Below are 111,047 nucleotides of genomic sequence, written 5' to 3' on the forward strand. Positions count from 1 at the left end.
TCGCTGCTCACCCACCTTACAAATCAGACGCTTGCACTAGAAAGCATTTAAAAGCCTAGATGTCCAGTTTAATTTAGTCGAAACCTTTATATTATTTGCAATGTTACTAAATAGCAGCGGCTTCCCCGCTTATAATAATAACTGACGTACAGTGCGACGCATCTTTACTGGAGGGATGCTGAGCCTGAGGCAGGAGGCCTGAAAGCATCATTTCAACATAACATTTCTCAGTCATCTTCAGCGCAATGGAGGAGATTCTCCGAAAGCTTCAGAAGGAGGCATCGGGCAGTAAACACAGAGCGATCCGGGACTCCTGCGGCGGCGCGCGCGGTAAGAAGATGCACCTGTCGGTGTTCAATCTGCTAGCAACGAAGCACGCGATGTTTTAATGTGTTTTAATGTTTGACAACAACGACATAAGTGCACTGTGAGAGCACATGCGTGCCCGCCTCTCAGGGATGTGTGTTCAGAGCAGAATCCTCATGTAACAGCTGTTACAGTAGATATGTGTTTTCCTCAAGCTGTCAAACTGCAGATTCGTTTCCTGAAGAGCGAAATATAAACATTTTATTTCCAGTGGATTTCTTGGGTTTATTGCATGTGTGCATTTAAAGCTCCTTATTTTTAAAATGCATACTGAAAAAAGCCTTATAATCATGTTAATAATATGATTTGGACATGTACCATGGTTATACCTTGGAATATGATCAAATATACCCCTTCATGAATATGATTATCATTCAGTATGAAATTAGCATGACTTTAAATTAACTCCACAGTATTTTTAAACGACTTTCCATAAGGAAGCTTCTGTTTTAATGGTTAATTTCATCTTTTTAACGTATACTTAGTTTTTTTTTTTCACCTAAGCTGTTTACTTTCAAGATGATACAGTAAGGTATAAAAATAAAAGCAATATTGCTAGTACTAGTTTGACTAATTTCAGTGTATTTATTATAAAACATTCTTATTTATTGTGATCATTAATATAACAAGTATTTAAAAGTGTTGCAGGCTTGTTCTTGTATTGTGTTCAAACTAATAGGCTTTTAGTGGATGGGCAAAAGCAGCTCTAATGTAAACCACACTATAGTTTAAGATGATGCAGAGCTTGGAGACCTCAGCTGACCCTCAGTGTTTCTGCATTGCACATCTCACACACTGTCAGTCATGCTGTGCCAACAAATCAGGGGTCAAAACTGCTGCTGCGCTGGGTAACTCTGGCTCACTTTACAGGATCAATGAAGAGCTCAGATGACAGTATAGCGAGGCCTGATCTGGAGTAGTTTTCTAATGTGAGGTTGTTGGGATTTCTGCTTGATTTGGTTTCAATTTGAATGAATGATGGAGCTTCAAAGTACATTTAATCATATTTAAAGGATGTTCATGTGTTAACATTTGTGTTCGTACCATTTAGGTGTTTTTTTGATCCCTGTTTTCTAATTTTGGAATATTATACACAAATTTTCTTCTCATTTTTCCTGCTTTTCTACAGAGACCCTTCAGGCTCAGAATGGTTCAGTTAAAATACCACCATCTAAACTCAGGCAAGTGTTTTGATTCCTAATATAATGTTTGTATTTCTTCAACATACATTCTCACATCCTCATGATCCACACAGACATAATCCATGAAAATCAATAGAAAGGCACATTTATTAAGTCTTGCATAGCATTCGTTATTTTTAAACCTTTCATTTACACAGTGAAAATGCATTAAAGTAGTAAAATGACTAAATATTCTTCTTCCATAAGTATTGCCATGACTATAACTTTGAAATGGGTTACTATCTTAGGTTCGTTTATGTTTATTCATATCCAGATGATCTCTGACTCATCAGAGGGAGTAAGAGTGACATAAGAAAGCGCTTCAGTGCAAAGTCTTCATAAGTCGGATCTTTCATGTTCTGGTGTGTTAAGTGCAAACTATTTTTGTGCAGAGAGAAGTGTTTGTTCCCTCTTCAGTTGGCACTGGAGTCTAAAAACACTAAACTGGCTCAGACTGCCCTCACAGGAATGCAGGTGTGCTTATTACTAAACTTTATACATTTTTTAAAACGCATACATTTCACAGACACAAAAATGATTTAGGTACACTCGAGAGATAATGGTTAATAAGGAGAAACATGGCTATTTCAGTGGAAAAACCATCAAATGTGAAGTGTCAATTTTTTTTGGAAATGTCAATTTATTTTTTTCACTGTAATTGACAAGGTGACTTAAAAAAAACCTGTACATGTAACAGTATTACATACAATGTAATAATGTATCAAATATAATTTTAGACCATTAAAGCATTAATTTGAGATAATTAGATCTGTTACAGTTTTTCACTGAATAGAGTAAGGTAGCTTACCATGATAGGTCTTTACTGCATTCACAGCAGTTTTGCAGGCTTTGATGTTAAATTAGTAGTTCTTTATACAGCGAGTGCCTAGCATTGTGGTGGCAAGATTTGAAACCACTCCCATTTTTTCAGCGAATGTAAACATACATTTGACATATTTAACAATTCAGCTTACAATCATGGTAAGGTGAGCAATGTTCAATTTTTTTAAATGTGATGTGATCGTTCATGCTCAGCAATTTGCATGTTTTTTTGGCCTGTGGCACTGACAGAAGATCCTTTGCGAGGATTGCTTTGTTGCTGTGGAAACAGAGGTTCCAGAGAAGCAGCTGTTCAGTCAGATCCTGGAAGCCATCAGGGTGACGCCCACCCTACATGAAGACCTGCAGGTCGAGGTCATGAAGGTCCGTGCTCGTCTGAACCCTCATCCTCACAAACGTCTGCTCTGTCAGAAGTGGTTTGTGGAGAAAATGTTTAGTCAGAGTCAAAAAATAATGTGCTGCATCTAGCAGGCTTAATCGATTCAGTGTCTGCATCCGTGGTGTAATTGCATGGATTTGCAGAATTACAGGCACATGTTCCTGATCTCCTGTTTCTAATACAGAAGTGTTAAATCATTTTCATGCCAAGCAGCTGTTATATTAAATGGCTAATGTTTTGTAGTTCTTTGTGTTGTAGGTCCTGCTTTGCGTCACCTACTCCTCTACCTTTGAGATCAATGGCCACAACATCTTGAGAATTGCTGAGGTAAGACCTGCTTTTTTGATAAAAACTGAGATGACAGAATGAGATGGCCAACAGAAAACTGCTAATCTAAAGTGAATCTGGCAACCCTCTCATTAAAGTCCTTGTCAGAGGGCATCTATTCTTAAAGACGGCTGTGCTATAATTCTGTGAAGACGATGATGAGGACGATGCGGTGATTTGGTCAGGATCACAGGTTTTTGGGTCAAACTTATACAGTGAGAAGCATTATATAACGTTATAGCTATTGAGCCTTCCCTTGCCTGTCCTCTGCTGATTTAAAAAAAAAAATATATATATTTTTTTTTTCGTTGTTAGGATCGCTATTTTATATTATTATTATTTCATTTCCATAGCAATTAGGCACATTACCACTATTTTTTTACCGCTAAGGTATTTATGCATCATGATAGTATTTGCATTGTCTATATATATTTTATTTTACTGCGGTAACTGTGAAAACACCAGACCAAGAGTTGATTGCATATAAAAATAAAACCGTGTCTGGGTGCTTCGCAAGTTCGCATCTTTGTCACCTTTTCAACCTCATAGTGTGAGAGGGGCTGTATGTGAGTTCACTTGTTGCTTCACACCACTGTTTTTTTTCTGCTGAGGGATTGTCATTTTATGGGAAATCTTAGATATTCACCATGCAGATTTTATTCATTATGCAAATTGTATTTGCACAAACAAAAACAGTTGCATGCTAAGATCCCACTGTGTCTGTGGATATCGCGTTCCTCCCCCTCCTTTGCATTTTTAACTTTGTTGCCCCTGGTTTGCCATAAACAGCTCATAAAAGCTCATCATGATGTGTAAATGGGTCTGGTTGTGCCAGACTTCACTTATTTTCACTTATTTTCACACAGGACTGTTCCAAAGAGCCCCAGAGAGCAGGCCGTAAACAATGAGGCAAAAGCAAGCACTTTCTGACAGAGCATGTCCAGTCATACAGCAGACACATTAAGTATTTAGACGCTTATAATGTCTGAATGTCACTGCGCTTGATGACAGAATGTCAAAGCAAGTGGTTTTCAATTCACAAGACTCTGCTCTTTTGATGTTGTATAAGGCAAATGTTTTTGTTAGGTTTTCCTAGCCTCCAACAGTGTGTCATTCATTGCTATGGTTACAGGTAAGAGTGGTCACAGATGCCACGTCTTAGAGTCTTTTTCCATGACCAAGCGTGGCAGAGCGGCAGATGCTCTGTGGTCAGTCATTCTGTTTGCTTAATGGAAGATTCCTTTTCAGAGTCACTTTGTTGAGGCCTAACAGAGATGTAGCAGCATAAACTCATCACGGAGCAGGATTATTATTTTAATACTAGCAATCAATCAAATCTGTTACATTCAAACAAAAATGTTTTGTATTTATCAATGAACTCCAGTTGCCTCTCTTTCTTTTAAAGGGGTCATCGGATGCCAAATTCACTTTTACAAGTTGTTTGAACATACATGTGTCTTAGAAGTGTGTGTACACATCCATCCTATAATGATAAAAATACACCCAGTGTTTTTTTTTTTTTTAAATCCCCATTTTAAAATCCCCTTCCTCAAATCAGGCTGTTCTGAGATTCCTGTCAGAATGACGTAGTTCTGCACAGACCGCTCCCACGAGAGTTGATTGACAAGTCTTACCTTAAACCCTCCCTGAGTGAGCGGTCATCAGTCTGCCAATGTGTGGACTCCGGTGCAGGAGAAGACTAGATGTCTCCGATTAAGCGATTGAGGTATTCTGTTGTTAGATGTAATAATGAATAAAGCAGTCGTCATTTACTCCCGACATCTGAGCCGCTGAAGACCCAGAGGATTATGTTTGTTTTTGAAGGGAATGTGCCCCCTGATCTACCTAAATGTGTCTATGTTTGCGCAAATCATTTGTGATCCAGCTTCACCTCCAGAAGAAGTGAGATTAAGGGTTTTTAAGGAATCTTTGCAAATCGCCTTTCCTAATAATGTGCTAGTTTGCAAGTTTCACAATGAATGTGGCTAAAGTAAACAGTGGCTCGGAAGAGGGGGGCGGAGTGAGCAGAGCTCATTAACATTTAAAGGAAAATGCTACAAAACGGCTTGCTATGACGAGCTATTTTTGACCGGTTTAAAGTTTTTTTTTTTTTTTTTTTTTTTTTTTTTTAACCAAACTATGTTACAGATTTTTCATTAAGACCCTAATGTATCATATTAACTTGTGGAAAATGGGCATCCGATGACCCCTTTAAGAGGTAAGGAGCTGAAGGCCAACTATTTCAGTGCCCTTGTGTGTCTTCTACACTCTTAAAAATAAAGTTTTTTTTTTTATTGGCATCAATGGTTCCACAAAGAACCTTCATGGAACCTCTTCATTCCACAAAAGGTTCTTTACAGTGGAAAAAGGTTCTTTGGATTATTAAAATATTCTTCACACTAAGACAAAATGGTTCTTTTAAGAACTGTTCACTAAAGGTTCTTTGAGGAAGCAATTTTAATTTTTATTTAATTTTAGGAGTGTGTGGTGACAGCGGCTTCTTTGATTGGCAGATCGTTCTTCGGTATTATGGCTAGTGTAGTTTTTCACTGGGAATTTTGCCAGAAGTTTCTCTATAGAGACAATGATTGGGATTTATGTGCTGCCATTCAAAAGTTTGGGATCAGTAAGATTTTTTTAAAGAAGTTTCTTATGCTCATTAGGGGTGGGAGAAAACATGGATCCATCGTGATTCTCTCTCCAACGATTCTGAGCTTAGTTTTTAACCAGATGTGCGATGATGCTGAGTTTGCTTTAGAAACACCCGCATTCTGCTTGCTTCCAATTCCTCACACACATACACCACTCGAACCTTCCGTAAAATAATCTTTCATAAAGTTCGAAATGGTTGAAGCGAATTACAGGATGCGCTGTGTGAAGTGTGCGGTCTCGCCCGTCGGTAAAGTCATCATTATGTGGTTTGGAATGCAGTGGACTTATATATTTAAAATATGAACCTCAAGAACAGAAGGCTGCTTTAATTTCAAATGCTGACGCGCGCTTTGTTTGTATAGATGCTCGCGCATGCGGCTGTGCGTGACTCCGTGTGGTTTAATGTACTTGTGTCTCAAAAAATGGTTTTATGACGCAAAATGAATGTAAACACAGCCAGTTATGTCTTGAGGGATTAAACGGACAGGACAAACCACATTACTTCTTATATTTCAAAAGAGATCCGTGCGTGAATGCAGCTTAATAGATCTCCCGCTGTCTATGATGTCATAGTAAAAAACAACCCTGCTGAAAAAAATGTTGCTACAATAAACACTACTATTCAAATGTTTGGGGTCAGTAATTTTTTCTTTCTTTTCTTTTTTAAGAAATTATTATTTTTTTATTCAGCAAGCATGTTAAATAGTTAAAAAGGGATAGTAAAGCCTTATATAGTTAGAAAAGAATTCTATTTTGACTACATGCTTTTTTTTAAACTTTTTATTCATCAAAGAAAAAAGTATCATCAAAAATATTAAGCAGGACAACAGTTTTAACATTGATGATAAATCAGTATATTAGAATGATTTCTGAAAGATCATGTGACACTGAAGACTGGAGTAAAGTCTGATGAAAATTCAGAGCTGCATCACAGAAATAAATTATATTTTAAAGTATATTACATTAGGAATCCAATATTAGAATTTGCAATAATATTTCACAATATTACCATTTTTGTCTGTATTTTTAATCAAATAAATACAGCCTTAATGAGCGTAAGAGACTCCATTTAAAAAAAAAAACACAAAAAATCTTACTGATCCCAAACTTTTGAAAGGCAGTGTACTTTTAGAGCCCTAATGTTGTTTCTATTGCAGCATTTTAGAATTTCTCTAGTTTCAATTCATTGTGCCCTTGTTTTTAGGTCAGATCTTTGCCTGCAGTTACAGCTGTGAGTCTGTTTAGGTCCATTTCTATTAGCAATTTCAGGCAAAGCAATGTTTATGCATTTTGTAGAAATGACTGGATCATGCCTGATGATGACTGCTTGTAAACAGCAATTATTTAGTCATTCCATGGATGCCCAATTGCTTTAGATTTGGCCTTTTTTGGTTATAAACCACTTCATTTTTTTGTGCAGTTTACACTGCAATGTCGTCCTCAAAATTCTGTGCATGGAAAAAGTTCAGATTTTTTAAAAGTCCATTGCATTTGATTTTACTTTATTTATTTTTTTAATCTCTCATGACACACTCATGATCTTTTAATAAAAGATTTCTTGCTTTTTCTTTGTGTGAGAGCTTTATGAAATGCATTTTATTTTTGTCACTAAAGTGTGTAATTTCTGTGGTACTAGTAGCTCCGAACACAATTGCAAAAATAACTTTGGTTGTGTCAGAAGTTGACTTATCAATCCACTCAAGCTTCCATGTGTATTCATATCTCGTAAAATATGATTGTTCTGACAGGGCTTGAAGGCAGAGATGGTCGCCTCAGTATATTAAACTGGGAAAAGATAAAGTAACGTTGCAAACTACAGACTTTACTATCAAACCAGTTTGCATAGTCTTACCAGTTCACAAATGTGATTGTAAAATGCTAATGTTCAGTTGTTTTGAAGTTGTCTCACTTTTGGCATGTAAAATATCTGAAATGATCTAACATGAGAATGGTAACTTTTGTTGTTGCAGCAAAACAAATGCTGTTTGTTGTGGTGGATTTTAGCATTTGTTGCATCTTTGTGTGTTTCAGGTGTGTATTGAGACATACATATCGAGTTGTCATCAACGCAGTATCAACACAGCGGTCAGGGCCACCCTCAGTCAGATTCTTGGAGACCTCACCCTACAACTACGCCATAGACAAGAAAACACAGTGAGTCATGTTTCGTGACCGTTTCACAGAGCTTTATTAAACGCAAGCACATGTCTATAATTTCTTATTACGCAGCTCTCTGAAATATGCTAATGTGATTGGTCAAGGGTGACATTCTATAGTCTTTTTTTTTTTTTTTTTTTTTTTTTTTTTTTTCTGCAAAAGATTCCCTTGTGACTATTTTTTTTTATTCATTTTTAGACTTCTCATATGTTTCTAGGATGTTAAGAATGAACTGATGTTATAAAAGTGTCTGGTTGGGTTTTTCTAGGGTGTTGATGGTGAGGAACGTTGCATACCTGTCCACCAGCACAAAGGTACGCTGAATCGATAAGCCGTGAAAACGTATTAACGGTTGCCAGGCAAAGGCAGGGTTTTCAGCATGACTCATCCATCAATCTGTCTGATTTATAATTTTCCACAACCATTTTCATAGCTCAACTAGTATATCACATTTACTGATGATAGCAGCTGTCACTGATCTTGACTCTGATCTAAAATCTGCATGCATACATACATGCGTATCTGTCTTATAAGGCACAAGTTCCCAACCTTTTTCTGAGAGGTCCTTTTCTTCATGAGCATGTTGCTAAGATGATCACAGTAATCTAATAAGCATAAAACTACACAATAGATTAGATAAGAAGCTTATGTGCAGTTCATTAATGTTTCTCATACAGAGTCTGATTTATAATTAATATTCACAAAACGGGCATCGTTCAATTGCTTGCTTTGAGTTTTAATTGCCATTAATTGTAAGTTACGTATATGTTCATGTTTTCAGATCTGTCTCCCACTACCGATGCACTGTATGAAGATGTTGTTATGGTGCTCACTGTTTTCTGTGACAAACTGGAGTCTGTCTCCAAGTAAGCTTTACATATCTTCAACTTGTTGTTAGGTTGTTATTAGACTAGCGTTATTAGCTGTGTTTGCTCAGATTACTGTAGCTCCTACTTGCAGTATAATAGCAAAATTGTAACCCGGGGTGTACAATCCTGCTTCTAGAGGGATACTGTCTTGCAGTTTTTTTTTTTTTTTATTAAGTATTGCAGAAACATCTGACAGACAGTGTGAATGATGCCTCAAATCACATGTATTGTTGAGGAGAGATTTGCTAATACTTTTCTAATCTGTTTTTACAATTATTTTTTTATTGATGAACAAAAAATGGCATAGAAATCCCATTTACTTGGAGGATAAACATTAGCATTGTGACCGTGAATTTCAAACACCTCACATATAAAGTGTAAAATATAGTATAGTTAATTTTGACTTTGAGCAAGAACTCAAAGTCAATCTGCTCTACCCTTTGTCAAGAATATGCCTACTTCCTTATTATATAGAATGTGAAATTGTTGTATGTCCGAATTAATTGGAGTATAAAACAGTAATCGAAAAGTACCAGGATGACCTACTACTTCCACCAAGATTCTATAGTTAGCATCCAGTGGACACTTTAGTATCCCTTGAAGCCACAGGAGAGGAGTTGTGAATGGGAGAAAAGTGATGCATAGGTCACATGGCCAAGCCAACATGGTGGATGTAGTGTGTCTGGATTTCATTCATATTGCACACATTCATACTATAAAGAACATATATTTTTAATGGTCATGAAGTTAGTTCCAATCAATTTTTTTTTTTTACCTACTCAGTATGTGATTTCCGACATGTATCTAGTGTTTTAATGTGTGGGTGTGTGTGTTTCTTTAGTGAAAACCAGCTGCTGCAGCTGTTGTACCTGGAGTGTATTCTGTCTATGCTGAGCAGCTGTCCTCCCACAATGCACCTGCATCGTAATTTCACTGACCTCATCTGGTGAGACATGTCTTTGTTCTCTTTGCATATTTAAATCAAGGGCGTCTGCACTTTATGTAGTTAAAAGTAGCTCAGCTTATGCACAAGTATTATTGCTTTTCATTTTTAATTTGAAATTAATTGCTTTAAATTAGTTTTTTTTTTTTTTTTTTTTTTTTTTTTTTTTTTTTAAATGCTGAGACACTAAAAGTCATACTTGAGGCTACTTGTCATACTTGAGTCATACTTGATGCCTTAAACTCAGTTTGATATTGTAAAACAAACTTTTTGCAAAACTCTAACCACAGTTCTCTACATTACACACATCATTCGAAACTAACAGCTCTTTTGTTTAATTTGAGAAACACTGCAATTTTTATGCCACACTCATTTACTGATGACCTACACACAGTGATCATGTGTGAAAACACTTATACATCATTTATTCACTTCATTTAATCAAAACTCTTATTTTGTTTTTATTTATTTTTTTTAGAAATAATTTTTATAAATAAAGCTGACTTTCTGACTTGGCTTATGCGTATTCTGTCTGTGTGCGTGTGTGTATATTTATGTTGTATGCATATTTTGTGTGTGTATATATATATATATATATATATATATATATATATATATATATATATATATATATATATATCTCTCTATCTCAATCTATACCAGTGGTTCTCAACCCATGGCCCGTCACGAATCCAATTGCGGCCCACCATGCTGAATGTTAGTCTATGTGCTGAACACAATTTAAAAAAAAAACTTTACAATTCATTTTAGTTTTTACATTAATTTAAAAATGCACTAAACAAATATAAGCTATACTGTTTTTATGTAAAATAATTTTTTCATATATTTATTAAAAAAATGAGCAGATCTATGTACTCACGTTGTAACAGATCTAGTAAGCGGTTACCTTACTTCTGTGATTTAAGTGGTAATTTTACTCCCAGTCATGAGGGGACACAAGGGAGTCATTGTTAGTCAAGTTTTTCTAGATCAGAGAATAAGAGGCGTGGGAGGTTTGAGTAAGGACATGTGAGCTGGGAGTATTTGCTCTCCATTCTTTTTCAAACCCTTATTGAGGAACCTTTGTGTTCTACATCTCCGTGTAAGTTGCTTTATTGTTTCTTTAATATTATCAGAGGTTTTATAATGGGAAATGTACTTTGCTTCATGAACCTCATGTTGTATTGTTTGTTTTGTTTGTCTAGAGGGTTTTTGTATTCACCTGATTTTGAGGGCATCTCAACTGGTCAATGTTTCTGATTTACTATTCACTTCAATTTTGGAATTTTTTTTCTGAATTACATTATGGACTACTGCCGTGGATGATCTTGGACTTATCCCTGTAGTATCCTACCATCTACAACGCTGTGATGAACTAGGGCCATTGGTGTAACTTAGGACTTTATATCTGATTAGACCTTTAAAAGGTTTTTGCCTCCAAGTATGAACAGACTGATAGCACTGCTACACGAAATGTGGTCCAGTCACCTGTAATGTTTGATGTTGAAGTTCTATGATCTTCTAAAGGAAATATAATAAGCTATTCACTGGTGATTGATCCCCCTTCATTTTCTTTGTGACATTTGATATTGGTGACCGTTACATAATTTGGCGCCCGAACAGGGACTTTGATTACCGCTTTAGCAAATTTCCTGAAGAGTGAATTGAATGGATGTTCTTTGAATCAATCATATGCTATGTCAATCCAATATATCCATGTACAACATCAATCTTTTCCCCATTTGTTCACCCAAGTGGTAGGTTACAGTTTGTGGAAGCATTTGTAATTGATAGTTGCTTCATCTTTTTTTTAGTCTTATTCTTGGCAGAAACTCCTGCATGAGACAACACTGAGTCTATTCCCAAAATGGATCCAGACTGTACTTCTGAACCTTTCATGACCCGACGTGAGCCAGTTCAAGAACTGATACACTGCTTCAGCAGTTTGTATATAGAATCAGAAGGAGGGGCGATTGCTCCAGAAGAGGATAATGACTCAAGTTGTCTACCACATCCACCACCACCGGACGAGGATGATGAAAGTTTGATCAGTCTGACCATTGCAACAAGGGTAAGTCAATTGGCATTCAGAATGGACAAGATGGAGAAAGAGAGTGTGGCACGTGTCCAGGGAGATGAAAGATATGTTCAGCAGTATGACCGTCGTTTGACTGCTGTAGAGGGACAGATGCAAGATTTGGCAAAGTGAATGACCATTCAGTCATCTCTTGACACTCAAAGTCTTACAGAGTTGGAGGAGAAACTTACTGACTTTTTAGAAAAGAAATGTAGTCTCCTGAAGAAATCTCTAGAAGACCAACTCCAAGAGATGGGAAGAGCTGTGATGGATCGCATGAAAAGGAGAGACAACCATCTCAAGTCCTTGTTTTGTCTTACGCCTGGAGCTACTTCTACACAAACTATTACATCAACACCAGATGCACAGTTAACTCCCATGCTACACCAGCTGCAAAATGGCTGTAAAAATATAATTCCCTAAGTTTGGGAGCACAGTAGATGAAGACCCAATAACTTATTTAGAGAAGTGCGCAGAATATTTAGCTGTATGTCCCATGAATGATGCTGAGATATTAGCAACATTGCCATCTGTGCTGACACACATCCAAGGATTGGTGGGTGGCCGAAAAGGCACATGTTAAAACATGGGAGTCAGTTCAAGGCTGCATTTTTGCGGTCCTTCCTACCCGATGATCACGAGGTGGAAGCAGAAAGGAGGATACGAGAGAGAAAGCAAGGGATTGATGAGGATATTTGAACATTTGCCTTCCAGTATCGGCCTTATGTCTTAGACTTAAACCGACAATGACTGAAAAAGAGATTCTGCAGGCTACTTTGAGAAACTGTAATTTATAATTTGTAATAAATGCTGTCTTGCAAGCATTTTAAGAAGAACAGTAACTACCTTTGATGACCTGGTGCGCACAGGAACTTTGGTGGAGCGAGACATTGCTGAGGAAAGGGCCTTCTGGAAGCAAAGGCAGGCAGAAAGATCCTTTAGGAAAGGGGGCCCAGATAAGTCCAGTAGAGGTAAGCCAGGGAACCACGGCATGGCATTGTTAACAAGAGGTAATGTCAAACTTCTTACCTTGACTGTAACTTTGCGTAACCAGCCTTGTGAAGCCATTGTGGATTCAGGCAGCTTATACTCTTTAATCCAAGAGTCACTGTGGAGAAGATGGAAGGATGAGGCCGAGTCTTGGCAGTCCTGTCGGGGACAGACATTTGCCCTGACCAATGGACACATCCAGAGGGCATTACGTGAAGTAACCTGGGAGTGTACCCTACAAGTTGGAGAGTTGGACTTTGACACCTCCATATATTCATTGCCTGGACAGAAGGAACCCGTACACCCTTTCTCTTGCTATGACCAACTGCCCATGGTTAACATATACTGTGCACAGCCAAAAGCGCAAGTATCGAGTGACACTGTTAGTGCTATTAAGGATTTAGTAGATCTTGCTGATGCTTCCCGGACAGAGAAGAGGCGTTTAGAGGGATTGCTGCTGAATTGGCCGACTGTCTGTACAGATGAGTTGGGCCAAACATCTATCATTAAGCACCAGATCATAACTAGCGACTCTATCCCAGTGCGTAAAAGAGCCTACCCCGTTCCAGTCAATAAGCAAAACTTCATTGATGTGGAAGTCAAAGCCATGCTGAGTAAAGGTTCAATACGGCCATCTTACTTTACTTTTACTTTACTTTTGTCATTTAGCAGACGCTTTTGTCCAAAGCGACTTACAAATAAGAAAAAGTAACTAAAACTAAAAGTTACAACTCTATAGATACTATATACCCACATATTTAAGAAAATAAAGAAATTAAAATTGACACATGCATATAAGATTTCAATAATAAACATATAAATGAAAAAACTAAAATAAAAAGCAATGCTTCTATCCCTGCCCGGTGGAGTCGCACGGTAGAGTTGATGGTCTTTACACTCTTCGGTCTTCACACTAAGAGGGCTTCACACGACGACTGCCGCGACCGCTGCCGCGGTATAATAACCTTTTTTTTTTATACCAATCCAACAAATCACCATTTCAATTCAGCTGGACCCACTTTCCTGTTTATCAACTAAAAATGGCCAAGCAAGTGCACACACTGACAAGATATGCGATACAGTACGAGACCAAACGCGATTTCAGCACCTCTCAACACAGTAAACAAAATAAGCCATCTACAATCCCCATGGGCTGCTCCAGTAGTGCTAGTACACAAGAAGGATGGAGGAATGCATTTCTGTGTGGATTATCGCGCACTGAATGCTGAATCTTAGGAGTGGATACTGGCAAGTGGCGATGGATGAGAGTAGTATCCAAAAAACTGCTTTTGTCACCAAGTACAACCAGTATGAGTTGGTTCGTCTACCATTTGGGTTGAAAAATGCTGGAGCAATATTCCAAAGGCTGATGAATGAAGTCCTGCAAGATCTTATAGGCAAATGCTGTTTTGTATACATAGACGACATTGTTGTATACTACAAAGACGTTCAACAACGCTTCCAAAATCTGAAGGTGTTTGCTGCATTGGAATCAGCTGGCTTAACACTTAACCTTAAGAAGTGTAAATTGGTAAGAAAATCACTGACTTTTCTAGGACACGTCATATCAGAGGAAGGGATCAAGACAGAGGATTCCAAAGTGAATGCTGTTAGGAATTTTCCTACACCCAAAAATGTTAAAGAAGTTGAGCGATTCTTAGGTCTTGCAGGGTGGTATCATCGCTGTATTCTGTATTTTTCAGAACGTACTGCCCCACTTCATGCGCTTAAGAAGAAGGGGATACCGTGGAACTGGTCTGAAGAGTGCCAACATTCTTTAGAAGACTTGAAAGATGCCCTGCAAAAGGCCCCAGTTCTCATGCCACCAGATTCAAGTAGACCATTCAAGGTGCAAACTGATGCGTGTGACATCGGACTTGGTGCTGTACTGACTCAGGAGTCAGAGAGAGGAGAACATGTCATTGCCTATGCCTCCCGGCTGCTTCAAGGAGCAGAAAAATCATATGCCGTGTCAGAGAAAGAATGCCTTGCTGTGGTCTGGGCGGTTGAGAAGTGGCGACAGTACCTGGAAGGGAGACCTTTTGTAGTACTTGCAGATCACGCCGCACTCACTTGGGTTTTTAACCATCCTCGCCCAACATCAAGACTTACTAGGTGGGCTATCCGACTCCAAGGATTTGACTTTACTGTGAGATACCGGAAAGGGAGATGTAATGTAGTGCCTGATTCATTGTCCCGTGCGATTCCTGAAGAAGAGCCACTCGGATGTGTTGCAGTATGCCAAGCAAAAGATGTGAATGGAGATTTACCAATTAACTGGGAAGAACTTGGTCAAAGCCAGAAAAGTGACCAATCATTGCAACCTTTGTGGGATGAAGCAAAGCTCAACCCTATTGACCCCCAACGGATCTGCTATGTTGAACAAAATAACTTTTTGTTCAGATGTTTTCCTGATGGACAAAAGGGGCATACTTTGCAATTAATCATCCCAAAAGATCTATGGCAGCAATTTCTTCAGTTTGCACATGACAATCCTTTGAGCAGGCATCTTGGGCGCATGAAAACATTACGTCGATTACTCAACGTGGTGTATTGGCCAGAAATTCTACAGGACGTATGGGATTACTGCAAACGGTGCCAAGTCTGTCAGCAACACAAGCCGCGTATAACTAAACTTTCTGGAACCCTTCAGTCTATTCCTGTAAAAGAACCTGGATACATGGTTGGCATTGATCTTATGGGTCCGTTTCTAAGAAGCATGAAGCTGAACGAGTATTTGCTAGTCATTGTGGATTACTGTAGCAAGTGGGTTGAGGTATTCCCTCACCACTGCATACCATCCACAGACTAATTTGACAGAAAGGGTGAATAGAACTCTTAAGATGATGATTGCATCATACGTCAAGGACAATCATCGGAATTGGGACCAGTGGATCCATGAGTTCAGGTTTGCAATCAATTAATCTTGGCACGAGAGTACCAACTACACTCCAGCAGAGATTGCTCTAGGACGTAAATTGAAAGGGCCCCTCGAACTATTCCAATATCGTTCTCCTGATCCTGACCAATCTGCATATGAGGTTATTGAACGCCAACAATCACTCTTGGAGAGAGTGAAAGAGAATGTCATGAGTGCTCAAAGCAGACAACAGAGATACTACAACCGTAAGAGATGGCAAGAAACCTTCCAAGAAGGGGAACTTGTCTGGGTTCGGGCTCACCCGTTGTCTCGTGCAGGGGACGCATTTACAGCCAAGTTAGCTCCCAAGTGGCAAAGTCCTGCCAAAGTTTTAAAGCAGCTGAATAATGTAAATTACAGAGTTGAGATGTCAACCGACCCCAAGCAGGTTGAGACCTACCATGTAGAAAATTTGAAAAGGTTCTACGGCCAGGTCAGGCCTTCTTCTGAAAAGGGGGGTGTATAACAGATCTAGTAAGCGGTTACCTTACTTCTGTGATTTAAGTGGTAATTTTACTCCCAGTCATGAGGGGGCACAAGGGAGACATTGTTAGTCAAGTTTTTCTAGATCAGCGAATAAGAGGCGTGGGAGGTTTGAGTAAGGACATGTGAGCTGGGAGTATTTGCTCTCCATTCTTTTTCAAACCCTTATTGAGGAACCTTTGTGTTCTACATCTCAGTATAAGTTGCTTTATTATTTCTTTAATATTATCAGAGGTTTTATAATGGGAAATGTACTTTGCTTCCTGAACCTCATTTTGTATTGTTTGTTTTGTTTGTCTAGAGGGTTTTTGTATTCACCTGATTTTGAGGGCATCTCAACTGGTCAATGTTTCTGATTTACTATTCACTTCAACTTTGGAATTTTTTCTGAATTACATTATGGACTACTGCCGTGGATGATCTTGGACTTATCCCTGTAGTATCCTACCATCTACAACGCTGTGATGAACTAAGGACATTGGTGTAACTTAGGACTTTATATCTGATTAGACCTTTAAAAGGGTTTTGCCTCCAAGTATGAACAGACTGATAGCACTGCTAAACAAAATGTGGTCCAGTCACCTGTAATGTTTGATGTTGAAGTTCTATGCTCTTCTAAAGGAAATAAAATAAGCTATTCACTGGTGATTGATCCCCCTTCATTTTCTTTGTGACATTTGATATTGGTGACCGTTAAAACGTTATCATTGTTACGCATTTAGCGAACACTTACAAGCGTGCACTTTGGCAGAATTAAATTCAAATAGGTATCAGCAGCCATTAGTTCTGTAAAATTGAGAATCAGAATGAACAAATTTGTTAAGGGAGAAAACGAAATGTGGAAAATGCCAGCAAAGGAACACATTCAAACAAGAATAGTGGCAGCATCAGCAGTGACGAGAGTGCTGGACTTTCGGCATCAACTTTCGGTTTGCCCCGCCACTCACTTGAAGATGTTCAGGTAAAAATAAACACCCATAAGCTACTACGCATCAATCATCATTAATTACAGAAATGTGGCAAAACAACTCTGGAGAGAACCTCAGATTATTGAATTCTAAAATGCTTCCCATATTTGGATCAACATAGGCTACATTTCTGAACGCACATTTTCTGCAATGTGGCGTGTCGAGTCACGCTTCAATGCGCTTCTTACACGCAACTTACAATCGCAACTTCATTGTGCTGTTACTCCTTTCGAGCAGAATTTCACAAAATTGGTCAGCTCCCGACAGCATCAGGTGTTTTATTAATGGTGAGTAGATTTATTTATTTCAATAAATGTAATCGTTTAGATATCATAATATTTAGGCTATAAATAATATTATAAATCTGGTTGGTTTGTATTGATGACGTAATATGTAAATGACGTGTGCGGCCTGTGAGACTTGCACTTGGACCATAGTGGGGCCAACTGTGGGAACCGGAAAAAGGTTGAGAACCACTGTTAAAACAGTTTTCAAAGAAGTGTTTGCTTTTGCAAGATGTGTGACATTTTGTATGTTGTGTGTGTGTGTGTTTTGTGTGTAGAGTTTTGAGAAATGGAGCCATAGTTTCAAAAACACTGTGAGCATTTTTGAAAAAACTTTAACATTAAATTGATAGCCTTCATTTTACTATGTGATTGCAAGTGTAAATAAATGACTACTTAAAGGGTTGGTTCACCCAGAAATGGAAATTCTGTCATTTAATTACTCCCCATCATGTCGTTCCCAACCCATAAGACCTTTGTTTATTTTCGGAACACAAATTCAGATATTTTTGATTAAATCTGAAAGCTATCTGACCCTGCATAGACAGCAAGGGAACTACCACTATCAAGGCACAGAAATGTAGTACGGGCATTGTTAAAATAGCCCACATGACATCAGGGGTTCAACCGTAATTTTACGAAGCTTTGAGAATACTTTTTGTGCACAAAGAAAACAAAAATGACTTTATTCAACAATTTTTTTTTTTTCGCTCTTGGGACTGTCCTCCGCCATTATGAAGTACACGCTAGGGCTGGGCGATATGGCTGAAAACTGTATCATGATATCAGTGTTTCATATCGGTCGATATCGATAATTATTGATATTTTTTTTTAAGGTGGTACATCAAGTTCGTGGTCTTGCATAATTTGCAGACGACATTTGGTCTGACTACGGTCAGACTTATAATATCCAAAAACTGCCATACTGGGAGCTGACTTTCTCTTTTATTTACAATTTCCTCGCTCGCTGCGGCACTCATTTTCTGCTTATGAAGAGGAATCCAGCAGACCAGCCAATAGGGTCTGGCTGCAGACGTGCACTCTCAGCCGCGCGTGCGCACTTTTTTTTTTTTTTTTTTTTTTTTTTTTGCGCGTGCGCACTTAGACACGAGACAACGATATGGCGCAACCAAACATGATACTGTTACATGATTGGCTGTTAGTGTGTCACTCCCTACGTTGCTAGGTTACCAGAGAGCGAGTGCCTTTGTTAATGCAACCAAACTTGCTTCGCAGCCTTTGTTTTCTTCCGACGAAGAATAAAAAATATCGAACGTTTTATCGAACACATTTTTTATTGATATCGTTCACGTGTCTATCGCGATACATATCGTTATCGTTTTATCGCCCAGCCCTAACACACGCACATGCTTTCTTCTGCTCGTAAACAAGGCGCAGTGCATGATTTTTCTACATTAGCAGCACCACATGCTGTCCCATGGACTATTTTAACGATGTCCTTACTACGTTTCTGGACCTTGAATGTGGTAATATCATTGCTGTCTATGGAGGGTCAGAAAGCTCTTGGATTTCATCAAAAATATCTAAATTTGTGTTCAGAAAATTAATGAAGGTCTTACGGGTTTGGAACAACATCAGGGTGAGTAATTAATGACAATTTTCTTTTTGGGGTGAACTAACCCTTTAATGTGCATGTACAACAATTACATGTAAATGTAAACATTATTCATTAGCTAACATTTATATATAATTATTAGCATTGTACAATAAACACATCTATTTCTTTAAAGCGCATAAATCTCAGTCTGTTACTTTGGTCTTATTATGATTCTGGAGAAACATGCTGCAATTATGCCTACTATTTGCACACAGGAAGCAGTTGTGTCCAACTCTGGTGGTGATTATGGGAAACCCAGCAAGTGATAAAACCATCACCTCTGCCCATGCTGGGCAATCCCAGGACTCAGATGCAGCACCGGGGACAGCAGTCTTGGATCAAGGCCGAGGTTCTGGCTGCTCATCGAGTGTTCCCGTCATGATCGGGCCAGTCGTTCGCACCATCTGCTATGTGGCAGCAGAGTTAGTCCGTTTGGTGAGCTGTGTCGAGTCCATGAAGCCTGTTTTGCAGTCCCTGTACCACCGTATTCTGCTCTACCCACCACCCCAGCACAGAGTGGAGGCCATCAAGATTATGAAAGAGGTGACATCTTCACACTTAGTATACACACTGCCATACTTCTAGTGTAACATCTCTTCCATGACAATGATCTAAATAGTAAAACTCTTCAGACTTTTTTTTTTTAATTATGTGGTGAAACATACTCCATGCATATGTATATTTCAAACGCTTCTGGCTATGCATACTCAATTTCATGTGCCGCTGCATTTCAGAAGATTCTCATTTTATGCCACAGACATGGAAAAAAAACTCTACCGCCCCCTTGGGTACTCAGGTTTTTCTGTACTAATAAACATGCTGTTATACCCCTTGACCCCCTCCAGATTGTGGGAAGTCCTCAGCGCTTGTTTGACCTGGCTGGCCCGTGCGTCATTGAGCCTGAGACAAGAAAGCGGTCTTTCTCAAAAAGGAAGTCACATCTTGATCTTCTCAAACTGTAAGATATTTTGTGTCTTATTCAGTGACATTCAGGCATTTTAAGGCTATTTCACACTGCATAAACAGATGGTGACCAACACCGACAATCACTTCAGTATGTCACTTCTCAGACATTCCACGACGCGACGAAGGCCAAAAACTTAGAGGTCATGACAGGAGAAATCAAATTTAAACAGCTCGTTCACGTCTTTGTACAGATATCATAAGGATCCCAGCGTTAGGAACAAGTGGACAATTTTTTTTTTTTTTTTTAATGGCACCCCAGCTCTTGTCAGAGAAGTGTTTGGAGTATTTTGTTTTGTAATCGAGGCACAGTGTCATGGAGAGTTCACAAAGAAACATTTGTTGAAAGATGAAGTGGTACTAGATCTGACTGCTGCTGCATCACAAACCGTAAGTCAATTATTTCATAATGCTTTGTCTGGAAATGACTCCAGGTTTTTTTTTTTATGTATTTATTTTTTTAATTATGTTGTCAAAACACTCACATGCAGTAGTAAGGGGGCATTAATACTGCTTTCTATGCAGTGACGTTAATCAATCATAACCGTGGCCGATAACTTACAAGCCTTAAAGGGGTCATCGGATGCCCATTTTCCACAAGCTGATATGATTCTTTAGGGTCTTAATGAAAAGTCTATAACATACTTTGGTTAAAATTTCTCAATAGTAGTGTAAAACAACCCCTTTTTGCCAAAAACAGCTCTGCACACAGCAACCTGTTTTACTGCATGCTTCTTTAAATGCTAATGAGCTCTGCTAACCCCGCCCCTCTCTTCTGTGGGGTGAAGAGCCGTCATGAGAGTGTTTACTTTAGCCACGGATCTTGCTAACTAGCACAATATTAGGAAAGGCGATTTGCAAAGATTCATTAAACTAAATACTCGCTTCTTCTGGAGGTGAAGCTGGATCACAAATGATTTGCGCGAACATAAACGCATTTAGATAGATCGGGGGGTGCATTCCCTTCAAAAACAAAGGTAATCCTTTGCGTCTTCAGGGGCTCAGATGTCGACAGTAAATGACAACTGCTATGTTCATTATTACATCCAATAAAATACCTCAATCGCTAAGGAGACATTCTTGTCTACTCCTGCTCTGGCATCGAAACAATAGCGATCGGACTGTTAAAGCTCACTCAGGGTGGGTCTAAGGTAAGATGGCCGTGTCAATCAACAATCATGGGAGGGGCCTGGGTCTGTGTGATGTCACACAGCCAAGAAGATGAGAGCGGCTAACACATCTAACACATGAACACACGCATTCACACGTTGCAGAAAGAGAGAAAGTGAGGAAAGGATGAGTTTAGAGAATGAAAATGTGAAATCCCAAGTTTACAGCAATATGTGCTATTGCATAGACCTGAACAACCATCAATCACTTATTTAACTCTCGCATTGAGTTTCTCAATGAGGCAAAAATTTGTATTAAATGCACCAGCTCAGCAAATATCTGGAAGTTACTTGACAGTTCAGTGGTCGTTTGTAGTGATGTCTTGGGAAGCCAATCGTTGGGTGTTGGCTGGAGATGGTTTCAGTTGCTAGTTGAAGTTTGAAGCGGGTGCAGTCAAACTGGACTTTGCAGCAAATTTAACTTTTGAACACGAATCTCAACGGAAAGAAAAGAAACTAAAGTAAAAGAATAAGGCCGAAGCACGCTGGAATGGCGCTCGAACACAGAAAATAATGAAAAAAGGCATGGCTAAAAGTTAGAATAGCAGAGAGGGAAAAAGAGGGATTTGATGGTGTCCTGCGTTTTCAAACTCTACTTTTGGACCCCTCCCAACTGGTGTGTTGACCAATTAGACCTTATCTTAGCTAGGGGTGTCGCTCTGTTTCTCCCAATACATAAATCATGTATCAGTCACATGGTCCGAATTTTACACGCTCTTGCAAAATATACTTTTGGATGTGATTTCTATAACCAGAAGATGATACATTTGACAGAATTATTTTTAAGCAAGAAGATTCAAACACACCCATACTAAACATGAATATGAACTCTTAGGCCGTACAATTAAAAAGACATGCATAATATGTGATTAAAACATGATACTCTAATGTGTGGGTTACATAATATGGAGTTATGCATAGAAATCATTAGTTGCTCATAAGTCCTTTTTAAGATAATTTTTGGTGCATATGGAAAAGTCTCTGTGTAGGACATAGGGACATGTTCTGTGAACAAAGGAATTTCAGTCTGGTCTGTGTCTTCTTTGTGGGGGAAAAGTCAGTCTAGGGAAGCTCGTAATTTCTATTGTGGAACACATGTGATGGCCATCTCTTTGACCATCAGTCTTGATTACCTAAATTTGACAGTCTCCTTCCTGAGTTGGAATTATCAATAAGTGTTCCTCTTGTTTTAATGTTGCAAGCTGCTCACTGAAAGAGTTGGTTGGTTCGCTTGCTTCAGAAAAGCTGAATCTGATTTATGACGTCCTGTTACAGCCTTGGGGCCCCTCTGGAATTTCGGCTCCATGTTTCGATGTTCTGATCGAATCTTAAATTTGTCTGATTCGGTCTCTGATATCCTACAACAATCTGAAAAATCCAGGCAAATATGTTTATTGGCCTATGACCATACAGTGGGAATTAGCCTTAAAAGGATGTCTTAGTCTGTGGGTGCTGTTCCTTAAGTAGTTTTAGCAATAAATGTCAGCATCTTTCCTATTTTCTCAGGGTAATGGACGGTATAACAGAAGCGTGCATGAAGGGAGGGATTGAGGCCTGCTACTCTTCTGTCTCCTGTGCTTGTGCCCTATTGGGTGCATTAGATGAGCTCAGCCAGGGGCGTGGCCTGCAGCAAGACCAGTCCCGCATGCTGCTGCGGCGATTGGATGAGCTAAAGGAAGGGGTGGAGTCTATGCGCGAGTCTGTAGAACTCAACGAAGCTGACTTCCGCTGGCAGCGGCGTGTGCTTTCCTCTGAGAACGCCGCCTGGGAGAACAGCATTACTGAACGCAGCCCTGACATCAGCATCAGCGTCACCACAGACACAGGCCAGACCACACTGGAGGGGGACGTGGGTCAGACCACTCTTGAAGGGGAAATGGGCCAGACCACTCCAGAGGACTGCGGGGAGGAACCGCGCCTACCTTCACCTTCTACCTGTGGAGCTGCAGCGAGAGTGCGCCTGGACCTACCAGAATGTGTAAGAAACCGCGGCGTCCCAGAAGCCCCGTCCAGTGCGGCCCCTCCTGATGTAGTGCAGCGCAGCCACGGCTTGGCCTACCCTGACATCACCAACTTTCTGTCTGTGGAGTCTCGGGCGCGCTCACACGGATCACGCTACAGCGAAAGCAACTTCAGTGTGGACGAGCAGGAGCTGTCGCGAACAGAGTTCGATTCGTGCGATCAGTATTCCATGGCTGCAGAAAAGGACTCGGGACGCTCCGACGTGTCCGATATGGGCTCTGATAACTGCTCTCTCGCTGACGAAGAGCAGACGCCACGGGACTGTCCTGGGCAGCGTATGCTACGGACGGCTGCTCTGTCCCTAAAACTGCTGAAGAACCAGGAAGCAGACCAAAAGAGCGCCCGGCTCTTTGTGCAGTCTCTAGCTGCGCTGCTGCCCCGGCTGCTGGGACTGCACAGCACCACGGATGTAGACGTGTCCCTGCAGAACTTCTCATCCACCTTCTGTTCGGGACTGCAAGCAGGTAACAGGACGAGTGTTGTGTACAAGAATGAACTGGTAGTCTGCTTTAGGGATATGCCGGTATCAAATTTTCATGTTGCAATTAATTGCTAATGCTTTTATCACAGTATACGGTATTATCACGGTATTGAAATTTAGTTGCAAAAAAGTATTGTCATAATACAGTATAACAGGTTTAATAACTTTTTTCTTTTAACAAAAATAACTGAACATTTAAATACAATAAAGCAATACACAAAAAATGTATAAAGTTAAAAATTTTGCACTGATTAAAGTGCAAAAGAATTATAAAGACCAATAGGTATCACTTTACAATAAGATCTCATTAGTTAACCTTAGTTAATACATTAACATTCACAATGAGCAATAGCTACATTTGCTACAGAAGTTATTAATCTTTGTTTAAAAAAAAAAAATACAATCGTTAGCTCATTAAATAAGTTTCAACTTTCTATTTTAACAACGTGTTATTAAATATTGGAATTACCTAAGATTAATGAATGTTGAAATACTGTTTCTTACTGCATAACTAATAAGGAATTATTGAAGAACTAACAGTCATTAACACTTAACTCTGTTAACTACTAGGGAAGTTGTTAACTAATCAGTATGTAATACAATTTTATGATTGTGTTAAGTAACAGTTAGCTAATCAATAACTAATGTATTCTGTCATACCTCCTGAAGAACTACTATTAATTTAAAAATAAAAAATCGCATGGCACTTCTTGTAAAGAGTAGGGGTGTAACCCTGGTGTCCTGGCCAAATTCCCTCCTCTGGGCCTTATCAAATATGGCCTCCTAAACAATCCCCATCGACTGGATTGGCTCTGTCTCTCTCTCCTCTCTACCTGTAGTTGGTGTGGTGAGCGCACTGGCGCTGTTGCCCTGTGGCTGAAAGTGGATGCTGTACACTGGTGGTGGTAGAGAGATTGTAATCTGATTGTAAAGCACTTTGGGTGTACTGCAACGCACAATAAAACGCCAGATAAATGCCTCATTCATTCATTCATGCAGGGGGTTTATGAGTTTAATGAAAAGAGAATAATTAAATCATAATGTTTAATTAACTACATTTTAAAATGAATCGAAATAAAACGCTTACTGAAAAAAAAGTATTTTATTTGTTTACCTGCATGCCATGTGGCCATAACCAATGTTAGAGAAATATTAACATGCAAATGTGATACTTCATTATTAAAAGGTTTATTTTAAAATCTCGGGTAATTCAAATAAAAATATAAAAGGTGAAAGAGGATCAAATGACAAAAAGTGGTGAATTTGTGCTTTTTAATGTGTTTGAAAGACAAACGCCTTCCAAAGAATACATGGTAAAATTACCAAATGAGTGATAATTCCAAAAAAATAAAAAAAGGGTTCATCGGTAGTTGATGCAGTGTTGAAACGCTTCTTAAACCTGAAATTATTTTTGTAAATCCAGTGGTCAGGTGCCGTGTAGCCACCTGACTAATGACTGATCTCTGTGTGAATGTCCACAAAACTGGACTTTCTGAGGCTATTTTAGAAAGGAAAATTTAAAAGATGAAAAGGAAACAATAAATTATTGCTATTGTGTAAATGATATGCATTCATGTAATCCATAAGTCATTTTAAAATGTAATCTAATTACAAGTACTTAAAGTTTGGAAGCTGATTAGTAATCATTTTCTGTGGATTTCATCTAAAAGCCTTTTGTTCTCACACAAATTGATCAGCGCATATACGCAGAGCACATTGGGTGACTGGAAACTCCAGTGTGCATGCTTGACCTGCGAGAGTCAGTGAGGTTTCTTATGCGTCAAGCATGTGCGGTTGAGCTTTCATTTACCATATTTTATGTACTTGTGTGTTCTCCAATGTTTAAATGTGAATAAAAGTCTCAACTAAATCTGTTCGTCATATCAAACAATCATGTCTCTTAAACTTGAATTGAGCTAAATAATGACACTATTGTCTTGTAGAGCCTGCCTTATAGTTGTTCCATAATCAATGAGCTTTTTACAGCATTTACAACATCTTTTTGTTCGAAGACGAATGAAAGATATCAATTTGGAACTACTAATGTTTCATAGAATGTTAACTTGTTTAATAGTCATTATATGACTAAGTTGTTCTGCTAACAGAAACTAAATGCTGATATTGCTGTCCTCGGGCATAAGACCAGACTTTCAAATATTAGAGACACCTTAAGTTTAAGATGTTTGTATGTGTGCATTTGAAGGTAATGTGATGTTATTGTATGGTCTTGTAGGTGGGGTTCATTCTCCAGGTTTCGAGGGCAGTGAAAACCTGAGTTGTCAGGCTCTGATGAATGCAGATGGATTGTACCTGGTTTCCTATTATGCTCTCCTGCTCAACCTCAAACTGTGCTGCTGTGACCATTACCACAGGAAACCCACATGTGCTCTGGTGTCTTTGGTATTCCTGCAATATTTTACCATACATTTGACTATTATTTTACCAGCCCACACAATCTGATGGTGATGCTGAATGAGCTGTGTCTGTGTGTGCAGAAAGAGTTTGTGCGTCAGATACAGAGCAGTGGCGTTCTGGTGGTTCTGTCTCAGGTCTGGATCGAGGAGCTCTACAACCAGGTGTTGGAGAGAAACCTGCTGGGAGAGGGGGGATACTGGGGCTCGGCTGAGGAGCAGTCTTTACCTCTCATCACCATGCTCACCGGTAATACACCTTGGTGTCAGATTATTGGTCATCAGATCATTGTCGTCTTTGAGAATTATTAATTCAGGTGATATTTTTTTCAGAAGTAATGTCTTTTATCATTTTGAAAATGTTCAAAAGTGAACCTAGGTAATGGGTATACCAACCAACTGTTTTAAAAATACACATACAGCCTGATACCACAATAAAATATATGATTCAAACTTAATTTAAACCCGTACATAAACCAAAAGTCTGTTTAAGAAACATTTAATATTATGCACTATTTCTGAGCCACTAATCAAATTAACAAGTTTGTATTGGATAAAAGTATAATTATGACATAAAAATATAAACAATAATATCAGTTTGGCTAACATTTGGCAATGTCACATGCTAAAGCCTTTAAATATCAGTTATTTATGACTGTTTGCGAAGTACTTAGTAAATCACCCTCTGTATACTCAAATGCACAAACATATAAAATGTTTGATTTTCTAAAGCAAATTAGTTTTCATGTATTTGGCATCTTGGTGAATCAAAGGCTTAAAGTGGTATAGTGGCTAAAGATGTTAGTTCATTTTAATGCAGGCATCCCCATATCTGAGAGAGATCTGTTTTCGACTCGCTCTCTGCTCATTTAATTGCTATGCTGATCAGGTGCATCTAAAAAAAGTAGAATATCGTGAAAAACTGCATTTTGTTTTGTAACTTATTTCAAAAAGTTAAACTTTCATATATATTTTAGATTCATTACATGTAAAGTAAGACATTTCAAACGTTTTTTTTATTTAATTTTGATGATTAGAGATTACAGCCCATGAAAGTGAAAATCCAGTGTCTCAAAATATTAGAATATTTCCTAAGATCAATCAAAAAGCAGAAAAAAAGCAGCTTTGCAAAGCAGAAAAGTTCAAGTTCTTTAAAGTATGTTCATTTATGCACTCAATACTTTGTCGGGGCTCCTTTAGCACAAACTCCAGCATCAGTGAGGAATGGCATGGAAGCGATCAGCCTGTGGCTCTGCTGAGGCTCTATTGAGTCTTCAGCTCGTCTGGATTGTTGGATTGACTGTTTCTCATCTTTCTCTTGAAAATATACCATAGATTCCATATGTGGTTCAGGTCAGGCATGTTGGCACAGTTGGCATCAAGCACAGTAATATCATGGTCAGCAAAGCACTTGGAAGTGGTTTTGGCACTGTGGGTAGGTGCTAAAGTCCTGCTGGAAAAGGAAATCAGCATCTCCATAAAGCTTGTCAGCAGATGGAAGCATAAAGTGCTCCCAAATCTCCTGGCAGACGGCTGCATTGACTCTGGACTTGATAAAACACAATGGACCAACACCAGCAGACGTCACGGCACCCCAAATCATCACTGACTGTGGAAACTTCACACTGGACTTCAAGCAGCTTGGATTCTGTGCCTCTCCACTCTTCCTCCAGACTCCAGACATTGATTTCCAAATGAAATGCAAAATTTTAATTTATCTGAAAAGAGGACTTTGGACCACTGAGCAACAGTCCAGTTCTTTTTCTCCTTAGCCCAGGTAAGATGCTTCTGACGATGTTTCTGGTTCAGAAGTGGCTTGGTAGCCCTTTTCCTGAAGATGTCTGAGCTGGTGACTCTTGATGCACTGACTCCAGCTTCAGTCCACTCCTTGTGAAGCTCTCCCAAGTGTTTGAATCAACTTTGCTTGACAGTATTCTCAAGCTTCGGTCATCCCTGTTGCTTGTGCACATTTTCCTACCCAATTTCTTCCTTCCAGTCAACTTTACATTTAATATGCTTTGATACAGCACTCTGTGAACAGCCACCCCTTTCAGTAATGACCCTCTGTGACTTACCCTCTTTGTGGAGGGTGTCAATGATTGTCTTCTGGACCATTTTTCAAATTGGCAGTCTTCTCCATTATTGTGGTTTCAAAGAACAAGAGAGACCCAGAATTTATACTGTAGAGATGCTCATTTAATGAAACTCAAATATAAATATTCTAATATATTGAGATACTGGATTTTGACTTTCATGAGCTGTAAGCTCTAATCATCAAAATTAAAACAAACTTTTTCATATATATATTACATAACATGTGAAGTAAGTTTCACTTTTTGAAATAAGTTACAAAAAAAATGAAGTTTTTCATGATATTCTAATTTTTTGAGATGCACCTGAATAGCTTTAATTATTTAGCAGATGCTTATATCCAAAGCGACTTACAAATGAGTATATATATATCTTATCTTATTAAAACAATCATCTTTGGGGGCCCTCTATTTATTTAAGTTTATTGTTATCGATTTCTTTATCCGTCTCATCTCATCCTGAACATCAGTTTGAAGCCACATTCAAATAGATTATAAATTCATTATAAATGCTCAATTCTCAACTTTACTTAACTTTTAACTTCATCAGATGTGTCATAAAAAAGGTTCAACAGGTCACACATCCTTTGATCAGTTAGTGAACTCCTGCCTAAACCTTTGTCAGAGTTCACACACGCAGGTGTGTCATAAAATGGTTAACATGGATGTCCTTTGATCGCTGAACATCTTCGAATGTTAGGTAAAAAGTTAATTGATTAAATAGATCATCTTTCTAACAAAGTCTACAATGCCAGCCCCCTTCAAAAACTCATTAGATTGCAAATGATTCGCAACCCCCCAGAAACAGCCCTCTTGATCTGATATGGTCGCGTCAGTAATCATACATCCAGACACGCCGCGCCATTCTCATTTCGTCGCACTGCTCGAGACGAAATATTTACATTTTCTGCAATGTTGTAAAAAGGTTAGGCGTCTAATTACGGCTGAAAATCCAAAGACCCCGCCAAAACATTTGCTTTCATTCCAGTTTGTACACGCATGTGTGGGTGTGTATATGTTTTAACTGACACAGCACGCTAGAAGTCTTAAACTTGACAAAAACAACATTTATAAAAACTTGCGTAACCTAATTTTTACAGTGAAAAAAAGTCTGGGTTATATAACACGGCAGAAGTCTTAAACCTGACAAAAATCAAAGAGTAAATAAAGGAATTATGCTACTTAAAACAAAGCAAACAACATTTTTCCTGTGGATTAGAACTGCTTGTTTAAAAGGAAAAAAATAGGCTGAATGGTTTCATTAATTAAGAAATGCTAAAGATTCATTAAAAATAACTTTCGTTCTAATGTTAAAACATTACATTCTGAGTTGTAACAACGCGGAGTGTGCATGGATATGCTGGATCAGTGCGAGATGCTCGGTTCTTTTTATTTTGTTTAACTTGTCTAACTTGTGACATGCTACCTAACTTTCCTAAATTGTAATGATAGACTACAACGTAGATTTTGACTACTGCTGGATGCTGTTTTTTTAACGATCGTCTCTGATATTCATTTATTTATTTTATTTAATTTTAGATTGCGGCTAGATGCGCGGTTCTTTTTCCCTTCTTTTCTTTTTTAACTTGTAACATCACAGTTTAAAAGCTAGCGTTTGTTACAAGATTTTGACAAGTATCTTATGCTGTTTTAACGATCGCCCTCTGATATTTATTTATTTATATAGATCACGTTAAGTCAGTCAGCTCTTTTATTCAACTTTGTATCTCTTATAAACTACCTTTTTTTTTTAAGTGCAAGATAGATTTTGACAAGTATCTTACTTAACGAACGTGCCTGATGCATTTTGTTTTAGATGAGCGAACGCACTCACCTCTACTTTTTATTTAAATTTTTGTCAAACTAACTAGTTTTAAATTGATAGAAAAACTACCGTATTGTTTAACTCAAATCAAATCACTTTTATTGTCACATCACCACAGCACATGTGCCTTCGTGAGTGAAATTCTTGAGAGCGTGCTCCAGACAGTGCAGAAACAATTTACATATAGACATTACCATACATACGTACAGACTTATACAGATGACTAACGTGTCAGATGCTTTTTTGTTTTATTTTCTAACTTGTAACAAACTCTACCTTTTCCTAAAATTGTTTTACGGTAAAAAAGAGTCATTGGTCATTTTACGTATATGTTTGATGTTTTTTCTTTAAATGTGTGTGTGTGTATGAAACTTTTTAATAAAAACTTCCCTTTATCCCATTTAACACCGTTTCACAATTTAAAGTTTAAAGCACATAACCGTTTCAATGGCCCACACAAAAACACATTCAGTCATAAATTCCTTGCGATCGATGGGCTAGATCCACTTAGACGGATGGGGGTGGATGCGAACAGGATTTTTATGACCCCCCTCATCAATCAAATTTTGATATATAGTGCACTATGGTCTCTCACATTATTAACATGTTTTTTCAACTGCAGACCTCAAAGCGACAATTACAGTCACTCAGGGTAAAGATTCTCCACAAAACCGTATATCAGAATTTTAAACTAATATGGTTTAAAACGCATGATTTCAGCGCGATAAACATAATCAGAACCAAAACAGATGTTTTTAGCGGGATCAGAGTATCAGAGCGTTTCTGCTTCCAGTCAAAATAGACATTTTCAAAATGATATAATAAATGATCTCTGGGGTATTTTGAGCTGAAACTTCAGACACATTCTTGGGACACCAGAGACCTATATTTCCTATTGTAAAAAGGGGCAGAATATGTCTCCTTTAAGTTTATAACCTCAATAACCTGAAGTTGCTCCAGGGCCACTGACCCTGCAAGACAAGTGCCTTTTGGATAAATATGTTGACTAAATGATAATTTACAAATAAGAAATGTGTATTTGTTCCTTTCCTATTCTTTGCTCTATCAGATATTGATGGACTGGGCAGCAGTGCTATCGGTGGTCAGCTGATCAGAAAGGCCTCGAAACAGTCACCCTTCACCTGCGACAAGAACGGTAGTGACAACTTGGTGGCAGGTACAGTGCAAGAAACTCTGCTTGTGTGTACACACACACACACTCACACACACACACACACACAAAGAGGTTATGGAGGTTTCTTTGTCAGCTTTCAGTTCTTTGCAGCATGTTTAGATAGGAACGGTCTCATTTTCTTGGCATTATTGAGGTCAAGTCTGTCTGACGACGTAACATTTGCAATGTGGCCTGTGAAGTTTGTGGTTCTTGGCTGACGTGAATAGCATTATCTATAATCAGCATAAATGAACAGTTGCATTAATTACTGAAGTGGCCGACAAGAAGACAAGTTGGAAGCTGAGTTGGAGGTGGTAATCTTTCATATAGACAGAGACCAGGCAAGCTGAAAAGCATGCAGACACTGTGGGATCCTCTTTCTGGAATATCAAGAAGAACTGCGTATGGTCAGGGCAGCAGTGATAGGAAAATCCATTTGCTTAGTGATGTTGTGTATTACAAAAAGAAGAGGGGGCCAAGCACTGAACCCTGAAGTACTCTGGTGTTTAGTTGATGTGACATTTATTAAATCCAGTAGAATGAATATGCATAATCTTCTGTGGCAGATAGCAAGCAACATAGTCTCTGTTGAATATCTGTACTTGTAGCTTGATTGATTTCTCAACGTTGTTCTCAGACCATGAAGGGGACCAGAGGGAAATGTTTTGGAAAAGTTTGTGAGAATCAGAATTTTTTGGGAACATTTACAACACAGGGTCAAGCTGTCACTGTCTCATCATGGCCTCATTCCTGACAGGTGTGGTATTTGCCCGCTATATCCTGACCGGATGCTGGAAAAACCTGATTGACACACTGTCCACGCCACTCACAGGGCGCATGGCGGGAAGCTCTAGGGGTCTCGCCTTTATTCTTGGAGCAGAGGGAGTTAAAGAACAGACTCAGAGGGAGAGAGACACCATCTGCCTCAGCCTGGATGGTCTACGCAAGGCTGCGGCACTCAGCTGTGCTCTGGGTAACATCGCATCTCATTCATTTCAGCCTGTTCATTTTCATTTCAGCTCACTTATACTGTTCCCTCAGACACTAATCTTTTGCAAACAGCCCATCAGAGTGGAAGATAGCACATTAATGGAAATGGTATGTCTGCTGGGCCTTAATTCTCTGTCACTTAGGTGTGGCGGCAAACTGTGCCTCAGCACTTGCCCAGATGGCAGCAGCATCATGCGTTCAGGAGGAGAAAGAGGAGAAGGAATTGGGGGAGACTGGAGATGCCATTGCTCAAGGTATTCACACACATTTCACATTTTCATTGTGTGACTTATTTCACTTTGCATCACTGTATTCATTCACTGTATAGGGATGCACCGATATATATGGTGCTGGGTCCATTACTGTGCTCTGACAAATACCATGCAGCATATGTTACATAATGTAAATTTTGGCATAAATTGGCAGCAGAACAAATTTCATTGCCAGTATTCATACCTGCATAGAGCTGCTCATGCTCAGAGTACACGAGGGCACACAAAAGCATTTATAGAAAACGAACACACACATTTGTATTACTTCCTTTACAAGTTCTGTAACATCTTTAGTGTTATAATGAGACTATCTTAGGTTCAACATTACTTTAACAAAATACTGAATGGGATATTTTGATATATGGTTTCTTGGTGATCAACTATTTGTATTTGTTATTGATTAGATGAATAGGGGAGTAACAATTTTTAAAACGGTTTAATAAAATTTGTAACTTCCTATCCGTAGATCATCGGTTCAAACTTTACTGTACTTGTATTTAATCACCTGATGTGAATTAGCATGTGTCTGTGTTGTAGTTAAGCAGCGTGTTGAGCAGAAACTCGAACAGATGGGCCGCTGTCAGGGCGTGAGGCTGCACACGGCCCATGTGCTCTGCATGGACGCTATACTCAATGTGGGGCTGGAAATGGGCAGCCATAACCACGATTGCTGGCCTCATGTCTTTAGGTACAACACTCACCTCGGTTCATTCTTTGGGAACCATGATTTGATCATAGCCTCAAATCTTTACCGAAGTAATTATGGTTAATTATGGTAATCATAGTTACTCATTAATTTTTTGCAAGTAATCACAAATCTCAAGATTGCTGAAATTTGACTAAATATACACATTTTCTATTCAAATCAAGTAGTGAATTAAATGTTTCTAATAAATAATGTATTTTGCTGTTGGTTGTGTTTTGCTTTTAATCAAATGCCATATCATAAAAATACTACATGAGACTTCACTTTTAACTTCAATACATTTACTTTAAATCATTTCTAGCTATTTACTTTGTTGAATTTACTCCACTCAGAAATTTTCGTATTTGCATCTTTTTTTTAAATAAAAATAGAAATGTATTATTATTATTATTATTATTATTATTATTACTATGCTATGTTAGGCTTTTTAATTTATTATTTTGGTGAAGTTTAATGTGATTTTAAATGTGAATTGCTATTAGTCGTCTTAAGATATTAAATGTGTTGTTGTATTGGCTGACATCTCTGTAAAGAATAGACCGATTTGTTTAGTCCTATCAAGACTAACTTTCCCAAGAAGTTCCCACACTGAGTTTGTTTCACTATTCCTCAGAGTGATTGAGTATGTCAGTTCACTGGAACACACGCACTTCAGTGACGGCGGCTCCCAGCCTCCCATCGCCATCACACAGGCACAGCAGGCCGTGGCAGTGGACCTGGAGTTGAGCAGAGAGACCAGTCCAGAGCTGGAACTGGGCCTCAGCCATCCAGTTATCCAGCCGCTTTCCATCCAGGAACTCTTGAGAGAAAGCAGTCGCGGTAAAGGGTTCGAGCTACGGGGAGGCAGTCTGCTCACAGGCACCAGTGCCGCCAAAGCCGTCTGCACGCTTTCCACACAAGCTGACAGGTACCAAGATATTTATTTCACTGTCTGCTGCTGCCCACTTTTTCCATCTGTTTTTCAGGAATGATTTGTTACCCTGGACCACAAAACCAGTCATAAGTTGCACGGGTATATTTGTAGAAATGGCCAAAAAGACATTGTGTGGGTCATAATTATACATTTTTCTTTTATGCCAAAAATCATTAGGATATTAACCTGTTTAATCCCAAATTTTTCCCAGACATGAAAATATCCAAATGATGTTTCATAAGTAACCCTTTGAAATAATAAATAATAATTATTATTATTTATTTTTTTGGAAAAGTGTGTGAAAAATTGTTTTATGTTCGGTGGGATAATGTGTGTACTGAAATAACACATTCCTGCAGTCATAAAAATTGTTATACATCTTAGCCTAGCTATTTTAAACTGTTTGATCACATTATAGGGTTACTATTATGCATAAAAAAACCTTATGCAACATTGATAGGAACACTGAGATAAACTAAAAAATTCAACCATCACATTTCAAAATGGTTAATTTTTGCAAAATATAACAATTTATATATTAATGCTATGAGTATTACAACATCATTATTGTACATTTTGTAACATTTTAATTTAGTACAATATTTTGTCATTGCGATTATTTTATTGTAATTTTCACTAGTAACTGCAATTGGATTTGTATTGTATACCTATAAGTTCGCTGTTATCCTGTGCCACCGTCAACACGTTTAATCACTCTATGACCACACTCAACAAAACTAAATATATGCAAATGCACATATTAATACTAGACACCCTAAAGATCATGTGTACCAAAAATCTTTGTCATATCTTTAACTTTCTTTACCAGTCTTTTGTTTTGGAGCTTTGATGCAGTCATCATCTTCTCAAGGTGCAAACAGGAAATAAACTGCTCTGGTCATGTGACAATTTACACTAATCATGTGAAACTGCACATATTTAATTGAGACCCTTTATTTTTTTTCCATATTTGCAAGAAGTGCACTAAAAAATCAGTCAGTAAGGTTTTTAGAGCTTTATAAATGAAAACCTTTTTTACGCTCACTATTGTGAGATTAAATGGGTTAAGTAAAGATCATGTTCCATGAAGGTATTTTGTAAATTTCCTCCTGTAAATATATCAAAACCTTAATTTTTGATTAATAATATGCATTGCTAAGAGTTTCATTTAGACAACTTTAAAAGCGATTTTCTCAATATTTCGATTTTTTTGCACCCTCAGATTCCAGATTTTCAAATAGTTGCATCTCAGCCAAATATTGTCCTATCCTAACAAACATCAATGGAAAGCTCATTTATTCAGCTTTCAGATGTAGAAATCTCAATAAAATAAAAAAAAAGACTCTTTTGACTGGTTTTGTGGTCCAGGGTCACATTTATCATAATGTTAATTAGGAATTTAATTGTAATTCATTTGTTTTATGACTAAAATGCATTTAGACCTTGTGTTAAACTTTTGATTTCTAACTGGAGTTATGTTGAAAATGGCCATTAGGGGGACCTGTAAGGTCATAATTTGATAGGCATTTTGGTCCATCCAGTGCTCTGTTAAGGCAAGTGAATATAGCAACTTTTTTCAAATTAATAAAAATGTAGAAGTTAAAATCAGTGTGTACATCATATTATTTAGCCATTATTGCAATGCTACTGTATGTAGGCTTTTCTGAATGTGATTTCTATCAGTCCTGTAATTAAAATATTTGTAGTGTTTTTGTATTGGCTGAGCTCTCGGTAAGACACGGAACAATTTGATTTTCTTAAAATTAAAACGTGATCTTTAGAGGCAAAGTTCAACACTTACAGAGTTGGAAACTACCTTTTTAAATGTTGTAGCAATTACACCGTGAAGGCTGTAATTAAAGAATTGTACAAAGCCTTTAAAAGAAGAATTAAGAAATATACTGTAGGATATAGAATGATCTCCTAGAGGAGAAAACCCTACAGAGATACCATTTGTTTACCTCTTCCCAGTGAACAGTTAATCTTCATTATGCAACTGATGGGACTCTGTGCTGAACAATAAAATGGCTACTGACAGATGTTTCTAGCATAGGCACCGATCCCGTGTGTGCGTGAGCACGGAATGGCTGAGTACCCATGGTAAAACACAAGATATTCTCCATCAACTTTGACCGCTCAAAAAATAGACTGAGATTCGGGAATCTCACAGCATGTCCCTGTGCAACATAATACACACAAATGCCTCTTACGAGTGGCTACTTAATGGAGTTTTGTTCATTCTGTTCCCAAAATCAGCCAATAATGCAAACGTCAGACTCGTCATTATTTATGTTTACCTTCATTCAATTCCTATTTCTGTGAATCTTCAGTTTCATTAGATGTGATAAATAATAAATAACATGCTATTCAGTCAGTGTTAACTTTATTATAAGAAAAAACACACATTATTTTACCCTGTCTGCATTGCAAGGCATCCGTTACACATTTTTCCTGTGTGTTAATGTCAGTATTAATGACTGCTGACTGTTTGATAACTTGACACTTAGTAAATGTATTTGCAGCCTGTGTGTTTCTCTTTGCGAGACACAAATAACTTGAATTCTTCATTAAGCGCATCATCGCATGGAGAAAAAGACTGTACTCTTGGAAAAACTAACACCAAGTATAATTAAGTATAACGGTTAAGTTATCACTTGCTCAACCAAATTTGGTCGATAATGTACTTGCACTGGCAAGTTCATAAAAAAAAAAATTACATGTTATGCATGGTTAGCATCAACCAGCAAAAACATAAATCAGCGTCTATGGTTTTACACCAAGCAAGTTTTACTTTCTCATTAAATTAATATTCAAATTCATTGTTTGACACAGATGTGAAAAACAAGTCCCTCAATTAGTTGTTCTAATGTAATCTATGCAGCTTATATTTATAGTGAATTTTAACATGGCTGTGACACGGTTTTGACCAATCAGTATTCAGCACTAGAATTATTCATTGTGCATTAGTGTATATGCCACATTGTGTATGTATCCATTTGTCCATCACTATTGTTCTCACATGTCTATGTTTTAACATGCAGTTGATGTGTATGTCCTGCAGACTGTTCGAGGATGCAGTGAGTAAACTCAACCTAGTGGCTCTTGTGGGTTTCCTGCATCAGCTCAGAAAAACTTCACAGTCTCAACTCTTTGATTCGGTCACAGAAACTGGAGACTATTCCTTAGCCATGCCAGGTACCCAAAGATTATTGACACTTTCCACCGACAGAATACCTTTTTTCCCTTGTAAGTGACAACTTAATTTAGGATAACTTATTTGATGTTTATTGCTAGAAAATAATGAGATCAGAAAAATCAGGTTTTAAAGAACCGTATTCAGGCAAATCACAAATGTTGTATTACGGTTGAACAAAGTGCTGGTCTCATATGGAAACTAATATAAAATTACTTTAGTACTATTCAGCTCACAGAATATTCACATAATATTTAGTTTGACCTCCTGAAGTCAATGAACAACATTTTCTAAAGGTAATGCACCTTTTTAGGAGTTTTACAGCCCTTTTTATCTTGTTTCCTTCACCTCTTCTGGTTTTCATTAAAGGGGAGGCAAAGTCAACCCAGGACAAGCGTAGTGCCCTCCACCTCTTCCGGCTGGGAGAGGCCATGCTTCGCATTGTGAAGAACAAGAGTAGACCACTGCTGCACATGATGAGAGCTTGGAGTGTGGTAGCGCCCCACCTGGTGGAGGTACGGAAAGAAAAAACCCTCATGAGGCTAATACATCCTTAAAGCTGCATTCCGTAACTTTTTTCAATATTTGAGCAAGTACATAACCAGCCAGTCTTCAAAACTATCGCCTTACTTTAGCCCGATTCACAACGGTTGGTTTATAATAATGTTCTCTTTCATAGGTTCACTCAACGCTGCGTAGCTATGACGCATTGGGAACGCCCTCTGGGTGTGCCGATTGTCTGAAGCCCTTATAGAATCACACCAATTCATTGGCTGATGGCGCGGATGCCGTCCTCGACGTTCTTACGTCGGCATCCTTATACTGGCGAACGTGCTATCTGCTCCTCAGATTTCTCTGCCTTCATGAAGTGGCCATATCAGCCCTTCTGTTGCGGTTTTTCTGGCCCGATATTCAGACAATTTTTTGCTGAGCTTGTTCATTTGCACTTCGGCGACTGCAATAGTGGAACTTTGTTCTCCTCGCAGTGGAGTGCATGGATTTTCGTTGCTGCCAGCCGCCGTGTTCTCGCTTCATCGTGCGCGACGACCCGAACGGTAAGCGTGTTAACTTTTTGTTTGGGCTTTTCATACACGTGCGTTGCGGTTTACGGCGCTTTTAAATGTATAACTGTTCAAGTCGTCCATCTTTCCCCGTCGCGCTCCAGAAGCAGCCTAGGCCCTCTGTGAATCCGCGGCCTGGGGTTCGGATGTTGAGCTCGAGGCGATGGAGAGTGAGCAGACGGGCCTTGCCCTTTCTCGCCCGAGCCAGCGTGCGCGGATTCGCGGGTTGACTTCTCATATGATTGTTACAGCTGGTTCGGCCAGCTCCTGCTGGTCCTCCACTCCAGGGCACTGAGCTAGCAACTTTAAGCACACCAGAGACCAGTTTCAAGAGGCTGGTTCCCTTAGCAGACCATTGGCAGCGTGGAAACTACTGCCAGATGTGTCTCCATGGGTCCTGCGCACTGTAGAAGCAGTTCGGTGCTTCGTCGCCACTGTCATCGGGGTTTCTCCCACACTGGTAATCGAACAAGGGAGTTCCTGAGGTTTTCTTTGGGGCGAAGCGTACCATTGTCGGGTTCTTCCCTTCGAAACGGTCACTGCAAGCTTTGTAGGCCTCCTCTCGCTGCTGAGAGTTTTCGAGGCCTCCGCTTGCCAGAACTCTGCTGGGACAGTCTGTGAGTGGTAGGCTCAAGATCCCAGCATGTGGAGTGCAGTAAGCCTCCTCTCGATCTAGAGAAAAAAAAAAATCCATTATCCCTGTGCCAAAGAACAATAAACTCTCTTGCCTGAATGACTATCGCCCAGTTGCCCTCACATCTATAGTCATGAAGGTTTTTGAGAGACTTGTAAAGAGCCACATTTGCTCCTCCATCCCTGATACTCTGGACCCTCTTCAGTTTGCCTATCGCCCAATCAGATCCACGGACGATGCCATTTCTCACGTTCTCCACTCTTCCCTCACACACTTGGACAGCAACAATGGGAATTATGTAAGGCTGCTATTCATTGACTATAGCTCAGCTTTCAACACTATAGTCCCCATCAAGCTGGCATCTAAACTCACAGACCTCGGCCTAAACTCCTCACTCTGTGACTGGATTCAAGACTTCCTCACCGGCAGACCTCAAGTGGTGAAAGTTGGCCAGTTCACCTCAAACTCCATCACTCTGAACATAGGAGCCCCACAGGGCTGTGTCCTGAGTCCCCTGCTCTACTCTCTCTACACGCATGACTGCGTGTCCTCTCACAGCTCCACATCTATTGTCAAATTCGCTGATGATACTGTGGTTCTGGGCCTCATCTCCAACAACGATGAGACCGCATACTTGGATGAGAGACTCATATCATGGTGCCAGGACAACTGTCTCTCTCTGAATGTGAGCAAAACTAAAGAGCTGATCATGGACTTTAGGAAGAGACAGCAGCAGCCCTACACTCCTCTTATGATCAGTGGGACCCCTGTGAAGAGGGTGAGTAGCTTCAAGTACCTCGGTGTAAACATCTCTGAGAACCTGACTTGGACTACACACATCCAAACACAGGTTAAGAAAGCCAGGCAAAGACTGTACCATCTGCGACAGCTGAGGAAATTCAGGGTCTCACCAGCAATCCTGAAAACTTTCTATTCAGGGACCATAGAAAGTGTATTGACTCAGTGCATCTCAGTGTGGTATGGAAACAGCTCCAATCAGGACTGCAAAGCTCTACAGAGAGTTGTGTGCTTAGCTGAGCGCATCTCAGGGTCTGCTCTCTCCTCTCTGCAGGACATCTACCTCAAACGCTGCAAACATAGAGCTGTCAAAATCATCAAGGACTCTAATCACCCTGGTAACAGTCTATTCACTTTGCTTCCATCTGGTAAACGCTTCCGTAGCCTGATGGCAAAAACTGAGAGACTTAGGAGGAGCTTCTTCCCCCAGGCCATCAGGCTCCTAAACTCTAACTCTGTGTCATAACATCACTTGACTCCATGTAAATATCATCATATCAATAAGCTATTCATCATTTTTCTCTACCTCATATTGCTGCTATTTAAATACCCTGTACAACTTTTTTGCACATTATTTTTGCACATTCCTCTTATTACTATTTAAGTCAACAACATACTGACCTGCACATTTATATTTATATTTTTTTATCTTATCTTTTATTTTATTTTATTTTTTCTACTTTTCTTCTCTTAATATTTGTATACTTTATAATTGCACTGTCCTTGGAGCGGACCTGACCTACATTTCACTGCTGGTTATACTCTGTATAATTGTGTATGTGACAAATAAAACTCTTGAATCTCTTGAATCTTGAATCTTGAGAGTAGTCATGTTGAGCCCTGCGCTCCAAGAGCCCGACGAGTGTTTCGGCGAGTGTTGTCAGGCCTCATATCGCTACAGAGAGTTTTAGAGGCCTCTGCTCACCAGAGCCCTGCTAGGGCAGTTATGTGAATGGTAGGTAACCTCCTCAAAGGATGCCCAGTGTGTGGAGTGTAGTAGGCCTCCTTTCGATCTAGAGAGTAGTCATGTTGAGCCCTCCGCTCCAAGAGCTCGACTGTTTCGGGGAGTGTCGTCAGGCCTCCTGTCGCTACAGAGTTTTCGAGGCCTCCGCTCACCGGAGCACGAGGAAACTGTACACCCTGAAGTGGAAGTGTCGCTTCATGGTGTGGAGGTCGCCAACTCGACCCAGTCAACTGCCCGATTGGTACAGTTCTGGAGTTCTTGCAGGCCCGTTCCTCCACAGGGTAACCCACTCCATCTTGAATGTCTACGTGGTGGCATTATTGGCCTACCTCGCCCCTCTTGGTGGCCAGTTAGTGGGCAGACACCCCCTTGTTACACGTTTCCTCCAGAGCACCAGAGCTCTGCTGGGGCAGTTATTTGAGTGGTAGGTGAACCGCCTCACAGTATGTCCAGTGTATGGAGTGTAGTAGGCCTCCTACCAGGAGTGTGGTTTCCTCTCAAGCTCCCTTTAGAGTAGTCCCTCTAGAGGATATTTGTATAGCGGCAGGATCACTGGCCTCTCCGCTCACTTTTATCAGGTTTTATAATTTGGATCTTGACATGGCTCCTGGTTCCTGGTTTGTTCCTGGTTCCTGGTCCGTTTGAACCAGCCGTAGATGCTATCTGGTTCATCATCGGGCCAGATACCGGCAGCGCTTTAGCTTGGCGTGTTTGGTATATCGTTCCCAATGCGTCAAAGCTATGCAGCATCGAGTGAACCTATGAAAGAGAACGTCTCGGGTTACTTGCGTAACCCATGTTCTCTGAGTAGGGAACGAGATGCTGCATCCGCTGCCAAGCTCCTCGCGCTGTCGACAAGTGGCCTTTTCGGCAGAGAAATCTGAGGTGCAGATGGCACGTTCGCCAGTATAAGGATGGCGACGTAAGAACGTTGAGGACTGCATCCGCACCATCAGCCAATGAATTGGCATGATTCTATAAGGGCTTCAGACAATCTGCACACCCAGAGGGCATTCCCAACGCGTCAAAGCTACGCAGCGTCTCATTCCCTACTCGGAAAACATGGGTTACGCAAGTAACCCGAGACATTTTCTAATTTGAGTGGTACGGGTAGGTTTTCGTGGGAAATTCGAGCATGGCACTGCGTCATTACATCATGTCTGTAAACATAAAGAAGTTGTCCCGGCTACTAGACTATCACATGTGAGGATCCTGCAGGTGGAGGATCGTTTATAGCCTTTTCTCACAGCAGCTAGAATAATTAAATGTATCATTTTGATGACGGATTGGAATCCAGAAAGGATTGTGTTAATGAAACACATGTGAATTAAATTATATTCCAGTTGTGCTTCTGATTACAGATAACCTGGGATTACACAAGATTTGCATCTGAAAGAAAAACCATTTAGAAGGGAGCATAGTTTTCTTTTTGGGTTAAAAGAATTTCTTATGAAATTCAAATGGTATGACAATTAGAGATTAGACTGTACAGAAATTGAAATCTACACTCTAATACACACTATACTCAGTCACGCAACGCTGATGTTGTTAACATTAATAATTTGAGAACAAAGTATAATAATAATTTGCACGGTTTGATGTGATACGAGCCAACCGATCGTTACACTTAATCACCATTGGTAGCGTGATTTATTGTAATGCTTTTTCTTCAGTCGGTCAGAACAAGACTTGTTACTTGTTCAGATGACAATATACGGTGAAAATTCTTATTTGGGTCATATATTCCAAGACTGACTGCCACACATTCATCTCAAAACATTAGATGAATCTGCGCTGAAGCCGTGCCGGCGCACAACCCCACACATGGAAGATAATTCTGCAAGCAGCTGCAATTCCAGGTTTTCAAACAGATATGGCGACAAAGAGGCAAAACTTACAGCTTTAAGTAGCAACAGATTTTTTCTGTATTGTGACTGTAACAGATTTTTTTTTTCTTGTTCCCACAGGCGGCCTGTCATAAGGAGCGACATGTATCCCAGAAGGCTGTGTCCTTCATCCATGATGTTCTGATGGAGGTTCTGAGCAGCTGGGCAGAGCTGCCACACTTTCATTTTAATGAAGCTCTCTTCAGGCCTTTTGAGCACATCATGCAGCTGGAGCTCTGTGACGAAGACGTCCAAGATCAGGTCTGACATTCTCACTTATCATGCGGCCAAACTGAAGGATGGTATAAACAGAGCCTTGTTCAAACAAACCTATCTCAGTGGCACATATTTTTACTCTGTAGTAAGTTTATTGCGGTGTCTTGTGCATCTGTCTGTTCTGGTACAGGTGATAACATCCATTGGGGAGCTGGTGGAGATGTGCTCAGCTCAGATCCAGTCTGGCTGGAGGCCGCTGTTCAGTGCTCTCCGGACTGTGCATGGAAACAAAACGGATATGAAGGATTACCTGATAGGAGAATACTCTATGGGTCTGTGAAATTTGCTGTATTAGAATAATTTTGCCCTCTGATTAAATGCAAAACATGCAATATAGGGATTTTACCACGCAGACTCTCAAGGCTTATTTCTTTCATAGCAATATGCATTAATAACAGCATTCTGATAAAATATTTCTTTAATATAAAATACATAACATAATTCTATAGCATATTCATATATCTTCATTTGACCCTATGAACTCTAGCACTCTCTATTCTAAATCTATTTTATCTTTTGGTTTTCTTTATTTAAAAAAAAAATTGACCCGCTAACACTTGCTCGCTCTATTCTATTTCTATTTCAACTACTAGTTTTCTTTAAAAAAAAAAAAAAAAAGAGCCTCTAACACTAGCATTCTCTATTCTTTTGATTTGTTTTCTTTTTATTTATATAAAAAAAAATGTACTATGTATACTGCGTTAGGCTAACCGAGACTTGTCACAGCACTTACTATTATTCCTCTTTTGTTGGTTTTGATTGTTTCTATTGTCCTCATTTGTAAGTGACATTGGATAAAAGCGTCTGCTAAATGACTAAATGTAAATATTCAAACTAAAACAACAAATAATATATTTAAAAAAATAATTAATATTAATATAAAAAGTAATATTGTTCATTTTAGGCTTACGATTGCCAAGCAACACAGCAACTTAATACAGAATGGACGGTAACGGGTGTCTGTGTCTTGCACCAGCTTCACGTTTGTCTAACGTGTGGCTGGATTGAAAGTATTTGAAGCTTTTTTGAAAAAAAAAAAATAGCTGCATAATTTTTTGACATTATTTTTAAGTAAATTTGACACGATACACTGTTGATCTTAAAAGCTACACTATGTAACTTTTTTTGTATAAATGTTTTATTAGTGAATGTAAGTGTATGGTGTGGTGCTCAAAGTTTGTTGTCATAACAAATGAGAAAAATCAACTACATTTCTGCTTATTTTTTTTGCTCTTCATGTATGCAGGAAAGTCACAGGCACCTGTGTTTGATGTCTTTGAAGCCTTCATTAACACAGACAACATCCAGGTGTTTGCCAACGCGGCCACTGACTACATCATGTGCCTTATGAAGTTTGTGAAAGGTTTAGGTGAGCTGGTCTTCTGAACAATATTAAATATATTTATTGTTGTCTTCATTCATCACTACAGATCTTTACCCAACTATGCCGACTTCTATGGAGCCCTTTTTATTACATTTCTACGGTTCTCAAAAGTAGAAGTCAAACCGATTATCAGATTGTCTCTATGTAATTATATTTGCCGTGTGATTATTTGTAGGAGAAGTGGACTATAAGGAGATTGGGGACTGTGTTCATGTCAGTGGATACAGTTCAACAGATCTGTGCCTGCCTGCCCTGGACTATTTAAGGAAATGTTCACAGGTGTGTAAGATGAACACATTTATATCCAGAAATGATTAACACACTTTCAGATGCTCGATCTGGGTCAAAAAATAAATTTTCCAAATGAACAATAAAACAACAACATTAAGTTTGGTGTTTATTAAGTGTTACTTTGCATTTGCAGCTGCTTGCCAAAATCTATAAGATGCCGTCCAAGCCAGTGTTCCTGGGAGCGCGGCTGGCCAGCCTCCCGATGAGAGCTCAGGAGAGGTCTGTGAGCAGTGAGGATGGCATGGACTGTGTTTTAGCAGAGTTTGACGATGACACAGGTGATTTGTTCATTTCTTTTTTGAGCTATTCTTTGCACAAACGATACGGTTGAGTTAAAGTATATGGTGGAGTGATTGCAGTTCCACTGAGTGGCAAAAAGACTGAATGACAGCATTGATTTTCAGCGTGAATGCTGTGACAGAACACAAAAAACACATCTAAAACGAGAAAGAGCTTTGCGTTCGACTCTACAAATAGATTTGACAACAGATCTGAGGTATATTTTTTTACAGACTGCTGAAAGCTGAAGAGAAGCAAATGGATCACTTCTATTTAAAGAAACAAATGGACTCCAGGCAGCAAAACACGGATTTGTAGTTATCATTTTATGTTAATATGTTGAATTTTGCGGTAAAATCATACCCTAATATATTGTATTGTTATATATCATTTTGACAACTCGTCAATTAAATATTTACCATCTTATTCTGTATAACTGGATGTTTTTAAATAAACACTGACAAAAACTATTAAAGTTTTTGGGCTGGACGATATATGTATATGTGTATATGTGTGTATATATATATATATATATATGCAAATTTGCTTTATGGATTTCCTCTGCGTCGAAATCAGGCGCACACAAATGTCAGGAAACACGATTCCTGCCATATCAATATCCATGGATCACTGCATCTTTGGTAAATTGTATGGAACACTATATTGAGTCCAGCAACCTTTAGTTTGAAGTGATTATCATTTGTTATACTTGCGTTTTCGCAGCTTCCTTATTAAATCCAGTCATGCAGCTGCTCTTTTGCCACTCAGTCCAGCTGAGGGGCCGTGTTCCGGCGGGAAAGTGACGTCAGTGCACACCCTCTATAGGTTTACATATAAAAAAAAACGTTCTTATTGATGCGCAGTGGTGATGGGTTTTGCATGTGTTGCAGGTCTGATACAGGTGTGGATTCTTCTGTTGGAGCAGCTGACAGCAGCCGTGTCAAACTGTCCTCGCCAGCATCAGCCACCTACACTTGAGCTGCTGTTTGAACTTCTGCGTGAAGTCACCAAGATACCAGGTCAGACGCCTGTGATTAACACTACTCACAATCATACTGCTGTGGATGCTAAAGCAAACCCACAAAGCTCTGGATTTATGTTGTCTCTTCTTCTTCCATAGGGCCTGGCTTTGCCATTTTCTCTGTCATCCAGCTGCTTCTTCCTGTCATGTCACTATGGCTACAGCGAAGCCACGGTGACCACTCATACTGGGACATTGCTGCGGCAAACTTCAAACATGCCATTGGACTGTCCTGTGAACTGGTGGTGGAACATATTCACAGCTTCATCCATTCAGGTCTAACAAATTAATAATTATAGTTTAATATCGCATCTTATTTATTGCAGTGCACATTGACTACTGATCTAAGCATTCAGTCACAATATGTATGAATCTTACAAACAGAATGTATCTGGATCATCAATCCAACATTAAAAGAAAAAAACAAACAAGAAATTATTATTTGGTAACACTTTATTTCAATAGTCCACTTTAGACGTTCTACTAACAGTAAGTAACTTTGCAACTACATGTCAACTAGCAGTACTTTTTTAACAGCATTAAAGGCACTGCAACTAACACTACTATGTACAAATAGAATCGTTATTAGATTCATGAAAAACCAGGGTTATCATTTAACTAAAAAGAAAACTAAAACCATAGTAACCATTTGGTTACTTGAAATAAAATTCAAAAATATATGATTTAAATAAAAACATAAAAACTTGTGTATTTTATTTTATAATTGTTTTATTTCAGCTAGAATTCGAACACAACTTTTTTTTTTAAGTACTAAAGTACTAAAATAGCTTTTTATTGCTATTAGTTTATTTAGTTTTAGTTATGTAGAAAAAAAACTAATAGAAAAGGGGGAAAACACAACACAATTACTGAACAGCAAATATAAAAATAAAATCGTATTTAAAACAAACAAAAAAAATTATATATCAGTAATACTAAACACTGCACAAAACATCATATATTTCTTCCTTTTTATGTTTTCAGGTCTGACATTGACAGCTTGACAGGTTTCATGAGATTCAGCCCACTAATACCTGATGTGTACTATATGTTCTATGATATTTAATACAGATATGTTCAGGACTTTTAACTTGGTGTGAAAATGTAATGTGTATGTATGTATGTATGTATGTATGTATAATTTTTGTATGACTGTATTTATTTTGCAGATATTGGCTATGAGAGTCTGATTAACCTGATGCTGAAAGATCTATTCAAACTGCTGGTGTCCTGTGTGGCAGAACCAGCCGAGACCATCTCCAGAGTGGGCTGCTCCTGTATTAGGTGTGTGTGTGTTCTAAAACATACTGAACTCCCAACATAGACAGCATATTAGGGACTTTAAGCAACAGCTGCTGTGGGACAGCAATGGTGTTCTGGCATTCTATTGCACATGTGCGACTTTAACCGCTACTTTATGAGGTTGTACTGTCAGTGTACATGTTATGTTTTGTGGTAATTGTCTCTGTATATCGTTTAATGCCAAAATCAACCCTTCTCTATTATAAAATGACTTTTTGTACTTTTTCAGAAAGTACAAACATAGTACAGACATACATAAAGTTAAGGTAATAAAACACTAATATTAAAGAGAATATACAAAAAATTATAAATAAGAGTAGTAATAAAAATATACAGAAAAAGGAAAAATATCCAGACAGAACTGTGAATGTGCATATGCGCTATATATACCGAAGAAGGTTTATGTTGTTATGATAGATTTAGATGTGTGTAGATAGCAGACAGCGCGAGGTTTATTGAAATAAAAATAAAGATTGAGTAGTGAATATCATTATGTATCTCAGGTGATTACCAGGTTATTTTCAAGATAATAAGTAATTGAAAAAGACTTGAAGTTATGTTGCAAAATATGATTAGAGTAATTTTTATGTCTCCAGTATAGGAGCAGTAGATATATTAAGTTCTGATTTGTTATTTTTGATTTCCAGGTATGTTCTGGTAACAGCAGGGCCTGTTTTCACTGAGGAGATGTGGCGGTTAGCATGCTGTGCCCTGCAGGATGCTTTCTCGGCTACTCTGGAGCCTGTGAAGGTGACTATCAGAACATTTATTGAAGTTGTGTCTCCGGTGTCCAAAAATCTTGCATGAGCCTTCACAAAAAGCTTTGTTCTTTGTAACCAGGATCAGCGCAAAGTCATTTTGGATGCTAAGTCTAGGCATGTAGGCGAAATTGTGCATGACAAGTGTGAATGGTTTGGTTTGGATGCTGTATGTTCAAAGTCAAGATTCAGCACTGTTGCGTGTTGCAATTAATTCATTTATTCCATTAGATTACTTGTGATCTACTGTTGATGAGGAATAACAACGTTTACTTTACAGTGATTATATTGTAAAATGTAGATGGTTGTGAGTGCAAAAAAAATTCAAAAAAAGGAGTCCAGGTGTATTTTGGGCTTGTTTATAATTAAAAGCCCCCCATATGTATACTGATTTGCTGCCTAAGAAAAACCTTCTATTATTAAACAGTTGTGCTGTTGGGCTTCCACAAAAATATGAAGCAGCACAACTGTTTTCAACATTACTAATAAGGAATGTTTTTAAGCAGAAAATCAGCATTTTAGAATGATTAAAAAAGTCAAAGTCAGAATGATCAAATTACTCTGAAGACTAGAATACTGTTGTTTCAAATTATAATAATAATAATATTAGTTTTTACTATATTAAATGTTTTTAATTTGACATGGTTAACCACCAGATCCTCCTGTCAACCTTATTGGCAAAGGGCATCTCAGGAACCACACTCCAGTGGTTTGAGTCTTACCTATCAGATAGGTCCTTCAAGGTATCTTGTAGAGGTGAGGTGTCCAAGTCGCAACATCTAACTCAGGGGTTCTCAAAGTCTACATTCAAAGGTCCAAATCTGAATTTTCATCAGTGTCAAAGGTCCGGAACAATTGGTTATTACAAAACGTGTTTTTAATAAACATACGTAACATAACAAATAAACACTCATTTAAAAAAAAAGGTTCCCTTTGCATTCAAAATACTTTAATAACAAGTGCAAAAGTGGCAAAACAATTCATTTAAGTGTCAGCAGTAGAAGTCGACCTATAATGTTTTTTCTCTGGCCAATGCCGATATTTAGAAATCAGGGCAGCCTATGGCCGATATATGATGCTGATTTTTTGGGCAGATTTTCTCTTTTTTTCCCTTTATATCAAAAGAGAGTTTGCGTAAATGGTTATTGCAGGGCACAAGATAGTAATAGTAGTAGTAGTAGCCTAATTCATAGTAATAATACATGGCTCAAAACTTAAGCACCTTCTCAAAACAGTTCTGAAGCATGCTTTTTTGTTTATGTTTGCTGACAGACACCAGTGTTTCCCGCAGACTAGCAAATGCAAGTTGATTCTCTGCCAGCAGGAGGCGCTGTTGGAGCGTGATATATAGCTGTTTCCCCGGTAACGACTGTAATCAAATAAGCGCTACTTTATCAGCCATTACAGGAAAGAGTCCAAATGAAAATTAGCATCAAAGCTTTTCTGAAGAAAATGGACGGTTCTTTTAAAAGATACATTCATATAAAAACACCCGCGCAGCATTTTATTTTTGAAACGCGCAGTGCTCAGTTTATTCAAGGAAGTATAAGCCTTTTGGAAAATCTATTTGTAGCGGTCAGTTTTGATATTGTGACAAGCCGCCACAAATAAATGTATACACTGGGCACTGCTATAAGACAAATTGCCATAATATAAGTGATAGCAAAACAAAACAAAAAAAATAATATTAGCGGTGAAATGTCGCCCGATTATGTCAAACGTCATACGCTCACTGGATGTCATGATGACAACAAATCAGAATCAGAATCAGAAAGAGCTTTATTGCCAAGTGTGTTTGCACACACAAGGAATTTGTCTTGGTGTTAGGAGCTTCCAGTACAGAAAGTACAAACATAGTGCAGACAACATATAATTAAGGTGATAAAGAACACTAATGAAGAGAATATACAATGATTAAGGATAACAATAGTAATAAAAATAAAAATATACAGAAAAGAGACATGACCATAGACAGAACTGTGAATAAAAATATACAGAAAAGAGACATGACCATAGACAGAACTGTGAATGTGCATGTGTCCTATGTACAGATGAAGGTTTGATGAGTATTTACAGATGTACAGTACCGGGGTGTGTTATGTGTTGTTCAGGTGGGATACGGCCTGGGGGAAAAAACTGTTCTTGTGTCTGGCTGTTCTGGTGCTCAGTGATCTGTAGCGCCGGCCAGAGGGCAACAGTACAAAGAGAGAGTGAGCTGGGTGTGAGGGGTCCAGAGTGACTTTCTTAGCCCTTTTCCTCACTCTGGAGGTGTAAAGTTCTTGGAGGCTGGGCAGAGGGGCACCGATAATTCTCTCAGCAGTCCTAACTGTCCGTTGTAGTCTTCTGATGTCTGTTTTGGTAGCTGAACCAAACCAAACAGTTATAGAAGAACATGGGGCAGACTCGATGATTGCAGAGTAGAACTGTTTCAGCAGCTCCTGAGGCAGGTTGAACTTCCTTAGCTGGCGGAGGAAATACAGCCTCTGCTGGGCCTTTTTCGCAATAGAGTCAATGTGATTGTCCCACTTCAGGTCCTGAGAGATGGTGGTGCCCAGGAATCTGAATGACTCTACTGAAGTCACAGTGCTGTTCATGATGGTGAGTGGGGGGAGAGCAGGGGGGTTTCTCCTGAAGTCCACTATCATCTCCACAGTTTTGAGCGTGTTCAGCTCCAGGTTGTTAAGACTGCACCAGACAGCCAGCTGCTCAACTTCCTGTCTGTAAGCAGACTCGTCACCGTCCTTGATGAGGCCTATGACTGTAGTGTCGTCCGCAAACTTCAGGAGCTTGACAGAGGGGTCCTTTGATGTGCAGTCATTCGTGTAGAGGGAGAAGAGCAGTGGGGAGAGAACGCAACCCTGAGGGGCGCCAGTGCTGATGGTGAGAGTCCTGGATGTGAGTTTGCCCAGCCTCACTAGCTGCTGCCTGTCTGTCAGGAAGCTGGTGATCCACTGACAGATGGAGGAGGGCACAGAGAGCTGTCTCAGTTTGTCTGAGAGAAGGTCAGGTATGATGGTATTGAAGGCCGAGCTGAAGTCCACAAATAAGATCCTTGCATAATTCCCAGGTTTGTCGAGGTGTTGCAGGATGTAATGCAGTCCCATATTGACAGCGTCATCCACAGACCTGTTTGCTCTATAGGCAAACTGAAGAGGATCCAGCAAGGGTCTAGTGATGTCCTTCAGGTAGGCCAGGACCAGTCTCTCAAGTGACTTCATGACCACAGACGTGAGTGCGACAGGTCTGTAGTCATTAAGTCCAGTGATTTTGGGCTTTTTGGGGACGGGAATGATGGTGGAGCGTTTGAAGCAGCAGGGAACTTCACACAGCTCCAGAGATCTGTTGAAGATTTGTGTAAAGATGGGGGCCAATTGGTCAGCACAGACTTTTAGACAGGCAGGTGAAATACCATCTGGTCCTGAAGCTTTCCTAGATTTCTGTTTTCTGAAGACCCGGTTCACATCCTCTACACAGACTTTAAACGCAGGTAGAATGGTGGGGGAGGGAGTAAGGGGGGTTGCAGGGGGGGAAGGTGAATGTGTGAAGTGCAGATCAGAGCGGGTGCTGGGTGTCAGTCTGGCCTTTTCAAATCTGCAGTAGAACACATTGAGATCGTCAGCCAGTTGTTGATTCTCCACAGACTGTGGGGGTGGTGTCTTGTACATGGTGATGTTCCTCAGACCAGTCCATACCGACGCCGGATCGTTGGCTGAAAGTTCTTTTTTTAACTTCTCAGAGTAGTTCTTTTTAGCCACTCTGATCTCCTTTGTTAGTCTGTTCCTGGCCTGGTTATACAAGATTTTATACCCACTTCTGTAAGCGTCCTCTTTGGCCTGACGAAGTTGTTTGAGTTTCCCAGTAAACCACGGTTTATCATTATTGAATGATAAGAATGTCCTGGTGGGGATGCATATATCCTCACAGAAACTGATATATGATGTTACAGTCTCTGCGAGTTCATCCAGATCGGTGGCAGCGGCTTCAAAAACACTCCAATCAGTGAGATCAAAACAAGCTTTTAAATCTTGCTCTGCTTCATTAGTCCATCTCTTAACAGTTCTTAATACAGGCTTCGAAGATTTGAGTTTTTGCCTATAGGTCGGTATGAGATGAACCAAACAGTGATCAGAGAGCCCCAGAGCTGCCCGTGGGACAGAGTGATATGCATCTTTAATTATTGTGTAACAATGATCCAATATATTACTGTCTCTGGTGGGACATGTAACGTGCTGTCTGTATTTTGGCAGTTCGCGGGAGAGATTTGCTTTATTAAAATCTCCAAGAATGATTAAAAAAGAGTCCGGGTACCTTTGCTCTGTTTCAGATATTTGTTCAGCCAGCTGTTGCATCGCGGCGCTCACGCACGCGTCCGGAGGCACGTACACATTCACGAGAATGAAGGAGGAAAACTCGCGGGGTGAATAGAACGGCTTACAGTTTATGAAGAAGGCCTCCAAATTAGGAGAACACATCTTCTTCAGAGTTGTTACATCTGAACACCAACCTTCATTTATGTAGAAACATAGTCCACCACCTCTCGTTTTCCCCGTTAGCTCCGTGATGCGGTCTGATCTGAACAGCTGATATCCCGGCAAATGAAGCATGTTATCCGGGATGTTTTCACTCAGCCAGGTTTCAGTGAAGCACAATGCAGCAGAGTTTGTAAAGTCCTTATTTGTGTGGGTGAGGAGAAGTAGTTCATCCATTTTGTTAGGAAGGGATCGGAGATTCGCTAGATGAATGCTTGGGAGCGCAGTTCGGAAGCCGCGTTCACGGAGTTTAACCAGCGCGCCGGCGCGCTTCCCTCTTTTCCGTCTGAGCGCGCGTTTGACTAGGACCGCTGCCCCTCCGACCAAAACATCCAACAAAGCGTCTGAATAATCAAAAACCGGAAAAAAATTGTCCGGTGTGTGTTGCCTTATGTCCAGTAGTTCGTCTCTGGTAAAACTGACAGTAGGAGAATAACTAAACACAGAACAAACAAACAAAAACAACAAAAGTACGGGAGCGTTCCACACCACAGCAGCCATACTCGGCGGCATCTTGAGTAGTGAGCGTGCACTTCATCAATTTGTAAATGCACCAGTGTGCAGGTATTTTTAGTGTTTTATATACATAAGATAAGATACAGTAACAACATGAACAAAGAAACAAAGTAAAACAAACTGACAAATACAATAAAACAAACACACAAACGAAATGAAATAAACCGTGCTTTCATTTTTCCATGAAGGTCTACTAATATTAATGTTCAGGTAAGTAATAGTTACAAAAGTAATCAAATGTAAATGAGCACTGCATAGTTTTCACCGTATGTACTGATAGATTTATGTTTATTAAAGCTATAACGTTGTTCAGATTAAGAGCTGTGGGTGATTTTCTCTTTGCATTTTGTTCTTTGATTAACATTGATGGCTCAAGCTCCAGTCTGACACTTTAAGACAATATACTGACGCGCATCGGATTTTCTCCCAACTGTTCTCGTCCACTTAAAACATAAAAGTGAAGACTCTCATAACCGGCCATTTTGACACATTGTGTGTGTATTTTGGCATATTTTTGTGTTATTTCGACGCGCCCGAAGCTCAAAGTGTACTTTGCTTGTCCGTTTTGGAGCACGCCACCGCGCAGGCACACGCGCGCACACACATTTCAGCCTGGGGAACAGCATCACTAGTGCAGATTGTACTTTCAACGTTTTACTATCAAATATGTCCTGCAATGTAGCAACAGTAAAGACGGCATTTTATAACAATCACTGATTGAGCTGATTCAGATGTTAAGTTTTGGTTCGGAGGAACGAATCCGCGCCGCTATGAAGGGAAGGGAGTTGTGCTAGAAGAAATGCGGCTATAATCCTTGGAAGCCAAAATCGAAAAAAAAAAAATGCTTAGCTTAATATAACAGCCACAGGCCTAAAGTGTGAGCAGATGTTTGAATAGTTGGTTCTCTCTTCTATCATAATTAAACAGGACTTTCATGTTGCGTGTGCTGAAGCTCCTCCGCGTGAGCGCGATCCGGCTTCTGAATTGCGCATAGCAAAAATGCATCATAGACAAATGTTTGAATATTATTGCACATAAAAACAGCTGCCGACATTTTATTTATATATATATATATAGAGAGAGAGAGAGAGAGAGAAACAATAAATGTATGTGTGTTTTCTTAATTTCTCCAATACCGACAGAAGTACCGATAACGTCAGAGCTTATCGATACTCCGGTCTTTCATAATTTAGCCCCGAGACCGATTTAATACCGAGTTTCGGTACCCATCCCTAGGCATCACTAGGTTCTATCATTATGATTGATAATAATGTTATTATGATTGATCAGCTGACTTGTGATTGATGATTGATTGATTGATTGATGAGCTGAATTTCTCAGACCCCATTGCCTAAACTGCCCGGTCCTGCAGATTTGCTTTTATTCAACATCAGGAAGATCAGGCCCTTTCTTTCGAAACATGCAACACAACTCCTTGTTCAAGCTCTTGTTCTGTCCAGGCTGGACTATTGCAATGCTCTCTTGGCAGGTCTTCCAGCCAGTTCTATCGAACCTTTACAATTAATCCAGAACGCGGCAGCAAGATTAATTTTTAAAGAGCCGAAAAGAATGCACGTCACACCTCTGTTAAGTCAAGTCAATATTATTTGTATAGCGCTTTTAACGATGCAAATTGTCAAAGCAGCTTTACATCGGCTTGATATAAAGCTGGGTGGCTTTATATCAGCTTTACAGTGTTTAGACGGGGAAATAGTTTGTCGATATGGTGTCATTCTCCTCTGGCCAGACAAAATCAGCAGTTTAAATCTAGGCTAAAGCAGAATCAGATTCTGTTCATCAATTTGCACTGGCTACCAATAGCTGCTCGCATAAAATTCAAGGCATTAATGTTTGCCTACAAAACCACCACTGGCTCTGCTCTTACCTATATTCATTACTTCAGACTTACAGTGGTGTGAAAGTGTTGACCCCCTTCCTGACTAATTGTTTTGCTTGTTTGTCGCACTTTAATGTTATCAAACAAATTTAAATATTAATCAAAGATAATATTGCCCCCCCCCCTGTTAAAACATAACTGTGGTTTATCACACCTGAGTTCAGTTTCTCTAGCCACACCCAGGCCTGATTACTGCCAAACCTGTTCGCAATCAAGAAATCACTTAAATAGGACCTGCCTGACAAAGTGAAGTAAAATGGCCTGCATGGCAGAGTTCCAATATCATACCAACAGTAAAATATGGTGGTGGTAGTGTGATGGTCTGGGGATTTGCTTGATGGTTTTGCTGCTTCAGGACCTGGAAGACTTGCTGTGATAAATGGAACCATGAATTCAGCTGTCTACCAAAAAATCCTGAAGGACAATGACCGGCCATCTGTTCGTGACTTCAAGCTGAAGCGAACTTGGGTTCTGCAGCAGGACAATAATCCAAAACACACCAGCAAATCCACCTCTGAATGGCTGAAGAAAAACAAAAGACTTTGGAGTGGCCTAGTCAAAGTCCTGACCTGAATCATATTGAGATGCTGTGGCATGACCTTAAAAAGGCGGTTCATGCTCAAACCCTCCAATGTGGCTGAATTACAACAATTCTGCCAAGATGAGTGGGCCAAAACTCCTCCACAGCGCTGTAACAGACTCATTGCAAGTTATCACAAACGCTTGATTGCAGTTGTTGCTGCTAAGGGTGGCCCAACCAGTTATTAGGTTTAGGGGGCAAGCACTTTTTCACACAGGGCCATGTGGGTTTGGACTTTGTTTTCCCTTCATAATAAGAAACTTCATTCAAAAACTGCATGTTGTTTACTTGTTATCTTTTATTATTTAAATTTGTTTGATCTGAAACATTAAAGTGTGAAAAACATGCAAAAAAAATAAAAATCAGGAAGGGGGCCAACACTTTTTCACACCACTGTATGTGCCCTCTAGAGGCTTGCATTCTGCAAGTGTTACGTCACTTTATTGTGCCACCCCAAAGAGGCACAAAATCACTTCCACAGACTTTTACATTAACCGTTCCCTTCTGGTGGAATGACCTGCCCAACTCAATCCGACCAGCTGAGTCCTTAGCCATCTTCAAGAATCGGCTAAAAGCGCATCTCTTTCATCTTTATTTGACCCTATAACTTTAGCACTCTTTATTCTAATCCTGTTCTTAACAAAAACAAACTTAACACTAGCTTCTCTATTCTATTAGTTTTTTTTATTTATTATACAATTAACAAAACATGCCTCTAACACTAGCTTGCTTTTCTATTCTACCGGTTTTCTTTTTATTTATTAAATAATAAAAAATAATGATAATTTGCTACGTGTACTGCGTTAGGCTATCTGAGACTTGTCATAGCACTTGCATATCTCTTTTGCTCTCTCATATGCTCTTTTGTTGATTTTGATTGTTTCCATTGTCCTCATTTGTAAGTCTCTTTGGATAAAAGCATCTGCTAAATGACTAAATGTAAATGTAATACTGTGTCATCATGGCATAGTATTAAATGTAATTGTCAGGGACATAATTTTAGTTTCACTGTAATTCCAAATTTAGGACATGTACAGTACTTTTATAGCATCTTTCGGTGGAATCCCCAAATCCTCCAGACTAGGGTCAGATGTCTAAAGCGCAATCAGCCACATGTTGCGCTGGCATAAACCACTGACACACATTGCCATGTCTAACAAGCGTACAGGAGTCACTAATACGATGTGCACGGCATAGCAGAACTAACCGCTAACCAGTTCATCTTTCGTTGACTAAATTAAAAGTGAAAAATAAGAAATGTCCATAGAAAACATCTTATAAAACAGATTTCTAAGGCTCCGCATTGGCTTTTTGGACGTCTAGACTTTGCGAGCACCCTGAGGTCACACAAGCTGTTTCTAAGCTGATGAAGATGAAATGCTTGTCAGGCATGAAAAACAAGACTAAGGGAAAATCATGCCTCTGTACAGCTTTTGAAAACCACATTCCAGCTACATTGGTTTGAACAGGAAGATCCATTGTAACATATTTTTACATATGCTATGCAAACATTTGTTTATAACAATAGATTGAATGAAACTTCATGCTTAGGATGTTTGCAGCCACATGTGGTCTTTGCTTTCTCAACTAATATTCAGGACATAATCTTCTTTTAAGGATTAGTATTGTGCTACTTTATGGAAAGAGGCAAAATGGTGCAACTATCAGCCATATGAATACACGTGTAAAGATGCCTTGTAAACTTGATGCTTTGTGATTTACCAAAGACTTTTTCATTGACACTTTAGTAGTATAGAATGAATATATACTAATACTTTCGATACAAAACTGAGCAGTCATGAAGATTGCAGTGAAATTAATGTAATTTTTATTCGGCAATTAAGTTTCCTGAAGACTGTGCTAGTAATATATTGTTTGCTTCCAAAACAACATTGCTTCAATCAATAGAATTGGCCTCTGGACCGGATCTGTCTGCCTGACCGATGCCAGATGGAGAGAGTGTTTTGCATTTTGTTTGGTGCTGCAGATGGCACAAAAATGATAGGCTTTTCAGCAGTGAAAGTGCTCCTAAAGAGGGGGTTGATTAATTTCTAGAATTCAGTTCATTTAAGTTGTAAACACTGTTAATGTGCTTGGCTGCAATATCTTTGTGGTTGAAACGATTCAGCTAATGGATCAAACTATTTAGCATTTTAAGCCTTATCAAAACAGATATTTTAATTGAATACTGGCTGAACAATACCGTGGTATTCTTTTTTTAAAGTTATATCATCTAACCCTACACGAGAGTGCCATATACTGTCGAGTATCTAGTGTAGAATGAAACAGGCTGCATTTATTTGATTTTTCTGAAAATTATTTTTATAGAATCTTTTTACTTTCACTTGCGCATAAATTCTGCTAACTTGCTGATGATCTTTTTCTGTTGTGGAACTGTAGCGATAGGAAATGTTGATGTAGGTCAAGCACAGAGTACTGACAGATGCAACAGCTTTATTCATGCAAGTACTTATATCAAAATGTATGTTCTGTTCTGTACAACATGAGATGTGTTTTTAATTGGTAGAGAATTAATGTAAACCAGTGTAAGCTTTGAAAAGAAAATCTATCCGTGTTATTGTTTTCTACATACCTTCTCTGTTCTCTGGTAGAATCTGCTAGCTTGTTTCCGGAGTGGTTCGGACAGTTTCACTGGAGATGCATGTGAAGTGAAAGTTGCAGCCCCCTCACACTCCCCTTCAGCCGAGGCGGAGTATATGAGGATCCGGGCCATGGCTCAACAGGTACTTGCACACCTCACATCATTTACAGCTGTAGACTGACCCAGACATCTTATACCAACTTATGCTGCTAGAACATATTGATACTGTGAGAAAATGGAGCAATAGGTGTAAAATGGATAGTTATCTGGCTTTGAAATCTCAAGCGCTTTATACATTAAAAATAGCTTCAAAGCAGCTTTATAAGTAGTAGACAGAAGAACAGCATCAGTGTCCCAAGGTTCTTCAGTCAGCGATAAATCATTTAATTTATAAGTGCAACTGTGTGTGTGTTTGCATTGCTTTGACTGAAAGCCATTGGTTTATTATGTACAGTGTCTGCACTTTATTGGTCAAATCTCTTTTTCAGGCATCACCTTTGGCAGCTATGAAAATAGTAGCTTAACAAAGCCAAAACCCTGCAGTTTAGAATCCTGGCTAGGACATGTCCGGGAGAAAGAGGAAGTATTGTCACACTAACGTGATAAGCCCCCATTACCAAACATAAAACTCCAATTTGATCTAAATCAGACAATGTGAAGAGATGAGAGGCTTCCTGTCTCCCTTTTTTGCCATAAATGTATTGCCTTGCCATGGCAAGTTCAAGATATCAATAATCTATTCATATTTCAATATCTGTACTTTTCAAAAAAATCATGGATTTTCATCAAAATTCATGTGCTATCTTTTGCCAGGGTCCCACATTCAGTGCTTTGGCTCTAAAAAAAAGAAAATTAGAGTCACTACTGCAACTGAGAATATTGGGAATTATTAATATAGTAATAAGCAGTGCTAAACGTTAGTCACCACAATGACAGCGCAATTTTTTCATTTTCTTAATGCCAAATGTTAAATTATTTATTGAGCACTGGAGTAGCTTGTGTTTTATAATTAAAGCAATTATTCACATTAGACCATGTGCTAAGGGAATTTCAGGAACTACAATCCCAAAGGCATCATCATATTTTCAGGTTTGTGATAAGACCATAGAATAAAATGTAATAATCTGCCATTGGACAAATGTAGTGGTTGACCACTACAGTAGTTAACATTTGAAGTGCATCAAAAAAGTTCATCAAAGTTGTCCTAAGACAAGACGTTTCAGAACAACTTTGATAAAAGGTTTTGATCCACTTCAAATGTTGACTAGTGTGGACTGAACTATTGAGGAAGCATATGTTGGTTATAGCTTGTGGTAAAAACACTGTCACTGTGGTAAAATACACAGCCTCATGTGGTGTGGTGTATTGCTTTACTAAACGTCTGCTTGGATTTTTGCATGTATAATTCATTGATTTTATAATGATAGAATGTATTTTTTTCTTCCAGGTCTTCATGCTAGATACACAGTGCTCCCCTAAAACTCCGAGCAACAAGGAAGGTTTTGAGCACGCTCAGTCCTGTGTGCTGATTATTGAGCTTCCCGCCGACCAGCACTCCAATGGTCAAGCTCAGAAGAGGTGAGATGATGTTTTAAACTTAGCCTGCTGATGTGTTATTTCACATATTTATACTTTATATATTATAATGTGATACAGGGCCGCAGGAAAGTTTAGTGGTTGATCGTTAAGGTTTTCAGTGACTGATTCATAAAATGCCACTTATCCATAGACCTAATATTAAGGAACTAATATCATAGTCAGAGGCAGACAGTAGTGAAGTATTTTTGCTCTGCTGTAAGAGTACTGAAGTTGGCTTGAGAGAGCCAACTTACTGAAATCCTATTTAGACTAAAATTTCTGACTCTAACTCCTCCTAGAGCTTTAACTCTACAGACTCCAAACTCAGCCCAGTGCCCGTATTTATCAAGCTTCTCAAAGTGCCATTTTAGTCTTAAGTGCTGAGAATTCATGAAATTTACTCCTACCTGCAAACTTAAGTATAAAATGGCGCAGTGGATAAGACACATGCATAAGACGCATAAAGTGGTGATGGCGCAGTGGATAAGACACATGCCTTTGGTGTGAGAGACCCGGGTTCGAATCCACTGTGAGACACCAATGTGTCCCTGAGCAAGACACTTAACCCCTAGTTGCTCCAGAGGCGTGCGACCTCTGACATATATAGCAATTGTAAGTCGCTTTGGATAAAAGCGTCAGCTAAATGAATAAATGTAAATGTATAAAAGCAAGTTATCAAATTTCTTAAAGCTAAGAATAAATCTGTAGTTCGGTTCATTTGGTCCGGACCAAAGGCAAAAAATTATACATTGTAGCTATTTTTAGCCGTATTTTTGCTTTTCACACCACACGGTCCAAACCAGCTGAAACAAACCAAAATGCAGTCACATGACAACATCCGCTTCACTTGTTGTGTAGATGTGTCTTTGAACGCATTCCCTAAACTGCTTTTCGATTGGTCAGAAAGAGCGTGCGGGAAAATTCCAACGGTGATCCCGGAAGTAAACAAAGACAGGAGTAAAATGCAGCAGACAACATACTGCTATTACATTATTATTACAAATTTCTATGAGGCTCCGCACCTCCTCACAACCCCAAGTTTGTCCGCGACCTGCCATGCTAAACTTCAAACTGTCAACAAACACTTCCTCATCCCATAATGCGCAGCGCAGCTGACTACGGCAGCTGGTTTAGTCCAAAAATGTGCAGTTCTTTTTGCAGTTGGGTCTGTTTGAGGTCGGATCGTGTTCTCACCACAAACGAACCGCTCCAGGGAGGTCTCGGTACGCTTGTTTGGTCCGCTTTTGGTGCGCACCCGAGTGCGATTGCTGCATTCTCACCTGCCCAAACGAACCGCACCAAGAGGGAAAACGAACTCTAGTGCAATTCAACCAAACTAAATGAGGCAGGTGTGAAAGCACCCTTACCCTCCCAGTTATTTAAGACCGCTCGAGAGGTCTCTCAAGTGGTTAGGAGTTGCTTAAGCCAGTACATGTCCTGGCCCGTCTTTTTGGTAAAAACTCAATTCGTGTTTGGAGGAGAAAGAATGCTGAGTTGCAGCCAAAGAACACCATACCTACTGTGAAGCATGGGGGTGGAAACATCATGCTTTGGGGCTGTTTTTCTGCGAAGGGACCAGGACGACTGATCCGTGTAAAGGAAAGAATGAATGGGGCCATGTATCGTGAGATTTTGAGTGAAAACCTCCTTCCATCAGCAAGGGCATTGAAGATGAAACGTGGCTGGGTCTTTCAGCATGACAACGATCCCAAACACACCGCCCGGGCAACGAAGGAGTGGCTTCGTAAGAAGGATTTCAAGGTCCTGGAGTGGCCTAGCCAGTCTCCAGATCTCAACCCCATAGAAAATCTTTGGAGGGAGTTGAAAGTCCGTGTTGCCCAGCAACAGCCCCAAAACATCACTGCTCTAGAGGAGATCTGCATGGAGGAATGGGCCAAAATACCAGCAACAGTGTGTGAAAACCTTGTGAAGACTTACAGGAAACGTTTGACCTCTGTCATTGCCAACAAAGGGTATATAACAAAGTATTGAGATTAACTTTTGTTATTGACCAAATACTTATTTTCCACCATAATTTGCAAATAAATTCTTTAAAAATCAGACAATGTGATTTCCTGGATTCTTTCCCCCCATTCTGTCTCTCATAGTTGAAGTGCACCTATGATGAAAATTACAGGCCTCTTATCTTTTTAAGTGGGAGAACTTGCACAATTGGTGGCTGACTAAATACTTTTTTGCCCAACTGTACTAGAGCTGAGCAGACCAGTACCTCCACCACTTTCAGTCAAACGGGGGGTGTGGGAACAGGAGAAATTATTGGAGAGTGCTGCAGGTGCATTTTCCTCTGGTTTGATCCAGGTTTCTGTCAGGGCCATGAGGTTTAACCTTGAATGATTAGCAATGGAAGTAATGAAATCAGCTTTGTTGACAGCAGACTGACAATTCAAACATTTAAAGTAAGTTTTGTCCATGGGTCTTCTGTCTTTTCTATATATTGCTGTAGCTTACTATCTGTTAATATGGCTTGCTAGGAATATTCTTTGAATTACAGCTTTCCATATCCTTCCACGGAGCATGATAATGTGGGTCACACCAGTTTCCCACTGTCCTTATTTGTGCTGCTATATAATAATCTTTTAGTGAAGGAAAAGCCCATCCTCCTTTATCCTTTGGCAACTGCAGGGTTTTAAAACGTACTCTGGGCTTTTTCCCCTGCCAAATGAATTGTGAAAACATTTTATCCCATTCTATGAATTGTTTTGCAGTTATTTCGACAGGTAAACATTGGAACAGATATAGAAATTTGGGCAATATGTTCATTTTAATTGCTTCCATCCTTGAACTAAAACTAAAAAAAGGAATTAAATTCCATCTGGTTAAATCTTCTCAAAATTTTACAGTTAGTGGATCAAATTTTTCTTTGTATTTTTTCTGTCTTTTGCCAAATGGATACCTAGATATTTAAATGATTTTGTATGCCATTTTAACAAATATGTATTTTTTATATTTGCAGGAGGATAATAATTATATGAAATTATTTCTGTTTTCTCTATTTAATTTTTATCCAGAAAGAGAGCCAATATTCTGAAATTGTTTCATGAGTTGAGGTAAAGACTTGGTTGAGTCCCCAAGATAAATCAGTATGTCATCTGCGTAGCATCTTATGTTCCACTCCTTTTATAATAATGCCTTGGATTGTTTTATCCTGTCTGATGCTTTGTACTAAGGGTTCCAAATAGAGTGCAAACAACTGAGAGACACCATCCTTGCCTGGTGCCTCTCTCCAATGTAAATGACTTTGATAAGTGACCATTAATCTTTATTTTTGCAGTCGGTTTATCATAAAGTGTCTGTATGCTTCTGATTATCGTTTCATGAAAACCAAATCTGTGTAAAACCTTATAGAGATATGTCCAGCTAACAGAGTCGAAGGCTTTTTCAGCATCTAAGCTTAAAATCATCACCTTTTAATTTATTTCTCCTGATATGGTTCATAACATGTAACGTGCGCCTAATATTATCCTGTGTTTGACACTGACAGATAAAGCCAGACTGGTCTTTATTTATTAGGTTGGGCATGAGTTCTTCCATTCTTCTGGCCATAATTGATGTAAACAATCTATAATCAACATTTAATACAGACAGAGGTCTATACGATCCATACTGTAGCTTATCTTTACCTTCTTTTGGTATAATAGATATAACGGCCTCCTTCCAAGATGGGGGAGCTATCGCATTTTTTAAGACCCAGTTAAAAGAACGGACCAAGATGGGTATTTTCTTTTTTTAAATGCTCTATACCACTCTCCAGTAAATCCATCTGGTCCTGGGGATTTATTAGATTTTAATTTAGTAATAGCCCTTTTCACTTCATTCTCTGTTATATCTGCTATCAGTAATTTGTTTTGCTCCTCAGTAAGGGTCGGTAACTCCAATTTATCTAAGAAACAGTCAATCTCCTCACTTCTATCTTCAAGCATTTCAGAATATAATTTTTTTATAAAACGTTTCAAAAACATCTTGGATATTCTCTTGTTTGTTTGGTAATGTTTTGGTTGTAGATGGATAGAGAGTTTTGAAAACTAATCCAAAACTAATGGATAGAGAGTTGGACTTGTAACCCGAAGGTAGTGGGTTCGAGTCTCTGGTTGGGCAGGGATTGTAGGTGGGGGGAGTGAATAACCAACACTCTCTCCACCCTCAATACCACGACTGAGGTGAGACCCTTGAGCAAGACACCAAACCCCCAACTGCTCCCCGGGCGCCGCAGCATTGGCTGCCCACTGCTCCGGGTGTGTGTTCACTACTGTGTGTGCACTTGGATGGGTTAAATGCAAAGCGTTTCAGAGGCTATAATCTGAAATATTTTTTGAAAAAATTGTATATTACTACCAGTTGGGGCATAAATATTAAACAAAGTAACATGTGTTCCAGTTAATATTCCATGAACAAAAATAAACCGCCCTTCTTTATCAAGATGTTCATATTTCTTTAAAAAAATAATGGGATATGGCAGATCAGAATAACAACTCCTCTCCTATGCCCTGTATGGTATGATGAGTAATAGATCGGAGTAAATCCCATTCTTTTCAATGTTTCATTATCAGTGTCATTTAAATGTGTTTCTTGTAGATACACTATATGAGCATTTTCTCTTTTCATTTTACTTAAGATTTTTTTCCTTTTAATAGGGTTAAGTAGACCATTCACATTGTAGGAAATTACTTTTACTTCGTTATTTGTCTGTTCAAGTTCAGACTTTAAGCTTTTAAAACTACTTTAAACTTCAAACTATTTCAGACTGAAAACCGTCAAACTTAAAACTTTTTAAAACTTTCTGGTCCGGCTTTCTCAACCCAACTTAGTGTGTCTCAACAAACTTTTTTTATCTAGTTAAGAGTGTTTTTCTTTAGAAAACGTTACTTCACAACATTGTAAAGCATAATATTGTACTTTTTACTGCACAATGTTTCATATTAAATATCATTTAATACTTAATTACATTAGAAATGTATTTATTTATTTTACTCAAGTAAAAATAATTCAAAGATTTACTTGAGTACAAGAAATTACTACATTATTAATGTTCTTAAGTATTAAAGGTAAAAAAAAAAAAAAAACTTTAAACTACATTTAATAAAATTTAGTGCAGTAAAAGGTATGACATTATGCTTTGGAATGTAGTGAAGTAAAGTTTTCCAAAGAAAAACACTCTTAAGGCAAAATACTTCACTACTGTCCGCCTCTGATCATAGTTCTAATAAAATAGTTCAAATAAGATTCGAATTTAATCTTTGTTTTAATTATAAAGTAACCTGTGCTTGTATGTTTTCTTATTCTCTTTTTCATGCTGTGCTTGACACAGAAAAATTGGGTAAGGCCACTGCAAACAGCATCTGCATGCCTTACTGTTCTTCAGTTTTAATGTAATATTTCATACAGAACCAGGTCGTTCGCTGCATGGCACTGCATTTGTCTGTTTGATTTTGATTACTTTTTTTTAAATATAGTAATTCAAAATGTGTAGAGCATGGAATAGAAAGTTTATATACTAGTAGATGGATCATCTAAATGATGTTATCGGTCTCACATATATTCCTACTACTGCTGTTCCTGAGTAAAGCGCTATCCGTAATGAATCCGTTTAAATCAAATTGAATGGATCAGAGTGCTGTTATATTCTCTGTTCTGTCACTGTGCAGGATTCCCTTCAGGACACTGGTGGTAAGTTTACTGTCCCATCAAGTGCTCCTGCAGAACCTGTATGACATCCTTCTAGAGGAGTTTGTGAAAGCTTCTGGGAACTCCGAGAGCAAAATCCCCACGGCAGTCTCGGAGCCGAAACCCGCAGGCTTTCTCCGCTACATCTCAATGCAGAACCTGGCCATCATCTTTGACCTGCTACTGGACTCGTACCGCACAGCGCGGGAATTCGACACCCGTCCAGGACTCAAGTATCTCCTCATGAAGGTGTCAGGGGTGTGTGGAGCTGCTAACTTATACCGCCAGTCTGCCATGAGCTTCAATATCTACTTTCAGGTACATTTACAGTACAATTTTTCCTCTGATATAAATATATAAATTAAATCAACACCCAAACAAACAATTTTGTGAATTTTTGCTATTTGTCTGTTCTGTGTATGCACTTAAAAATGGTGTTTGTACATAGTCCTGGATGTGTAAATGGGGAAAAAACAATGGATCAACCATTCAGACCAAGCAACACAACACTCTTGTAGCCAATCAGCAATAGGAGCCATATACAGTGCCCTCCATAAGTATTGGAACAGTAAAGACAAAATTGCTCTGTTGGCTGTGGAGTCAAGACATTTGCAAATATGATTAAAAGATGAATATGAGACAAAACTACAGAATGTCACATTTTATTATTAGCCGTTTCAACACATATATGTTTTACCAAATAAAAAGAACAGCACTTTTAGAGTTCATCCCACTCATTGATGTGAGCATAAGTATTGGGACAGTTGAACATAAGGCAGATATATAAGATTAAAAGCTATTATTTAGTTGCAGATCCCTTGCGCACAATCACAGCAGTGAGTCTGTGACCCATAGACATCACCAGACTCTTGGTCTCATCCTTTGAAATGCTTTTCCCAGCCTTTAATGCAGCCAATTCCAATTGTTGCTTGTTTTGGGGAGTTTCTGTCTTTACTCTCCTCTTCAGCTGTGAAATTCATGTTCAATCAGATTTAAATCTGCAGATTGACTTGGGCAATCTAAGACTTTACATTTCTTAGCCCTTATAAATTCATTGACTGAACTGGCAGGGTGTTGTGGGTCATTGTCCTGATGCAATATGAAGCACTTCCCAATGAATCTGGTGGCATTTTCTTGAATATTGGTAGGCAAGATGGTTTTGTACCCTTCCAAATTCATTCTGCTACTGTCATCATACATTAAGTCATCAGTAAAGTTGAGAGGGCCTGTTCCAGAGGCAGCCATGCATGCCCATGCCATGACACCACCTCCACCATGCTTTACAGATGAGGCGGTACTCTCAAAGTCAGCTCCCTCGTCTTCATCCTGGTTTGTGTGTGTCATCATCGAATGCAAGATTCAGAATGCAGAAGTAATGGATATAACTGATACGACACATTCCCTGCTTTTAATATCTGAAGAATTAATGCAACAGGACACAGCTGATCACTTAGAAAGACCTGTGAGGCAACTGCTCCAATACTTATGCTCACATCAGATAGAGGGATGAAACTCTAAAAGTGCTGAACTTCTTAGCTGGTAAAACATCCATGTGTTGAATCACCCAATAATAAAATGTGACTTTCTGTAGTTTTGTCTCATATTCATCTTTTAATCATATTTGTAAATGTCTTGACTCCACAGCCAACAGAGCAATTTTGTCTTTACTGTTCCAATACTTATGGAGGGCACTGTACATTCATGATGGGGAAGAGAGCGAGTGAGCAAGTGGTAGATTTGTAGAAAGAGAGGTTGCTGAGACATGAGGAATAGAACAGAGGAATATCACTGGAAGAAGAAGGGTTACAATCAGTCAAGAGCTAGGATCCACGTCAATTTTGGAAAAGTTTTGAAATATTGAACCAAGATATTGTGTTGTAATGTTAGCTGTAGTAACAGGACTGATTGATCTATGCTTGCGTGAGCTGTCTGTGCCAGCTGTTAGTCGTTGCCTGTGTTGCATTGCGCATTTGATTTCTAGTATCAGCAGTGTTTCTCAAATATCGCTTACTGCACCTTCAAGGAATGACATGCTATCATCCTATTCAAAACACTGTTCTTGACCTGACTTCAGTGTATTTTCATCTTCATTTCATCTAGGGACGAGACAATGCGTTATAGTACACAGTAAACTCTTTTGAAGTATAAGGAACAAAAGATAAATATTTGTTTATTAAAAAAAAAAAAACTTTTGTTAGAGATAAGACATAAAATAACAATGTATTCAATATTTCACACCATGTAAAGCTGGTGAACACAATGGGCCTCATTCATGAAACACGAGCAGAACAAATTGTTGTGTAAATCGTTCGTAAAGCACTTCTGAATTTTCAGATTCATGAAAATGTTCGTATTTTCAAAACGCTAGTTGGTATGAAAGAAATTTACAATTACACTTACACTACCAGGTGTAAATGGTGCGTAAAACGTTCTGTTTTTTTGGGGGGGGGGGAACTGATGACACTGAATTTTGATGCAGTGCCATTTTATAATATTTTACAAGTTCGTTTGCTGTTTTTTTTTTTTTTTTTTTTTTTATTATTATTTATTTATTTTTTTGTAGCCGAGTTGATAAACTGTTTAGCTTTGGGTAGCTTTTTCCTACTTGTACAACAACAGAGAAGTTAAGATACTAGTAATACGTTACTGCCGTGGATATTCCACATCATAGCAACCAAATCGACAGGTGGAAAAAATGGAAAATACTTCAGTATTTTCAAACGCCACCAGCTGGCTGTGTTCAGAAGAGCACCTGTAATTTTTCAGGTGGCTAAAAACGCTATTCAACGTTATTGAATATTTATTGTTAGCCATATGGCCGTTAGACTTATTTGCATTTATGCAATATACTGGAGCCAAACTTGAGAAAGTAGACCAGCATATTCCACTGCGTTCCTGAACACGCAATTGCTAATTTGTGAATGAGCGTGCACAAGCGCCCTATTTACGAATGATTGGCATTCATTTACATAAACGTATTAAAATGCGATAATGTGTTCTGTGTGAACGGCTTGGTTCCAGTTTTGAGGTAAACAACATCATCTCCGCATTGATGTTCTCTTTTTCCGCAATATTTTGAATGAGCAGCACTGAATCCAGTGGGTTCAATTGGATAGACTTAAAAAAAAAAAGCATTAAAATGCAACGACACTTATATCGTCATTGCATCTTGTGTGCCACATATAAGACTGCCTGACACACATCTAAAATTCAAATACAGCGTTTTTGCATTCGAATGTGGATTTTTATTTTAAATTCGAATATTCGAAATTCAATTTTTTTAATTTTTTTGACAGCCCTACTATATTTACGAATGTTTCATAAATGAGGCCCATTAACTTTAAATGACACGCAAGAATCAGACTGTGCTGATATTTAAAACAACAGCTTGTTACATTGATTTTATATAACGGTTCAATGAATTAAGACACACAATATTGCTAGTTTTGCCGATTAATATAGTTCCAGATGTATCTGTTGCTACAAATTGTCATCAGTGTGAATGCCTACCAGATTTTCTCTCAATAATTAAAGGTCAAAACAAATATAAGCTAACAATATTTTTAAATATTTGTTAATCTTGGTTAATGTTAATTCCTCATATACAGTACATTTTCAACAATCATTAAGATTTTTTTAAGGTTTTTAAAATTCACTTATGCTCACCGAGGCTGAATTGATTTTATCAAAAATACAGTAAAAATAGTGATGGTGTGAAATATTAGTACAATTTAAAATGAACTGTTTTTATTTAAATAAAATGCTGAATTTTCAACAGCCAGAACTAAAGTTCTCAGTGTCACGTGATCCTTCAGAAATCATTCTAATATGTTGATTTGGTGGAAACATTTATGATCAATGCTGATAAAGTTTGTGCTGCTGTATATTTTTGTGGAAATAAATGCTGTTCTTTTGAATTTTCAATTCATCAAAGAATCCTGAAAAAATGTGTCACGGTTTCCACAAACATATCAGCAGCAAGTGTGTTTTCAGCTTTCATAATAATAAATGTTTCCTGCTGCTGCTACTGCTGTTGATATGCATAACTGTGTCCTAACTGTGTTTTGTAATTTGTGTTAAAGAAAGAATTTGTAAATTAAATTGAATTACTTGCCATTTGCATTACGGATCGTCTCGGTATGCTTTCCTGTACGCTTTTCAGGCTTTGGTGTGTGCAATGCTGACAAACCAGGAGAACTTCACTGTGGATCAAGTCAAGAAGATCCTGAGCGAGGAAGAGGAGGGCGGCTCTGACTCTTCACAGCAGTGCTCCTCCGAGGATGAAGATATCTTCGAGGAGATGGCCCAAGTGAGTCCTCCACGCGCACGCGAGAAGCGTCAGTGGCATGCTCGCATCCCGTCACTGAGCACGCAGCCCGCCAGCAGCGTGGACTGGGCATGGTTGGTCAAACGTCTGCACAAACTCTGCATGGACTTGTGCAACAACTACATTCAGATGCACCTGGACCTGGAGAGTACTGTGGGAGAACAGCTCACCCACCGGGCCGACCCGCTCTTTTTCTTGCCCCTTTTTAATTCGGAGACCTCCACACCATCTCCCGGAGGCCTGTCGGGCCACGGAACGCCCTCTGAGGACAGCTTCCGCCTCCACCTTGACGAGACTCCCTCAGAGGAGGTCCACAGCCCTGGTGGGTTGGGAACAACCCTCCCCCAGCTGAGAGGAGACAGAAGGGACGGGGGGCGTAAGAAGGAATGGTGGGAGAGTGCGGGAAACAAGCTGTACACCATCGCCACCGACAAGACCATCACCAAGCTCATGATCGAGTACAAGAAACGCAAGCAGCAGCACAATCACACCACGTTTGCCAAAGATGTGAAGGCGGGAGAGAAGAGGGGCGAGACTGTGACCCTGCGTGGCCCGGACTCCCCAGGGCCCCAGAGGCCTCAGCAGCTGGTAGAGCAAGGGCCCATGCGTCACTCCTTCAGCGCGGGGCCCGAGCTGCTGCGGCAAGAGAAGAGACCTCGATCAGGATCCACAGCAAGTTCTCACAGCATCTCACTCAGAGACTCTGAGGCACAGATACAGGTAAGACAGGACAGGAAACAACAAACAACTAGCAAAATCACACGAACAAGCATATCAGCTGTCAACATGTTAATGTGGGTGAATAATTCAAAAAAAATTATTAATGCACTTACTAGGGCTGTCAAATTGGCTGAAAAACTAAATTCGAATTTTGTACTAAAGTATTATCAAAATTCAAATTATATTAAAATTTAAAGGCATAATTTCTGTTAGGGGGAAAAAAGCTTTTGGCTTCTCTCCTGAGGCCACAAGAGGGTGCACCGAGCAAAATATTACCTATGCACGTTTCTTCAGAGCAATAAAATAACACGACTGTCTTTGAAAAAAGTGCATAATGTTTAAAATAATGTTTATAAACCACATATAATTCATTACGAAGCTTAAAGGGATAGTTCACCCAAAAAAAAAAATTCTGTCATTTACTCACCTTCTAGTAGTTCCAATCCTGTATGAATTTCTTTGTTCTGCGGAACACAAAGGAAGATATTCTGAAGAATGAGGGAAACCAAGACATTCATACAGGTTTGGAACTACTTGAGGGTGAGTAAATGATGACAGAATTTTTATTTTTGGGTGAACTGTCCTTTTAAACAATTAGAAACAAATAGCATCATGTATGTATAGTTTAATACTAAGGACCGAAAACCAATCACAGAGTACTTTTTCATTTTAAAAACATGAGATGCAGTTGGATGCAGAAACACCGCCATAAAGTCTTGAGACATGTTTTTTAAAAGTTGAACTTGCATTAATTTTACATGGCTTTCTAAACATGCCGCTCTTCTTGTGCGAGACGTGAGTGCAACGGTGATAGATGTCCCTTTAGAAAATGTGATAAATTTGCGTTCTGTGTGAACGGCTTGGTTTCAGTTTTGACGTAAACATCTTCTCCGCATTGAAGTTCCCTTTTTCCGCAATATTTTGAATGAGCAGCGCCACATCCAGTGGGTTCAACTGGATAGGCTTAAAAAAAGCATTGAAATGCAATGACACCAACATCGTCATCGCATCTTGTGTGCCACTGATAAGGCAGCCTGACGGACACCTAAAATTCGAGTGCAATGTTTTTGCATTCGAATTGTGAATTCGATGTGGAATTGTGGGCGGAGCTAAACAGGAGGTGATGTGGAAGCAGGCGTTGATCATCTTCTGCGGAGGTGGTGCTTATCCACAGTATTACACAATAGTGATACATTCCACAAGCTGTCGTTTTGGTAGACTGCCTTCAAGGGTTAGTTCACCCAAAAATGAAAATTGTCATTAATTACTCACCTTCATGTCGTTCCAAACCTGTAATGGTGCGTTCACACCAGATGCAAATGAAGCGTTAAGCGCGAGTGATTTACATGTTAAGTCAATGCAAAGACGCGAATAGACATCCTGCGGCGCGATTGACACAGAGCGAATTGAGCGTTTCGGGCGAATCGCGCAAGTTGGAAAATCTGAACTTTGGCGGATTTTCGCGCCGCGTTAACCAATCAGGAGCTTGCTCTAGTAGTGACGTGATTACGACGTAGCGAAAGGAGGGAAAATCGAAACAACAATGGAGGACAAAATAATCGTCGCTGTATGTGGACACCCAGAGCGGTTATATCCTATTGCAAATACACTCACAATAGTATAGTGAAAAAAGTTATTTATATGTCAGCATTTTGCAACGAGACTGGAGCCGCCTGGCAGAAGCCCCTCCCTGATGCAAATTCGCATCTATTGTGAAGTGAATTTCACGCTGATCGTAAACAACGCTGATTACGTTCTGGGGTTCTCTCCAAAATGGCAGAAGACGGTAACTCAGGGAGAAGAATTGCTGAATAAATTATCATTGTTTTCTTTGCGCACAAAAAGTATTCTCGTAGCTTTTTAAAATTACGGTTGAACCCCTGATGTCACAGGACTATTTTACTGATGTCCTTGCAATGGTTCTGTGCGTTGATCGTGGTAATATCCTTGCTGTCTATGGGCGCTCAGGTTTCATCAAAAATATCTTAATTTGTGTTCCGAAGATGAACAAAGGTCTTATGGGTTTGGAACGACATGAGGGTGAGTAATTAATGCCAGAATTTTCATTTTTGGGTGAACTATCTCTTTTAGTATAAGCTGATTTTAGACAAATGACAAAGGTTTGAGTTCTGAAACTTACAGGATGCTTTTATAGTACAATGATCTCTTATATGTCAAAAGATCAAGGGAATTTTAGTTTCTAACCACATAACCCCTTTAAAGTCAGCATGAAACAGAAGTTACAATCACTCCTGTTGGGTCATTGTCAGCTGGAGGGATTATTGTTGCGCCCTCACATTGTGTTATTTATTGTCAATGTTCATTTAAAATATTTTTTGTTAACTGAAACAAAGCTAAAATAGAAATAGTAGATGAAAGACTAACTGAAATAAAGTTGAAGAACTAAAGCAGAAATAATAAATTAAAGCTAAATGTTTTGATAATCCAAATTTAAAAGAAATGACAAAAAGCACATAACGATTACAAAATCTTTAAATGAAAACTGAAAATATAAAACTAAAAGCTAAATCAATATTAATAAATGCTGTAGTATGTAAATAATTTTAAATTTAGCTGAACTGAACAGAAAAGAAAATACTTTGCAAGGCAGTATTTAATCACAACAGAAGCACAACAAATCCTAGCAATCACCCAAAAGCCAAAAACACACTGCATGGTGCTGATGGAGGTCTGCCTGCAATCCCAAAAGCAAACTAAACTTTGTGGAATGTTAAGTTGCTTGAATTTCGAATTTGTGCTATTTTATGCATTTCTTTTGTGTGGAAAATAAAACATTATTTTGTATTGAAACAATATTACAAGCTACAAATACATTGTGACATGAAAAGAAATTAATATAGAGTCAAAAAACAGAACTTTAAACCGCAAATTAACCATATTTTTCTGGAATTGCAGAATTATTTTATGCAAACTTGTATTTGTCCATTTTTCTGTCCAGGCCTGGACCAACATGGTCCTTACGATCCTGAATCAGATCCAGGTCTTGTCGGATCCCACGTTCATTGCCCTCCAGCCAGCGGTTTTCCCCTGTATCAGTCAGCTGACCTGTCATGTGACTGACCTCAGAGTGCGGCAAGCAGTGCGCGAGTGGCTTGGACGAGTGGGTCGCGTTTATGACATCATCCTGTGATGACCTGGCTCATTTTTGATCTCCAGCAGCCTTTTCCATGGAGCTCTTTTCCTTGTGCTTTACTGTTTGCCTCGGCATACGCTCATAATTCTGTGATGCTGTTACCTGCTTAACTTTTTTATTGTAGTGCACAGTGATCTGTGTAATACAAATCCCTTTTGTGAATGTTCTTCGATATCCATGCTGTTATATTCAGAATCTGTGTTTCTATTTCTTTATTTCTCTGAAAGTTTATTGGCTTTAAACATATATGTGCCATATATAGGATTGTTGTTTTTCAGGGGGTTTTTTTTCTCTCGTCTAGCCCTTTAAAACTTCAACTTTCAAGTCCCCTGAACATTTCAACTAGTTAAAATCATGAAATGTGGAACATAATGCACCTTCGTTAATGCATTAATATATATCTAAAGCACGAACCTATGCTTTGCTAATGCAGTTTTATGTTGCTACAGTAGTATTACCACAACACATTTCCAAAATATACAATGCACACAATGCTTTAAAACATCTAACTCCGCTTTTTTCACATATTAACTCTGAACAAAACACTGTAAAACACCACATAATTTTGTAGACTCTCCTAATATCAGATCATCGCGTCAGAAGGCCAGATGTTTTTATCTAAATGTGGAAGCATTGAAGTCACATTCAACTTTCACAAGAAAGCTGATACACAAACACTGCACTAGCTCTCAAAATGCCCATAGACCTCTTTCTGTTTAAATGTCCAATGTCTGGACATTTACATTTAGGAGACGCTTTTATCCAAAAAAAAAATTTATCCATGTGCGTGTTCCCTGGGAGTTGAACCCATGACCTTTTGCGCTGTGAACGCAATGCTCTATGCCACAGGAACACCTGTCCATCCTGTCAGCCAGACACTGTGTGCCGTAGATCCCACTACCCACGATCCAATGGGAGTCTGTGGTTTAAAACATCAGATACTGGCTTTAAAGTTTCTTCAAGTTTAGTCAGATGTAGTGTTGTGTGGCAAATACTGAAGTTGACGAGAAATATAATATACAGTAGTAAACCTCTCATAGCTGCACCATTTGTTGTCTTAAAAGTATAAACGCAAGAGGTTACTGAACTTACTGAAGCTATTAAATGGTTGAAATTTAGGTACATTTTTAACTGGAGACTATTTGCAAGCGGTAATTTGCAAGAGTTTTATTCCAAATACATTTTATTTCTTGATCTAGATCTGCAGTTGCTTGAAGAATAGTTTTCTGTCCTCAGTCATCTATATATATTATGTATATGTTGATTTTATGTGTGTGTGCGTGAAAAAAGGGTGTATTTTATTTAATTTGTGATGCCTACAGATTTTTTTTTTTGTTGTAAGAAATTTGCTCAATGCGTATGCCAAGCTACAAAGAAACTGTTTGTATCTAATTCATACTTATTTCAAAAAAAGCTACTGTGCTGTGCAATGGGAGTTCTGGACAATTGGGAACCATATATACGTATAGACATTCTTTACCTATATCCAGTGCACACAGCCTGTTACATAATCATAGTCAGAATGTATCATCATTAGCTCCATTTTCTCATAGTCTGTTGTTTATGGCAACTGCTTCGCATAACCAACAGGGAGAGATTAAAAAGGATGTTTAAAGGGACCAAAGACAAATTTATATTCGATATCAGAGTGTTCTGAAAAACAATTTTACCAAATCAAACTTTTTTTTTTTTTTTTTTTAAGTTAAAAGCCTGATTTGTCTAGAGTAGGAAAGGATTTCATTTTCTTTCATTCTCCCAGTATAGCTACAAACTGAGGTGTAGTCTACATTTTTCTACTTTGTGTTGAGTACTGGACAGCACAAAGTTCTGTTTGAAGTCAGATTGGGAAAATGTTTAGACAATATTTTGTCTATGCAAAAAGACTTTATAAACTCTAAGGGATATATATATATATATATATATATATATATATATATATATATATATATATATATATATATATTTATTATTATTTGAACTAAATAATCTAAATTTGCAGCACTCAGTCTAAATCCACAGGAAAACACTACGGATTATGTTGTGTGGAATTAAGCTAAAGCTACAAATGCAAGCTATAACAGATTTCCATGGAATTTAATTTCAGCTCTGCTAACATATGTTCAATTCATAATGCCACTCCATTTTACAGTACACTAACTTTAATTATCCCATAATGTACCATGCATATATTCTTTTAAAGGTAAGAATAAAACTTGTTTGATATGTTCTGGAGGGAACGTCTCAGTACGTACCAGTACTTACTTTGCTACATGCTGTTTGTTAGGAAACTTCTCTCAATCAACTGCCATACATACGCATTACGCTGAATGTGTTCTGAAGTGTTTGTTTGATCATTTATGTTGTACGTGTTGAAGAATAAATAAGCAGAGTTACCAGCTGTGTGTGTGTGTGTGTTTTAGTTGTTTTTATTGGAAGGAGTGAACTTACTTGCTTTTCTTTTGATTGGATTCTTCATTTATATTGTCTCTCATTTTTTAAATCACTCTTGATTTTGATTGGAGATATGGATTTTTCAAGTAGAAGTAGACGCTTTAAGATTTGTATTAATGTGACTTTATTAGAATATAAAAAAAACATCAAACCAATTTTGTCTTTATCAGAACAATATTTGTCTTAATTTTGAACAGTAGGTCTATTGTTCTTCAATTTATATTAATTTATATTCTCTGTTAGCTAATTCTAATACTTCTGACCAATTTTGGACCATCCCTCCCCACAGATCTGTTTATGAATATTTGTGGGTTGTCTTGATAGCACAGCCCTCTTTAGGTTATGCCTCAGCATCTCCACTGGCTTAAGGTCAGGACTCAGTAAAATACATACCTCTGGTTTCACTGACAAGGCTTAAACCTAATCCTAGACTAAAATGTAAGTCTGAGCTGTTTCAACTGAAAGAAACTTGCACTGACTGATCTTAAAATATATTAGTGCCTTTGTTTTGTCTCAAGATGCACACCGGTAATGTTTTTTTTTCTAAGTACGTTTATAAAAGTTACTTAAATGTCCTAATTGAACTATGACCTAATCCTGGCTTAGTCTAAGACCTGTCTGTGAAACCGGGCCATACTGTTCAATGTTTTTCTGGAAGTGGGCACGTGAACAAAGAATTTCAGTTTGTAGAGCTTTCTGGAATTTATTTGCAGTTATACTTGGGATTTCAGGATTGCCCATTGTTTTCTTAGAGCGATTGAAGCAGAACTTTTGAGGAATGCCATGTCTTTAAGCAACGTTTTGTCACGTTTTCCAGCTGTACTGCATTTTTAAGCGATAATGAGACTGAGGCATGGTTCACACTAACCAGTCTTTCTTGAGAAGAACAGATTTGTCAATAACCAGTCTTTGTGTGGCGTTATTTAAAGGACGGGTTCTGTGTGAACCACTCTTCCAATCTGATCTCCTTAATTGGCTCCAATTAGCTTTTAATGAAGTCGTAACACAGATGTTCACTTACTTATTCCAGCCTGCCCTGTCAATGATCACTCAGTCAGATTGTATTTGTCTATAATTGTGACAAATTAAGATCATAAACTTTTGCCGCTTTATATATCAGCTCATCTCCATAGCAAGTGGACGTAAGGCTTTATATGACCTTATACGGCTCAAGATATGAAGTTCGGTGATCTTTTTGGTTTATTCATAAAAAAAAAAATAATAGCTAAGCAGCTAGCACAAGTTAGGCCTATTTCCAAAGCAGTGGGAATGGACCCAGATAACCTCACAGCTGTGCAATGTAGGCCATTAGTGTTCAGAATCTGGGCTTCGGCGTCAGTTCCCATTGATTGAACGCTCTGGCACAAACTCTTGATCCCTGCTTGTGTTTACTTCATATGACGCCCACAGGATAAGCCATTAAAGCTAGATGTGATCTGCAGTTTCTGATCAGCACTCTCTTGCGGAGCTTACAGAGTAAACATGCGTGTGCTTATGGACAGCAGCTGGATTCAGTTCGGCCCTGCGGGACGGGGCTCAGATGACTGGAGCACAGGCGCATCCGCACCTCCTTCAACTGAGGACCGTCTTAAGGTAAAACACTTTAGTTTGCTAGTATATGGGGTAAATGTGTTCTTGTAAGTGTACTCATCTCTCAAGAAGTTGCCTGTTACATCTTTTTCCCATTTGAATGCTTTCATTTAGAAGTTAAACCATGTTTATTCTTACCATGGGTAATAGTGTAATAATCAGTATCTGTCATCATCAAAAGAGTGGTTTGGGTACTGAAGTATTGCCAACTCCTGAAACTACAGACCACTTAATCACAGTGAGATGCATCCTTGCACCATAAATAGGCATCATCTCATCACAGTTAACATCTTCAAACACATTCCACATTTCATTTTGATATTACAAGGGAAAGGATGAATTTGTAGACTGCATGTCACTTCATACTCAGATCAGGTGCTACCCCTCAAGTATCATCCATTTTTGGCTCTTTTATCTGTTCTCCAAAATGTACAGTTATTGTTTTAAAATTATATATTTTAGCAAATATCCATGTTGTAATCTCAGCACGGTCACCCACAAGGACAGGAAAATTGTTTTATCATAAATATGCCTTAAATGCAATTTTGATCATTTTAAGAGATCTATGTGGGTACAAAATACCCTGAAAGGATGTGAGAAGGAGCATTATAGTTTTTCTTTCTATGTTCCCATGTTACATAGTTATTATTATCATCATCAATATTTAAAACGGCTGAATGCATTTTTTTCAGGATGCTTTGATAAATAGAAAGATACAAAGATAAGCTTTTGTAACACTATACCATTCAAAAGCTTGGAGTCAGTATCATTTATTTATTTATTTATTTTTGATGGAAAGAAATTATATAGAAATTAAGACTTTTCTTTAGCAAGGATGCTTTAAATTGATCAAAAGACATTTACAATGTTACAAAAGATTTCTGTTTCAGATAAATGTTGTTCTTTTGAACTTTCTATTAATCAAAGAAAGCTGAAAAAAATCTGCTCAGCTGTTTCCAACATAATAATAATAATAAATGTTTTTTGAGCAGAAAATCGGAATTAGAATGATTTCTGAAGGATCGTGTGACTGTAAAGTTAGTAAAGATTACTGACTTTACAGTAAGGATGCTAAAAATTCAGCTTTGAAATCACAGGAATAAATTACTTTTTGAAAATATATTCAAATAGAAAACTGTTATTTTAAATAGTAAAAATATTTCAAAATATTACTGTTTTTGCTGTAATTTGGATCAAATAAATGCAGGCTTGGTGAGCAGAAGAGACTATATATATATATATATATATATATATATATATATATTTCTCTCATCAATGGACGCAATACCGTGTCGGCATACCACAGTGTGTTTGCAGGAGAGACCTGAAGGATCAAATTTCGAAGTAATCAAATCTAAAGACTAAGGCAATAACAGACATGTCTGAAAACCAAACCATAGACGAGCCATACAGGGGAATATACTGTAACTACCCAGGATGATTGAGGGAGAAAGCCGGGAACATACGGGATTAATCAATCATCCAGTGAGTACCTGTGGGAGCAAACGAAACTCAGCGAATGAAACAGAAGAGCCAATTATTCTGCTCATGCCATGGCTAACTCAAGGCATTGTTCAATGTCAAGTTTTTAATCCTTGAAATGTTCTTGCGTGTGTAAAACTAATTTCTAAGGCAGTGATGATGTATTTTTGTAGACCAGCTTAGATGTTAGCAGCACACTGATTCCCTTGACAAAAACCCAATACTTTCCCATTGGCTTTTGTATTATTGCAAGAAAATAAGCTCTGTGTCCACTAGAAAGTTTGACTCTTACACGTTTTGCTTCTCATGACAGTCTTCACAAATGAACTCATTTGCTCATTTCTCATGCATGTGTGTGTCATTTGAGCAGTACTTTATTTTTCTTAAAATTCTAAACAGGCCTTGATTTTGTCCATCAGTAATTGATTGGATATTTGTCATTTGCTAGGAAGTTATTTTGACTGAAGATTATACATCATTTATAATAAACTGCATTAATCTATTAAAAATGAGAATTTTCAGTTTTGACTGTATGGTGACTTTAAGGAACTGACCTTGTGATCATCATGTGATTTCTTAAGTTTCTGTTCTGATGTGTTGTCAGGGCTACTGGAACGAGCTGGCTTCAAACAAGGTCGAAGAGAGACCGGAGGCAACGCTGTATGTTGTCATAGTAACAGGCTCCTTGCTCTTCCTCGCTGGAATTGCCTTCTTCGTTTACAAGAGATGTTTCAGGGGGAAGGAGAACACAGCCAAAGTCATAACTCTGGATTTTGACGAAACTGATGGCACTGCTGAATTTCTGTCCACTTTGGAGGAAGGAGATGGCACTGAAGACGTGAATGATGGGGTTTTTCTGATGGTTTATCTGCCGGCCCCATATGAGAAAACCCTCACAAAGATAGCCCGTGCTGCAAGCACCTCCAGCTCACATAATGATGTGGAGATTGTGCAATTACACACAGAGACCTCCACTGATCAAGTGAGGATTCATTCCCTCTAATGTAAAACGTGTCACATATCAACACTTAAAAAAAACTACATGATACTATGGTAGTACAATTGTTTTCATTGAATTACACAGTATAGTGCGCAAATATGGATATCATTCAGTAGCACTACTGTATATAAAACACAGTAGTGCTAATACCATCACTGTACCATGGTACCAGCACACCAGTGTTTTTAAGGGAATAGTGCCAGATTGTTTTTTTAGTCTCTATATGAAACTGTAAAAATGGTTTACATTTTTATTAACTGTACCATAATGTAGTAGTTTTATAGTATTGCATAGTATTAGAGTAAAATGCATGGTAACACAATTTTAATGTGCATGTTTCCATCAGGAATGAGAAAGTTCAATTCAAGTTTATTTGTATAGCGCAAACTGGTGCAAAGCAGCTTTACAGAAAATGAAAGACTCTATAATATATTTAGTAGTAGTTTATCAGTGGTGGCTATGTCAAGTAGCTGTACATATGGCAGAAATGCACGGTAAAAATCAGTTAATGACGTAATCAAACAGACGATGAATATTCTACTGAATATTTTCTACTGAATCTCACTATTCACAGCAATGATTATATGTTGAAATCAAACTTATAGCAAAATTAGGTAGTTCTGTGTATTGTTTCAGGGTTGGCATCATCTGAGGTCCCCTGAGGGGTTGGCATCATCTCTTCTCAGGTGTTCTGGATCCAGACTGAAGCTTGTGTAATTACTAGTTACATCCCGTGGCAGAAACGGAGAAACAAATAGAGACATAATTAGCATAGCTGCTGTTCCGTCGTTGTGCATTTGATCAGATATAACTGCAGTACAAGATTATGAGATGCATTATGTGAATGCTTGGCTCTAGATTTAAAAAGTGCAAGTTAATAGTTAGCAGTTATAGTTAATATCAGCAAAAATGTGTTTTTGTTTTATTATTAAATTCACCTGCAAGCAAAGTGAAATAAAATTTGAATTACAATGCCAATTGTTTTGAGAATCTGAATGACTGAATTTTGGTTGATTTCTCATGCTTATGAGTTTGTTTAGTGATTCTCTGAACAAGAGGGGATAAATTCCTTTATCTTTGTATATCAAATGATAGGCATTACTTGGTTAAAAAGAACACATCATTATTTTTTAACCACAAAATTTCAACTTTGAAGCTGTTTTGATCACAGTAGGTAAATGTAAATTTGGGGTCCTGAACATGTGAGCTGAGGAAGACAAGACCATTCACAATTCATCATGCAGATAGATTGGTATGTAAATCAATGGGTAAATTTAATCTTTAATGGAGAAAAGGTTACAATTTTGTTTAAAGTTACTTTTAAAAGGGTTTTTACAGGGTTACCTTCACTGTAACCGTGTTGTGGGTGAAGAACAACTGATATTCCAAAAGTCCCTGGTTCCTGCTGTACTCTTAATATTAAAGTTTTTCTCATTTGCTAAGACACGCTTAATGAAACTGGGATCCACTTGATCTTCATCACATTCTTAGCACAGCAGAAGTCTTCTCTTGCAAATGCCTTAACACTTTTTCATTTGTTTCACACATTTCTCACACCCTTTGTCAAAACAAATATCTCATTGAAAGACCCCAAACTCTATTGAATTCACTGTGTTGCACAAAAGGAAGACATCTATTCACAGCTGATAGAGAGTACTTGCATAATTATGAATCTCTAATGCTGTGTGAAACTCGTTTGCACAACTTTCCAATCAGCAATCAGTCCTCATCCCTCTACAAAAGATTCCACCTCTGGCCTGCTATTTGCAAGTATAGCTCAAAGAGGCCAAAGGCATGGAAGGAGAGGAAAGGACTATGGCAGGGGCCAGAGAACGAGAAGTTTGCGTACATGGTGGAGGAACTGCATTGCTATAAAAGGAGAAAATACAGCTCAAGTTTCAAATGAAATTCAGGCAACAATTATTGACCATGTCATCAATCACAGTTTGTCCTTTAGAAAGACTGGACAAAGGGTCCAACCCATTCTGAGTTGGAGCACTATGGCATCTATTGCCAGGCATTTTTTCAAAATGACAACAGGTAAGTCACAATGGTACTGTATATCACGGTGTATTTCAGCTTTACTGTATTGCAGAACAAACTGTGTCTACAGTAATGCAGATATTTCATCAGTCCCATTTTTGTGTTTGTCAACTTAAATTTTGATATGCTTTGTTTGGATTTTTTTTATTGTAATGCATTGCTGCACTATACAGTTAGATGCAACTCGAATAACTTGCTCTGAATTTGCTTTTTTTTTTTTTTGGACAACTCCTCTGAGCCATTGTTTAGCAGTAACTTTGAACCAGGTGTCAAAGTGACTTTTAAAAGTTTTTATGTCAATTGCCCCCATTTGATCAACTACCAAAAAATGTCACACTACTACCTTTTTGAATACAAATATCTATTTAGTCATTTCTACCTAACAAACTTTGTAAAGTCTTGGCTTGAAAAGTGTGATTTATACTGCTGTACAGTATATTTCTTTAAATACTTATTTTTTCACAATGCAGTTTTTTGTCAGTTCAAACAAAACCTTTTCAAGTGGCCCCTAGTCAAAACCTGCTTCAGTACCTCCTGGGGTGAACCTCTTGAAATCACGGGTGCAATGATTTTAATATACATTCAAAAATTAATGGTAAAAATGATTGCAAGAGAAACTTTTTTTTTTTTTTTTTTTTTTTTTCTTTGGACTAAGCATTTGTGGTTGTGAATACATTACACAGTACAAAAGAAAAGAAACGCATCAACCACGTATAGTTGTGTAGTTATAGGCCCGTTCTAAAGCCGTGATTGGTTGGTGTTTGAGTGTCAGCTTTCAGAAAGATTTTGTAAGCAGTTGAGGAAAAAAAAAAGATTAGAGCTCAGGAAAAATACTTTTTAATGTCTTCTGTCTGCTATATTGTTGCAAACTAAAATTTAAAACTTACACTTGGTGGTTCTAGAGACATTTATAGCATCTTCACAAGATTTTTGTCGTTTTTTTTGTCGTGACGTATTGTCAAGTATGGTGACCCATACTCGAAATTGGTGCTCTGCGTTTAACCCATCCAAGTGCACACACACAGCAGTGAGTAGTGAACAAATGCACACACACACACACACACACCGTGAACACACACCCAGAGCAGTGGGCAGCCATGCTGCAGCGCCCGGGGAGCAGTTGGGGGTTCGGTGCCTTGCTCAAGGGCACCTCAGTCGTGGTATTGAGGGTGGAGAGAGCGCTGTACATTCACTCCCCCCACCTACAATCCCTGCCAGCCCGAGACTCGAACCCGCAACCTTTCGATTACGAGTCCGACTCTCTAACCATTAGGCCACGACTTCCCCACAAAGATGAAAGATGAAATTTTAAATGTAATTATTACAAAAATTCAATACCTTTTAATTATACAATAAATCTCTCACATTAAAGGCATTAGTATGGTCTCAGACAAGGAACTTTTACTGATCCCAGTCTTCCATGAGGGGTCTAAATTTGTGCCTTCATTACTTTATTTTTTATGCCATCCTGAATCATTCTCTGCTGTACACGCAGCTTGGCAATATTATATCTGCAGTAAAACCTGAATATAAAAAAGAATCATAAAATCGGTCAAGAACATTTGTGTTTTTTTTTTTTAAATGATTTCCATGACTATCATTCCCCCCCATTCTAGTATTAATACATCATGGTAGTATTTGTTGTACTGTTTTATTTACACTGATTTAAAAAAGAAAAGCATACGTTTTTGATAGGTTTAGCTTTTAGGTTTTGATCCTGGGTAAATGCATGCTTCATCCGTTTTAAATGTTGTCAAGAGTCCGTTTATAGCTGTGTTATTTTAGTGGATTAGTATGATAGAGAACAAAACTGAAACTAAGACAAATAAAATAAATGTTAACTGATATTATTATTATTATTATCACTATTAGTATTATTGTCGTTATATTCCTATTATTAGTAGTGGTATAGCCTATGATTTATATAGTGTGTGTAAAATATTATACTATATATTTACACTAGAATAGTCTCTCAATGAGAGTAAAATGACACTGTTTTATAGGAGTCATGAGTTTTTCCCTAATCTTTGGAGATAATGCAACAGAACTGAGAAACACTATATCACCTTGATAAAGGCTGCTATATGATGGTGTTTCAGTGTTCACTGCCTTGCAAACACCAAAGGACTCACTCGCAGTGAAACCTGAGAGCGTTAGACCTTGATTATTTCCTGACGCTGTACCTGTTTAACACCGAGGCCACGGAGTCTACTTTTATTGCATGCAGATGATTTTAGATTAGATAAACTACTGTATATAATGTGCACTGAATGAACACAGGTGTCTTTTATCGGTTCATTCTGACCTGATGAATTTAGAGAGTTGTTACGGGAGAATGGAAACACATAATCCTCTTGAGATCAGTGTGATTCATTTAAGGTCAGATTTTAGTTTAATTGTTGGTTTCCCTGCTCTATATAAATCTACCCAGAGGCCATGTGACTGAACACACAGAGCCACTTTTAACAGCCTGCTGAGCAATGGGGACACCTGTCAAGTAAGTCTAATAAATATTTAATGCAGTAACATTTGTTCAGTTTTTTTCTTTTCTTTTGCTTTTTACTGTTTCAGTGGGGCTTCCCGGTAAATGAAATTGCTCTCCCTCCTTTCATACAGGGTTTTAGTTGTTCGAAACATCCTCCTCTTATTCTCTGTAGTTGTCCTACTAGCCGTTGCTCAAAGCTCTTTTCTTCCTCACTGTGAGCCAGTTAATGAGACCGTAGCTGTGGAAAAGGAGGGCTGTCCAAAATGTCTGGTGTTTCAGACCACCATCTGCAGTGGTCACTGCCTGACAAAGGTGCTTACTTTCTTGTCAGTGTCTTCTTTTTTTTTTTTTACCTGTTCATTTGCATGGAAACATTTTTCAGCAACATTAATTTGAATTCATATTAATATACAAACATCATTATTTCCAGTGGTGACAGTGCATTATCTTACACTTCTAGGAGCCTGTATACAAGAGCCCATTTTCCACCATCTACCAACACGTGTGCACTTACCGGGACGTGCGCTACGAGACAGTCCGCCTGCCAGACTGTCCTCCAGGGGTGGACCCTCATATCACCTACCCGGTGGCTCTCAGCTGCGACTGCAGCCTGTGCACCATGGACACGTCCGACTGTACGATTGAAAGCCTGCAGCCTGACTTTTGCATGTCTCAAAGAGAGGATTTCCTTGTCTACTAGCCCTTTTAGCCACAACACTACTATCCTGTGTTTAGTGCATCAAACCAAAGTGTACACAAACTGACAAACTCTCACTCTAAATCAGATAAACGTGTAGATGTAGATCAATAAAAAGTACATACTACTAAAATTCATTTTCTACACTAAAGTCAAACACATTTTATTGTAGGTAGTGTAACTGAGCAGTTGGCATGGATATTGAGTTGAAGCTAAATGGTTGTAAGTAATCATAAGCCAATGATCAGAAAGAAAAACGACGAGTTTAATTGATACAAATGCCAAATGAAAATCCATTGAACTATACATATTCAGAGAAGATTGTTAATTAAATTGCAAAACTTTGATGGTTTTCATCCATCACCATGAATTAAAATAACACTGCACCACTTTTTGAAATATAAACTAAAACACAATTAATAAAATAAAAACCCAAATGGAAGGCTTATGCATTCTGCAGGCAAAAGGTATTGTTCTCCTTTGAAGGTCATTCAGAAAAGAACATACATTCTGACTTAATAAAATATTTTGCAAGCAACTTAATCCTGTATGACACCAATATCATTATAGTAATGTAAGGTAAATTAATCAAACATTAGCTCTTGTAGTGATTTTTTCAAAGCTCAAAGTATGTGAGACAAGATGGAGCATGAAAGACTAGTGGACTGCTGCAATAATTTTTTTCTAGCCAGAAGATGGCAGGAACGATCAATACTGAGAAAATAAATAGAAACATTTGCCAAATCACAGTGATTATGCTGGTTTCCCTTGAGGAAATATGCTCTTCTATCAAATCTTAATACAGTAATTGTTAATTTCATAATGATGGTGTGATAATGCGTTAAAGCTTTGATAACATTTTTTGCATGAGCAGTGACACACAATGGCTCGGTTTTAAAACGTATTGAGCTTTCTTCTAAAGAGAGACTGATTTGGATCTCTTATGTATGAATAGCACTCCTCATGCAGCACTGAAGAGTGTTTGGTGTAAGCTAACATGGTATAAAGTATAAAAACACATAGCATACACAAATACAAGTAAAATCAAAATAGGTGAAATAGCAAGTACTAAATTAAACCAAACAATTGTTATTGATAAACTTGATTCTGTGTTAGACTTTGGATATAAGAAAGTGTCTTTTTGCCTCTGAGGTTTTGTCTCCAAGTTTTGGAATAGAGTCCATTTGACTTGCAGCCAGAATGTTTTAGAAAATGATTTTCTGTGATTAATAGGAATCACTCTGCACTGCTGTTATATAGCTGGCAGGCCTGTCAGACTTTCATAGGAAGCTGTGGTTTACATGTATAAGAATGAAAAGAACTGCAGCATTGTCAAGCTGACCTTTATAGCAGAGCTTATAATGCACTGACAGTGAATGTACTACCTGATAATTACGCCTGTGGTCCAATTATTTCTTTACAAATGTGGTTTTAATGAATCATTTTGGGAATATGGGAAATTAGTTTAATATTTTAACATGCTTTCTGTATTATTCACTAATCGTTACTCAGGGGCAGAACCTTTATTATTCCGTCTCTCTCCGTTTCAGAAATAAATTCTTCCTGCAGACTGCATATCCTATTCCCAACACATGCTTGCACAAAACAATATCCCATGAGCCAATACCATCTTTGAAGTTCTCTGAAGCATTAACTTTTACTTCAATATCCACATACAAGCCTGCTGCTTCCCGGAGTCATTAATAATTTCTAAACTTGATTTAAAGGAGTTCAGCATCTTCATGTCATTTTATCCCTGTATTATTAACGGTATTTTTTGAAACTCAAAATGAGACGTCAGGATGTCTGTGCTCAGAACAGAGATGTTCACAAGTGTTTAACTTGGAGTCTGAGTCAAGTCTGAAGTGTTTAACTTGGAGTCTGAGTCAAGTCTCGAGTCTTTGGTCGCGAGTCCGAATCGGGTCTGAAGTCATTTAATGGCTCACTAAAATAATCCCATTCACAATCCTCATGTATTTAAATCTTCCTATTTACGAAGCTATAGACAAAATATATGATCTGCTTTTTTTTTGGAAAAAAAGAGGTGTTAAGATATAAGGTTAATGTAATCCAGCCTGTTACTGTCACGAATCTGGTCCATGCTCTCCCGGTCAACCACCACTAGAGGTCACCCGTTCACCACAGTGACTATTTTCACTCACAAGCACATTGGACTCCATTTCCCACCATCCATTGCACTCCCTAATCACGCACAGCTGTTCTCAATTATCACACCCACACCTGATCACCATTTCACAATCACCACCACTCACTACTTAAGCCTGGGACTTGCTCTTGCTCACCGCCGAGTATTGTTAGCCTAGTCTGCATACCAAGTGTTTCCCTGTTTTCTAGTCAGTTTTCCTGTGTTTTGATTCCTGCCCGAGTTCTTGGATTATTCTCTCTGCCTTGCCCTGTTTGGATATTGTACGCCGATTGTCGACCACGCCTGTTTACTGACCACTCTTCTGTCTTGCCCTCAACATACCTGTTTGCTGGTTATTCGACCCTGCCTGTCTTGACCATGTTTCATAATAAAGCTTTGCAAATGGATCCGCACGTCTCACGTCTCGTCAGCCCCGTGACAGAATACTCGGCCACAAGAGGATCCAGCAGCTTTTCAAAGGATCAGGAGAATGGTATGGACACAGCATTTCGTCTGTTGCGGTTCAAGCAGGGTACCCGATCATTGGAGGAGTGTATTGAGGAGTTTTTAAGCTTAGCCAATGACTCAGATCTGCCGGACTGTTTTTTGATTCATCTTTTTGGTGATGGCGTTAATAAACCTCTCAGAGGTAAACTATTTAGAGAGGGTCCGCGTTCGTCACTCGCTGAGTTTATGGATTATGCTTTGCTGTGCGTGGGCTCTTCTTTTACTGTGGGTGTCGCGGAGGAACGCGACACCGCACTCACTCACAAAATGGCGGCAGAAACAGCACCCCTTCACGTCGTCGCTGTCAAGCCAGAGTCTGCTCACGTCGTCGCTGTCAAGCCAGAGTCTGCTCACGTCGTCGCTGTCAAGCCAGAGTCTGCTCACGTCGTCGCTGTCAAGCCAGAGTCTGCTCACGTCGTCGCTGTCAAGCCAGAGTCTGCTCACGTCGTCGCTGTCAAGCCAGAGTCTGCTCACGTCGTCGCTGTCAAGCCAGAGTCTGCTCACGTCGTCGCTGTCAAGCCAGAGTCTGCTCACGTCGTCGCTGTCAAGCCAGAGTCTGCACACCACGTCTCAGTGCTCCAGCCAGAGTCTGCACACCACGTCTCAGTGCTCCAGCCAGAGTCTGCACACCACGTCTCAGTGCTCCAGCCAGAGTCTGCACACCACGTCTCAGTGCTCCAGCCAGAGTCTGCACACCACGTCTCAGTGCTCCAGCCAGAGTCTGCACACCACGTCTCAGTGCTCCAGCCAGAGTCTGCACACCACGTCTCAGTGCTCCAGCCAGAGTCTGCACACCACGTCTCAGTGCTCCAGCCAGAGTCTGCACACCACGTCTCAGTGCTCCAGCCAGAGTCTGCACACCACGTCTCAGTGCTCCAGCCAGAGTCTGCACACCACGTCTCAGTGCTCCAGCCAGAGTCTGCACACCACGTCTCAGTGCTCCAGCCAGAGTCTGCACACCACGTCTCAGTGCTCCAGCCAGAGTCTGCACACCACGTCTCAGTGCTCCAGCCAGAGTCTGCACACCACGTCTCAGTGCTCCAGCCAGTGTCTGCACACCACGCCTCAGTGCTCCAGCCAGAGTCTCTTCACGCCTCCACCGAACTGCCAGAGGCTGTTACCACAGATTCAAGGTCAGTCCTTCGAGTACTGATATCCAGTGTGATGGACCCACCACTGACGTCAGTGCGAGCAGCTGGCATTCCCAGGGCCTCAACCCTGGCTGTTACAGAGACTGTTCCCCTGACCTCAGTGCTTCCCGTTATGGCGGTCGCCATTTTGAGCGTGTGGGCTGCACACTGTGCTCCTGAGGCCTCTCCTGTCCACGAGTCTGTTCCTGAGGTCTCTCCTGTTCACGAGTCTGCTCCCGTGCCTCCAGAGGTGGCGGCTTCCGCTGCAGAACCTCCCGAAGTGGTGGCATCTACTCCCGAATCCCGAGAATCCAGTTCTCATGCCACGGAGGCCGTTCCTGACCTCATGGTCTGCCCTGTCACGGCCATGGAGGCCGTTCCGGACCTCATGGTCTGCCCTGTCACGGCCACGGAGGCCGTTCCTGAACTCACGGTCTACCCCGTCACGGCCACGGAGGCCGTTCCTGAACTCACTGTCTGCCCCGTCACGGCCACGGAGACCGTTCCTGAACTCACTGTCTGCCCTGTCACGGCCACGGAGGCCGTTCCTGAACTCACTGTCTGCCCTGTCACGGCCATGGAGACCGTTCCTGAGCTCTCGCCCTGTCCTGTCACGGCTAAAGAGGCCGTCTGTGAGCTCACGCCCTGTCCTGTCACGGCCAAGGAGGCCGTCTGTGAACTCACACCCTGTCCTGTCACGGCCAAGGAGGCCGTCTTTGAGCACACGCCCTGTCCTGTCACGGCTGAAGAGGCCGTCTGTGAGCTCTCGCCCTGTCCCGTCACGGCTAAAGAGGCCGTCTGTGAGCTCACGCCCTGTCCCGTCACGGCTATGGAGGCCGTCTGTGAATCCACGTCCTGCCCAGTCACGGCTATGGAAGCTGCCTTTGAATCCTCGTCCTGTCCTGCCACGGCCATTGAGACCGTCTACGAACTCTCGACCTGCCCTGTCACGGCCCCTGGGACCATGGGGACTCTCTCTGTGTTGTCTGTCTCTGTTCTCCCTGTGGCGTCTGTCTCTGTTTCCCCCAGATCCCTGATCCTGCCATGGCTTCCTGAGCAGTCTGCTCTACCGTGGAGATCCTCTGCCCTGTCTACTCCACACTGGTGGGCTCTGGCTCTGTCTGCTCCGCGGTGGTGGTCAGCTGCCTGGCTCTGGGGGTCTCCTGCTCCACCCAGGTGTGCTCTGGTCCCGTCCTGCCCTGCCACGGCTCCTGAGACCATGAAGGCTCTCTCTGTGTTGTCTGTCTCTGCTCTCTCTGTGTTTTCTGTCCTTGTTCTCCTCAGATCCCAGTCTCTGTCATGGGTTCCTGCCCTGTCTGCCTCCCTGTGGTGGTCCTCTGCTCGGGTCTGGTGGTCATCTGCTCCGCCATGGTGGTCCACTGCTCCGCCCTGGTGGGCTCCGGTCTCGCCTGCTCCGCCCTGGTGGGCTCCGGTCTCGCCTGCTCCGCCCTGGTGGGCTCCGGTCTCGCCTGCTCCGCCCTGGCCTGTGGCTCCGCCCTGGTTTCCTGCTCTGCCGGTTCTGCCTCAGTCCCCGGTCTTCCCACTTCCTCGCGGGCCTGGCCCTCCGTCCCTCCCCCTGTTCTGCTCCACCGCCCTCCTGGATTGTTTGGGAGCGTCTGGAAGCCGCTCTTTGGGGGGGGGCTATGTCACGAATCTGGTCCATGCTCTCCCGGTCAACCACCACTAGAGGTCACCCGTTCACCACAGTGACTATTTTCACTCACAAGCACATTGGACTCCATTTCCCACCATCCATTGCACTCCCTAATCACGCACAGCTGTTCTCAATTATCACACCCACACCTGATCACCATTTCACAATCACCACCACTCACTACTTAAGCCTGGGACTTGCTCTTGCTCACCGCCGAGTATTGTTAGCCTAGTCTGCATACCAAGCGCTTCCCTGTTTTCTAGTCAGTTTTCCTGTGTTTTGATTCCTGCCCGAGTTCTTGGATTATTCTCTCTGCCTTGCCCTGTTTGGATATTGTACGCCGATTGTCGACCACGCCTGTTTACTGACCACTCTTCTGTCTTGCCCTCAACATACCTGTTTGCTGGTTATTCGACCCTGCCTGTCTTGACCATGTTTCATAAAGCTTTGCAAATGGATCCGCACGTCTCGTCAGCCCCGTGACAGTTACTTATGTTTTAATCCATTCACATGTTTAAAACTGTTTTTTCTGTAATCAAATTCTATAATAAGATAAGTCCCATTTACCATGACACATAAGGAAATATGTGACACAGATATTACTAAACCATACAAATCAAGTATTTCTTTTTGATAAAAGTCAGGGGTATTCAATTAAAGTTCCAAGAGACACAGACTCTATATTTTCTTCCAAGTAGAGGTCCGGAAAAATAAAAAAATAAAATAATAATAGAAAAAATGTTTACATGGATTGTTACATGATCATATTTGGTTTGAACAGTAAGAGTCATAGGTTATAATGAGAGATAAATAGTAAGAAAAATAAATTTGCTGCATTGTTTCTGTTAAAATAACCGCGTCATCCGCAGCTCTTAAAGGGGTCCTATTATGCTCTTTTACAAAGTCTTGATTTTGTTTTGGGGGCGTACTAGAACATGCTCTCATGCTTGGTGGTTCGAAAATTGTGTTATTTTTCACATAATTTACATTATTACAATACCTTTCTCCCCAGCCTGACACAAATGGCTCGATTAGTTCCGGGTTTGATGAAGGCTTACGAAAACGAAGTGTGTTGTGATTGGTTAGCTGTCCCAGTGCGTTATGATTGGCGAACAGCTTAGATGGCATTTCAGTATTGCCCCGCCCCTTGCCAGAACAGCAAGTTATTGCCATATCAATTCAGACCTCGAGAATATTGAACAAGAGGATCGTGCAGAGCCTTTGCACGCAAATTGCAAGACATATTAAAGTGGTAATGTTATTGTTGTTGTTTTTTTGGCTAAATCCCGTTTTAGATAGGATGTCAACAACAGTTTAAAAATAACTGCATTGACTATGTACAGATAAGTGCAACGGTAATATGTATTATGTTTATTGTTCTTTAATTCTAACATTATAACATGAATTGCACTGAAACTGTTATACAGTTGAATTTATTTATACCATAGTCCCACAGACTTACACTATTTACACTACCGCATATATATGTGCCAGCAGAATTCACTGCCAGCAGAAGGCGCTGTTGGAGCGGGAGAGCTCGAGGTTTCCCCGGTAAGGCCCCAGCAGGCACACAACGTCATATGCGTTAATATTAGGTTAGATTTAGGTCGCGACGTCAGGTGACCAAAATTCAATGTCAAGCCAACTTCTAATGACAACGTTAATTTGACGTCCAAGACCGACGTCAGTTGACGTTGATATTTTGTTGTTTTTAGGTTGTGTTGTGAAGTAACCAAAATCCCACGTCGAGCCAACATCCTAAGCCAACGTCACATTGACGTCAAATACTGATATATAGTCGTCAGGTATGGCAAGCAAAACCCAACAGCGCCTAGACGTCATAATGGTAACGTCCACACAACGTCAAATTCTAACATCATTTGACGTTGATCTTCAGTTATTTTTAGGTTGTGGCATTAACTAACCAAAATCCAACATCGAGCCAACGTTTCAAGCCAATGTCACATTGACGTCAAATACTGATATATAGTCGTCAGGTATGGCAACCAAAACCCAACGTCTCCTAGACGTCATAATGGTAACGTCCACTCAATGTCAAACTCTAACATGATTAGACGTTGGTCTTTTGCAAGTTTTAGTTTGCGGTATTAACTAACCAAAATCCAAAGTTGAGCCAACGTCTCAAGCCAACGTCACATTAATGTAAAATACTGATATTTAGTCATCAGGTATGGCAACCAAAACCCAAGGTCTCCTAGACGTCATATTGGCAACGTCCACACAACGTTAAATTATAGCATCTTTAGACGTAGATTTTTTTGTTAGTTTTAGGTTGTGGCATTAACTAACCAAAATACAATGTTGAGCCAACATCTTAAGCCGATGTCATATTGATGTCAAATACTGTCATTTAGTGATGAGGTAAAAAACAACAACAACAATTTTCACAAGAGAACTGTACATTTAATGCTGTTTTCACAGTATTTTTCTGTTATTTGAAATTATTAGCAAAATTCTGTAGAACAACTTCTATAAATTAACAACTGTTATTTTAAGTAGCTATTATATTATTAATCACAAATTATAGTATTTCTCATTTTTTAATTGTATTATTTATACTGTATTTTTTCTGTTGTCTTAAATTGTATATAAATTAATGTAAATTCACACAAATAATCTGTAATATGTAGCTCATTAAAGGTTTATGTCCATACTAGCATTTTTCTTTCAGTTTTATATTTAGGTGTTTTTACAATTAAACTCTGCAATTCTGAACACAAATATAGCTGACTTATTTCATTACATCAAAATATGCATAGTCTGTTTTCTAAAGCTGCACTAATCTCCAGGTTGAAACTTTCAGGCCTCTGCCCACACACCAGCTGATCCAAATTGCTTTGCAATGGAAATTGTGAACAGAGAAAAATATGCATAATCTTTAAAACCTCTAACTCTCCAAAAAACAAAAAAATCATTGACTTCACAAACACATGTCATACAGCCATCGTAAAGTATTGGTATGTTATCTGATCAGAATATGCATTTGTTATTTGTGTGAGAGAAACCCTATACCTACTGAGAAATTTGAAATAAGACAAAAACAGAGCATAGAGAAAAGGGTCTGAGAGGACTGGAATGCATACTTTCCATGCAATGTGTAGAAAACATACATTCAAATATGGAAAATTTTGAATCCTCAATTTGTCAAATGTGCATGTCTGTGTTATGGAAACACCTTGCTGTGAGGTGACTGCATAACCACTGAGTCATCTTGCTGTTGCAAGCAATACAGTGATGAAATGAATAAGAGTACATTCTTTATCAAAGGCCTCAATTATTGTTGAATTAGTCGCACATCAACATTTACAGTTTACATTTTCCCATACCACGAATGCTGTAACAGCATTGCCACTGCAGCCAACAGTGTAATCTGTAGACAAATGTTCCAATTATGACAGTGTTTGTAGTAAGTGTTACTGTGGACAAAGGAATAAACCTAAACCAACAGGTGGTGTAACACTTACAGCGAAGGGTCAGATACAGTTGTATGCACAGCTGCATTTAGGCATAAGAGTGGTTATACAATTGAGGCAAGGGATTTGTTAAAGTTCAAAAGGGTCATTATTGGTCATGTGAATGTAACTGTAATTTACAAGTATAGCCAGACATGTACACACCTTCTCTGTACTCCTAAACCTAACCCTATTTTAACTAGAAGTTCATAGGGAAATTATAGGTGAATAGTGAATGGCACAGATGTGCCTAACCCTGGTTGTGAGCATAAGTGAAAACATCATTTTACCAATTACTTACATGTAACAGCCTAAAAAATAAAAATCAATAGATATTTGCTATCTTTTATTTAAAAAAATGTTTTTGATGGGTTCCATCGCTGCATCTTGGGCAGACAGAAGTCAAAGCAATGGAGTGTGGGCGGTTTAACCGATGTAAAAGGAGGCAAAAAATTATCACTGAGGATGACGCTGCACCCGCAGCACTACATGTAGCTGGCCAGGATGAAGCTGCAACAGCAGATGATGGTCCACAGATGGAAGACGCAGGGCCAAATGACAACACTGCAGAACAGCTGGAATGCCATCTTTGTAGCTGTAGGCGTGCTGAAATTAACCGCTTGTTAGAGGAGAACCGGAGACTCAAGAAAGAGCTTGCTGAAAAGAACATGGAAGAGGATTCCTTTAAAGATGATGATGCGAAGGTCAGGTACTACACTGGACTTCCGTGTTTTGTGCTTCTGATGGGTGTGCTGACACAGCTTCTTCCCTGCCTGCAACAGACTGCCCGAAAACTCTCACCTTTTCAGATGCTCCTTTCAACACTGATGCGCTTCAGACTGAATTTGCCAATTCAGCACATTGTATACCTCTTTTCTGTGGATCGAAAGACAGTGTCCACCACATTCAGAGAGACCCTAGGCACTATGTTTAGAAATCTCAAACCTCTGGTGCACTGGCTTGTACTTGTACACAAACATGTTAAAATGTTATTTTACGTATGATTTATACTTTTGAATGTTTTACAGCTTTCAGTTAAACATGCATTATCTGTTTTACATATTGCATACCACGTTGCAGTAATAAATGGAAAAAAACACGAACATTTCTGTATCCCTTTATTTGTGTATAACACATTGATGTAAATGTGTAGAGTTCACAGTAACATAGGAATAAATAAAATTGAAAAGTTCAGTTCTACTACTGTAGTGCAAATACAACGTAAGATGTAACAGTGCTGTAAACTTCAAGTATCAAGAACACAGGTAACTGCAGTAGGTAAAAAAGGCAAATAAATAACTATTCAACAGAAAAGTTAAGTTATACTATAGTGCAAATACAACAGGTGTAAGATGTAATAGTGCTGTAAACTTCAAGTCCAACTGCCTGATAGATAGATAGATAGATAGATAGATAGATAGATAGATAGATAGATAGATAGATAGATAGATAGATAGATAGAACAATAGATGGATAGATACAACAGGTGTAGGGTGAAACAGCAGTGTAAACTTCAAGTATCAAGAACACGGTCAACAATGCAATAAGTAAAAAACAAGTATTGAATTAATTAAAGTACAAAAACACACGTGGGCTCCAATGTGCAGGAGGTACAAAGCCATGGCTCACTTTCTGACGGTGCCTGCTTCAGTCCCACACAACTGAGCAACTGAACCACTGAACGGCACAGCTGTCATTGTCACAAGCCACCATGTCATCCAGGTCTTCAGCGCCTCTACAAATGCACCAGAGTATTTTTCTGTTGTCATGTGCCTGTGTTCCTGCTCTGTTTGTGTGAGATGGCTGCAACTCTGATGAATTAGGTGTCTTTGTGGAGGCTTGTCGAGTGTAGCAACAAGACACAAGCTCAGGTAGTGAAACCTTGTGGAAGACGTCCCATGCCTTCTTTAGAACTGTTCTCCAGTATTGTGTATCTGGAAAGACCCGAACCGTAGCACAGTCTTTCGCTGTCCACACAACAAAATCAAGGTTTGATCCGGTAACAAAGATCTGTGTTTGTACTTCACTGTAGTACTTGTGTGTGTCTTTTAAGTGTAATGTCCCATCAGTTACCTGGAGACAGAAAGTGCTGTCACCTGAACAAGCCTGCAGGATGGAGCTGTTGCGGTGCTTAAATGTGCATTTGATTTCCAGACAGCCTTTCCCACAACATGTGCAGTGTATGAGGGTGTCAGGTGATGGCCCAACCTCAGGAAATAATGGATTTATGATAAATCCACATTGCTCCACTTTTAGGTTGAGGTGCTTGGATGCTTTCTGTGAGACATAAGCCTGTCTTACTGTTTCTTCATTGTCTATCCCCCATCTGATAGCAGTTGAGGTTGCTGTTTTTTTGGGATAGCACACTATTTCCACAGCGGATGTAGCTGTTTTGTCAACACTAGCAGACAGAATGGCATGCATATTGGAAGCTGTTATTCTTCCTGCTCTTGATGTGTACCAGACAGGTGATCGATGCTGCAGTCTTGACCGAGCTTCCACTGCAGCTACCTGTGTCTCTGTTACCGCTTGCAGGTGTGTGAGGGTGTTGCAATGCTGGAGCAGGTCAGGTAGGTTGTATTCATCCTTTCCTGGGTCACGAAGGTGCTGTAGGGACTTTGGCACTACATGTGGCTTAACAGGATTGATATAATGATGGTAGTACTCCTCCATCCCAGAAAGACAAACAGCCCTGGTTTGAGTATGCATAATCTGAAGCAGGGGTGACAGGTCTGAAAGTATGGGCTCATGTGAACGAGAATCCCTGATATCCCTCTCTCCCCACTAATACACTTGTCAAGTGCAACCCTCTTAGCTGCACCAGAGGTGAAGTCAGTCTTGTAGCCCACCTCTGCTTGGACCTTGGACCTCGACATTAGCGGGCATCATCCAGAAGGCTGAAACATCAGTGATAGTCTTGGTCCCCCGTATCCGGACTGCTGCTTCAATTTTAAACAGGACAGCCCCGACGTGTGTGCAAGACTCTGCTATGCCAGCCATGTATGTGCAGTGTGCACACTCCACTTGGCCACTAGGGCTGAGGATCACCCATGGCTTGAGCAGATGTTCGTTAAGGCGTTGAGAGTGCAAAACCTAAAACATAAATAATACTGTAAGGTATCAAATTAATAATACACTAATGCATAACACTAGACAGAGAGACAGACAGGCAGACAGATAGATAGATAGGTATGTACACAGCTATCTATCTCTCGACATTTCCTATCTATCTCTCTATCTGTGTATCTATCTGTCTATATAGATACACAGACAGATAGATGGATGGATGTACAGAAACATGTACGGACACATACTAGATGGACAGAAAGATATATACATATGTATATACAGATAGATAATCAGCCAGACAGATAGACAGACATAAGCTGATATGTAGAGATAGGTATGTAGACAGACAGATACATAAATACTGAGACAAACAGAAAAACAAACTGCTGATGAAAAGACGTTTATTGGTGACAGAGTTGAGTATTTTTGACATACCTTTGTGCGAACAACAGTTTTCTGCTCGTTAACGTGGAAAATCTGCAGGTCCTGCACCCAATCCATTAGTAAATTGGAGGTGGGCCTCAAGAGATTTGCGGTAACTCATTTAGATCGTCCGACCACTCTTTATGCTCGTACGGATCGAGCCCGTTGATTATTTTTAGTTTTTCTAAATACCTCGGCTTTGACACTTCATGAAGCTTTTCTTGGTATGGAAGATTTTGCTTTTCCTTGGATCGGTGCATTGTTTTTTCTTTTTAATATTAATATCTTGTAATACTGACGGCTGACGACCGTGACCTAAAACATGGCGGCGACTACCCATAATTCAATGCACAGTGACGTAGTTTTCCAAGCTCTATTATGTTTTAATACTGTCCAGATAAGGCTGTGTGACGATGTCTTGGGCATGATTAAAAGTGACTCGTTGTTTTTTTTATATTGCGAAATGTAAATATATCCGCGTATCTGTCACATGTCGGTTTTCCTTTCAGTTCTGTTTTGACCTTATTTGGTAGTTCCTGTTCTGATTTAGTTAATTAGTAATCATCATTTAGTCTTGTCACCTGTGTTTGATTAATTATCTAGTATGCTCCTTTGTTTCCTGTTTCTTTATAAGCATTCAGTTTTGTCCCAATCCTTGTCGGATCTTAAGTTTACAATGGTTTTATGTGAGTTGATGCTAAATAAAGATATCTTTTGTTATTCATCATCGTGGGCGCCGATTACTACAACCACCAACCGTTACAGTAACGTTAGTACTACAAGTTATGGAGGTTTTAATAGATACATACACATGAATGACAGAATAAATAGCGGGATGCTTGACGTTAATATGAGTTAAGTACTGAAGGCCGCCTTTTGCTGATCTTATTTTTAATAACAGAATGAAATAATAAAAATAACGATATTGTTATTTTATTGTAAAATAAAATGTCTCACTCTGGAACGTGAAAAACTGACATGTAGACTCGTTCAACAGAGAGATCATGAAACCACCTGAAGAATACTATACAAACCATGCTTTTGGATCCAACTTACTGTTAAGTGTTTGTATAAAGCTGGTGAGTAGCCAAACTTTTTGTAAGCCTGTCTGTCTCTGTCAGTAAGTCAACAATTAATATTGTTTTATTAAACCTGTTAAATATTCATTTGTGTGTGTGTGTGTTTTCCCTCTCATGGTCCAGAGGTTTTTGGATTGAAAATCTTCTGCCATATGATCTTCTGTAAAAGTGAGTATTCATAATACTTTAATGATCATGTGCCGTTATATGTGCTGAAATGTGAACATGGGCAAAGCAGGCAAACTCTGCACCAAGGCACCACTGTGATTCAAACTTAATTTTTGAGTTTAGCTCACTCAAAATCAAAACTCCCTCATCATTTTCTAACCCTCATGTCTTTTTTAATCTTCTTTTGTGTTCCACAGAAAAAAAAAGTCAGTTATGCAGGTTGGAAAAGACATAAGTGAGTAAATGATGACATAATTTTCATCATATCCACCTTATTCTTCACATAAAAATGGCCCATTTGTAGATTTTATGGGTCTTGCTTGCGGTCTCTTTCTTCCAGATATTTTTACTTTTTTAGCTGTACAGAACTGCTCGTTTTGCTGCTTGATATTGCAAATTGGTGCGTCTTACCACATTATTTTGGTGTATTATCTTAAATATGAACACACTGGTTTGTAATGCAAACAGTTTTACTGTTTACTGCATGTTGTTATTCTTATTGTTATTTAAGGCTAATGAACTGGAAGTCTCGCCCATAGGCTTACTTCTGCGTTTAGGAATAATGTGGGTAAGTATGAAGATACTTGAGTAATTTAATGATCTCCTCAAGTACATTTGTTAGACATTTCACCCACTTGTGATAGAAAAACAGAGTAAACATATTAATAATTATATTAATTATAAATATACAGGTAGCATATTAGCAATTTATAAAAATATTAATTATATATATATATTTTAGTGTATTTATTGGCATTTTTCTGGGTACAAAATTTGTTTATGAATTTACATCTGGTTTACAAAAAGTTATTTGTTGTGAATACTCATTTCTTTATAATTACAAATAGAGTACACACACAGCAGTGATTAGAGAACACACACCCAGAGCAGTGGTCAGCCTTTTTTATTGTGCAGCCCGTGGGGGTTACGTGCCTTGCTCAAGGGCACCTCAAGCCCTGTTTACACTAGCGGGTTTTTGAAGAGAGCACTGTTCATTCACTCATCTACATTTCCTGCCAGGACTGAGACTCGAACCCATGACCTTCAGGTTACAAGTCTGCCTCTCTAAACATTAGGTCACAGCTAGATAATTAAATTAGTCAGAATATCTCATAATGTCAAATGTTGTTTAAAGAAAAGGTACACAAATGGAATCCTCCTTTTTAAGGATCTTTTTTTTTCTTTTATTTTTATTTCACCCCCAGATGCAGCAAGGATCCAGTTGATTACTTCAGATTTGGAGGACTGCTCTTTATCTGCTGTGTCTGTCACTTCTGGTGCAGAATCATAGACCTTTATTTGTATGTTTTGAAGCTATATTGAAGCCCAAAAGGGTCAATCGAATATTGATAAAAACACTATAAACCTGATTGGGATAATACAAGCTAAAGTACAGTTCCCTGCACAATCTTTTTCAAAGAAAAGATCATGATACTAACCCTAACTTGTAAGATAAAAATATAATTTTATTTCTTTCAATTGCTTCTCAAGAATTCCTCCTCAGGAAATTTGTTTACACAAATTTACATCTGAATAATGAAACAGTTTTAAAGGGATACTCCACCCCAAAATGTAAATTTTGTCATTAATCACTTACCACCGTGTCGCTCCAAACCCATAAAAGCTTCGTTCATCTTCGGAACACAATTTAAGATATTTTGGATGAAAACCGGGAAGCTTGTCAATGTCCCATTGACTGCCAAGTAAATTACACAGTCAAGGTCCAGAAAAGTATGAAACACATCGCCATAATACTCCATCTGCCATTAGTGGTTCAATCGTTACGTTATGAAGCGACGAGAATACTGTTTGTGTCAACGTAGTGCCATTTTGGAGATTATACCCTGGACACAAAATGTGTACACTCTTCTGTATCAGCCTCCACACAGGGATGCATCTTCTGCATCAATTTACGCTTTGAATTGAACGCAAATAGCGCATCCCTGTGTCGAGGCTGATACAGAAGAGTGTATGTATTTTGTGTCCAGGGCATAATCTCCAAAATGGCGCTGTGCTGACGTTACGGTGCCTAATTGTTGAATAAAGTCATTATTTTAGTTTTATTTCTGTATAAAAAGTATTCTCGTCGCTTCATAACATTATAACATATTCTGACGATGTGTTTCATACTTTTCTGGACCTTGACAGTGTAATTTACTTGGCAGTCAATGGGACAGTCACAATGGGTTTCATCCAAAATATCTTAAATTGTGTTCCGAAGATGAACAAAGCTTTTACAGGCTTGGAACGACATGGGGGTAAGTGATTAATGACAAAATTTTCATTTTGGGGTGGAGTAGCCCTTTAAGCCTGGAATACACTACACGATTTTTAAAAATCCGAACAGATTTTTAAAACACCAGGCATCATACACTTACCGATTTTGTAAATAATGACAAAGGAAAGCTGGGCATCATATATAATTAAGCCTGGAATAAACTATGCAATTTTGCCCTGATTTTCCGCCAATTTACAGTCTGGAAAAGTTGACACTTGTTGCCGAAAGTCAGAGCCAGTCTGCAGATTTGAGTTGACAGATTCCATAAAAAATCGCATAGTGTATGATAGTCACAGACTTCGGTTTTTTAGCTTCAGACTCAGATTCTATCCAGTCGGAGGATATAATTTTTTTTTGATATTTCAGTCGATTTTAGAACGCATATTGTTTCCATTTGTCACGCGTCTCCAAGGCTCATGTTTCTGAGTGAGTTTGTTGTGCTCAGAACAACTTTAAAGTCTGGTAGTGTATGATCCTCAGTCATGTAGTGTATGACTTTGTATTATGTCTTTCAAAATAAAACTTTTAATTTACAATCGTGAGCATCTTTTAACACTTTAATTTTTTTTTTTTTAATAACCTGTAAAATAAGAAGTGTTTCTCTGCAGAACGTTTAGGATAGTATTTTACTTTTAGCACTTTATTTGAATGCGTTTGATCATAATAATCTAGGAAAAATCTGTAAACGGACAGTGTTCCTCTGTACACTGTTTAGTGATATCACTTTATTTAATTTGTCAGTAATAATCTTAGAACAATCCATAAAATAACAGTTTTACACTGTTAAAAAATAGAGAAACGGTCAAATGACTGGCAGTAAAGGCTGCCAAACAAAAACCATAAAACTGAAGTAAATAAAAAAATGGGACAAACCACACTCATATTGATGTAATGTGGAATACCATTCATATGCCTTAAATACGGGATGATTCTATGTTAATGTCAAGCCCTGTTTGCAAATATTATTATATTATAATATTACTAATATTGCCAATTTGCAAAATTATGACAGACTGCTGATATTACTGAACTCATAGTGTGAAATATCCCAAAACATTGCTTTTGGTACCATATAAGAGTCATAATTTGCTCATTCAGTTGTTTGTTCTCTCACTTTTGTGTACATACAACAGACCCAAGTAAACGTTTAGAGATTTTTCACATCCTCACTGCCTTTTAACATTAACACCAGGAAGGTTTTAGGTTTAGAAATTGTGCAATATCAGTTTTGTCTTCAGAAGATAAAAGCATAGCAATTTGGGTGGGTCATGATCTTCCATCTAGCACCACAGTAGAACCAATGTGACATCTACATTAGATATGACAAACCTAACACAAACTATGACATGCGGTTCATAATTGTTACAGACCTGCCAGGCTCTGCCATCTCCCAATCACAGCGATCACTCTCACCTGAATTCTGATCACGCTCACCTGCTCCTCATCACATCCCTCATCACAGCGTCCCATAAAGCCACACACCACCCAGCACTCGATGTCCGGTCTCGTGCCTGCGAAGAAGGACTGCTAAAGCTTCCACAAGCCTTAGTTATTATCTCATGCAAGATACTTACCTGTTTCTCCGTTCGCTTACCTTCCGAGGATCCTGCTCCCAGCCTGCTCCCGAGTCTCCGTGGTTCTGCTCCAGGTCGGCGGCGTGTGTATGTTCGCTGCTATTCCCGTGTCGGCCATCAAACCTGCAATTGAAAGGACAAGACGCAAGTTCATTGCCAGATAATCCGGTCTAGACGTCAAGTTCATTACTCCCCTGCGATTCCCACTGTCTCATACTGGTGATTCAGTAAACTAACCTGAACTTCCCTCTGCATATGTCCTTCTTCTGTAACAATGTGTTATGTATAATTAATTATTTGGATATTTAACTCCTCTTCCTTTTGTATTCACAGGTTGATAACAAATGTGGTAATGGCCAGTTTCAATAGGGATGTAATGCAATGTCTGTCCAATGTTGGAGGCTGAAATCAATTTAACTTTGGGTTCTGAAGTCAACCCGATTTTCATTTTCAACCAAAATGCAATGTTGGAGGCTGACAAAAATCAGGTTGACATCAGAACTTAACGTAAGATTGACGTCAACCTCTAATGTTGGATAGATGTTGCATTTTTAATTTTCAACCAAAATACAACATCTGTCCAACGTTGGAGATTGATGTCAATCCTACGTTGGGTTGTGACATCAACCTGATTTTCATTTTCAACCAAAATGTAACATCTGTCCAACGTTGGAGATTGACGTCAATCTTATGTTGGGTTCTGACATCAATCTGATGTTGGGTTCTGAGATCAACCCGATTTTAATTTTCAACCAAAATGCAACGTCTGTCCAACGTTGGAGAGTGACGTCAGTCTGATGTTGGGTTCTGACGTCAATCTGACGTTGGGTTCTGACGTTAAAAAAAGGTAAATTTCATCTCTGTGTTGATCTGCGTGAGCCAAATAAGGCACTAATTGTTGACAGTCATCCTCTGCCGCACATGGAGGAACTTTTGAGTGATCTTACAGGTGCGTCCGTGTTCACTACAATTGATTTGGCGGCTGCTTACCATCAGCTTACTTTACACGAGGAATGTCGGGACATCACAGCTTTTATCACGCACGATGGCCTCTTCAGATATTGCCGGGTTCCGTACGGCCTTGCCTCTGCACCATCTGCGTTTCAAAAAATCATGGAAACTATTCTTAAAGGCATACATGGAGTCAGGAATTACCTAGACGATATTATCGTATATGGTACTACTCAGGAAAGTATATGGTACTACTCATGATGTGACGCTGCACTCTGTCATGCAACACTTATCTGATGCAAGACTAGAATTGAACTGGGAGAAGTGTACGTTCAGCAGTCATCCCTAAAATTCCTTGGACATGTCATTTCCAAGAACGTAATTTTCCCAGATGATGAACACATGTCTGCGATCATTGATGCCCCTGCACCGCACAACCTTGCTTCCCTGTGCTTGTTCTTGGGCCTGATTTCGTGGTACAGCAAATTCCTGCCTAACTTCGCTTCTGTTGCTGAGCCATTGCGTGCCCTGCTGAGAGATGCATCAGATGCTGAGTTTGAATGGACTGACTCTGCTGATTGCAGCTTTTAAGGCATTGAAAGAACTGCTTTCTAGAAGCCTGGTGCTTGCATTGTTTGACCCTTCCCATAATAGTATCGCCAGATGGATCCTGTTCTGGTGCCTTTCTTATGCATCCGTGATGAACTGTGTGTTGATGGTGCACTGGTGATGAGAGGTGAACATTGCGCTATTGTTCCTTCTGCATTACGTAGTCAGCTAGTACACCTGATGCATGAGACCCACCAATGAATTGTTCAAACTAAACGGAGGCTGCGTGACTTATTCTGGTGGCCTCAGATGGATGCTCAAGTGCAATCCACAGTTTCTTCCTCTCTGACCTGCCAAATGAATGATAAATCAGCAAAAACTGCACCTACTCCACCTCAGCCTGTCAGTCTGCCATCCAATCCATGGCAGAAATTAGGAATCTATATAATCGGACCGTTTGAGAGAGGACCTTCGGACTGCCGTTTTGCCATCTCCTTCGTGGATTACCACAGTAAGTGGCCTGAGGTGGCATTTGCACCAAATGTTACTGCAGAGGTGGTCATATCCTTCAATCAGTCTTCAGTAGGGAGGGCAATCCTCAATGTGTCGTAACCGACGACGGCCCTCAGTTTCTCTCCAGCATGTTTGCAGCTTTCTTAAAAGAGAGAGGAATAAGTCACATACGTAGTAGTGTGTACTTCCCACAGTGCAACGGCGCTGTGGAACGTTGGAACAGAGTTCTGAAGGAATGCATCCTTTCTGCTGAACAAATTGGGAAACCATGGAAACATGCAGTGACTGAGTTCTTGCAAAATTATAGAGCTACTGCACACCGTACTACAGGTGTTTCTCCTTCTGAACTTTTACACCACCGCAAAATGCGTACAAAGCTGAACATTTTTCCTGTGGGCTCTAAGAGTGACAAATGCGCTCCGGTTAAGGACACTATGAGAAACAAGCAGCTTAAGAGTAAAACGTGCACGGACAAAAGGCGTGGAGCCAAGTACCACACTTTCAAACCAGGGGACCAGGTGAGGGTGAAAACCTGCTAATGTGAAAAAGGGAGTTTCCAAGTTCTCTCCACTCTTGAACATTGAGCAACAAATCGGGAAAAGTACTTCCATACTGAGTGACAAAAAGAAATGGAATGTATCCAAACTAACACATTTCACAGGTCCTGTTGCTACACACAATTTCTGGCCAGAGGAGAATGACACTATTTTGACAAACTATTTCCCGTCTAAATAATGTAAAGCTGATATAAAGCCACCCAGCTTTATATCAAGCCGATGTAAAGCTGCTTTGACACAATTTCCATTGTTAAAAGTGCTATACAAATAATCTTGACTTGACAAAATGAGGACTTGCAGTTACAAGTGACATTTAATCCTAGGAGGAGTAGCAGAGTGTGTAGATCACCTGTGTGGTTGAAGGAATACAGCAAAGTTACTCATTGAAACATTATACATGCTTGGGGGGGGGGGGGTGCATCTTGTTTTGGGTGTTACACTGTAAGTTATGTGAACCGTTACAATTGCCTGAAGTGCTTGAAATGTGCTTCAGAAGTAAGAATTTCATTTACAATGTTAAATGTCTGTTGTAGGGTTAATGTTAACCTGTGATACGAAGAAACCTTTCAAGTGAGAGGGAAAATGGTGTTTTGTAGTTTAACCACAAGGTGGCAGTGTATTAAGTGTAGAGGTGCTACTGAGTATTCCCTAAGAAGAAGCCACACCCTGTAAAAAAAAAAGACAAAGGTAGCATGTGTTGAATAAAGAGTTAAGAGGATTTCTTTTCTGTTCATAAGAAGAATGGCATCTATGCTAATATTTGTCTGTTTCTCAGTCCGTGACCGGATCAGATGGTGGATCGGTGCCGGGAGATGATGTATGTGGCCCTGATCGTCGGCAGAGGCCGGACACCTGGATGAGCCCCGGGGACATATCCCCAGTCACCGTAGCCACCCGATCCGGTCCGTATCCAGCCCAGATGTTCACTGCAGTCACCAGATCCAGTCCGTATCCTGATCAGATTGTGGATCAGCACCCAGAGACGACCTCTACAGCCCTGAACCTCAGCGGCGACCAGGACACCGAGATGAGCGCCAGAGACAGGACCCCGCCACTTAGACAGCCATCGGTAAAGACCACTGGAACCAGTTGAGCCCTTACAATCTGACTTTGCTGCAGTTGGAATTGAACTGTTGGTTCGTTTGGCCAGAGGAGAACTGGCCCCCCGACTGAGCCTGGTTTCTGGTTTCTGATGACATCACTGAATTCAATAATGAAATGCCTTTAACTGAAAATCTTTTTTTTTTTATCTTTTAATTTTACATTATTGACACACTATTTTCCTTTTTTGATTTTTGTGCAGTTGCTTTGACACAATTTACATTGTTAAAAGCGCTATATAAATAAAAGTGACTTGACTTGATTTACTTGTGCAGTTACTGAGTACTAGAGGACACAACAAAAATGACATCCAAAATTTTCTGAAAACAGATGGTTTCCATCAGAAATACAGTGATATAAAAACACCTGCACTGGGTTTCGATTTTGAAACGTGCAGTGCTCAACCTGTCATGAGTCCGGGCCCTGCGCTTCTCCCTGTCACCACCAGAGGTCACCATCTCCCTTCCTCCTGGACTCATTCTCCTGTAACCACATACACCTGTCACATTATATACACCTAGCACATTTCACACACCTGTCACACCCATTACACCCGCAGCTGTTCCCCATTGCCACGGACTATATAGTCTGTCCTCTCCCACCACTCTGCCTGATTGCATTATTTGTTATTTGATGTGTTTTGGTTTCTAGTATCTGCTCTGGTCTGGGATACATGCACTGCGTTGCCGTTAGTATCCTAGTCCTTTTCTGTTCTGTTTTTTGTGCCTTGTTGGCCTTTGTGTTTCTCATTAAAAGCACCTTACCTGCATTTGGACCCTGACCTCGTCTTTTCGCAGCGCTTCCTTCGCCGTTGCATGACAGAATGCAACCAGCCAGCATGGGTCCAGCGGGGAGGTTGCTCAACATCTGCCAGGGAGACCGGAGCATGAAGGAGTATGCCAGGGACTTCATTGGAGTGGCTCGGCGGTCAGCTATGGATAAGACCTGCCTCATGGTCTTCTTTTACGGAGGCCTGGCCGAGCCCTTCAAGTCCCTGGTGCCATACTGGGACCCCGAGGAGTCGCTGGAGGACTACATCAACCTGGCTCTGCAGGTGAGCGGCTCAGCCTTCAGGGTGGAGTTAGCTGCGCAGCCCATTCACAGTTCTCCCGAGGCGGCGATCCGGGGGGCAGCGGAGGCATCGGCGGCCGCGCCCAGTGCTTCGCGCCCGCTTCCGGAGCACCCTGGGCTGATGCACAGCGTGCAGGATCCCCCACTGATGTCGGTGCGAGCAGCTTGGTCTGCTCGTGGTCTCGTGCCCGCTCACGATCCTCCCGAGGCGGCGGTGCACGCTCACAAGGCTTCCGAGGCGGCGGTGCATGCTCACGATCCTCCCGAGGCAGCGGTGCCCGCTCACAAGGCTTCCGAAGCGGCGGTGCCCGCTCACGATCCTCTCGAGACGGCAGTGCCCACTCATGATCCTCCCGAGGCAGCGGTGCCTGCTCACGATTTTCTCGAAGCAGCGGTGCCCGCACACGATCCTCCCGAGGCAGTGGTGCCCACTCACAAGGCTTCCGAAGCGGTGGTGCACGCTCACGATCCTCCCGAGGCGGCGGTGCATGCTCATAAGGCTTCTGAAGTGGCGGTGCCTGCTCACGATCCTCTCAAGGCGGCAGTGCCCACTCACGATCCTCCCGAGACAGCGGGGCCTGCTCACGAAGCTCCCGAGGCGATGGTGACCGCTCATAATTCCTCCTGAGAGAGCGGTGTTCGCTCACAAAGCTGCCGAGGCAGTGGTGTCTGCTCACAATTTTCTCGAAGTGGCGGTGCCCGCACACGATCCTCCCGAGGCGGTGGTGCCCACTCACAAGTCTTCCGAAGCGGCAGTGCCCACTCACAAAGCTCCCGAGGCAGCGGTGCCCGCTCACGATTTTCTCAAAGCGGCGGAGACCGCACACGATCCTCCCGAGGCAGCGGTGCCCACTCACAAGGCTTCCGAAGCGGCGGTGCCCGCTCACAAAGCTCCCGAGACAGCGGTGACCGCTCACAAAGCTCCCGAGGCAGTGGTGCCCCCTCACGATTTTCTCGAAGAGGTGGTGGCCGCACACGATCCTCCCGAGGCAGCGGTGCCTGCTCACATGGATTCCGAAGCGGCGGTGCCCGCTCACGATCCTCCCGAGGCGGCGGTACCCACTCACGAGCCTCCCAAAGCGGCTGCTTCCGCTCACAGTTCCCTCGAGGCGGCGGTGTCCGCTGATGTGCCCCCTGAAGCAGTGGAGCCCACCATTGCCCGCTCCAGGGTGGCAGCTCCACACACACCGCTGACCACAAATTGTTAATTTTGTTATGATAGTATGTCCTTTTAGCAGACATTAGCAGAGAAGGAAGAGAGGAGTGACTGATACACATTAAGGTCAGTAGGATTTTTTGATTTGCGCCACACCTTTTCACCCTTTTTACCTTTAGTTTGGCAAAATAAATAACTTCCCTTGTATGGATAACAGAAGCTAATCACCTGCATGTTTACGTACACATTTTTGTGATAACTATCATAATGTTGGTTAAACAATATTATAAAGTACAACTTTTGGTAACATTTTATAATAACAGCACGCTGTGAATCATTAGTTAAGCATTAGTACATAGTCAGTTCATCCTTTATAAAGCATTGTCCCAACATTAATAGGCATTAGTAAGCAGTTTATAAATACATCTATAAATGCCTTGTTCTCGATTTATATTCTCGATCTATTGCAAAGGAGATTTAAAGACTCAATTATCTTCCAAACAGAAAAATTTAACAAACACAACAGAGGGAAACAGAACTTTATTTCAAGATGCAAAAAACGAAACTGTTCAACTGTACACTTTAATTTTTTTTTTCTATGACATTGCAGAGGTATATTTTTCTTTTTTATCAAGTGTAAATGCTTCATAACTATCTGACTTAATCATGAAATACAGCAGGAATATTTGTTAATAAAGCATTTATGAACACACTGAGCAACTATTATCATATGTCTAAATAATAAGATGTACATTTAAATAGTTTATTAATCATTTACTTACACTTTCTAAATGATCTTATGAACCACTGACAACTCCTAAATAACTAGTTTTTAAATAACATAATTAATTTAGAAATTATAAATGATCGTTAATAAGGTATGAAAATACAATTATTAGACATTATATATATATATGCCTATAAATCAAGAACAAAACGTGTATTTATAAACGGCTAATGCCTATTAATGTTTGGGACAATGCTTTATAAAGAATGAATTGACGATTTACAATTGTTTAACTAATGATTCATAGTGTGCAGTTATTATAAAGTGTTACCCAACTTTTATACAGTCGTTTGCAATTCTTCAACACTCTCTGTAGATAAATTGTCTGTGTTGAGGGTTCTCTAGTACAAGGGACATCCTTTGTGGATGGCTTCAAATGGGAGGCTATTTCTGGGACTCTAAGTAAAGAATCCATCTGCAGAAACAGCATGGGTGAAAGCGAGCTAATCTGAGGTGAGTAGGTGTCTGAGCTGGAAGAGGGATGTTCAGGAACTAACGCTTCAAGCATGTGTGAATATTTTATATTTCACATAGATAGCTTTTCAACTGGGAATATCCAGACAGCAGAATGTGCCACAAGTGCACGGTCTATATATAAAATTCATATAACAGATATTATGGCTGCTACAATCAACATTATGAAATGCAAACAAGGCTTAGCCTTTTCGAAGGCAAATCAATTCTTTCCAGTACTTTTTTGGTTGTCTGCATCTGAACAAAGATTTATTTGGATGTTGTTGAAAGCAATCAATTAAAAAATAACATGTACATTAAGCCACAAACACACTCTAGACATGTAGACAAACTCAAATGCTTGGCCAACACATTGCAACTGAGGTCCTTTTGAACATATACTGAACATGCTTTCTTACATTACTTTGGTCATAAAAATCTTCAAATGTTTGTACCATTTGTACCACATGCAGCATGTGCTTGGTTTATGAAACTGGTTATGCTTTGCATTGCATTGTAGTCTGACACAGCAATGACACAATCGAGCTTTTGTAGTATTTGTGTTCAAATACTTGTGTAGGGTATGTTTTGAGCCTTACTGTACAGCCTGCTGTAAAAGACAACCCTAGTAAACCCTGGTAAATTAACAGTTCTACCACAACTGATATTCCCAACATATCATTTTTTTTTAGCTTGGTGTACTAACCCAAAGTAACATTGAGAAAGAAACAGAATGAGGGATAAAGCAATGCTTTTCATAGATGCTTTTCAATGCTTGGTTAGACGGTTAGGCAACAGATTAATGATTAGTGAACTAGACAAAATATTTACTAGACTATAACCTGTAAAGGTGATTGATCACAAAAACCTGTTCTCTTAGCATTGTGATATTTTAGCATCCTTGCAGTGGAAAGTATCAACTTGAATGGAAAGTGTTTCCTCAGTGGCAACATGTCATTAAAAGTATTAATAATAATATTGTCTTAATGTGTCATTTTCATCTTTGCACCATAGCTAAATTGTAGATATCCTCTAAAGTGTATTTTTTCTTACACTTTAATTTGTTTTGCATCAAGTGTTGACTCATTTCTTATTAGCGAGACTCTAAAAAACAGGTAGATAATGAGAGATTCCACATTAAATTTTAAAGGTGACAGA

At 39.5% G+C, this 111,047-nt stretch overlaps 2 protein-coding genes across 2 annotated transcripts; both read left to right on the forward strand.

Moving 5' to 3' along the window:
- Nucleotides 1-245: 245 nt before the first annotated feature.
- On the forward strand, nucleotides 246-74,266 carry LOC306882066 (brefeldin A-inhibited guanine nucleotide-exchange protein 3-like; the record flags this gene model as incomplete). Its single annotated transcript, XM_079436512.1, has 35 exons — nucleotides 246-330; nucleotides 1,496-1,551; nucleotides 1,944-2,021; nucleotides 2,619-2,750; nucleotides 3,025-3,093; nucleotides 7,777-7,899; nucleotides 8,171-8,216; nucleotides 8,684-8,768; nucleotides 9,613-9,717; nucleotides 19,270-19,597; nucleotides 19,900-20,012; nucleotides 22,693-23,672; nucleotides 25,923-26,089; nucleotides 26,185-26,350; nucleotides 31,085-31,192; nucleotides 31,947-32,162; nucleotides 32,323-32,433; nucleotides 32,989-33,139; nucleotides 33,771-34,064; nucleotides 37,132-37,265; nucleotides 37,633-37,778; nucleotides 42,688-42,867; nucleotides 43,013-43,154; nucleotides 44,129-44,251; nucleotides 44,442-44,545; nucleotides 44,691-44,835; nucleotides 45,727-45,855; nucleotides 45,957-46,133; nucleotides 47,027-47,141; nucleotides 47,807-47,909; nucleotides 58,052-58,183; nucleotides 59,489-59,619; nucleotides 65,283-65,619; nucleotides 69,464-70,348; nucleotides 73,308-74,266. The coding sequence occupies 35 exons, from the start codon at nucleotides 246-248 to the stop codon at nucleotides 73,497-73,499; spliced, it is 6,588 nt and encodes a 2,195-aa protein (XP_079292638.1). The 3' UTR covers nucleotides 73,500-74,266.
- A 10,282-nt stretch (nucleotides 74,267-84,548) lies between these two features.
- LOC306882151 (gonadotropin subunit beta-2) lies at nucleotides 84,549-85,253 on the forward strand (the record flags this gene model as incomplete). The annotated part of the gene is made up of 3 exons (XM_079436633.1): nucleotides 84,549-84,565; nucleotides 84,685-84,865; nucleotides 85,014-85,253. The coding sequence occupies 3 exons, from the start codon at nucleotides 84,549-84,551 to the stop codon at nucleotides 85,251-85,253; spliced, it is 438 nt and encodes a 145-aa protein (XP_079292759.1).
- Nucleotides 85,254-111,047: the final 25,794 nt, after the last annotated feature.

Source organism: Barbus barbus (genome assembly GCF_936440315.1).
Source record: "Barbus barbus genome assembly, chromosome: 16".
NCBI lineage: Eukaryota > Metazoa > Chordata > Actinopteri > Cypriniformes > Cyprinidae > Barbus > Barbus barbus.